This window comes from Salmo trutta, unplaced genomic scaffold, assembly GCF_901001165.1.
Source record: "Salmo trutta unplaced genomic scaffold, fSalTru1.1, whole genome shotgun sequence".
Classification (NCBI taxonomy): Eukaryota; Metazoa; Chordata; class Actinopteri; order Salmoniformes; family Salmonidae; genus Salmo; species Salmo trutta.
In genome coordinates this window covers 3935824-4050938 of record NW_021822911.1, presented here as the reverse complement: position 1 = coordinate 4050938, position 115115 = coordinate 3935824, and the positions used below count along the sequence as shown (strand labels likewise).

General features: G+C 41.4%; 2 pseudogenes; both read left to right on the top strand.

The window, feature by feature from the left end:
- The first annotated feature begins 4008 nt into the window (after positions 1-4008).
- LOC115186600 (zinc finger protein 180-like) lies at positions 4009-4684 on the top strand (annotated as a pseudogene).
- A 43927-nt stretch (positions 4685-48611) lies between these two features.
- On the top strand, positions 48612-110398 carry LOC115186583 (zinc finger protein 721-like; annotated as a pseudogene).
- The last annotated feature ends 4717 nt before the right edge of the window (positions 110399-115115 follow it).

The following is a 115115-nucleotide window of genomic DNA, read 5'->3' as shown; positions in this document are numbered from 1 at the left end:
ACTGGAGGCTGTCATCGCTGCCCAAGGTGTTTCAACAAAGTACGTAGTAAACGGTCTGAATACTTATGCAGATTTTTCAGTTTATTATTTTAATAAATGAGCAAAGAAATATATATAATGTATTTCCTTTGTCATTATGGGGTATTGCTTTGTCATTATGGGGTATTGTGAGGTCATTATGGGGTATTGTGTGTCAATTCAGTATTTAAAAAAAATATTTTAGAATAAGGCTGTAACGTAACAAAATGTGGAAAAAGTGACGGGGTCTGAGTACTTTCCGAATGCACTGTATTGTTACACCATGGAGGAGCAGTATAGACCTAGTCTGTTCATACATGATGTATTGTTACACCATGTAGGAGCAGTATAGACCTAGTCTGTTCATTATATACATCTATATGATGTATTGTTACACCTCCAGGTTGTGGGGGGGCCAGTACAAAAAAAAATGCATGAATTGAAATGTATGTATTCACTACTGTAAGTCGCTCTTATCCAGAGCGACTTACAGTAGTGAATACATACATTTCAATTCATGCATTTTCTTTTGTACTGGCCCCCCTGTGGGAATCGAACCCACAACCCTGGCGTTGCAAACACCATGCTCTACCAACTGAGCCACAGGGAACACAATGGAGTTCAAGTCCAAAGTCTGAGATGGCCATAGAACATTTTTGATTTTATGCCCAATTAACCATTTCTTTGGATGTTGATGTGTCTTGCTGGAAGATCCACTTATGGCCAAGTTTCAGCCTCCTAGCAGAGAGGTAACCAGGTTGTGGGCTAACATATCCTGGTAATGGGTAAAGTTTATTTATTTCATACAGTAATTTTTGCTCATCTTTATCAAGGGTATCAATAACTAGGTGCTTATTTGGATATGTAGTTATTTGACTGAATCAGAAATACAGATGTGGAGTAGATGTAGAGTTTGTTTTAAATTCTCATAAAAAATCTGAACTAATCAAACAACACTTGTTGCTCTTTGTACGTGTTGATATAATATTCATATTTAATGGAGAGAAAAAACGTTTCCCTAAACGGCTTTATAATATTATAATTCAATGAAGAATAAAAATAGTTTTCCCTCCTCAACTGCGTTTCCTCCCTCCAGACTGCAGATGGCGATATGTGTCTTTCAGGCGATGTTTCTAGTGTGACGTATAATCTAGTGGACGGAACGCTTCTTCAACAACTGCAGCCACCTCGGTAGCTCGCTAGCCGACAAAGTCGGAACATTCAAGCTCTTTAGACAATTTCGTGGTTTATTTGCCACTATGATTTAAACATACTTATGTGGAAACAACTAGCTACCCCATTAAATTTAATATTTACGTTGTAAGTCAACTAGCTGGCTGGTTAAGTTAGCACTAGTCTAGTCGCTCATGCTAACTAGCTATTATCTCCGACCATGAGTTCACTAAGCTACTCTCCTCCTGTTAAAGAAGAGGAGGTCTGTTGGTCGGAGAAAGAAGCTCTGGTGAAAGAGGAGGACAAAGAGGGAGTGTGGCTGAACGTTGTCGTGAAAGAGGAAGAGGAGGATGTCACACTACAAAGACAAGTAGAGGGTGAAGCTGTTACAGTGAAAGACGAAGAGAAAGACGTTACAGAGAAAGAAGAGGAAGATGCAGTTTTTGGAGTGGAGGATGAAGTGAAAGAAGATGAAGACGTTTTTGGAATGAAGGATGAAGAGGGGGAGCTTACTGTCACATTAGAGGAGGACGAAGAAGAGAAGACTGGAGATCTGATTAACACCAGTAAATACAGTGAGTACTATCTTATAAAACAGGGACATTGATCTGATTAACACCAGTAAATACAGTGAGTACTATCTAATAAAACAGGGACATTGATCTGATTAACAACAGTAAATACAGTGAGTACTATCTAATAAAACAGGGACATTGATCTGATTAACACCAGTAAATACAGTGAGTACTATCTAATAAAACAGGGACATTGATCTGATTAACACCAGTAAATACAGTGAGTACTATCTTATAAAACAGGGACACAAACTCTGCAGTTGTTGAACTAATGTGTGATTTTTAAAAGGACATTCTACACTTGAATATGTTTTTGTACTGTCGGAATTGTTCATGACGTCCTACAGTGATTTTTAAAAAACTTTTCCTGTTGAAAAGTGATAAATACAGTGAAGTATAAACACACTAAAAGGAAACAAATAAATGTTTTGAGCAAAATAGTGTTTTTTTAACAACTGCAAACTAGAAGGAGTGAGTGATGTCATAGTAAGGCCTTCAAGGAGTTGGCTTGATGGGAAGTCGTGATGTCATCCAATAGGAGACTGATCTTCATGTGAATATTCATTATTCTTTTTAAAATCCTTCCTGTTCTGTCAAGTTGGTTGTTGATCATTGCTAGAAAGCCATTTTCAAGTCTTGCATTGACTTTCAAGACGATTTAAGTCCAAACTGTAACTAGGCCACTCAGGAACATTCAATGTCATCTTGGTAAGTTCCTCCAGTGTAGATTTGGCCTTGTGGTTCAGGTTATTGTCCTGTTAGGACAGTTTTTTTGCATTCAGATCTCTGAAATGCTCTCTACCTACGTAACATTTAGTGTCTCCTTATGTTATGCTGGGAAAACAGTTTTCATGGGCACAGAAATCCTAAATCATTTCAGAGTTTGCTAAATCCAATGGTTCTAACCGAGAGTCACCTTAACTTTATTGACACCCAAATGGATACTGTCATTAACGCGGATCTTCAATAATTACACATAATACTTAATACTGTAGCTGTTTAGTTACAGTCACATGTTCAACTATCATCAGCTGATCCAGGAAATCATTTTCTGAATGACAGTAACATGACAAACATCACGACATGCAACAACAACCAAAGTGCTTCTTCATTCATTACTCTGGTAAAGACAGTTATGCTGTGCTCCATGTTGGATCCAACATCCCTAACAAATTGATGTTTATAATGTGTTATTGTCTGCTTGATTTACTGTAGAGTCTCGTTAGTCTGTTTGGAAACGGAGATACTTAGCTCATAATGTGTAGAGAACTGTTCCTTGATGGATAGGCTATTGTACAACACACAGAGCTATTTTCCTTCATTCAGGACATTTAGAATGACAACACATTACAGAGTAGCCTAGTGGGATTATTCACAAAATTATCTGGTGATCAGGTTATGAAATGTCATGACAAAGACATTTTAGTTTCCATGTTTCACCTGAAATATTAAATGATTTATAGTCCTAGGTCTATGTTGTTGTTAGGTGAAGTTATGGGTCCTACAGTAGGTCTATATTGTTGTTAGGTGAAGTTATGGGTTCTACAGTAGGTCTATGTTGTTGTTAGGTGAAGTTTTGGGTCCTACAGTAGGTCTATGTTATTGTTAGGTGAAGTTATGGGTCCTACAGTAGGTCTATGTTGTTGTTAGGTGAAGTTATGGGTCCTACAGTAGGTCTATGTTGTTGTTAGGTGAAGTTATGGGTCCTACAGTAGGTCTATGTTGTTAGGAGAAGTTATGTTAAACACTTAGTGGACAAACACTCATTGTCAGGCTGATGGCAAAGCGCAATATTAGCAAACACAGAAAGGGGCCTACATTGAAGACCAAAAGTCATCTGGCACACTGCTTAGGATTTCAACAACTTTAACTTATTTCTAGCCTACAATCATCGATACTACTAATGTGAAAACAAGACAAAATATGATTATTGTTGCTCACTGTATTAAGACAATTGTCAAATTTAACAGACGTCAGTTGTTGTACGACTTCGCTCTTTTACTGTGGATTTCTGCTGTTGTGGGCCTTTAACCATCTGTAAGACTTTGTTGTTCACACAGGAGAGAGACATGACCATCTTGGATCCTCTGGGGAGCTTCAACAACGTCATGAGAAGAGTCTCTCCAGTTCAGAACACCTCAAGAAACAGCAGCAGAGACCCACAGGGAAGAAATCTCACCACTGCTCTCACTGTGGGAAAAGTTGCAAATCTTCATCAGAACTTAAAATACACCTGAGAATTCACACAGGAGAGAAACCTTTTGTCTGTGATCAATGTGGGAAGAGTTTTTACTCGGCAACAAACTCTGAAATCACACCAGAGAATACACACTGGAGAGAAACCTTATGGCTGTAATCAATGTGGGAAAAGTTTTACTACATCTAGCTATCTAACTATTCACCACAGAACACACACAGGAGAGAAACCTTATAGCTGTGATCAATGTGGGAAGAGTTTTACTCAGCCAGACAGCCTGATATTACACCAGAGAACACACACAGGAGAGAAACCATATAGCTGTACTCAATGTGGGAAGAGTTTTTCTACATCTAGCGTTCTCACTATACACCAGAGAACACATACAGGAGAGAAACCATATAGCTGTACTCAATGTGGGAAGAGTTTTTCTACATCTAGCGTTCTCACTATACACCAGAGAACACATACAGGAGCGAAACCATATAGCTGTCATCAATGTGGGAAGAGTTTTTGTCAGCTAAACAGCCTGCTAGTACACCAGCGGACACACACAGGAGAGAAATCTTATGGCTGTGATCAATGTGGAAAGAGATTTGGTACATCTGGCTGTCTGAAGACACACCAGAGAACACACACAGGAGATAAACCTTATAGCTGTGATCAATGTGGGAAGAGTTTTTCTACATCTAGCTATCTCACTATACACCGGAGAACACACACAGGATAGAAACCTCATGGCTGTGATCAATGGGGGAAGAAATACTCTGATAAAAGATCTCTGATTAAACTTCAGAAAATACATGAAGGAGTTGTTTCATGATATCAATGAAATAATGTCACAATGTAGAATGTTTAAACATTGTAGAAGGAGTATTTTAATGATGTCACAATGTAGAATGTTTTAACATTGTAGTAGGAGTATTTTAATGATGTCACAATGTAGTACCCTAAACGTTTGTCCCCTGTTCTATTGATTTCAACATGATATGGATATTAGCCTCAGGGGGAAAATCCAGGCGCTGAATTGAAAGAGTTACTATTTATGTGATTTAACAAAAAGTGACTAACAAAAAAAGAGTTGTGTTACACTTACCACGTTGGTGACCCACTGGAATCACAATGCAACACTTCAAAATGTAGCTAGCTGCTTTCTACAAATTGTCCTCTAACCAGGGATGTACACATTATTCCCAGATTCCGGGTGGTTTTTGAGCTGTTAGTTTTAACAGGACGTGCAACCTCATCTCCCTCCTCTTGCACAATTGATTACAACATGATATCGATGAGTGATGACAAATAAGTGTTGTGTTCCTTTGTTTAGTGACCCCTAAATTTAAATGCATCACTCCAAGATGTAGCTGACTGTCTTCTGCAGGTTGTCCTCTAATCAGTGAGGTAACAGATATCTCCCATTTCCATGTGTTTGTTTTAGATGTGTTAGTTTCAACAGCACGTACAACCTGATTTCCCCCCTAATCGATATCAGTGATTTATTGCTACTTGTCAAAACAACAGCGTTTCTGGTGCTTGTGCAGTTTATAAGGTGCTTGTTTAAAAAAATACAAGTAATATGATTATTGTGGCAGATGTTTGTGTATATTGCACATTTTATGTTTAGGTTTTCAATACATCACAAACTGTTTCTGCATATTGGTGATTGATTTGGACACTTTAAAACTGTTTTGACATTGGGGCTATTCCATCTAGCAAAATGTCATTGAAAAGAATACTATGCCCGACGGCCAATAATCAATTTGTCTATAATCAATTTTATTAACAATCCTACATCACTCCAGTATTTCTTTACAACATTCAAATGCTAATTGTCTTTATTCCACTACTGAAGAAGCATGACTCAAATCACCTCATATTTCAAACATTCAGCCTGACAAAAGATACATGTTTTATTATTTCATGCCTCACCATTAAGTTAATTATTGCCAATACATATTAACAAAGGGGTGTACATTTGCTTTTGATATTTCATATTTATTATTCATGTAACATTTAGTAATCTTTATTTATGCAACAAACTGACAATTTTTGGTACAATTATATTGACATTGTTGCCCTGCTTTTAGAATATCAGGGTACATTCTCAGATGTGCCAACCCAAATGTACTAGAGCATGACATTGGGGACTGGGCCCCGATCCAACAACATGCCTATCTAGTGAACCCTGAAAAGAGAGAGAAGCTCCACTCCACAACTTGGTTGCTGATTGTCTCAAGGGTGAGAAGTCAAAACTTTTGTGTTTAGCCAGTGAGTTGCCATGGATCACAATTTATTTTTGACTGCCCGTTTTTCTGTATTGGAGATGAGTTTTGTCTCGTTCAAGTGGGGCAGAGAGTAAAAGGTTACTAAAACTAAATCGAATTCCCTGCAAAGGAAAAAATCTGTCTTTCTGCCCCTGAACAACCCACTGTTCCTAGGCCATCATTGTAAATAAGAAGTTGTTCTTAACTGACTTGACTAGTTAAATAAAGGTAAAATAAAAATAAAAAGTGGACTAGAGTTCTATCGTATATTATTATTTAGAAATACGTGTTTTTTCTTGTTTTTAATTGTTTTATATTGGTGAAGCATTGTAGTCTGTTGGTGGTGAGCAAACTTGTCAAACAAAAATATAGGATATATTTATATATATAACAATATATATATATATATATATATATATATATATATATATCGTTGTTTTGAGGTTGGATGTTAGCATATAGGAAAGGGGGAGTCAGTTGTTCAATTGAAATGTGTCTTCGGTGAACAGATTGGTCTAGCTCATTAGCCCGTCTAGCTCGTTAGCCCGTCTAGCTCGTTAGCCCGTCTCGCTCGTTAGCCCGTCTCGCTCGTTAGCCCGTCTAGCCCGTTAGCCCGTTAGCCCGTCTAGCCCGTTAGCCCGTCTAGCTCGTTAGCACGTCTAGCCCGTTAGCACGTCTAGCCCGTTAGCCCGTCTAGCCCGTTAGCCCGTCTAGCCCGTTAGCCCGTCTTGTTCGTTAGCACGTCTCGCTCGTTAGCCCGTCTAGCTCGTTAGCACGTCTACCTCCGTTAGCACGTCTAGCTCGTTAGCCCGTCTAGCTCGTTAGCACGTAGGACGCACTGATTGGTGTCACCTCGTTAGTCAGTATGTGTTACACCTGTGCTGGCTTGTCCATCTCGTTAGTGGGAAGGTGTTTCACCTGAGCTGGTCCAGGTTCTATTTAAGAGTGTCTGGCCCAGTGCTCCAGTTGTCTTGATACATGTGGAGAGTCGACACCTTTAGTTGCTCCACCTTTTTGGTTTGCTTCCTGTCTTTAAGTTTGGTGTTTTTTTTTATTTTGTTTGCCTTTTCTTGGGCAGATTTAGTGGGTCTCATGGTGGGTGTCTTTTAGGTCCCAGTTGTTGTTACTAGTCAACTTCCAGTGGACACCCCCATAGTGTCTTTCAGAGCCCCTCCTAAAAAACAAGTTATATTTTGGGTTGGATATTGCATCATATTGTTGATATTTTAATCAATGGCATTTCCTTACAATGCTCATTAGTCTTTCAGTTGTTATTGTTTTTTATCCTCATATTTGTGTACTAAATATTTCTGTTTATTTTCATAGTTTTTTCCTGTGAAGCCATTGTGTTGCATCCATGTCTGACATGTGCTGTATAAATAAAGCTTGATTTGATTTGAACATATTGTAAAACAAATTAACCCAATGACAGATCAATCAACAAACTCTTGGTCCACCTTAGTATGAAAAACTGTATCAATTCCACTTTTCCAGCCTGCTGAAGGCGTGGTGGAGTGGTAAACACCACCCCCGGCTCTACCAGGGGCTTGAGGTGGTCTCCCACAGCTCTGGTTATGTCATGTTCTGTGGCCTTGCTGTTCCATTTCTTGTCTGCCCCTGCAACACAGAAAGAAAGAAATACATTTAGTCATATTAAATAAAACACTCAATGTAATAGATATGTAGCATCTATGGCCTCAAATACACTTGTCATCTAAATGTGACTTCTGTCATCTGATCACTCCAAGCTGCATTAGGTTCAGATCTACCAGGATGGGCCTTTGACATAGTCTGGACGCAGTCAGGCCACTGATTATGCATAAGCAATGTAAAGAGATGGGGTGAATGAGAGGGGAAAAGTACATTTTACACAAATTACCTTCATAACAAATCAAATGTTGTTGGTCACATACAGGTGTTCAGATGTTATTGCAGGTGTAGCGAAATGCTTGTCCTTCTAGTTCCCACAGTGCAGCAATATCTAACAATATCTAACAATTTCACAACAAATACCTAATACACACAAATCTAAGTAAAGGAATGGAATTAGGAATATATAAATATATGGAATAACAATGTCAGAGCAGCATAGACTGAGATACAGTTTATACATATGAGATGAGAAATGATATGTAAACATTATTAAAGTGACTAGTGTTCCATTTATTAAAGTGGCCAATGATGTCAAGTCTATATGTAGGCTGCAGTCTCTCTGTGCTGTTTAACAGTCTGATGGCCTTGAGATAGAAGCTGTTTTTCAGTCTTTCGGTCCCAGCTTTGATGCACCTGTACTGATCTCGCCTTCTGAATGATAGCGGGTGAACAGGCAGTGGCTCGGGTAATAACAAAGAACATGTATGTATGCCTGGGGGGAAATTCACTTTCATACAGCCAAAAGTGGTGAGAAATTACAGCAATACCAGTGGACAATTTTCACTAAATAAACATAAATGGAACATGTTCCCTTTTGCTGACGTGATGAACCACTAAGGGGACATAAATATTTACCATCTAAACCATGTGTGACCTCTCACCTCTCTGGCTGTAGAAGTGTTCTTCCTAACCAGTCCCTCAACAGCTCTCTGACTGAGCTCCACCCTCACTGGGTCTTCAGAGGAGAGGAAGGCTGAGGAGGGATGGAAGGATGAATGGATCAGTCACTCAATAAAGTGTAGAGCTGCTGTCTATACTGTCTGACAAACTCACTATTTTAGTAGTTCATTAAAGTAAATAAGGCTTTATGACTGCTGAATACCAACTATCAATCACTTAGATCATGTATTTTCAGGTAGAGATACATCCTTGGGATGTCCCTAGCCTGTTGAAGTTGACATTTAAAATGGTTAAGGTTAGGGGTTAAGGTTAGGGTTTAGGGTAGTGTCATGACGTTGGCCTGTGGGTAAGGTTTATGACCCCCCCCCATAAATACCTTTCTCCCTTCCCCTCTCTTACTGACACTACTGAAGGACTGCTGTCCTTTTAAATATAGAGAGTCTGGGAACATCAAACAAATGGGGAAAGGAACCATATTTTGGTAATAAAACCAGTTGGAAATATGCTTGATAACGTAATGAGTATGTATGTCAGGTTCGTTGTTATCTGGGACATTATGATTGATGACAGGACGACATAAACTGTACCTGAGAAAGTATACACCCTCTAGTTATCAGAGTCACATGGAATTGTTATGCAATTGAAATGTTTGATATTGAAATTGTTTGTTAGGAGATTAAATGTAATTTTAGCTTCCAAATGAGAGAATTGGGTTTTCTTAAGGAAAGTGCCCTGCTCGATCAGTGGCCCAACCCTGTGAAGAGACAGGGGTTATAAACGATGAAACACCTCCTTCCCCCCTCTCCACTACATAAGCCTTTGATGAAAAGATAACCAGTAGTTCCAGTATGGGAGGTCTGCAGCCTCTACGTTAGAAGGACACACATGTAAAGGACAGAACTAAGCCAACCTCGGCGTGAGCTATGGTATGAACTAGTATGAACTTTGAGCTTATTCACTACAGAAGTGATACTTCCTAGCCGTTGAGTTAGCAGCTGCCGCTGCTAACGTGGACTAGGAAAGGACGGACGACGGATCCAGTCTAACAACCAGACGAAGATACCACCACGTATCCAATTTACCACCATTGACATTCTTCCACTACAGGAAGATCTGTTGGCCAACCCGGCCAGCATCTACGACCAATCTACCGAAGCGCAGCTCAGAGTAAATATTTATTGCATTTTCCTTTTCCAAATGGGCGGTAATTTAGAATGCATAAGATAATGTATTTACGATAGCATAGCTGCTGTTTCTGTGTTCCTAAATCTTCCCGCTCTTTCATTCAAGCCCAACCCCCTTTCCTTTGTGTAACCAGGTTCCGTCCACCGGGACGTTTTCTGTATGACATCATTGGTGTTCTGTGTATTTGTAATTCTGTGTGATTAGTTAGGTATTTAGTAAATAAATAATTAAACCCAATTTTGTATTGCTGATTCCACTGTTAGCCCAGAGTATACTCTGCTTCCTAAGAATTTAACATTGTTCAATGATCCGAAAAGGGTCTGAACAGACATATTTGGCTGTGTGGACTCTAAAACTAAGACGCACGTTTGGGTAATTTGATACATATGGAGCCCCCGTGCGAGGAATCTAAAATAGGATGAAGCTTTCATTTTGATTCAGCCTATATAAAATTGAAAAGCAGATTACATAATATACCAAGTTGATTATATACATTATGGGAATTGTAGACCGGAATTATTGGTGCGTGTGTGCTCTGGAGAATCGCCTCAGTGTTGTGCTCTGAGGTAGTCAGTGGGTAGCATACCCTATACAGTTCTGTATGAGGGCTGATAAAGCTATCTGATAAATAGCGCGTTTGGCCAAACGCTGGGCTATTTCTGCCTCGCTCGTTTCAGACGCGTGTTGGCTAGGTCATTATTAATTTCTCGAGCGAGGACAAAGAGCCAGCCGATTGAAATTTAGGACAGATTAGCTTGACCAGTGATAAGTATCTCTGTCTCTCGCGTTTCGATGCGAGTAGACCACGGTGCATTTTGTTGTTTACCGCGAGTTCCGGTTAAAACATCGTCAAATATCGCCGAAAAGGGTTTGAACATAATACGTTATGAGTAAAACCTTTCCCTTGCCAAGGGAATCCTATGTTGAGCATTTTTCAGGCATAAAGTAGCATTAGCTTGCTCGAGATGCTAAGCTAACAAAAGGGAAAACAGCCATTTTGTTTGTGCTACATTGTAATTCATCCGACTTGCGGAACGAAAGTCCTGCCCTGGGTACTTCCGTTTGATTTCAGTGTGTGCCAGTGTGAAGAGTCACCAGTACTTTACTTCAAATAATTAGTCAGGTGACACTCAAGTCGTTACTCATGATATCCAGACGGATATCGATGTCTTATTCAATTGAACTAATAAGTGAAATTGCCAGATTTACATTCTCAAGTGGATCTTAAAAAAATAAAAAATATCCAAATTGATGAGTTTTCTAAATGAGACAATGTAATCTTTTTTCCACATTAACCTAGATGAATAAACCCCTCAGGTTAATTAAAGTTTAAATCCCAAATACCCTATACACGTTTGATTTATCATTAAAATTGATCAATCAGTAAAATTTGGTTTTTACAAAACCCATTCAGTAATCCAGTACTGACAGAAGTCCCGCCCCAGCGGGAATCCCATGTGGCTTCGGCCCAAGGAAGAAGTGTACCATAGTGGGGAGTGTGCCCAACATTTGATCTACTGTTTACACTTATGATATCCAATCAATGGAGATTGTATGGATTATCATCTCATTCAATTTAATAAGTTAAATTGTTGAACATACCTTAATGTTCTTCCAATCAAATGAGACACTTTTAAAACTTCTCATATTAACCTGGATGAGGCAACCTCTAAGGTTAATTCAAGTTTAATACCCAGATAGCCTACCCAGGTAGGATTAATCATTGGCATTGATTAATTCATTCAATTTGCTTTTGCAAATTCATTCACATCCAACTTCCACATTACTGGTACAGTACTGATGGTTCGTCAACATCTATAAATAGATTAAACTTGTCTTTGCAGCTTCCAATGAATTCCAAACCCAAACATTGGGGGAAAAAAATAGGAACATTTTTCCTCTAAATTTTTCTAATAATGTGCAAGCTACCAAAGGAGGTGGTCACCACTCCTCCGCTAATTAGTGAACCTCCACCCATAAAAGGATTGATCTCTGACCTCAGCAGCGATACCAACCCTAATTATGCCATTAGTGAAAAATCAGCCGAAATTGCGAACGCTGTCCAAAATCAACTATCAAACACAGGCTTTGTGACGGTTCTCTCCACTTTAGCACTTATGTATCGCCATCAAAGGTTGGCATCGATCCAATACCACAGTGCACAGCTGAAGCACGTGCAAGACATGGCTAACATGAGGGCAAAGGTGGAGAGAACTGAGCAACTATTGACAAAAGCAGGAAATGAAAACATTCTGCTAGTCGAGGAACTGTGTTTGAAATCGGAACAATTAAAAGTAATTGCAAATACTTATGACGATGAACGAGCACAAGCTCTTCAACAAAATCATATGCTACAGGAACAACTCGATTTAGCCAAAACTAAATATGATGATGTCCACGCCAAACTAGATAAATCTGAAGAGTTATCTACAAACAGGAGCGCTCAACTTGACAACATGCATGCTGTTTTGTTGAATGTTACTCAAAATAACACGGTGCTCCTCAAAGCGCTGCAGACCAAAGACGATCAGTTAATGAACACAGTGACAAAGTTGGATGATAAATCAGCAGAACTTATTGAAGTTGCTGACCAAATGAATGATGAGAGAACTCAGGTGATGAGGATGGAAATATTGATTTCTAAGCAAGCAGAGGAAATCTCATCACTGAATCTCTCGCTCCGTACTCGAGACCTCTATCTGCAAACCATGACAGATAAGTTTGAGACCGAAAGGAGCAGGTGTGACACTCACGTGTCCAAAATCGGTACTCTAAGCGCTCAAGTGGACTCTGCAATGCAGCAGAAGACCACCCTTAGGTACCATCTGGAGGAAATCCAGAATGGTCAAGCTCTACAGCATGACTACCCATCCAAGCAACCGGAGTCCGGTACTCAAAGGAGTGAAGACGATAGGTTTCAGACATTGCATCCATCATGTGTCCCTCAGTCTTCTCCTCTTGGCCATTCGGCACTGAGTAATATGGAGCCTCTTGGCCAACAAAGCCAAAGCTTGGCTTCTCCTCTTGGCCTTTCGGCCCCAATTTCCCCACGGGATGAAGCCAATCCTCTCCGCCCGCTTGGCGCGGAATACCTTGACAAACTCGTCAAGAATTTCCACACCTTTGACTCCGTTCCAGGTCAGCCAAAAGATACTGAGACGTTCCTAGCTGACATAGAGGACGCGTTGGGTGGCTACCCGAACGCTACGGGTTCTGACAGGGTTTACCTGCTGAAGCGAACGTCGAATAGACACGTGACGAGGTTCATTCGCCTACAACAGCAACACGTGCTAAATGACTACGCTAAACTTGCCACAGCTTTGAAATTAGAATTCAGTGGTTCTGCAACTCGCAAACACGATAGCTCACTGGCTAACACGGTCAAACAAGCTCGGAACGAACACCCACAAGCTTTCTATCATAGGCTTCGTTCAGCTTACTTTGGCCTACTCACGGAAACAGGAATGGAAGAGCTGTTACCATTCAAACAAATGTTTCTGTCGAACATGTATCCCACCTTCATTACCTACTTGGGCCCTGCAGCCCACGTTGGCTTGCCTATCTTACAACTCAGAGAGCTTGCAAGCACAGCTTTTGAGGCATCAAAAGCTCGCAACGCTAAGAGCCCTGACCACTCGGTTTTGAAGTTTGACCAGGAGCACTCACTCCAGTTAGAGGGTGCACTATCAGGTATTGGAGCGTCGAGAGCTGACGCACAACAACAGTTTCTACCACGAAACCATGATTCCAATAACCGCCGCGGTCGAAATAACTGTAAAGTACGTCGCCTTCAAAACGACTACCGCTACAATCGACCTGTTCGCTACGTTCCTGCACCCAACCCACACAAAGTGTCAGAACACGAGGGTAACAAAGGGTTGAAGGACGATCAAAACGTAGACCAATGTTCTCCAGAAGTTCCACTACGTGAAGAACTAAAGTTAGAACAATTTGAGAAAAGGGTAAAAGATAAGTCACAAGGACTAGACGGGGAATTACCGGACACCAGGTCCGCAGAAATTAACACCCATAGCATGGACATTAAAGTTCAAATTTCTCCCGTTCTCATTCAAGACCCTATCCAGGGCCGGCTTGATAAAGAAACAAGCCCCCGGGCTCTGTCTATAGACTCTGATACAAAAGTTGCGAAGATAAAGGTCAAACGCTTCGTTAAAGCCAAGCCCACTCAAAATCGGAAAAGTCAATCTGCTTCCATTTTGAACAGACATGGCACACCACGTCATTGCGAACGACCACACCACTTTGTGGGGAATATGTCCACTAAGCACGAATCTAAACGGCCATACCTGGAAACAGTCCTGGAGGACTGCTTAGCTTGTCATGCGCTAATTGATTCGGGTGCGACAATATCACTCAACTCTCAAACATTGTTTGATGATCTCAAAAGGGCTTTGAAGCCAACTAAACGTTGGTTAAAAGTGGAACGATGCGACACTACACTTTGAGGGGTCACTCAGACTACCTCGCATCTCACATTGAGAGTCATGCTGAAACTACACTTCCAGGACATATCGCTTGTTCACCCTGTGTATGTTACCAGCCTCGAAACTGTAACCCTGCTACTTGGAGCAGACTTGATGGATCGGTTACTCCCATTGATGGATTGGAAAACCAACCAGGTATGGTCACAGGCCACAGTGCCTTCTCCACTGACCACCCTGTCTTCCCCTAACGCTAGCTGCAACGCAGTCCTTCACGAGGGGTATCTGTCGAAAGCACCCCTTGGGAAAAAGACGTTTAGAAACCTCTTGGTACAGAATCCGATCCACGGAGATAGTACGATATCTCGACACATTCCATCAGCCGACCATTCTTTTCATGATTTCAAGCCAGCTGTCTCTGTGAATAAGCAACTTCCCTCCTCCTTGCAGTCGTGCAATATGATAGTTGAGATGAACTTCTCTTGCCCTTCGGACACTTCCGCAAGCACTGCGGCCGTCTCAGCAAGAAAAACATTGATGCGCAGAGTATACTCTGTTTCCGATGATACACCTTCCGCTTTGTTGGGGACTGTCACCCGTTACAATGACACTAATGGCGTCAGTCCAGCAACTGACCCGATGACTCCCACTGGTGAAACACTTTGCAATATCACAGACCGATATCCTCGTCTCAGTTCGCAGGTAATGAAGAGGTTGCCACACGCGGACGCGGTGGTGACTGACATGCCTCAACAGCCACTGAGCGTTTTGAAGCACAAACACCAGGAGATTTGGTTGAAAAGCTACAGCCATTCTCATAACAACGCAGCCGCTGAAAACTCGTACATAGGGTCCGATCTTCTTGTTTGCGCATCGGACACCAACACCACCCGCTGGTGGGGGGGTCCCGAGGCACAAAGGGGAGGAATAGTAGCCCAGACCCATGATGAGCCTCATCGAGGCCGGTGGGGGGGTCAAGACTACGGACAACACCGTACGAGGCCGCCAGAGCATAAATCAAATCTAGTTGTAAACTCTCCTATGAGAACAGTGAGGAGCAGACAGGCCCCTAGACGGGGATTATCTTAGTACACATCTAAGATAGTACTGAGGTGTACCACACTGGTCGTAAAGGAAGTCCAGTGGACTTGTCCACCTCCAAAACAAATGGCATCAATAATCATTCTTTGCCATGTGTAGGCCAGTACCAATACTAGCAACAGTCAGTCCAGCTACAATCAGTAAGAAGGTTAGAGATTTAACCAATCAAATTACCATTGACAACAGCGACGTAGGAGTCACTCAGAGTGCAAAACGTGGGGGGGAATCTCCAGTGCACTCTTCCAATGGTTAACACACATGTCACTAATAAATAGGACCCTCCATTCAGGAGGAAAATTATTAGAAGTCATGAACCATGATCACACCACGTACGACTGGTCCAATACTTAAAGAGTACTTCCGCCGTGAGGTTAGCTCCTCCGTGGATAACATAGCTATGAAATAGACTTCATACCTATCGCCACTACAAAAGTGGAAGAAACAGTGACTTGTAGAAAAACTACTACAGACTCCCTTGACACCAATTCTGACTGACCTCCAGGCATTGACCTGAAAATTACCTGACTACGTCAGACTCATTCTGAACAAGTTGTAATCTGCCCGGATACTTGGTTTTCTTCCCTTGACATGCGCGCTTGTGTAAGCATAAGCGCACATGCACAACGGAACATCCAATTAGGATTTATGCTAGGACCACTTAAGGGCCCAAGCAATATACCAGCCTTAGTAAAGTTGAACATTTACTTCTAGGCCTTTGACTCTACAGCACTCACCAGTTTTCTTCCCAGAAGTCCATAGGTCATCCCTGTAGACTGCCCAAAACTAGTGCATTACAGCTGTAGACTTATCATATAGTTATCAACTTAGGATAGCGCCTAAGCAACACACCAAGTAGGAAAAACCCTAGATATGACATTAGAGACAATGCCATGATAATCATTTCGCCAGAACATCGGACGTATATAGAATACAGTCCAATTAGATGATTTTTGTGTGAGAACTATATTTTGTATATTTTTTTTGTTTATGCTTTCATTCCTTTTCGGTTCAGTTCCTTTGACACTTAGGAAGTGATAGAGCCATAAACAAAGTCCCCATACAACCATCACTTAGTGCCACAACGCCGCTCATTGGGGAATGAATGTAATTATATATATTTCATGAGTGTGTGTGCATTGTTAACATCTGCCTAAGTTACTGCCCAGATCTTCCAGTCTGGACGACGGGTCCGGAACGGCAACCCCAAATCCGGACACCCACAGCCTATCCTTGTGGCGGCACGCCCGCTGTCAGAGAGACTACCAAGGTAAACCACCAGAGGGGGGGACCGCAACGGCGATCAACAACCAGGACATCCCCTGGCCCTTCCTGGGGTACTTTGCAGCTTCCAGGGAACCTACCAAGGTACACCACTAGAGGAGACCGCAACGGCGACCACCAACCGGACATCAACTGCCCATCCTTGTGGTGGACGGCTCTGCTTTCAGAGAGCCTACCAAGTTCAACCACCAGAGAGGACTGCAACGATGATCTACCAATGGGACATCACGTGGTCATGATTTTATGTTGATTTGTAACTTGCAGGATAAACAAGATCCAAACCACCAGGGGGGGGTATGTCATGACGTTGGCCTCTTTGGGTACAGGAAGGACAGTTGACCCCCTCCCCTTTGTACCATCACCCAACCTACCTTCCCCCCAACCCAGGGTTGTAAAAACTCTGAGGAGAATCTCCTACCCCATGTTTCATAGAGAGACAAAGGAAATTCTTCCAACTCATAGAATTGGAGAACCGAGCGACATGTGTGTTCTAGAGAAGATATGGATTATTGGTGAGGAATCCAGCTACGAACTGGTCCGCTTGGTACAATTTTGTGATACTCAGAAGAGACAATATAGCCATATTACCATAAAACTGTTTATATAATAGCCTCAGCGATGAGACTTGAATCCACATGGTTGTATAAAATGTATTAATAAGGATAAAGCTATTTGTAATACATTGAGATGCTATGTACTGATGTTAATGTGATAGAATTGTATTTCTGTACCAAGCTTAACTCAGTCATCGGCACACCCCCCAGGGACACAGACAGGACCAGGCGTCATTTGACAAGCCTGTTCTAGGGTAACACTATAAAACCCACCCTGATTTACATTTCTTGAGACCAGGCTTCCACTCCATTGCGAGTTGGCCCATAGGTTTGACCATCCAAGTACTCTACTGAAAGTGAACTATACCACGTGGTTAACTTTTAGACTATCGAGACCGACAGAATAAGAACAAGTCTTTGATATTAATTATTAGTCTGCAGCTAAGTAAATTATATCATCGAACGCGAAGACCAACGAAACATCCATTCTATGACGACATTAATGAATGTCGCTCTGAAAGATCCATTCTAACCGAGAGAGAGAGAGAGAACGCGGACAAAACTCCCCAACAGAACAGAACTCTCCAACAAGAATCCCGACGACACACTGAGCGTAAATATATATTGATTGCAATTGTTCCCGAATGAGTGAGCGTTCAATTGTCAATTGTAATATTAATGAACTCTGTAGGTGTGCATCCTCAGCTGACTTTTATGATCCATTGTTCAACAGGCCGACCTGCCTGTTAGCCATTAGGGCACATTACTATACCAATCCTTTGTGACGATAATTACTGTTTGTATGTTTTCTGTTAATTACTTAGTGTAGTAAATAAATGATTTTAAGACAATTGATGTATGGATGATTTTAGTAAAGACTGGGTTCGCGCAGATACAACAATTTACGACGTTTGGAATGAGACTGGACGAGAGGTAAAAGACACCATTTAAACCAGAAGATAATCGGCCTATATTATAATATAGGAAAGTTATGTTAGGAAAATTATAACTTTGTAATCTGAATATTCTCCTTGGTGCCCCGACCTCCTAGTTAATTACAATTAAACGATTAATCAGTTTAATCGCGTGATAATAATTACAGGGAGCTAATTGATAAACATGTCTTCCGTTTAATGGTACCCCAAAGACACGACACTATGGATTATTTTGAACCAAACCAACATTTGTTATTGAAGTAGAAGTCCTGGGAGTGCATTCTGACGAAGACAGCAAAGGTAATAACATTTTTCTTATAGTAAATGTGACTTTTCTGAGTGCTAAACTTGCTGGGTGTCTAAATAGCTAGCCCTGTGATGCCGGGCTATCTACTGAGAATATTGCAAAATGTGCTTTCACCGAAAAGCTATTTTAAAATCGGACATATCGATTGCATAGAGGAGTTCTGTATCTATAATTCTTAAAATAATTGTTATGCTTTTTGTGAACGTTTATCGTGAGTAATTTAGTAAATTCACCGGCAGTGTTCGGTGGGAATGCTAGTCATATGCTAGTCACATGCTAATGTAAAAAGCTGGTTTTTGATATAAATATGAACTTGATTGAACAAAACATGCATGTATTGTATAACATAATGTCCTAGGGTTGTCATCTGATGAAGATCATCAAAGGTTAGTGCTGCATTTAGCTGTGGTTTGGGTTTATGTGACATTATATGCTAGCTTGAAAAATGGGTGTCTGATTATTTCTGTCTGGGTACTCTGCTGACATAATCTAATGTTTTGCTTTCGTTGTAAAGCCTTTTTGAAATCGGACAGTGTGGTTAGATAAAGGAGAGTCTTGTCTTTAAAATGGTGTAAAATAGTCATATGTTTGAAAAATTGAAGTTTTTGCATTTCTAAGGTTTTTGAATAACGCGCCATGGGATTACACTGGCTGTTACGTAGGTGGGACGATTTGGTGCCACCTATCCTAGAGAGGTTAATCTGATTATTACTACTGCCCAGAAACTATAATATGCATATAATTATTAGCTTTGGATAGAAAACACTCCAAAGTTTCTAAAACTGTTTGAATGGTGTCTGTGAGTATAACAGAACTCATTTGGCAGGCCAAAACTTGAGAAGATTCCATGCAGGAAGTGCCCTGTCTGACAATTTCTTGGCCTTCTTGATTATCTCTATCCATTACAGGGGATCTCTGATGTTACGTGACACTTCTTACGGTCCCATGGGCTCTCAGAAGGCGGCAAAAAAACGCAACAGCCAGTGTAATCCCGTGGCGCGATTTTCAAATACCTTAGAAATGCTATTACTTCAATTTCTCAAACATATGACTATTTTACAGCATTTTAAAGACAAGACTCTCGTTAACCTCTCTGGGCTAGGCGGGACGAAATCGTCCCACCTACGCAACAGCCAGTGTAATCCCGTGGCGCGATATTCAAATACCTTAGAAATGCTATTACTTCAATTTGGAGTCCGATTTCAAAAAGGCTCTACATTCTAGATCTCCTTTAACCTGTTGGGGGTAGGGGGCAGTATTTACACGGCCGGATAAAAAAACGTATCCGATTTAATTTTATTTTCTCTCTCTTTGAACGTAAACACGCTTTCCCGGTCGGAATATTATCGCTTTTTTATGAGAAAAATGGCATAAAAATTGATTTTAAACAGCGGTTGACATGCTTCGAAGTACGGTAATGGAATATTTAGAATTTTTTGTCACGAAATGCGTCGTGCTCGTCACCCTTCTTTACACTTCGGATAGTGTCTAACAGGATAAGGAGGGGACGACTGGGAGGCAGGTTGGCATTTATTGTCATGAATTACATTTTACATTTTAGTCATTTAGCAGACGTTCTTATCCAGAGCAACTTACAGTAGTGAATGCATACATTTCATACATTTTTTTTCTTGTTTTGTACTGGCCCCCCATTGGAATCGAACCCACAACCCTGGTGTTGCACACACCATGCTCTACCAACTGAGCCACAGGGAAGACTTGCCCTGGAGGAAGGTTGGCATTTCTTGTCATGAATCTTGCCCTGGAAGCAGGTTGGCATTTATTGTCATGAATCTTGCCCTGGAGGCAGTTCAGCAAAGTATTACCTAGCTGGCACAGGCACAAAGTAATACAATCAGATTTTAATCCTAATCTCAACTCTAACCACACTGCTAATCCTTCCCTTAAATTAAGACCATAAAACAACATTCTTTTCCACAGCCAATTCTGACTTTGCAGCTGACATATCTAGAGGTAATCGCACAGTTCTGCCTCCAGGTCAAGATTCATGACAAACGTCAACATGAGACAGGGAGAAGCAATGTAAAAATCAATAACGAAATTGTTTTCACAATTAACATGCTTTTTCTTGTTTCAAGTATGTTTTATTATGAAAAGTACAATATAACCATGTATACTTGTACAACTATGGAGCGTATGTCCACATATAATTGTACAATTTGTTTTTCCAACATAAAAGACAAGAAATGATCACATTGGTATTTTAACGGTGTTATTGTAAGAGTTTAAATGTTTAAACAGAGGATATATCTAAAACAGGATAAAACAAGTGCAGTATGTTGTGAGAATGTTACTTTAACGTCGACTCATAACGTCACACTATAACTTCATGGGAGTCTTGTGGAAAGACTGCATGTTGTTTTGGGTGGATTGAGTGACATCTTCAACATTTTGCAGAATATTCCGGTAATATTTTCACCTCTTGTCGGCTGCAGACATTCATAAGGAGTTCCAGTAGTTTATTTGCCATTTGCAGGTATTAAAAGTAATACATACATTGTAATTCCTTGTTGGATCTCTCTCACATACAGGACAGTACATACCAGAGGAGGCTGCTGAGGGGAGGACGGCTCATAATAATGTCTGGAACAGAGTGAATGAAATGGAACACATGGAAACCACGTGTTTGATACCATTCCACTTATTCCACTCCAGCCATTACAAGCCTGTCCTCCCTAAATAAGGTCCCACCAACCTCCTGTGGTACAAACACAAACAGTAAAATATATAAAAATGTAAAATTGGTAAAAGATCAGAAAAGGAACGAAAAAGTTCAGTCATGTTGTAATAGTCTGATGAAAACAGTTTAGGTTTATGATTTAACAGGCAGATAGAACTGGGATAGAAGCTGTTCTAGAACCTGTGGTCCAGAAACTGATTTAACAGGCAGATAGAACTGGGATAGAAGCTGTTCTAGAACCTGTGGTCCAGAAACTGATTTAACAGGCAGATAGAACTGGGATAGAAGCTGTTCTAGAACCTGTGGTCCAGAAACTGATTTAACAGGCAGATAGAACTGGGATAGAAGCTGTTCTAGAACCTGTGGTCCAGAAACTGATTTAACAGGCAGATAGAACTGGGATAGAAGCTGTTCTAGAACCTGTGATCCAGAAACTGATTTAACAGGCAGATAGAACTGGGATAGAAGCTGTTCTAGAACCTGTGGTCCAGAAACTGATTTAACAGGCAGATAGACCTGGGATAGAAGCTGTTCTAGAACCTGTGGTCCAGAAACTGATTTAACAGGCAGATAGAACTGGGATCGAAGCTGTTCTAGAACCTGTGGTCCAGAAACTGATTTAACAGGCAGATAGAACTGGGATAGAAGCTGTTCTAGAACCTGTGGTCCAGAAACTGATTTAACAGGCAGATAGAACTGGGATAGAAGCTGTTCTAGAACCTGTGGTCCAGAAACTGATTTAACAGGCAGATAGAACTGGGATAGAAGCTGTTCTAGAACCTGTGGTCCAGAAACTGATTTAACAGGCAGATAGAACTGGGATAGAAGCTGTTCTAGAACCTGTGGTCCAGAAACTGATTTAACACGTGTGAGTGTCCAGTGTGTGTTTGTCAATTGTGTGTTTCAGTGTTATGTGTGTCAGTGTGTGTGTGTGTGTCTAGAGTGTGTTTGTGTGTGTGTGTATCCAGTGTGTTTGTGTGTGTGTATCCAGTGTGTGTGTGTGTGTGTGTGTGTGTGTGTGTGTGTGTGTGTGTGTGTGTGTGTGTGTGTGTGTATCCAGTGTGTTTGTGTGTGTGTATCCAGTGTGTTTGTGTGTGTGTATCCAGTGTGTTTGTGTGTGTGTATCAAGCGTGTGTGTGTCAGTGTGTGTGTCAGTGTGTGCCCAGTGAGTGTGTGTGTCCAGTGAGTGTGTGTGTCCAGTGAGTGTGTGTGTCCAGTGTGTGTGTTTATCTAGTGGGTCCAGTGTGTGTGTGTGTGTGTGTGTGTGTGTGTGTGTCCAGTGTGTTTGTGTGTGTCCAGTGTGTGTGTGTGTCCAGTGGGTGTGTGTGTCCAGTGTGTGTGTCCAGTGTATGTGTGTGTGTGTGCCCAGTGTGTTTCCAGTGTGTTTGTATGTCCGTTTGAGTGAGTGTGTGTATGTCATTCCAGTGTTTGTGTGTGTGTGTGTCCAGTGTGTCCAGTGTGTTTGCCCAGTGTTTGTGTGTATGGGTGTTTGTCCAGTTTGAGTGGGTGGCCAGCGTGTGTGTGTGTGTGCCTAGTGTGTGTGTCTGTGTCCAGTGTGTGTGTGTGTGTTTCAGTGTGTGTGTGTGTGTGTGTGTGTGTGTGTGTGTGTGTGTGTGTGTGTGTGTGTGTGTGTGTGTGTGTGTGTGTGTGTGTGTGTGTGTGTGTGTGTATGTGTGTGTGTCCAGTGAGTGTGTGTGTGTGTTTCAGTGTGTGTGTTTCAGTGTGTGTGTGTGTGTGTGTGTTTCAGTGTGTGTGTGTGTGTGTGTGTTCAGAGTGTGTGTGTGTGTGTTTCAGTGTGTGAGTATGTGCCCAGTGTGTGTGTGTGTGTGTTCAGTGTGTGTGTGTGTGTGTTCAGTGTGTGTGTGTGTTCAGTGTGTGTGTGTCCAGTGTGTGTGTGTGTGTCCAGTTTGTGTGTGTGTCCAGTGTCTGTGATCAGTGTGTGTGTGTTGAGTGTGTGTGTGTTCACTGCTCCCAATGTGGAAAGAGTTTTACCCAGTTAGGAACCCTGAACATACATAAGAGAATACACTCTGGAGCGAAGCCTCACCAATGCACCAAGTGTGGAGAGGGTTTTTGCCATTTAAGGTTCCTGAAAATACACGAAAGAATACATACAGGAGAGAAGCCTTTCCACTGCTCCCACTGTGGAAAGAGTTTTACCCAGTTAGGAACCCTGAACATACATAAGAGAATACACTCTGGAGCGAAGCCTCACCAATGCACCAAGTGTGGAGAGGGTTTTGCCCATTTAAGGTTCCTGAAAATACACAAAAGAATACATACAGGAGAGAAGCCTTTCCACTGCTCCCACTGTGTAAAGCGTTATATCAAGTTAGGGAACCTAAAAGAGCATGAGAGGAAACACACAGGAGAAAAGCTTTTCCAATGTTCCCAGTGTGGAAAGAGTTTTACCTATTCACGGAACCTAAAAGGGCATGAGAGAATACACACAGGAGAGGAGAGGACTTACTACTACTGCTCTGTGTGGAAAGCGTTTTAGTTGGTTAAAGGACCTAAAACGGCATGAGAGAACACACTGGAGAGACCCCTTACCAATGCTCTCAGTGTGGAAAGGCTTTCTCTCGTTTAGCGTCCCTGAAGATACACAAAGAATACATACAGGAGAGAAGCCTTTCCACTGCTCCCAATGTGGAAGGAGTTTTACCCAGTTAGGAAACCTGAGCATACATAAGAGAATACACTCTGGAGCGAAGCCTTACCATTGCGCCGAGTGTGGAACCGGTTTTTCTCATTTAGGTTCCTTGAAATTACATGAAAGAATACATACGGGAGAGAAGCCTTACCACTGCTCCCACTGTGGAAAGCGTTTTACCAGGTTAGGGCACCTAAAAGAACATGAGAGGACGCACACAGGAGAAAAACCTTTCCAATGTTCCCAGTGTGGAAAGAGTTTTACCCATTCACAGACCCTCAAAGGGCATGAGAGAATACACACAAGACAGGAGAGGACTTACTATTACTGCTCCCAGTGTGGAAAGAGTTTCAGTTGTTTAAAGTACCTGAAAAGGCACGAGAGAACACACACTGGAGAGACCCCTTACCACTGCTCCCAGTGTGGAAAGAGTTTTACCCAGTTTGGGAGCCTGAACAAACATAAGAGAATACACTCTGGAGAGAAGCCCTAGCGGTATACAATAAAGACTGTATACCGGGGTATTTGGAAATAGCCACCACGGGATGGTTTTTCAATACATTATAATATTTGTAGCCATTTCAGTAAATACCTGTAGTCAACTTGTGCAATACATTAGGAGATAAAGAAGATGGCGATCTTCATTTCACCTGTCACATTATTTTACATTATGAAGCTAACCGTAGTTCCCCAGAACAGTTGAACCAGTCATGTGCTTGTTTGTAAATAACAACAGAAAGCGAGAGCAGCTGAGATCAGATGTGTATTGACGGGGGTCACGTTATATAATGAAAGTCATCAGTGTTTTTTTGGTTCAATAGCCTGATCACTTTAAATGTCACTAAAGCTTTACCTTCACAGAAAATACATTAGTGCAACACATTTGTCCAGAAAATAGCTTAATTTTCATCAGATGACAAACAGAAATTCAACGCTATTTGGCTGGCAGCCACACAAGTAAATGAGTTTACAATGAAAATCAAGGTATTTTTTTTTTAAACGATGCATGGCCATCATCATATTTCTAAACTTTTTATAATAGAAAGAATGTAGCCAGCTACCGTTCCTAATGTTTTGTTTTAAAGTGAATCTGTCATTTTAGCTGATAAAAGTAGTCTACAGGAGAACAGCACCAAGTAGCTCCACAAAGTCTGAAGCAGAAATCACAATAACAAGCATCTTAGCTCTACAGGTACAAAACGCAGACAGATTTTTCTGACGAGTTTTACATATTTATCCTGCATGAAAAACTCATAATTCTGCATGAACGCCAAGTTTAACTTGCTAGTTATCTCAGTAGGTGGCTGAATTGGTAAGGAGATGGGGCATCATATAGTGTTAACTTTCTGCCCTGTTTGAAAAGGTCAAAGCACTTTGAATTAGTTATCTGTACAGCTGCCACTGCTATCTTGATCTTGTTGTGTTTTTTTTTTAAATGTCTGTACTCGGCCTGTCTGCTCATCCCTCCTCATCTCCAAGCAGAGCAGGCAGGCCTGTTGCCCTTGCGACTCCAGAATCCAAACAGACACAGCTTGTACACATGCTGCTCCAGAGCCAGTACTGTTGTATATGTGTGTGTGTGTATACACAGTGCATTCAGAAAGTATTCAAATTCCCTTTTCCACATGTTGTTACGTTACAGCCTTATTCTAAAATGGATTAAGTAGTTTTTTTTAACTCCTCAATCTACACACAATACCCCATAATGACATCACAATACCCCATAATGACATCACAATGCCCCATAATGACATCACAATGCCCCATAATGACAAGGCAATAACAGGTTTTTAGATACTTTTGCAAATGTATTAAAAACTAAAAACAGAAACCTTATTTACATAAGTATTCAGACCCTTTACTATGAGACTTGAAATTGAGCTCAGTTGAATCCTGTTTCCATTGATCGTCCTTGAGATGTTTCTACAACTTGATTTGGAGTCCACTTGTTTTAAATTCAATTGATTGGACATGATTTGGAAAGGCACACACCTGTCTATATAAGGTCCCACAGTTGACAGTGCATGTCCGAGCAAAAACCAAGCCATGAAGTCGAAGGAATTATCCGTAGGTTTCCAAGACAGGATCTGGGGAAGGGTACCAAAACATTTCTGCAGCATTGATGGTCCCCAAGAACACGGTGGCCTCCATCATTCTTAAATGGAAGAAGTTTGGATCCACCAAGACTCTTCCTAGAGCTGGTTGTCTGGCCAAACTGAGCAATCGGGGGAGAAGGGCCTTGGTCAGGGAGGTGACCAAGAAGTCACCTCCCTGAGTTCCTCTGTGTAGATAGGAGAACCTTCCAGAAGGGCAAACCAATCAGGCCTTTATGGTAGAGTTGCCAGATGGAAGCCACTCCTTAGTAAAAGGCACATGACAGCCCGCTTGGAGTTTGCCAAAAGGCACCTAAAGGACTCTGACCATGAGAAAAACAAGATTCCCTGGTCTGATGGAACCAAGGTTAAACTCTTTGGCCTGAATGCCAAGCGTAACGTCTAGAGGAAACCAGGCACCATCCCTACGGTGAAGCATGGTGGTGGCAGCATCATGCTGTGGGGATGTTTTTCAGAGGCAGGGACTTGGAGACTTGTCAAGATCGAGGGAAAGATGAACGGAGCAAAGTACAGAGAGATCATTGATGAAAACCTGCTCCAGAGTGCTCAGGATCTCAGACTGGGGCGAAGGTTCCCCTTCAACAGGACAATGATCCTAAACGCAGAGCCAAGACAACGCAGGAGTGGCTTCGGGACAAGTCTCAATGTCCTTGAGTGGCCTAGCCACAGCCTGGACTGAAACCTGATCGAACATCTCTGGAGAGACCTTAAAATAGCTGTGCAGCAAAGCTCCCCATTCAACCTGACAGAGCTTGAGAGGATCTGCAGAGAAGAATGGGAGAAACTCCCCAAATACAGGTGTGCCAAGCTTGTTGTGTCATACCCAAGAAGACTGGAGGGTGTAATTTCTGCCAAATGTGCTTAAACAAAGTAATGAGTAAAGGGTCTGAATACTTATGTAAATGTCGTATTTCCATTTTTTTTTTTTATATATACATTTGCAAAAATTTCTAAAAGCCAGTTTTTGCTTTTTCATTATGGGGTATTGTGTGTAGATTGAAGAGGAAAAAAACTATTTTAATCAATTTTAGAATAACGTAACAAAATGTGTAAAAAGTCAAGGGGTCTGAATACTTTCCGAAGGCATTGTATGGTATGAGCATTTCTTGAGTCTAAACTTGAAACCTCTTGAATTTAGTCGTTTTGTTTCATTTAGATAATTAGTATTCATCAAGCTAAATTAATATGAAAATGTGATTACGTTGTTGACATGAAACATTCACTACATCATGACTGTTCCCATATTAAAACATTCACTACATCCTGACTGTTCCCATCAGTATTATTAAAACATTCACTACATCATGACTGTTCCCATCAGTATTATTAAAACATTCACTACATCATGACTGTTCCCATATTAAAACATTCACTACATCCTGACTGTTCCCATATTAAAACATTCACTACATCATGACTGTTCCCATATTAAAACATTCACTACATCCTGACTGTTCCCATCAGTATTATTAAACATTCACTACATCATGACTGTTCCCATATTAAAACATTCACTACATCATGACTGTTCCCATATTAAAACATTCACTACATCATGACTGTTCCCATATTAAAACATTCACTACATCATGACTGTTCCCATATTAAAACATTCACTACATCATGACTGTTCCCATCAGAATTATTAAAACATTCACTACATCATGACTGTTCCCATATTAAAACATTCACTACATCCTGACTGTTCCCATCAGTATTATTAAAACATTCACTACATCATGACTGTTCCCATCAGTATTATTAAAACATTCACTACATCATGACTGTTCCCATCAGTATTATTAAAACTTTCACTACATCATGACTGTTCCCATCAGTATTATTAAAACATTCACTGCATCCTGACTGTTCCCATCAGTATTATTAAAACATTCACTACATCATGGCTGTTCCCATCAGTATTATTAAAACATTCACTGCATCCTGACTGTTCCCATCAGTATTATTAAAACTTTCACTACATCATGACTGTTCCTTTATTAAAACATTCACTACATCATGACTGTTCCCATCAGTATTATTAAAACATTCACTACATCATGACTGTTCCCATATTAAAATATTCACTACATAATGACTGTTCCCATATTAAAATATTCACTACATCATGACTGTTCCCATCAGTATTATTAAAACATTCACTATATCATGGCTGTTCCCACATTAAAACATTCACTGCATCATGACTGTTCCCATATTAAAACATTCACTACATCATGACTGTTCCCATATTAAAACATTCACTACATCATGACTGTTCCCATCAGTATTATTAAAACATTCACTACATCATGACTGTTCCCATATTAAAACATTCACTACATCCTGACTGTTCCCATATTAAAACATTCACTACATCATGACTGTTCCCATCAGTATTATTAAAACATTCACTACATCATGACTGTTCCCATCAGTATTATTAAAACATTCACTACATCATGACTGTTCCCATCAGTATTATTAAAACATTCACTACATCATGACTGTTCCCATCAGTATTATTAAAACATTCACTACATCATGACTGTTCCCATATTAAAACATTCACTACATCATGACTGTTCCCATATTAAAACATTCACTACATCATGACTGTTCCCATATTAAAACATTCACTACATCATGACTGTTCCCATATTAAAACATTCACTACATCATGACTGTTCCCATCAGTATTATTAAAACGCTCACTACATCATGACTGTTCCCATCAGTATTATTAAAACATTCACTACATCATGACTGTTCCCATCAGTATTATTAAAACATTCACTACATCATGACTGTTCCCATCAGTATTATTAAAACATTCACTACATCCCGACTGTTCCCATATTAAAACATTCACTACATCCTGACTGTTCCCATCAGTATTATTAAAACATTCACTACATCCTGACTGTTCCCATATTAAAACATTCACTACATCATGACTGTTCCCATATTAAAACATTCACTACATCATGACTGTTCCCATCAGTATTATTAAAACATTCACTACATCATGACTGTTCCCATATTAAAACATTCACTACATCATGACTGTTCCCATATTAAAACATTCACTACATCATGACTGTTCCCATCAGTATTATTAAAACATTCACTACATCATGGCTGTTCCCATCAGTATTATTAAAACATTCACTACATCATGGCTGTTCCCATCAGTATTATTAAAACATTCACTACATCATGACTGTTCCCATATTAAAACATTCACTACATCATGACTGTTCCCATATTAAAACATTCACTACATAATGACTGTTCCCATATTAAAACAGTCACTACATCATGACTGTTCCCATCAGTATTATTAAAACATTGACTACATCATGACTGTTCCCATATTAAAATATTCACTACATAATGACTGTTCCCATATTAAAACATTCACTACATCATGACTGTTCCCATCAGTATTATTAAAACATTCACTTCATCATGACTGTTCCCATATTAAAACACTCACTACATCATGACTGTTCCCATAAGTATTATTAAAACATTCACTACATCATGACTGTTCCCATCAGTATTACTAAAACATTCACTACATCATGACTGTTCCCATCAGTATTATTAAAACATTCACTACATCATGACTGTTCCCATATTAAAACATCACTACATCATGACTGTTCCCATATTAAAACATTCACTACATCATTACTGATCCCATCAGTATTATTAAAACATTCACTACATCATGACTGTTCCCATATTAAAACATTCACTACATCATGACTGTTCCCATATTAAAACATTCACTACATAATGACTGTTCCCATATTAAAACATTCACTTCATCATGACTGTTCCCACATTAAAACATTCACTACATCATGACTGTTCCCATATTAAAACATTCACTACATCATGACTGTTCCCATATTAAAACATTCACTACATCATGACTGTTCCCATCAGTATTATTAAAACATTCACTACATCATGACTGTTCCCATATTAAAACATTCACTACATCATGACTGTTCCCATATTAAAACATTCACTACATCATGACTGTTCCCATATTAAAACATTCACTACATCATGACTGTTCCCATATTAAAACATTCACTACATCATGACTGTTCCCATCAGTATTATTAAAACATTCACTACATCATGACTGTTCCCATCAGTATTATTAAAACATTCACTACATCATGACTGTTCCCATATTAAAACATTCACTACATCATGACTGTTCCCATATTAAAACATTCACTACATCATGACTGTTCCCATATTAAAACACTCACTACATCATGACTGTTCCCATATTAAAACATTCACTACATCCTGACTGTTCCCATATTAAAACATTCACTACATCATGACTGTTCCCATATTAAAACATTCACTACATCATGACTGTTCCCATATTAAAACATTCACTACATCATGACTGTTCCCATATTAAAATATTCACTACATAATGACTGTTCCCATATTAAAACATTCACTTCATCATGACTGTTCCCATCAGTATTATTAAAACATTCACTACATCATGACTGTTCCCATATTAAAACATTCACTACATCATGACTGTTCCCATCAGTATTATTAAAACATTCACTACATCATGACTGTTCCCATCAGTATTATTGAAAGTATTATTACATCTACATGATACATGATACATCTACATGATACATTACACCATGTTGGATCAGTATAGACCTAGTCTGTTCATTATATACATCTACATGATGTATTGTTACACCATGTAGGAGCAGTATAGACCTAGTCTGTTCATTATATACATCTACATGATGTATTGTTACACCATGTAGGAGCAGTATAGACCTAGTCTGTTCATTATATACATCTACATGATGTATTGTTACACCATGTAGGAGCAGTATAGACCTAGTCTGTTCATTATATACATCTACATGATGTATTGTTACACCATGTAGTAGCAGTATAGACCTAGTCTGTTCATTATATACATCTACATGATGTACTGTTACACCATGTAGGAGCAGTATAGACCTAGTCTGTTCATTATATACATCTACATGATGTATTGTTACACCATGTAGGAGCAGTATAGACCTAGTCTGTTCATTATATACATCTACATGATGTATTGTTATACCATGTAGCAGCAGTATAGACCTAGTCTGTTCATTATATACATCTACATGATGTATTGTTACACCATGTAGGAGCAGTATAGACCTAGTCTGTTCATTATATACATCTACATGATGTATTGTTACACCATGTAGGAGCAGTATAGACCTAGTCTGTTCATTATATACATCTACATGATGTATTGTTACACCATGTAGGAGCAGTATAGACCTAGTCTGTTCATTATATACATCTACATGATGTATTGTTACACCATGTAGGAGCAGTATAGACCTAGTCTGTTCATTATATACATCTACATGATGTATTGTTACACCATGTAGGAGCAGTATAGACCTAGTCTGTTCATTATATACATCTACATGATGTAATGTTACACCATGTAGGAGCAGTATAGACCTAGTCTGTTCATTATATACATCTACATGATGTATTGTTACACCATGTAGGAGCAGTATAGACCTAGTCTGTTCATTATATACATCTACATGATGTATTGTTACACCATGTAGGAGCAGTATAGACCTAGTCTGTTCATTATATACATCTACATGATGTATTGTTACACCATGTAGGAGCAGTATAGACCTAGTCTGTTCATTATATACATCTACATTATATATTGTTACACCATGTTGGATCAGTATAGACCTAGTCTGTTCATTATATACATCTACATGATGTATTGTTACACCATGTAGGAGCAGTATAGACCTAGTCTGTTCATTATATACATCTACATGATGTATTGTTACACCATGTAGGAGCAGTATAGACCTAGTCTGTTCATTATATACATCTACATGATGTATTGTTACACCATGTTGGATCAGTATAGACCTAGTCTGTTCATTATATACATCTACATGATGTATTGTTACACCATGTAGGAGCAGTATAGACCTAGTCTGTTCATTATATACATCTACATGATGTATTGTTACACCATGTTGGATCAGTATAGACCTAGTCTGTTCATTATATACATCTACATGATGTATTGTTACACCATGTAGCAGCAGTATAGACCTAGTCTGTTCATTATATACATCTACATGATGTATTGTTACACCATGTAGGAGCAGTATAGACCTAGTCTGTTCATTATATACATCTACATGATGTATTGTTACACCATGTAGGAGCAGTATAGACCTAGTCTGTTCATTATATACATCTACATGATGTATTGTTACACCATGTAGGAGCAGTATCGACCTAGTCTGTTCATTATATACATCTACATGATGTATTGTTACACCATGTTGGATCAGTATAGACCTAGTCTGTTCATTATATACATCTACATGATGTATTGTTACACCATGTAGCAGCAGTATAGACCTAGTCTTTTCATTATATACATCTACATGATGTATTGTGTCACCAAAATAAAGGGAAATTATATCATTTTATACTAATACAATTGCTCAGAGAAAGAGATTTAGTTTATCATGTAATTCTCAAAAGGTAGGGGTCTGAATTATTGCCACCCATGTTTTTAATTCTCCAGCACTCTCCCCTTGAGAGGATAACGACACTGAAATGTTTTATGAGATTAGAGAACACATACAGAATCTCTCCAGGTCCTTGATTGATTTAGTCTGCGCTTATGTATTGCCCTGTTCAATTCAAACCACAGGTTTTCAATGGAGTTCAAGTCCGAAGTCTGAGAAAGCCATTGAAAATGTTGCTTTTGTGCCCAATTAACCATTTCTTCATGGATGTTGATGTGTCTTGCTGGAAGATCCACTTATGGCCAAGTTTCAGCCTCCTAGCAGAGAGGTAACCAGGTTTTGGGCTAAAATATTACATTTACATTTACATTTAAGTTATTTAGCAGACGCTCTTATCCAGAGCGACTTACAAATTGGTGCATTCACCTATAATATCCAGTAGAACAAACACTTTACAATAGTGCATCTAAACCTTTTAAAGGGGGGGGGGGTTAGAAGGATTACTTTATCCTATCCCAGCTATTCCTTAAAGAGGTGGGGTTTCAGGTGTCTCCGGAAGGTGGTGATTGACTCCGCTGTCCTGGCATCGTGAGGGAGATTGTTCCACCATTGGGGTGCCAGAGCGGCGAACAGTTTTGACTGGGCTGAGCGGGAACTGTGCTTCCTCAGAGGTAGGGAGGCGAGCAGGCCAGAGGTGGATGAACGCAGTGCCCTTGTTTAGGTGTAGGGCCTGATCAGAGCCTGAAGGTACGGAGGTGCCGTTCCCCTCACAGCTCCGTAGGCAAGCACCATGGTCTTGTAGCGGATGCGAGCTTCAATTGGAAGCCAGTGGAGAGAGCGGAGGAGCGGGGTGACGTGAGAGAACTTGGGAAGGTTGAACACCAGACGGGCTGCGGCGTTCTGGATGAGTTGTAGGGGTTTGATGGCACAGGCAGGGAGCCCAGCCAACAGCGAGTTGCAGTAATCCAGACGGGAGATGACAAGTGCCTGGATTAGGACCTGCGCCGCTTCCTGTGTGAGGCAGGGTCGTACTCTGCAAATGTTGTAGAGCATGAACCTACAGGACCGGGTCACCGCCTTGATGTTAGTGGAGAACGACAGGGTGTTGTCCAGGATCACGCCAAGGTTCTTAGCACTCTGGGAGGAGGACACAAGGGAGTTGTCAACCGTGATGGCGAGATCATGGAACGGGCAGTCCTTCCCCGGGAGGAAGAGCAGCTCCGTCTTGCCGAGGTTCAGCTTGAGGTGGTGATCCGTCATCCACACTGATATGTCTGCCAGACATGCAGAGATGCGATTCGCCACCTGGTTGTCAGAAGGGGGAAAGGAGAAGATTAATTGTGTGTCGTCTGCATAGCAATGATAGGAGAGACCGTGTGAGGATATGACAGAGCCAAGTGACTTGGTGTATAGCGAGAATAGGAGAGGGCCTAGAACAGAGCCCTGGGGGACACCAGTGGTGAGAGCACGTGGTACGGAGACAGCTTCTCGCCACGCCACCTGGTAGGAGCGACCTGTCAGGTAGGACGCAATCCAAGCGTGGGCCGCGCCGGAGATGCCCAGCTCGGAGAGGGTGGAGAGGAGGATCTGATGGTTCACAGTATCAAAGGCAGCAGATAGGTCTAGACGGATGAGAGCAGAGGAGAGAGAGTTAGCTTTAGCAGTGCGGAGAGCCTCCGTGACACAGAGAAGAGCAGTCTCAGTTGAATGCCCAGTCTTGAAACCTGACTGATTAGGATCAAGAAGGTCGTTCTGAGAGAGATAGCAGGAGAGCTGGCCAAGGACGGCACGTTCAAGAGTTTTGGAGAGAAAAGAAAGAAGGGATACTGGTCTGTAGTTGTTGACATCGGAGGGATCGAGTGTAGGTTTTTTCAGAAGGGGTGCAACTCTCGCTCTCTTGAAGACGGAAGGGACGTAGCCAGCGGTCAAGGATGAGTTGATGAGCGAGGTGAGGTAGGGGAGAAGGTCTCCGGAAATGGTCTGGAGAAGAGAGGAGGGGATAGGGTCAAGTGGGCAGGTTGTTGGGCGGCCGGCCGTCACAAGACGCGAGATTTCATCTGAAGAGAGAGGGGAGAAAGAGGTCAAAGCACAGGGTAGGGCAGTGTGAGCAGGACCAGCGGTGTCGCTTGACTTAGCAAACGAGGATCGGATGTCGTCAACCTTCTTTTCAAAATGGTTGACGAAGTCATCCGCAGTGAGGGAGGAGGGGGGGGGAGGGGGAGGAGGATTCAGGAGGGAGGAGAAGGTAGCAAAAAGCTTCCTAGGGTTAGAGGCGGATGCTTGGAATTTAGAGTGGTAGAAAGTGGCTTTAGCAGCAGAGACAGAAGAGGAAAATGTAGAGAGGAGGGAGTGAAAGGATGCGAGGTCCGCAGGGAGGCGAGTTTTCCTCCATTTCCGCTCGGCTGCCCGGAGCCCTGTTCTGTGAGCTCGCAGGAGGGGAGGACCGAGCCGGCCTGGAGGATAGGGGACAGAGAAAATCAAAGGATGCAGAGAGGGAGGAGAGGAGGGTTGAGGAGGCAAAATCAGGAGATAGGTTGGAGAAGGTTTGAGCAGAGGGAAGAGATGATAGGATGGAAGAGGAGAGAGTAGCAGGAGAGAGAGAGCGAAGGTTGGGACGGCGCAATACTATCCGAGTAGGGGCAGAGTGAGAAGTTTTTGATGAGAGCGAGAGGGAAAAGGATACAAGGTAGTGGTCGGAGACTTGGAGAGGAGTTGCAATGAGATTAGTGGAAGAACAGCATCTAGTAAAGATGAGGTCAAGCGTATTGCCTGCCTTGTGAGTAGGGGGGGAAGGTGAGAGGGTGAGGTCAAAAGAGGAGAGGAGTGGAAAGAAGGAGGCAGAGAGGAATGAGTCGAAGGTAGACGTGGGGAGGTTAAAGTCACCCAGAAATATCCTGGTAAAGTTTATTTATTTATTTCATACAGTAATTTTTGCTCATCTTTATCAAGGGTATCAATAACTAGGTGCTTATTTTGATATATAATCATTTGCTTCTTAATCAGAAATACAGAAGTGAAGTAGAGGTTAAGTTTGTTTTAAATTTTCATAAAAAATCTGAACTAATCAAACAACACTTGTTACTCTTTGTACGTGTTGATATAATATTAATATTTAATGGAGAGGAAAAAAACGTTTCCCTAAACTGCTTTATAATATTATAATTCAATGAAGAACAAAAATAGTTTTCCCTCCTCAACTGCGTTTCCTCCCTCCAGACAGCAGATGGCGATATGTGTCTTTCAGGCGATGTTTCTAGTGTGACGTATAATCTAGTGGACGGAACGCTTCTTCAACAACTGCAGCCACCTCGGTAGCTCGCTAGCCGACAAAGTCTGAACATTCAAGTTCTTTAGACAATTTCGTGGTTTAATTGCCACTGTGATTTAAACATAGTACTACATTTAATTTAATATTTACGTTGTAAGTCAGCTAGCTGGCTGGTTAAGTTAGCACTAGTCTAGTCGCTAATGCTAACTAGCTATTATCCCCGACCATGAGTTCACTAAGCTACTCTCCTTCTGTTAAAGAGGAGGCCTGCTGGACGGAGAAAGAAGCTCTGGTGAAAGAGGAGGAGGAAGAGGAGGCTGTTACAATACAAAAACAAGTAGAGGGTGAGGCTGTTACAGTGAAAGAAGAAGAGAAAGACGCCTTCAGAGAGGAGGAGGATGTTACTGTGAAAGAAGATGAAGAGATGGAAGATGCAGTTTTTGGGGTCGAGGATGAAGAGGGGGAGATTACTGTCACATTAGAGGAGGACGAAGAAGAGAAGACTGGAGATCTGATTAACACCAGTAAATACAGTGAGTACTATCATATAAAACAGGGACATTGATCTGATTAACACCAGTAAATACAGTGAGTACTATCTTATAAAACAGGGACATTGATCTGATTAACACCAGTAAATACAGTGAGTACTTTCTATAAAACAGGGACATTGATATTTTCTTTTAATTTTTTTTCACCTTTTTTAACCAGGTAGGCAAGTTGAGAACAAGTTCTCATTTACAATTGCGACCTGGCCAAGATAAAGCAAAGCAGTTCGACAACATACAACAACACAGAGTTACACATGGTGTAAAACAAACATACAGTCAATAATACATTAGAAAAATAAGTCTATATACAATGTGAGCAAAGGAGGTGAGATAAGGGAGGTAAAGACCAAAAAGGCAGTGGTGGCAAAGTAAATACAATATAGCAAGTAAAACACTGGAATGGTAGATTTGAAGTGGAAGAAAGTGCAAAGTAGAAATAATGGGGTGCAAAGGAGCAAAATAAATAAATACAGTAGGGGAAGAGGTAGTTGTTTGGGCTAAATTATAGATGGGCTATGTACAGGTGCAGTAATCTGTGAGCTGCTCTGACAGCTGCTGCTTAAAGCTAGTGAGGGAGATAAGTGTTTCCAGTTTCAGAGATTTTTGTAGTTCGTTCCAGTCATTGGCAGCAGAGAACTGGAAGGAGAGGCGGCCGAAGGGGGATTTGGCTTTGGGGGTGACCAGAGATATACCTGCTGGAGCGCGTGCTACAGATGGGTGCTGCTATGGTGACCAGCGAGCTGAGATAAGGGGGAACTTTACCTAGCAGGGTCTTGTAGATGACCTGGAGCCAGTGGGTTTGGCGACGAGTATGAAGCGAGGGCCAGCCAACGAGAGCGTACAGGTCGCAGTGGTGGGTAGTATATGGGGCTTTGGTGACAAAACGGATGGCACTGTGATAGACTGCATCCAATTTATTGAGTAGGGTATTGGAGGCTATTTTGTAAATGACATCGCCGAAGTCAAGGATCGGTAGGATGGTCAGTTTTATGAGGCTATGTTTGGCAGCATGAGTGAAAAATGCTTTGTTGCGAAATAGGAAGCCAATTCTAGATTTAACTTTGGATTGGAGATGTTTGACAGTCTAACCAGACACCTAGGTATTTGTAGTTGTCCACATATTCTAAGTCAGAACCGTCCAGAGTAGTGATGCTGGACGGGCGGGCAGGTGCAGGCAGCGATCGGTGAAGAGCATGCATTTAGTTTTACTTGTATTTAAGAGCAGTTGGAGGCCACGGAAGGAGAGTTGTATGGCATTGAAGCTCGTCTGGAGGGTTGTTAACCTCTCTGGGCTAGGTGGGACGTTTGCATCCCACCCTAGTCAACAGCCAGTGGAATCGCGTGGCGCGAAATACAAATACCTCAAAAATGCTATAACTTCAATTTCTCAAACATATGACTATTTTACACCATTTTAAAGACAAGACTCTCGTTAATCTAACCACGTTGTCCGATTTCAAAAAGGCTTTACAGCGAAAGCAAAACATTAGATTATGTCAGGAGAGTACCCTGCCAAAAATAATCACACAGCCATTTTCAAAGTAAGCATATATGTCACAAAAACCAAAACCACAGCTAAATGCAGCACTAACCTTTGATGATCTTCATCAGATGACACTCCTAGGACATTATGTTATACAATACATGCATGTTTTGTTCAATCAAGTTCATATTTATATCAAAAAACAGCTTTTTACATTAGCATGTGATGTTCAGAACTAGCATACCCACCGCAAACTTCCGGTGAATTTACTAAATTACACACGATAAACGTTTACAAAAAAACATAGCAATTATCTTAAGAATTATAGATACAGAACTCCTTTATGCAATCGCGGTGTCAGATTTTAAAATAGCTTTTCGGCGAAAGCACATTTTGCAATATTCTGAGTAGATAGCTTGGCCATCACAGGCTAGCTAATTTGACACCCACCAAGTTTGGTGCTCACTAAACTCAGAATTACTATAAGAAAAATTGGATTACCTTTGCTGTTCTTCGTCAGAATGCACTCCCAGGACTTCTACTTCAACAACAAATGTTGTTTTGGTTCGAAATAATCCAGAGTTATATTGAAGTAGCTCCATTTTGTTCGTGCGTTGAGGTCACTATCCGAAGGGTGACACGCTGGCGCATTTCGTGACACAAATTTTCAAAATATTCCATTACCGTACTTCGAAGCATGTCAAACGCTGTTTAACCTCTCTAGGACCGGCGGGATGAATTCGTCCCACCTACGTAACAGCCAGTTGAATCCTGTGGCGCGATTTTCAAAACCTTTGAAATGCTATTACTTCAATTTCTCAAACATATGACTATTTTACAGCTATTTAAAGACAAGACTCTCGTTAATCTAACCACACTGTCCGATTTCAAAAAGGCTTTACAACGAAAACAAAACATTAGATTATGTCAGCAGAGTACCCAGCCAGAAATAATCAGACACCCATTTTTCAAGCTAGCATATAATGTCACAAAAACCCAGAAGACAGCTAAATGCAGCACTAACCTTTGATGATCTTCATCAGATGACACACCTAGGACATTATGTTATACAATACATGCATGTTTTGTTCAATCAAGTTCATATTTATATCAAAAACCAGCTTTTTACATTAGCATGTGACGTTCAGAACTAGCATACTTCCGGGGAATTTACTAACAATTTACTAAATTACTCACGATAAACGTTCACAAAAAGCATAACAATTATTTTAAGAATTATAGATACATTACTCCTCTATGCACTCGATATGTCCGATTTTAAAATAGCTTTTCGGATGAAGCACATTTTATTCTGAGTAGATAGCCCGGCATCACAGGGCTAGCTATTTAGACACCCACCAAGTTTAGCCTTCACCAAAATCACATTTCTATTAGAAAAGTTTGATTACCTTTCCTGTTCTTCGTCAGAATGCACTCCCAGGACTTCTACTTCAATAACAAATGTAGGTTTGGTCCAAAATAATCCATAGTTATGTTCCAACAGCGACGTTTTGTTCGTGCGTTCTAGACACTATCCCAATGGTAAATAACGGTCACGCGCACGGCGCATTTCGTGACAAAAGATTTCTAAATATTTCATTACCGTACTTCAAAGCATGTCAACCGCTGTTTAAAATCAATTTTTATGCCATTATTCTCGTAAAAAAGCGATAATATTCCGACCGGGAATCTGCAATTAGCTAAACAGCCGAAGGAAAATACTGCACGGGGTCGAATCGGGCACGCGCCTAATTCCATTGTCCTCTGATAGACCACTTGGCAAAGGCGATTATGTGTTTCAGCCTGAGGCTGCCTCGTCATCGTTCAGGTTTTTCCCGGGCTCTGAGAGCCTATTGGAGCCGTAGGAAGTGTCACGTTACAGCTAAGATCCTGACTCTTCAATAAACAGAAGCAAGAACAACAACACCTTGTCAGACAGGCCACTTCCTGCATGAAATCTTCTCAGGTTTTTGCCTGCCATAGGAGTTCTGTTATACTCACAGACACCATTCAAACAGTTTTAGAAACGTTAGGGTGTTTTCTATCCAAAGCCAATAATTATATGCATATTCTAGTTACTGGGCAGGAGTCGTAACCAGATTAAATCGGGTACGTTTTTTATCCGGATGTGAAAATACTGCCCCCTAGCCCAAAGAAGTTAAAATCAATTTTATGCAATTTTTCTCGTAAAATAGCAATAATATTCCAACCGGGCGACGTTGTATTCATTCACAGACTGAAAGAACAAAATGGAGTAGTCTCGTGGATGCACATCTCCAGTGTCACTGTCCCCAGGCAGGCCAGTAACAAACAGAGCTGCTGTACTTAGCCCAGAGACTGCAGAGCTCTCATTCCACTTTCTGGCGCCTTCTGAGAGCCAATGGAAGCCTTAGAAAATGTCACGTTACAGCACAGATGCCGTATTTTCGACAGAGAGGCTACAGAAGGACAATAAATTGTCAGACGGGGCACTTCCTGTATGGAATCTTCTCAGGTTTTGGCCTGCCATATGAGTTCTGTTATACTCACAGACATGATTCAAACAGTTTTAGAAACTTTAGAGTGTTTCAACTCATTTGGCAGGCAAAACCCTGAGACAGATTCTGACAGGAAGTGGATACCTGATGTGTTGAATTACCTTTAAGCCTATGCCATTGAAACACACAGGGGCTTATTAATGTTTTGGCACTTCCTATTGCTTCCACTAGATGTCACCAGTCTTTACAAAGTGTTTTGAGTCTTCTACTGTGAGATCTGACCGAACAAGAGCCATGGAACAGTGATGGCCGATTAGACTCTGGCGCGCGAGTTCATGTTGGGTACTCTCGTTCCAATACGTTTTAAAAGAGAACGCAATCGTCCGCCTTGAATTTTATTCATGTTCTGGTTAAAAAAAGGCACTAATGATTTATGCTATACAACGTTTGACATGTTTGAACGAACGTAAATATATTTTTTCCCCTCGTTCATGAAGTGAAGTCCGGCGGGCTTAGATCATGTGCTAACAACATGGAGCTTTTTGGACATAAATTATGAGCTTTTTTGAACAAAACTACATTCGTTATGGACCTGGGATTCCTGGAAGTGACATCTGATGAAGAGAATCAAAGGTAATGGATTATTTACATAGTATTTTCGATTTTAGATCTCTCCAACATGGCGGTTAGTCTGTATCGCAAAGCGTATTTTTCTGGGCGCAGTGCTCAGATTATTGCAAAGTGTGATTTCCCAGTAAGGTTATTTTTAAATCTGGCAAGTCGATTGCGTTCAAGAGATGTAAATCTATAATTCTTTGAATGACAATATAATATTTTACCAATGTTTTCTAATATTAATTATTTAATTTGTTGTGCTGACTTGACTGCCGGTTATTGGAGGGAAACGATTTCCTGAACATCAACGCCATAGTAAAACGCTGTTTTTGGATATAAATATGAACTTGATAGAACTAAAAATGCATGTATTGTCTAACATAATGTCCTAGGAGTGTCATCTGATGGAGATTGTCAAAGGTTAGTGCATAATTTTAGCTGATTTTATGGTTTTGGTGACGCCTGTCTTTGAATTGACAAAACATTACACACAGCTATTGTCAATGTACTCTCCTAACAACCTAACTTTATGCTTTCGCCGTAAAACCTTTTTGAACTCGGACAACGTGGTTAGATTAAGGAGATGTTTATCTTTCAAAGGGTGTAAGATAGTTGTATGTTTGAAAAATTTGAATTTTGACATTTATTTGGTTTCAAATTTGCCGCTCTTGAAATGCACCTGCTGTTGATAGGGTGCACCACGGGGGGCACGCTAGCGTCCCACATAGCCCCAAGAGGTTAAGACAATGGCTGTGGAATGTGCTGGGTGGATGGGAGGAGATCACAGGATTGCTTTAGGGGAAGCGGATGTACATCTGTGGATTAGGCGAAGGAGGGGTTGAGGTCAGGAGGTCAGGTCAGATCCCCTGAAGGGAGTAATAAGGGTTTAGTATCCTGTTACCCTCTTCCTGTCAAACCAGAAGATGTAAGGATTAGAGAGGAGTGTCCAAAGTGGGGTATATATACTTGTGATGGTGAGAACATGTTTTTGTCTGAATTACAATTGTAACGACCCTTTGGGAAGAATTAAACTTGGTTAAGCATCTCTAGTGTCCGTGAGTTTATTTACTCTGAAAAATTAGAACCTAACACTATAATTACTGTTCCGTGAAGGAGGGAAACGAGGTGCAACACCTGTTTGGCCCCACCCCTTCCTGGGTCGGTGAAGAGTGGTATTAAATTTAAGGAATAAACCCGAGCCTCACGCTCATCACCTGTGGAAGGCGGGGCTTCCAGCGAGGCCTGAATGAAAATGCACTCGACCTACGTATCATTGAGTGGCTCCTTATGTTACGCTGGCATAGCAGTATGACGTGATTGTTGTTGTAAAAAAAAAAAAAAAGTCACCTTTTTTTGTATATATTGCAAAATATTTCAAAATTTTTTCCCATGTTTAAATTAAATATTCCTTCCGACAGTCCGCCTCACCCAATGTGATACGGATCTGCTATTTTTTAGACCTTATAGCTAGAAACTCCATCAGAACCTAGCTATCAGAAGCTAACCAGCTAATTAGCTACTAGCTATTTAGTCATTTTTAGCCACTGCTTTACCTTTTTAGCTCAGACACCAGCCGCTTTTTGCCTGGATAATACCTGCCAGTCTGCACAGCGCGATATCAACCCTGAGCATTTCGGAATGTTTTTCTCCACTACATCACCGTATTCCTGCCGTAAGCTCTGGACCATTACACTGGATAATCGCAGCTAGCTAGCTGCTACCGAGTGGCCCAGCCTCGAAGCAAGCCTTGAGCCAGGCCCATCTCCCGGCCTGCTCAGTAGACCCTATGATCACTCAGCTACACAGCTGATGCCTCCCAGACTCTTCACTAAGACGACTAGAAGCCACTACATCACCGGATTCCTGCCGTAAGCTCTGGACCTTTGCACCGGAGTGGCTATAGTGGCTAACGCCCTTGTCCTGAAGCTAGCACCAGTTAGCCTTGAGCCAGGTGCATCTCCCAGCTAGCAAACAAAATTACTCCAGCTACAATACCTCTTTTGCCAATTGGCCTGGACCTTTTGTAAACATCGAGCCCCGCCGATCCATCACGAATGGTCTGCCGACGTAATTCCGTCTGATGTGCCCTCAACTGGCCTTTGCAGGATGTCGGTGACGCCCTTGTCCCGAAGCTAGCACTAGTTAGCCTCGAGCCAGGCGCATCTCCCGGCTAGCGTAGTAACAACTACCTAACTGCTTCCCTGTTTCATATATTCCTGTTCACTGGACCCTATGATCACTTGGCTACATAGCTGGTGCCTGCTGAATTGTTCATTAATCACGGGTCTCCATTTTGTTTATTTTGTTTATCTGTCGGCCACAGCCTCGAACTCAGGCCCCGTATGTAGTTAACTGACCCTCTCTGCCCATTCATCGCCATTTTACCTGTTATTGTCTTAACTGATTAACTGTTGTTGTCTTACCCGTTGTTGTCTTAGCTAGCTATCCCAATCAACACCTGTGATTGCTTTATGCCTCGCTTTTATGTCTCTCTCTAATGTCAATATGCCTTGTATACTGTTGTTTAGGGTAGTTATCTTTGTTTTATTTTACTGCAGAGCCCCTAGTCCTACTCAACATGGCTCAGAGAGCTCTTTTGTCCCCCCTCCCACACATGCAGTGACCTCACCATGCATAACTGGTGCCTCCAGAGATGCAACCTCTCTTATCGTCACTCAATGCCTAGGTTTACCTCCACTTTACCCGCACCCTACCATAACCCTGTCTGTACATTATGCCTTGAATCTATCCTACCACGCCCAGAAATCTGCTCCTTTTATTCTCTGTTCCCAATGCACTATTCAACCAATTCTGATAGCCTTTAGCCGTACCCTCATCCTACTCCTCTGTTCCTCGGGTGATGTAGAGGTTAACCCAGGCCCTGTGTGATGTCCTGGCCGTGTCTGAATCCTGGCTTAGGAAGGCAACCAAAAATTCCGAAATGTCCATCCCCAACCACAACATTTTCAGTCAAGATAGAACTGTCAAAAAGAGAGGAGTTGCAATCTACTGCAGAGATGGCCTGCAAAGTTCTGTCATACTTCCCAGGTCTAAGCCCAAACAGTTTGAGCTTCTAATTTTAAAAATGAATCTCTCCAGAAATAAGTCTCTCACTGTTGCCACCTGTTATAGACCCCCCTCAGTTCCCAGCTGTGCCCCCTATCTATCTTCAGAGTTGGTTATATTAGGTGACCTAACCTGGGATATGCTTAACACCCCGGCCGTCCTACAATCCAAGCTAGATGCCCTCAATCTCACACAAATTATCAAGGAACCCATCAGGTACAACCCTAAATCTGTAAACATGGGCACCCTAATAGATATTATCCTGACCAACTTGCCCTCCAAATACACCTCTGCTGTTTTCAATCAGGATCTCAGCGATCGTTGCCTGCATCCGTTATGGGTCCGCGGTCAAACGGCCACCCCTCATCAGTGTCAAACGCTCCCAAAACACTTCTGTAAGCAGGCCTTTCTAATCGACCTGGCCCGGGTATCCTGGAAGGATTTTGACCTCATCCAGTCAGTAGAGGATGCCTTGTTGTTCTTTAAAAGTAATTTCCTCAACACCTTAAATAAGCATGCCCCTTTCAACAAATGTAGAACTAAGAACAGATATAGCCCTTGGTTCACTCCAGACCTGACTGCCCTCGACCAGCACAAAAACATCCTGTGGCGTACTGCACTAGCATCGAATAGTCCCCGCGATATGCAACTTTTCAGAGAAGTCAGGAACCAATACAGACAGTCAGTTAGGAAAGCAAAGGCTAGCTTTTTCAAACAGAAATGTGCATCCTGTAGCTCTAACTCCAAAAAGTTCTGGGACACTGTAAAGTCCATGGAGAATAAGAGCACCTCATCCCAGCTGCCCACTGCACTAAGGCTAGGAAACACTGTCACCACCAATAGAATTTCAAGAAGCATTTCTCTACGGCTGGCCACGCTTTCCTCCTGGCTACCCCAACCCGGGCCAACAGCTCCCCACCCACCGCAGCTACTTCCCCAAGCCTCCCCAGCTTCTCCTTCACCCAAATCCAGATAGCTGATGTTCTGAAAGCGCTGCAAAACCTGGACCCACACAAATCAGCTGGGCTAGACAATCTGGACCCTCTCTTTCCAAAATTATTTGCTGCCATTGTGGCAGCCCTTATTACTAGTCTGTTCAACCTCTCTTTCTGAGATTCCTGAAGATTGGAAAGCTGCTGCGGTCATCTCCCTCTTCAAAGGGGGTGACACTAGACCCAAACTGTTAGACTTATATCCATCCTGTCCTCGCTTTCTAAAGTCTTCGAAATCCAAGTTAACAAACAGATCACTGACCATTTAAAATCCCACCGTACCTTCTCCCCTGTGCAATCCGGTTTCCGAGCTGGTCACGGGCTGGTCACGGGTGCACCTCAGCCACGCTCAAGGTACTAAACGATATCATAACCGCCATCGATAAAAGATAGTCTGTGCAGCCGTCTTCATCGACCTTGCCTGTTGTCCGGACCTCTGGCGGTCTCTATAGGGGTACCACAGGGTTCAATTCTCGGGCCGACTCTTTTCTCTGTTTATATCAACGATGTCGCTACGGGTGATTCCTTGATCCACCTTTACGCAGATGACACCATTCTATATACATCTGGCCCTTCTTTGGACACTGTGTTAATAAACCTCCAAACGAGCTTCAATGCCATGCAACAAATAAATTACTATAAAAATTAAACTTTCATGAAATCCCACATGCAATACACCAAATTAAAGCTACACTTGTTGTGAATCCAACCAACGTGTCATATTTTAAAAAGGCTTTATGGTGAAAGCAAACGATGCTATTATCTGAGGATAGCACCCCAGCAAACAATCAGACAATCATATTTCAACCCTCCAGGCGCGACACAAAACGCAGAAATAAAGATATAATTAATGCCTTACCTTTGACGAGCTTCTTCTGTTGGCACTCCAAAATGTCCCATAAACATCATATATGGTCCTTTTGTTCGATTAATTCTGTCGTTATATCTCCAAAATGTCCATTTATTTGGCGCATTTGATCCAGAAAAACACTGGTTCCAAGTCACGCAACATGACTACAAAATATGACTACAAAATATCTAATAAGTTACCTGTAATCTTTGTCCAAACATTTCAAACTTCTTTCCTAATACAACTTTAGGTATTTAACGTAAATAATCGTTAAAATTTAAGACGATATTATCTGTGTTCAATACCTGAGGAAAACAAAGTGGAGCGTGCTTTTCAGGTCACGCGCCTCTATCAAAGAGTACACTTCTCTCTACCCTCATTCTGAACAGTGCTACTTCTTCATTTCTCAAAGGAAAAACCTCAACCAATTTCTAAAGAGTGTTGACATCCAGTGAAAGCGATAGGAACTGGAAGAAAGCCCCTTAGAAATCTGGATTTCCAATGAAATCCATTGAAAAGAGAGAGACCTCAACAACAAAAAAATCTGAATGGTTTGTCCTCGGGGTTTCGCCTGCCAAATAAGTTCTGTTATACTCAGACATGATTCAAACGGTTTTAGAAACTTCAGAGTGTTTTCTATCCAAATCTACTAATAATATGCATATCTTAGCTTCTGGGCCTGAGTAGCAGGCAGGTTACTTTGGACACGCTTTCATCCGGACGTGAAAATACTGCCACCTATCCCAGAGAGGTTAAACGCTAGTAAAACTAAATGCATGCTCTTCAACCGTTCGCTGCCCGCACCTGCCCGCCCGACTAGAATTATTACTCTGGACGGTTCTGACTTAGAATATGTGGACAACTACAAAATACCTAGGTATCTGGTTAGACTGTAAACTCTCCTTCCAGACTCATATTAAGCATCTTCAATCCAAAATTAAATCTAGAATCGGCTTCCTATTTCGCAACAAAGCCTCCTTCACTCACGCTGCCAAACATACCCTCGTAAAACTGACTATCCTACCGATCCTTGACTTCGGCGATATCATTTACAAAATAGCCTCCAACACTCTACTCAGCAAACTGGATGCAATCTATCACAGTGCCATCCGTCTTGTCACCAAAGCCCATATACCACCCACCACTGCGACCTGTATGCTCTGGTCGGCTGGCCCTCGCTACATATTCGTTGCCAAACCCACTGGCTCCAGGTCATCTATAAGTCTTTGCTAGGTAAAGCTCCTCCTTCACTCAGCTCACTGGTCACCATAGCAACACCCACACATAGCACGCGCTCCAGAAGGTATATCTCACTGGTCATCCCCAAAGCCAACACCTCTTTGGCCGCCTTTCCTTCCAGTTCTCTGCTGCCAATCACTGGAACGAATTGCAATAATAGCTGAAGTTGGAGACTTATATCTCCCTCACTAACTTCAAGCATCAGCTATCTGAGCAGCTTACCGATCTCTGCAGCTGTACACAGCCCATCCGTAAATAGCCCATCCAACTACCTACCTCATCCCAATGTTTTTATTAACTTAACTTAACTCTTTTGCACACCAGTATTTCTACTTGCACATCATCATCTGCACATCTATCACTCCAGTGTTAATTTGCTAAATTGTAATTACTTCGCTACTATGGCCTATTTATTGCCTTACCTCCGTACTCCATTTGCACACACTGTATATAGATTTTTCTATTGTGTTATTGACTGTACTTTTGTTTATCCCAAAAATCTCAAATGTGTAACTCTGTTGTTTTTTTGTCGCACTGCTTTGCTTTATCTTGGCCAGGTCACAGTTGTAAATGAGAACTTGTTCTCAACTGGCCTACCTGGTTAAATAAAGGTTATTTAAAAAATAAAAAAATATTATAATTTTTTTTTAAAATTAAAAATAAATTAAAAAATCGTAACTTTATCGACAACACCCAAATGGATACTGTTATTAACGCGTTTCTTAATACTGTAGCAAACATATTAAGTAGTGTGCAATGCACTCATAAGCAACCTGGAAATGGAGGTTACTCCCTTGAGTTTTCCCCCATTCACATTCAGAATACATTGTGAAAACTAAAATCTTTGCTCACCATTTTTGCTCCAGGCAGATATACTACATCCATAACTATCGGTTTCCTCATTAGTGGGGAGGAGTTTCTGCAATCAAATTGCCCTCGTGCTGCAATTTTAGCAAACACAGAAAGGGGCCTATATTGGAGACCAAAAGTCGTCTGGCACACTGCTTAGGATTTCAACAACATGAATAACTTATTTCTAGCCTACAATCATCGATGTTATTACTAATGTGAAAACAAGACAAAATATGACTATTCTTGCTCATTTTAAGACAATTGTCAAAAAAAATTAACATTCATTACAGACGTCAATTGTTGTATAACATCATGGCTACGCTGTTGGCATCACCTTTTACAGTGGATTACCGCTGTTGTGGGCCTGTAATCATTTGTCTGACTTTGTTGTTCACACAGGAGAGATACGGGACTATCGTGGATCCTCTGGGGAGCCTCAACAACCTCGTGATGCTGAAGAGGCAGAGAAGAGTCTCTCCAGATCAGAACACCTCAAGAAACACCTGCAGAGATCCACAGGGAAGAGAACTCACTGCTGCTCTGACTGTGGGAAGAGATTCACCTCATCAGGCATTAAAATTCATCAGAGAACACACACAGGAGAGAAACCTTATAGCTGTGATCAATGTGGGAAGAGTTTTACAGACTCTAGCGGTCTGACTAAACACCAGAGAATACACACAGGAGAGAAGCCTTATAGCTGTGATCAATGTGGGAAGAGTTTTCGTGGATCTGGCCACCTGGTATCACACCAGAGAACACACACAGGAGAGAAATCTTATCGCTGTGGTCAATGTGGGAAGAGTTTTGGTCAATCTGGAGAGCTGACAGTGCACCGGAGAACACACACAGGAGAAAAACCTTATAGCTGTGGTCAATGTGGGATGAGTTTTCGTCAATCTGGAGAGCTGACAGTGCACCGGAGAACACACACAGGAGAAAAACCTTATAGCTGTGGTCAGTGTGGGATGAGTTTTCGTCAATCTGGAGACCTGACAGTGCACCAGAGAATACACACAGGAGAGAAACCTTATAGCTGTGATCAATGTGGGAAGAGTTTTGATCGGTCTGGAGCGCTGACAGTGCACCAGAGAACACACACAGGAGAGAAACCTTACAGCTGTAATCAATGTGGGAAGAGTTTTCCTACATCTGGCTCTCTGACTCTACACCAGAGAACACACACAGGAGAGAAACCTTATAGCTGTGATCAATGTGGGAAGAGTTTTGGTCAATCTGGCCATCTGGTATCACACCAGATAACACACACTGGAGAGAAATCTTATAGCTGTGGTCAATGTGGGAAGAGTTTTGCTGCATCTAGAACTCTGACTCAACACCAGAGAATACACACAGGAGAGAAACCTTATAGCTGTGATCAATGTGGGAAGAGTTTTGGTCAATCTGGCCATCTGGTATCACACCAGAGAACACACACAGGAGAGAAACCTTATAGCTGTGATCAGTGTGACAAGAGATACTTTGATAAAAGATCTCTGATCAAACATCAGGAAATACATGAAGGAGTTGTTTCATGATATCAATGAAATGTCACAATGTAGAATGTTTTTAACATTGTTGTTGGAGTATTTGAAAGTATTTCACAATGTAGAACCCTAAAAGTTTGCCTCATTCAATTGATTTCAGCATGATATGGATATTAGCCTCAGGGGGAAAAATCCAGGCTCTGAAATGGAAGAGTTACTATTTATGAGATTTAACAAAAAGTGACTAACAAAAAAAGAGTTGTGTTACACTTACCATGTTGGTGACCCTCTTGAATCAAAATGCATCACCTCAAAATGTTGCTAGCTGTTTTCTACAAATTGTCCTCTAACCAGGGATGTACACATTATTCCCAGATTCCGTGTGTTTTTTGAGCTGTTTTAACAGGACGTGCAACCTCATCTCCCTTCTGTCACACAAATTATTTTAGCATGATATCGATGAGTGATGACAAATAAGTGTTCCTTTGTTTAGCCACCCCTACATTTAAATGTATCACTCCAAAATGTAGCTGACTGTCTTCTGCAGGTTGTCCTCTAACCAGTGAGGTAAAAGATATCTCCCATTTCCATGTGTTTTTTTAGTTGTGTTAGTTTCAACATCACGTACAGCCTGATTTTCCCCCTAATCGATATCAGTGATTTATTGCTACTTGTCAAAACCACAGCATTTTTGGTGCTTGTGCATTTTAAAAGGTGCTTGTTTTAAAAATTACAAGTAATATGATTATTGTGGCAGATGTTTGTGTACATAGCACATTTTATGTGTGTGTGTTTTGACATTGGGGCACCTAGCAAAATGTCAATGAAGCTGTTGAAAATAAGACGATGCAACCAAATATTTCATTTTTACTGTTCATGTAACATTTAGTAATCATTATTTATGCAACCAACTGACAACTTTTTTTTTACAATTATATTAACATTGTTTCCCTGCTTTTAGAATATCAGGGTTAATTCTCAGATGTGCCAACCCAGATGTACTAGAGCATGACATTGGGGACTGGGCCCTGATCCAACAACATGCCTATCTAGTGAACCCTGAAAAGAGAGAGAAGCTCTGCAGTGAGGTGAATAATTAATTAAATAATTTTTTTCAAAGTTTACAGCCAGTACACACCATACTTATATTGTAGAAGGTGAAGCATTGTAGTTGATTATAATGTGAAATGGAAGTTGTTTTCTGTTGGTGGTTAGCAAACTTGTCCAACAAAAATATAGGATATATTTGTTGTCTTAAAGGGGAAGGTGTTACAGGCTTTGGTTTTTCCATTTATGTTTTGAGGTTGGACTTTAGCACGTCTAGCTCGTTAGCACGTCTAGCTCGTTAGCACGTCTAGCTCGTTAGCACGTCTAGCTCGTCTAGCTCGTTAGCACGTCTAGCTCGTTAGCACGTAGGACTCACTGATTGGTGTCACCTCGTTAGTCAGTATGTGTTACACCTGTGCTGGCTTGTCCATCTCGTTAGTGGGAAGGTGTTTCACCTGAGCTGGTCCAGGTTCTATTTAAGAGTGTCTGGCCCAGTGCTCCAGTTGTCTTGATACATGTGGAGAGTCAACACCTTTAGTTGCTCCACCTTTTTGGTTTGCTTCCTGTCTTTAAGTTTGGTGTGGGTTTTTCTTTTGTTTTCCTCTTCTTGGGCAGATTTAGTGGGTCTCATGGTGGGTGACTTTTAGGTCCCAGTTGTTGTTACTAGTCAACTTTCAGTGGACACCCCCATAGTGTCTTTCAGAGACCCTCCTAAAACCCCACCTGTTTAGTTGTGGTTGTTGTTAGTTCCCTCTTCTGTTTGAGCAACATTTTAGATTTTTCTTGATGGGGAATGTAACAACAAACAATGTAGTAAAACAAGCTGATATTTTGGGTTGGATATTGCATCCAATTCTTAGTATTTTAATCGATGGCATTTCCATAGGATGATCATTAGTCTTTCAGTTGTTAACCTTCTGTTTTTTATCCACTTATGTTTGTTGTGGGAAATAATTGTTTATTTTAGTTTTTTCCTATGAAGCCATTGTGTTGGATCCATGTCTGAAATGTGCTGTATAAATAAATCTTGTTTTGAACATATTGCGAAACAAATTAACCCAATGACTGACCAATCAACAGACTCAAAATCAATGAACATACACTGAATTTATTCTTTATCATGTATATCTTCCTCTGTGTCAAAATAGTGCATTGTATGTACGTTTAGTATCACTTTTCAACCAACCCAGTTCATTTTTTGAAAATGAAAAATTTTGAAATCAACAATTTGTCTCAGGATTCAACTACTGGAAACTGAAACAAACAAATGGATCAACCAGATCAATCCCGCTTTCCCAGCCTGCTGAAGGCGTGGTGGAGTGGTAAACACCACCCCCGGCTCTACCAGGGGCTTGAGGTGGTCTCCCACAGCTCTACTTATGTCATGTTCTGTGGCCTTGCTGTTCCATTTCTTGACTGCCCCTGTGTAGTAGAGTGATGTTGTTCCCCTAGATTATGCACCAAGTTGCACGCAAGGACAGTTCAAGTAGGCCAGGTCAAGAGGGGATGTTAATAAGTTAATAACAATAATAATAATTCAAGGTGTTTTCTTTATTTAATTACAGCAGCCTAGTTAATGTTATTTTTCGGTGTACAAACATTTTTTGATATCTATATTGTAAATACACCTAATTGTAAAAGTGTGTATATTTTGGTTTGGTCCATCGCGGGTTATCCGTACTTACGGACCCTGTTATCGTTCTCTTTTGCCGGACCTTCAGCTAGCAAGGTATGTTGTCCTTGGCGCCGTAATTTGGCAATATAAAACTGTGGTAAAGTTACATAAAGTGCTGTTACGCAATTATAGGGTTTGTTACAATGTGAACAATTATAAAGATTTATGTTAACTTTCACCGAGCTCGCTAATTAGGGTACCTATTGTAACTCGGGAGAATTTGGGACCGTGTTTGAGTGAGTTGCTATGTGCTCACGCAGGTGCCCGAGAGCTGTGACTGCACCGAGGGCTAACCTATTGTGTGTTGTCTCTTCGTGTGCAGGTATGTCTTTTATTTTGTTCCGAATATGTTGTATATCATTTTAATTGTATTGTATAGTGTGCTGTTGGACACTGAATGTATGTATGCAGTTCCCGCTCTTTTGCCGGACCTTCAGCTAGCAAGGTGCCCGAGAGCTGTGACTGCACCGAGGGCTAACCTATTGTGTGTTGTCTCTTCGTGTGCAGGACCAATAAACATGATTCAACCATCATAATGCCAGATGTGGCAGTATCCTGATTAAAAGTACACAACGCAGAACGAACCACGCTACAAACTGGTGCCGTGACCTGCCGACTGGTCAGCTCGAGCCGACCCCCGGGAGCTGTGCATGTGGCTGAGGCGCACGACCTGCGCATGTGCATTTGTTGATGGTTTGCTGTAAGCTAATATATACTGTAAACAGTGAATGTGAGTGTAGCATATTCATTAGATACAGGTATTCGTGATTATTTGTATGTTTTTGATGAATTTGTTTATTGCAATTTTTTTTTTTGGTATTTGAATGCAGTAAATTACATTGTATTTTAGTGCTCTTTTGAGCCATGGAAAACTCTCAAGTCCATAAATTTAGTTATGCTGGGGATTTTAGTGTGGGTAGAGGGAGGGGTGTCCTTGCATTTACGCCAAGTGTACAGTCAGCTCCTGGGAGTAGAGCGTTTGCTAGTCCTGAGTTTTCAAGCACTGGGAGGGGTAGGCTGTTTGTTCCACCTGACCAGGGTATCCCACCTCTGTCTTTTGATGTACCATCATCCACAATCCTCAGTGATAATGGGACGCCTCCGAGTCAGCTTAGTGACATTATTAAGCAGATTGGTTCAGAGATAGGTGAATCCATCAGAGCGAGTTTACTGCAGTCTGGGGTTTCAAGTCTTTCTCCTGCCTGTCCCCCTCACCAACCCCAGCAGGTTCCCCTGCCTGAGCAGTGTGGGTCAACCTTTATTGATGCGTCCAAGCTGAATCTGGTTGTGAAGTCCGATGTTCGTCCTCCACCTTTCTTTAGGGGTGATGGCTCAGATAAGTACTCTGTCCTGGAGTGGGAGGAGTTAATGGGAGTCTACTTAGAGAAGAGGGGTTACACTGGGTCTGAGAATGTTGGGGAGGTGATGTCTAGGCTCATAGGGAGGGCACGGGATGTGACCAAAGTCTGGGTGCGTAACAACCCTGTTGTCACAGATGTTAAGGCGGTGTTCAGTGTTCTCAAGCAACACTTTGGGGATACTGTCTGCTCAGGTATGCCATTAGCTGATTTCTATTCAATCAAACCATATGCTAATGAGGGTCCAATAGATTTCTGGATTAGGCTTAACAAAGCTGCAGAGGCAGCCAAACAGTACCTTGTGAGTGAGGGCAGGACCCTACCCAATGAGTGCTCAGAGTTGGCAGTCATGTTTGTACGCAACTGTCCTGATAGAGAGTTGGCCCAAGTGTTCAAGAGCAAACCCATTCGTGACTGGACAGCCAGTGAGGTACAGGATCAGTTGGATGAACTGTTAAGGGAACGTAAAGCATGTAGAACACAACTTTCACAGCAGGTGGCTGCCGTCTTTGACTCCCCCCAGGAGGGAGTGGGTCCTGTGAACAGACCTAAGGTGTCATCCTTTTCTCAATGTGGCCGTGAACCAGACCAGGCACCATCTATATCTGAGGGTGAGACGTTAGAGAAGGTTTTGACTTTGTTAGAGAAGGCTCTGGTCAGCAATACTCAGTCTGTGAACAGAGGGCCCCGTAAACAGTTCCACAAACGTCAGCGTGAGTGCGCCGTCTGTGGAAGCACTAATCACTGGACCAAAGCTCACTGTCAGATGCACCAGCTGTGCTTCAAGTGCTTCTCTCCGGGCCACATGAGCTTTGACTGTAGTGAGGCTGGGCAGCGACAGAGCCCTGGATGTGGACAGACTGGCAGGTCTCAGGAAAACTAGAATGCCTCCATTCTGAGGAGGGCAATGTGGGGCAGTCTTATTTTTCCTCCACTGATGATGATATCCAATCTGTTTATTCTTACTTTTGTGAGTCAGTACCCAAGAACAACACAGTCATTTTTCAGAACACAATGAGAATTACGCAGAATGACAGTTTGTTTTACACCTCCGTGCTAGTACAGGATAAAGTTGAGCTGAAGGGGATGTTAGATAGTGGGTCCATGGCTACTACTCTGACCGCAGATATTGTACCTCGGTTGAGGGAGGCAGGAGTGGTAGAGGGGAACTTTCTAGCTCCTTCAGATATTATCCTGGTGGGTTGTGGTGGGAAGCAAACTAGCCCAGTGGGCATGTGTGATTTAAAAATTCAGCTTTATGGTTTCAGCTATGTAGTCCCAGTGCTTATTGTAGATGGGCAGGTTGATGAACTCATTGTGGGCACTAATGTGTTGAAGTCTTTGATTAGACAGTTCAAATCAAATGACAGCTACTGGTGGGTGGTGGGTACACCAGGTTCCTCTAGCCAGTGCGATGACAGCCAATTCCTGCGTCTCCTGTCAAATCTGGAGAGGAGACTCTATCCCAGATAAAGTAGGCACCATTAAGTTGAAGAGAGCAATAACACTCCAACCCATGAGTGAGCATCTGGTGTGGGGCCGCATACCCCCAAAGACAAAACTCTCTGTGGGCGGTACTGTTGTTGTCGAGCCCAGCACGTCTCGTTGTGTGAATCGACACATACTAGTGGGGAGAGTAGTTACGCCTCTGTGGGGGGATGGATGGCTACCTGTGAAGATAGTGAATCCAACAACATCACCAGTTACCCTGAGACGAAATGCTAAAGTGGCGGATGTGTATCCTTGCATTGCATTAGAGGATTTTGATGATGTCAAGCAGCAAGCAGCTTACCAGAACGTGGCTAAAGTTCAATGTGACAGCTCACACGGCAGTCTGACAGCTAAGAGTTCAGTTGGTGGCAGTGTAGTTCATGGCAACAGTACACTGAGCAATCTTGGACTTCAAGGCCTGTCTGTTGAGGAGTGTCCAGTCTCACAGTTCTGGAAGGATAAACTTGTCAATTTAATTGGGAAGTATGACACAGTGTTCTCTAGACATAGCCTAGATTGTGGTGAGGCAAAGGGGTTCTGTCATCGCATACGGCTGACTGATGACCGCCCATTTCGATTACCTTATCGTAGGCTTTCTCCAGCTCATTACCAAAAACTCAGGGAAACACTGGATGATATGGAGGAAAAGGAAATTGTCAGAAAATCCAGCAGTGAGTATGCCTCACCATTGGTGTTGGTATGGAAAAAGAATGGGGACTTGCGCCTATGTACTGACTTTAGGTGGTTAAATGCCCGCACTGTAAAGGACGCTCATCCCCTGCCTCATCAGGCTGATGTACTGGCCGCGCTGGGAGGTAATGCCTTCTTCAGCACAATGGACTTGACGTCAGGGTATTATAACGTGCCACTGCATGAAGAGGACAGGAAATACACGGCCTTTTCCTCTCCTTTAGGTCTGCACGAGTACAATCGGTTGCCTCAGGGCCTATGCAACAGCCCGGCTACGTTTATGAGAATGATGCTGACCATCTTTGGTGACCAAAACTTTCTAAGTCTCCTTTGTTATTTGGATGATCTGATGGTTTTTGCTAAGACTGAGGAAGAGAGTCTGCAGAGACTTGAGATGGTTTTTCAGCGGTTGCAGGAGCACAGTCTTAAACTGTCTCCGTCTAAGTGCAAGTTTTTGAGGAGGTCTGTTAAGTTTTTGGGTCACATCATTTCTCAGGAGGGTGTAGCCACTGACCCTGCTAAAGTTCAAACTATTTTGAACGTGACTGAGAGCGAGATGATGGAAGCTGATGGTGTCACTCCGTCTCCTAGCAAAATCCGTTATTTTCTTGGTATGGTAGTATACTATCAGCACTACATTGAGAATTGTTCCATGGTTGCTAGGCCATTGTTTCAGCTAACTACAGGTCAGAAGAAGCCTAGGGGAGGCAAGGGTAGGAGGAGGCCTGGTCCCTCTCGCAGGCTCACTGCTGCGGACTGGACTGCCGAATGTCAACTCGCTTTTGAAGCTTTGAAATTGGCACTAGTTTACCAGGCACTGCTGGCTCACCCAGATTTTTCTCAGCCATTTTTACTTTCTGTGGATGCATCTACTAGTGGTTTGGGAGCTGTACTATCCCAAGTGCAAGATGGGACGGCAATAGCCAGGCCAATAGCTTTTGCTAGTAAATCTCTTAATCATGCACAATCCAAGTATCCTGCTCACCGGCTGGAATTTCTAGCCATGAAATGGGCCATTCATGATAAATTCAGCCATTGGCTGCGAGGGCATAAGTTTACTGTGTGGACCGACAACAATCCACTCAAATATATTCTTACAAAGCCGAGACTTGATGCATGCGAGCAGAGATGGGTTGCAAAGCTGGCACCCTTTGACTTTGATATCCAGTACATACCAGGTCCCAAGAATGTCGTTGCTGATGCTTTGAGCAGAGAGCCATTTGTCCGCTCCACAGTTCTGCACCGACTGACAAGAATTCCATATGATGTCCTGCTGGAGGAAGCCAGAGGTCTTCGAGTGGATGATGTTCAAGACATGTTCCGCCTCTCCTGTGAACAGCCCGAGGCTGGCTGTGGAACGTCTATGGCTCCTGGGAGTGAGTTAAGTAGAGCTGGAGACGATGTCAGTGGGTTGGTTTCCAGTGAAGAGGTGTCTGCTGTCCTCCATGCTCACCGCCGATGGGATGATGGTGCCACGGTGAGGGCCATTTCACATGCGCAGCACCTTGAGAAGTTGATGTCCATGGGTCAGAGCCCTTTACCTGTCTTTACACACAAGGAGCTGTATGATAACCTGTCACTGGATCCTGTCATCAGCAGAGTCATGTTCTTTGTAGATAGAGGCCGGCGCCCATCTAGGAGAGAGCGAGTCCTTGAAGCTAATGAAACAGTTTATACTCTAAGACAGTGGGGAAAACTCACCACACGGTTAGGGATTCTGTATCGTGTCTCAAAACACCCAGTGAGTAAGAAGAAAATATTCCAGTATGTTGTACCTGTGTCTCTGAGAGGCCTTGTGTTGAAGGGAGTTCATGATGATGCTGGTCATCAGGGTCAGCAGCGCACATTGTGGCTTACGAGACAGCGGTTTTACTGGAACTCTATGGAAAAGGATGTCAAGGAATACGTGGCCCACTGTAAGAGATGCGTGTTGAGTAAAGCACCTGAGCCTGAAGCAAGAGCTCCACTTGTCTCCATTGTGACAACGGCACCTTTGGAACTTGTGTGTATTGATTTCTGGACTGCAGAAGATTCAAACAACAAGTCTATTGATGTGTTAGTAGTGACTGATCACTTTACTAAGCTGGCATGTGCGTATCCGTGTCCAAACCAGTCTGCTAAGACTGTGGCTCGTGTTCTCTGGAATAATTTCTTCTGCGTTTATGGGTTCGCTGATTGTATCCATTCTGACAGGGGTGCTAACTTTGAAAGTTCACTTATTGCTGAATTACTTCAGTTATCTGGTGTTGGAAAGTCCCACACCACACCTTATCATCCCATGGGGAACGGTCAAGCAGAACGTCTAAATCGCACGCTGGGTGGGATGATTAGAGCTCTGCCAGCTAGGTCCAAGGCTAAATGGCCTCAGATGTTGAACACATTGATTTTCTCCTATAACTGCACTGTTCACGAGACTACTGGGTTTCCGCCCTTCTTCTTGATGTTTGGACGCACCCCTAGGTTGCCAGTAGATGTTATGTTTGAAAGTGTGCTGTTGGATGGGGACACGGTCGATGTGGATAAGTATGTCCAGTCTTTGGGTGAGGATCTGAGAGAAGCCATGACATTGGCTCAGCAGCATGCAAGTAAGCAACAAAGAGACAAGCCGAGGTCTACAACAGACGGGCGAAGGGTCATTCGGTAGAGAAGGGAGACAGAGTTCTACTTGCTAACAAGGGAGAGAGGGGCAAGAAGAAACTGGCTGATCGCTGGGACAGTGCGGTGTACATAGTTGTTGCGAAGAACAGCTCACTGAACACATATCGTATACAGCACCCTACCACTGGACGCATCAAGACGGTGCATAGGAACCTGATTATGCCAGTCAAATTTCTGCCTTTGCCTTCATGGGAGGAACCTGAGAGTCACGGATATCTATCGAGTGGTGACGTGTTCTCTGAGATGTCTGCAGCGTCCAGCAAAATGGATGGGAGTGACGCAAGGACTGTCCACTGGGTAGCAAGCCTTCCTGAGTCTTCTGGGAGGATATTCCAAGAAGATGGTGTAGTCCCAGTTGATGGAAGTGAAGTGGAACGGCCATATGACGTCCCCTTGAGTGAGGTGTGCTCAGTAGAAGTGGACCAGAGAGAGATCCCCAAAGCCTACAAGAGTTCTGATGGCGAAACTCCATTCAGTGGGGATGGGGCTGTGACAGATGTTAACTTGGTTGAAGATGCTTTGTCAGTGTGGTCTGTGGCAATCTACCAGGATTCTGATCAGTCGTCTGACACTACTAGTGTTGAGTCTGTAACTGAAAGTGTGCTGGCTCCGGATAGGCCGAGTTGTAGTATTCCCCAACCTGAGGTTAGACCTCTGAGCACGGTTAGTGCTGTCCGTGACATTCCTGCTAGGTTTTTGGGTGAGGGTGTTCGGACTAGACTAGGTAGATTTATTAAGCCAGTGAATAGGTTAATCCAAACTATGTCTACACAGGAAATGAAACCGTTCTTGGTTTCTCAGTGACGGTAGGATATTGCCTACCTTTTCATTTTTTTGTGTGTATATGGTAATCTAACTGGGTCTTAGAGTGATTTGTGGGTTGGTCTAATATTTTTAACAATTCATGTAACTTTGTGTGTAGTTCATCAGCATAAAATGTATTTGGCATTTTTTGTATACGGTTGAATAAGGGATTAGCTACCTCTTATTTTTCCTAATCCTTCGCGGGATAGCTTTCCAGCTGATCGACCATTTGTTGGTCTAGATTTAAGGGACTACACTGGGTTACTCCGTCGCTCTGTGGGTGTGAATTTTTTTTTTCTTTCTTTGCTTTGTTACCTTCGAGGTAATGTGTTTTGTTTTGTGCCTATAATCTAGTGTAAAACAGTGGGGGTGAATGTAGTAGAGTGATGTTGTTCCCCTAGATTATGCACCAAGTTGCACGCAAGGACAGTTCAAGTAGGCCAGGTCAAGAGGGGATGTTAATAACAATAATAATAATTCAACGTGTTTTCTTTATTTAATTACAGCAGCCTAGTTAATGTTATTTTTCGGTGTACAAACATTTTTTGATATCTATATTGTAAATACACCTAATTGTAAAAGTTTGTATATTTTGGTTTGGTCCATCGCGGGTTATCCGTACTTACGGACCCTTTTATCGTTCTCTTTTGCCGGACCTTCAGCTAGCAAGGTGCCCGAGAGCTGTGACTGCACCGAGGGCTAACATATTGTGTGTTGTCTCTTCGTGTGCAGGACCAATAAACATGATTCAACCATCATAATTCCAGTTGTGGCAGTGTCCTGATTAAAAGTACACAACGCAGAACGAACCACGCTACACAGACACAGTGTCATTCAAAGACTGGAATTTGATACTCCTGGTATTGGATATGACTGAAAAATAATCTCAAAGACATTCATACCTAAACTGCACCTTTATTTGCCAAGGTAGAGTACATGATCAGTGAATATATTAAATGTACAGGCTACAATGTGGGGATCTCATGCATGGTAATAACTACATGTATATACGACTTGCATCCTTGGCACAACATGATATTATATTCTACTCAATCCATAGGCTTCATTAATGTCATTCAGGCTGTTTTGAAGTTGATACAACTGGCTATGATAGCTGAGGTTCATAGGTTCTGAACTAATATGTATACCAAACGTTTGGGTCCATACACAGATCGGCTAGATAGCTAGCTACACATCCATAGGCATACAGGTATTTTAATCATCCACTGCACAATAAGCAAGAACATAGCTAGCTACGTTATTTCATCTATCTGCATGTGTAACAGATGTATATCGTACTCTCCTTGCGTTGTGTTTTCTCCTAATAAATCACATCAGCCAGTGGTCCCAGTTGAGCATCATTTATTCCTGTTGTTAAATGGGAAACAGCACGGTAGTTGTGCAGGGCTTAATGATACTGATGGCTGTCGATGGCAAAATCTGTAGCATGAAGACAACTGTGTTAGCAGTGGGCTTATGTGACCATTACATCGGTGTATGCTAGCTAACACACTTATCTACAGCAATCATATGCCAACGCACATCCCAGAAAGCCCCTCAATCCCTAACAGGTACCACATACCCACACATGTATAAATCAGTAACGTACAGCAAACTTGTACACATTATAAAATATAAAACAGTATTCAGAACGTGACCTACCCCTTGCATCACATTTTCATACTGGGAAGACCTGACGTTCCCGATTTCCCCCTATCTGCAAGCGGGGCCAATCACAACACATCTTATTGTCATCAGTTGAACCAACCAATAAGAATGCTTGAACATTAAGTACACATTTCTTTAGAGGCAAGTGGAAACATAACCAACCCTGTTACACATGGCAAATATAAGCAAGGCAAGCTTACACAATTGTACATTCAATTTGCAGTAAATTCTTCAGCTCTCTAGATTCTATACATCCACTGTTTCACAAAACGACAGCCTGGTTTGCTGGTTGTTTCAGGAGTCCCTAAAACAACCAGAATGACAATTTCATACTCATGTCACAACACCCATAAAGCTAGTCAGCTAGCTGGCTAATGTTAGCTAGTCAGCTAGCTGGCTAATGTTAGCTAGTCAGCTAGCTGGCTAAATCACGATTTACATAAATGAACTTTATGATAAAAAATGCATAATCGTTTGTCTATACATTAACTAACATTCCTGTCAACTGTACATGTTTTTGCATGATTCGTTATGACATTATAATCCCTTACATTTGCTTCCATCCTAGTATTTCTGTCCGCCATCTTTGATCCAGTTCAGTTCTGTGTAGGGGTACCCCTCTCTCCTAGTATTTCTGTCCGCCATCTTTGATCCAGTTCAGTTCTGTGTAGGGGTACCCCTCTCTCCTAGTATTTCTGTCCGCCATCTTTGATCCAGTTCAGTTCTGTGTAGGGGTACCCCTCTCTCCTAGTATTTCTGTCCTCCATCTTAGATCCAGTTCAGTTCTGTGTAGGGGTACCCCTCTCTCCTAGTATTTCTGTCCACCATCTTAGATCCAGTTCAGTTCTGTGTAGGGGTACCCCTCTCTCCTAGTATTTCTGTCCACCATCTTTGATCCAGATCAGTTCTGTGTAGGGGTACCCCTCTCTCCTAGTATTTCTGTCCGCCATCTTTGATCCAGTTCAGTTCTGTGTAGGGGTACCCCTCTCTCCTAGTATTTCTGTCCGCCATCTTTGCTGAAGAAAGTCTAACAGTCACTAGTGCAGCAGCATCCCCCGGTCCTAGTGCGGTGATAGGAAGTTTAAGATGCGATGGAACGGTTGACTAAAAAAATAAATCACAGAAAATATATATTGACTGATATTGATTTATTTAGGGGGGGGGCTAATGAATATTTTAGCACCAGCGATGTCCCTTATTCCGACCCTTTAACTTTTTGTCTGAAAATAAAATAAACATTTTACTCAACTGCGTTACCCACTCCAGTCAGCAGATGGCGGTCTGGGATTTTACGGCAATGCTGTTGTTGTGACGTATAATCTAGTGGACGGAACTCTTCTTTCAACAGCAGTAACAGTTCGTCAGCCTCCTCGGTAGCTTGCTAGACAAAATAGCCGAACCAATAAAGCTCATTAGACGCGTTAGTGTATATTAGCCACTGTGTTTTAAACCCACTTCTGTCGTCTAGTTAGTTATCCGATTTAATTTCATATTTACGGTGTTGTTGTTATTATTCAGCTAGTGGGCTGGTTAAGTTAGCATTAGCCTAGCTAGCTAACATCTCCGAACATGAGTTCACTAAGCTACTCTCCTCCTGCTAAAGAAGAGGTCTGCTGGACGGAGAAAGAGGGTCTCGTCAAAGACGAGGAGGAGGATGTTACAATACAAAAACAAGTAGAGGAGGTTACAGTGAAAGAAGAAGAGAAAGACGTTTCAGTTAAACAAGAGGAAGACGCGTTCAGAGTGAAGGAGGAGGAAGATGTTACAGTAAAAGAAGAGGAGGATGCTGTTTTTGGAGTGAAAGAGGAGGAGGGGGAGATGACTGTCACATCGAAAAAGGAAGAAGAGGAGGTAACTGGATATCTGGGTCCGGTTTTCCAAACGCATCTTAAGGCGTCCAGTGGTTCTAACGGTGAACTCAGCCATAAGATGGTTTTGAGAAACCGTTCCCTGATTAACACTAGTAAGTACTGTCTTAGATACAGAGGCACAAACTCTGCAGTTGAACTGATGTGTGGTGTTAAAGGGGAAATCTGCAATTGCTACATTCATATTGTGACTTTTAAATTATTTATTTATAACCATTGATTGTTGAAGAATATAACACATGCCTCATGAGCTTAGTTCAACTGTTGTACCCCATCAGAACCCCAAATAAGCTTTTTTTTACTCCAATGTTTAGAAACAATGTAAATCAACACTGTATAGCCTCAACATGGTTATAACTATAATGTTGATATCATGGATGGTCGGTCCTTGCATCCAAAGGTCTGTCTATGAATTAGAGACCAGTTACATTTCTCCAGACCCATCCATCATCTTATTACCAAAACAGTGTTTTAACTGCAGATTGGTTGATTTATTGTTTTTTTTAAACAGCAACAAAATGGCTGCCCAGAGACTTGGCGTAACTGTTATAAGGTGTTGGCTTGACAGTTGCTGGACCCAGGTTTGAGTCCAGCTCAGGTTTGAGTCCAACCCCTTGAATTCACTACACTATGAATACAAGGACTGGCCATCCATGATGTCATAATGATAGTTTAACCAGGTTTCTAGGATATATAGTATATTCTAGAATTCATCCATGATGTCATAATGATAGTTTAACCAGGTTTCTAGGCTAGATAGTGTATTCTAGAATTCATCCATGATGTCATAATGATTAGTTTAACCAGGTTTCTAGGCTATATAGTATATTCTAGAATTCATCCATGATGTCATAATGATAGTTTAACCAGATTTCTAGGATATATAGTATATTCTATAACTGCCAGTGTAGATTTCCTGTGGAGGCACATTGTTAGAGCTGTTGATAAGTCATTGTATAATATTCAGCCAATTTTTTTTCTTCATGCCATTACATTAAAGGCAAGACATACCTAGATTCAATTACATTCATGAATTGGTTTGAAACCTTCGTTTTAAACCCTTCTCAAAGTTGGTGCCTTGACGGATTTGTAAAAAACGATTTGTCATAAAACACTTTTTTATTTATTTAAATGTAACCTTTATTTAACTAGGCAAGTCAGTTTTAAGAACAAATTCTTATTTACAATGACTGCCTACCCCGGACAACGCTGGGCCAATTGTGCGCCGCCCTATGGGACTCCCAATCACGGCCGGTTGTGATACAGCCTGGATTTGAACCAGGGCGCCTCAAGCATGCAGTGTCTTAGACCGCTGCGCCACTCGGGAGCCCCAAAATCATGTTCTAGTGCTGTCCCCAACTAAAATACATCTTGGTCAACCAAGAGTCATCTGTTCTTTCTACCAATCGCCCCATGTGTTTTAATAAAATCAACTATATGTACTGAACTTTTTTGATTAAATAATTAAGACACACAAGTTACTTGAGGGAGCCAGTCATCAATATAACCTGACCAGAAGAAGAAAAAACTCTAACCGACTGCCGTTTTGCTCCTGACGTTTTCAGTAATTCCAGCGGTCATCAAACTTTTTCCAGTTGCAGTGCCAATGTATCTTAACCATTTCTAACGATCTGTGTGCCAGTTATGATTTTCATATGCACATTTTTGTGGAAGAGTTTCATTTAATTTATAATATAGTATCTCAAAATCATTGTCTGACTAACCTATATTCTATCTAAATGAAAGTTAGACAAATCTACAAGTAACTATTATTGCCAACTAAGTAAAAATAGCCGACATAAAGCCAACAAATAAAAACATTGCAGCCTGCAGGTAGAAAATATCCTGATTAAAAATAAATATCCTAGAAATCACCTATAAATCAGATCAGAGTTTCCCGCTCAAGTGAGTTCGGGACAGACACAGCTGTCGGCTATTTGTGCAAAGGATAAGAAGTAATCAGGTATTTTGACATTTCCACTGGATCAGAGCATTACATTTTTCCCTTTCATGCCGAGTGGAAATATTTTACGAAAATACTTTGAGGAACTATTGTCGTACGCAATTGATTTTGATTAGACTTTGTTTACTTGCTGTTTGAGGTGAAGAAAAAAATAAATTGAGAAGCTCCACAGCTCATTAGTGGTGGTGCATTAAGACAATCAGAAATACTATCAGACATCCCCAAATGGGCACATTTATAGGCCTACATTTGCACACAGGCCAGGTAGACTAGTCCTACTTCTATATGTGTAACTCTTCTATATGTGTAACCAGGTAGACTAGGCCTACTTCTATATGTGTAATCAGGTAGACTAGTCCTACTTCTATATGTGTAACCAGGTAGACTAGTCCTACTTCTATATGGGTAACCAGGTAGACTAGTCCTACTTCTATATGGGTAACCAGGTAGACTAGTCCTACTTCTATATGGGTAACCAGGTAGACTAGTCCTACTTCTATATGGGTAATAAGGTGTGTGTCCTTACTCAACATTGACAGGAGTGTTTCAAACAAAAGGCAATTAATAAATTGACAAATCTGACGCATCTTGCAGGGTCAGATCTGGGTGGTCTGCCAGGGGCCGTTTCATTTAATATCCGTTTGGGTCGGCATGGGGAATGATTGTATTTCCCCATAGTATGTTGTACCGAAGTTGACCGACTGAAAGGGAGTGTAACTGTATGACTATTGTTGGATTCGGGCTCAACTTTCAACATTGAGATATTAAAGACATGATAGATCAGACGCAGAGTATGTAAAGGTGTGAGATCTTTAGAAAGACAGAGTGGCTGTGGAATGTGCTGGGTGGACGGGAGGAGATCACAGGATTGCTATGTGGATGGACATCTGTTACTCTTGTCATATGTTTTACTGAGTCATCTTCTAATCCAAGATGGTGTAGCAGTATGACGTGTTTGTTGTAAATGTTATGTTTTTTTGTATATATTGCAATATATTTCAATCTCTTTTTCCATTTTTAAATTAAATATACCTTCCGGCAACCTGCCTCCCCCAATGTGATGCGGATCTGCTATTTTTTAGACCTTATAGCTAGAACCTCCATCAGAAGCTAACCATCAGAAGCTAACCAGCTAATGAGCTACTAGCTATTTAGTCATTGTTAGCCACTGCTAGAGGTCTTTACCTTTTTAGCTCAGATACCAGCCACTTTTAGCCTGGATAATACCTGCCAGTCTGCACAGCGCGATATCAACACTGAGCATATTGGACTGTTTTTCTCCACTACATCACCGTATTCCTGCTGTTAGCTCTGGACCATTACACCAGATAATCGCAGCTAGCTAGCTGCCACCGAGTGGCCCAGCCCCATCTCCCGGCCTGCTCAGTGGACCCTATGATCACTCGGCTACACAGCTGATGCCTCCCAGACTCTTCACTAAGACGACTAATAGCCACTACATCACCGGATTCCTGCCGTAAGCTCTGGATCTTTGCACCGGATTGGCTATAGTGGCTAATTCCCTTGTCCCGAAGCTAGCACCAGTTAGCCTCGAGCCAGGCGCATCTCCCGGCTAGCAAACAAAATTACTCCAGCTACAATACCTCTTTTGCCAATTGGCCTGGACCCTTTGTCGACACGGAGCCCCGCCGATCCATCACGACTGGTCTGCCGACGTAATTCCGTCCAATGTGCCCTCACCCGGCCTTTGCCAGACGTCGGTGATGCCCTTGTCCCGAAGCTAGCACCAGTTAGCCTCGAGCCAAGTGCATCTCCCGGCTAGCGTAGTAATGACTACCTAACGGCTTCCCTGTTTCATATATTCCTGTTCACTGGACCCTATGATCACTTGGCTATATAGCTGATGCCTGCTGGACTGTTATTTTATTTTGTTGATCCGTCAGCCCCAGCCTCGAACTCAGGCCCCGTGTGTAGTTAACTGACCCTCTCTGCCCATTCATCGCCATTTTACCTGTTGTTTTTGTCTTAGCTGATTAACTGTGGTCTTACCCGTTGTTGTCTTAGCTAGCTCTCCCAATCAACACTTGCGATTGCTTTTTGCCTCGCTTTATGTCTCTCTAATGTCAATATGCCTTGTATACTGTTGTTTAGGGTAGTTATCATTGTTTTATTTTACTGCGGAGCCCCTCGTCCCACTCAACATGCCTCAGAGAGCTCTTTTGTCCCACCTCCCACATGCAGTGACCTCTGTGGTGGTTCATTTCTTTACTATCAAATGAGGAGAGACAAACTTCACACAAGTCAGAGTTATACTTAAACTATATCTTTAATAATAAGAGCTTTGCAATAGCAATGACTTATCAACGATTCACCATTTTCTAATGATCCGTTGAGAGTGGCAAAACAAAAGTACAAAGATCTTTTATAGCCAAGATACACCCCTTTCAACCTACATGACGAACAACAGATACATTGAATGGTCACAAGGTTAAGATTTGTATGAAAGATATCTATAATACATAGCAGACAGCATCTGCTGTGTCAACAGTTTTCATTGTATAGACCAGTGTCTGTTCCTCCTACTCCAAACTGGAACCGTCTCTTCCTGGTACGGTATAGAATAGAACCATTAACCCATGTTCTCTGGAATGCTCTTTAGGTTTTATCACCCAAAGACATCGTAAATCTCCTCTGTCAGTGTTATCTCATAGAGGCCCATCCTCAGTAGAACACACACACAATAGTTTACAGAATACTCTATTCTGTCGAATAAAACAACAATTATAATGCAATACAAGCATTATAAAATAATCTTGCAATTTCCCTGACACTTCACCTAGCATAACTGGTGCCTCCAGAGATGCAACCTCTCTTATCGTCACTCAATGCCTAGGTTTACCTCCACTGTACCGCACCCTGCCATACCCCTGTCTGTACATTATGCCTTGAATCTATCCTACCACGCCCAGAAATCTGCTCCTTTTATTCTCTGTTCACAACGCACTAGATGACCAATTCTGATAGCCTTTAGCCGTACCCTCATCCTACTCCTCTGTTCCTCGGGTGATGTAGAGGTTAACCCAGGCCCTGTGTGTCCCCAGGCGCTCTCATTTGTTGACTTCTGTAACCGTAAAAGCCTTGGTTTTATGCATGTTAACATCAGAAGCCTCCTCCCTAAGTTTGTTTTACTCACTGCTTTAGCACACTCCGCAAACCTTGATGTCTTTGCCGTGTCTGAATGAATCTCTCCAGAAATGTCTCTCACTGTTGCCGCCTGTTATAGACCCCCCTCAGCTCCCAGCTGTGCCCTGGACACCATATGTGAATTGATTGCCCCCCATCTATCTTCAGAGTTTATTCTGTTAGGTGACCTAAACTGGGATATCCTTAACACCCCAGCCGTCCAACAATCCAAGCTAGATGCCCTCAATCTCACACAAATTATCAAGGAACCCACCAGGTACAACCCTAAATCCGTAAACATGGGCACCCTCGCTGATATTATCCTGACCAACTTGCCCTCCAAATACACCTCTGCTGTTTTCAATCATGATCTCAGCGATCACTGCCTCATTGCCTGCATCCGTTATGGGTCCGTGGTCAAACGATCACCCCTCATCAATGTCAAACGCTCCCCAAAACACTTCTGCAAGCAGGCATTTCTAATCGACCTGGCCCGAGTCTCCTGGAAGGATATTGACCTCATCCCGTCAGTAGAGGATGCCTGGTTATTCTTTAATTATAATTTCCTCACCACCTTAAATAAGCATGCCCCTTTCAAAAAATGTAGAACTAAGAACAGATATAGTCCTTGGTTCACTCCAGACCTGACTGCCCTCAACCAGCACAAAAACATCCTGTGGCATACTGCACTAACAGCTCCCCACCCCCCGCAGCTACTTCCCCAAGCCTCCCCAGCTTCTCCTTCACCCAAATCCAGATAGCTGATGTTCTGAAAGAGTTGCAAAACCTGGACCCGTACAAATCAGCTGAGCTTGACAATCTGGACCCTCTCTTTCTAAAATTATCCACCGCCATTGTGGAAACCCCTATTACTAGTCTGTTCAACTTCTCTTTCGTATCGTCCGAGATTCCTAAAGATTGGAACGCTTCCGCGGTCATCCCTCTCTTCAAAGGGGGTGACACTCTAGACCCAAACTGTTACAGACCTATATCCCTGCCTTTCTAAAGTCTTCGAAAGTCAAGTTAACAAACAGATCACTGACCATTTTGAATCCCACCGTACCTCCTCCGCTGTGCAATCCAGTTTCCGAGCTGGTCACGGGTGCAGCTCAGCCACGTTCAAGGCACTAAACGTACAGTGAGTGAAAAAAGTATTTGATCCCCAGCTGATTTTGTACGTTTGCCCACTGACAAAGAAGTGATCAGTCTATAATTGTAATGGTATGTTTGTTTTGAATAACAACCAAAAAATCCAGAAAGAAAGCATGTCAAAAATGTAGTACAAGGATTTGCATTTTAATGAGGGAAATAAGTATTTGACCCCTCTGCAAAACATGACTTAGTACTTGGTGGCAAAACCCTTGTTGGCAATCACAGAGGTCAGACGTTTCTTGTAGTTGGCCACCAGGTTTGCACACATCTCAGGAGGGATTTTGTCCCACTCCTCTTTGCAGATCTTCTCCAAGTCATTAAGGTTTCGAGGCTGACGTTTGGCAACTCGAACCTTCAGCTCCCTCCACAGATTTTCTATGGGATTAAGGTCTGGAGACTGGCTAGGCCACTCCAGGAACTTAATGTGCTTCTTCTTGAGCCACTCCTTTGTTGCCTTGGCCGTGTGTTTTGGGTCATTGTCATGCTGGAATACCCATCCACAACCCATTTTCAATGCCCTGGCTGAGGGAAGGAGGTTCTCACCCAAGATTTGACGGTACATGGCCCCGTCCATCGTCCCTTTGATGCGGTGAAGTTGTCCTGTCCCCTTAGCAGAAAAACACCCCCAAAGCATAATGTTTCCACCTCCATGTTTGAATGTGGAGATGGTGTTCTTGGAGTCATAGGCAGCATTCCTCCTCCTCCAAACACGGCGAGTTGAGTTGATGCCAAAGAGCTCCATTTTGGTCTCATCTGACCACAACATTTTCACCCAGTTGTCCTCTGAATCATTCAGATGTTCATTGGCAAACTTCAGATGGGCATGTATATGTGCTTTCTTGAGCAGGGGGACCTTGCGGGCACTGCAGGATTTCAGTCCTTCACGGCATAGTGTGTTACCAATTGTTTTCTTGGTGACTATGGTCCCAGCTGCCTTGAGATCATTGACAAGATCCTCCCGTGTAGTTCTGGGCTGATTCCTCACCGTTCTCATGATCATTGCAACTCCACGAGGTGAGATCTTGCATGGAGCCCCAGGCCGAGTGAAATTGACAGTTATTTTGTGTTACTTCCATTTGCGAATAATCGCACCAACTGTTGTCACCATCTCACCAAGCTGCTTGGCGATAGTCTTGTAGCCCATTCCAGCCTTGTCTACAATCTTGTCCCTGACATCATTGGAGAGCTCTTTGGTCTTGGCCATGGTGGAGAGTTTGGAATCTGATTGATTGATTGATTGCTTCTGTGGACAGGTGTCTTTTATACAGGTAACAAGCGGAGATTAGGAGCACTCCCTTTAACCTCTATGGGCTAGGTGGGACGCAAGCCCACCCCTTAAAACATATTGGAACGAGAGTACCCAAACATGCACTCGCGCGCCAGAGTAGTATTGGCCATCCGCTTATGACCAACGTTCCAAGTCTCTTGTTCGGTCAGTTTTCACAGTAGAAGACTCAAACCACTTTGCAAAGACTGGTGACATCTAGTGGATGGCGTAGGAAGTGCTCAATGATTAATAAGTCCCTGTGTGTTTCAATGGCATAGGCTTAAAAGTCATTCAACACATCAGGTATCCACTTCCTGTCAGAATTTGTCTCAGGGTTTTGACTGCCATATGAGTTCTGTTATACTTACAGACACCATTCAAACAGTTTTAGAAAATTCAGAGTGTTTTCTATCCAAATCTGTTAATACAGTGCATATCCTAACTTCTGAGTTGGTGTAGGAGGCAGTTAGAAATGGGCACATTTTTTTCAAAATTCTCAATACTGCCCCCTAGCCCCAACAGGTTTTAAGATTGTGCTCCTAATCTCAGCTCGTTACCTGTATAAAAGACATCTGGGAGCCAGAAATCTTTCTGATTGAGAGGGGGTCAAATACTTATTTCCCTTATTAAAATGCAAATCAATTTATAACATTTTTGACGTGTTTTTCAGGATTTTTTTGTTTTTATTCTATCTCACTGTTCAAATAAACCTACCATTAAAATTATAGACTGATCCTTTCTTTGTCAGTGGGCAAACGTACAAAATCAGAAGGGGATCAAATACTTTTTTCCCTCACTGTATCATAAACGCCATCGATAAAAGACAGTACTGTGCAGCCGTCTTCATCAACCTGGCCAAGGCTTTCAACTCTGGCAATCACCCTATTCTTATGGGCAGACTCAAATAGCCTTGGTTTCTCAAATGACTGACTCGCCTGGTTCACCAACTACTTCTCAGACAGAGTTCAGTGTGTCAAATCGGAGGGCCTGTTGTCCGGACCTCTGGCAGTCTCTATGGAGCTACCACAGGGTTCAATTCTCGGAACGACTCTTTTCTCTGTTCAACGATGTTGCTCTTGCTGCGGGTGATTCCTTGATCCACCTCTACGCAGACGACACCATTCTGTATACATCTGGCCCTTCTTTGGACACTGTGTTAACAAACCTCCAAACGAGCTTCAATGCCATACAACACTCAATCTGTGGCCTCCAACTGCTCTTAAATGCTAGTAAAACTAAATGTATGCTCTTCAACCTGTCGCTGCCCGCACCCGCCCGTCCAGCATCACTACTCTGGACGGTTTTAACTTAGAATATGTGGACACCTATAAATACCTAGGTGTCTGGCTAGACTGTAAACTCTCCTTCCAGACTAATATTAAGCATTTCCAATCCAAAATTAAATCTAGAACCGGCTTCCTATTTCGCAACAAAGCCTCCTTCACTCACGCTGCCAAACATACCCTCGTAAAACTGACTATCCTACCGATCCTTGACTTTGGCGATGTAATTTTCAAAATAGCCTCCAACACTCTACTCAGCAAACTGGATGCGGGCTATCACAGTGCCATCCGTTTTGTCACCAAAGCCCCATATACTACCCACCACTGCGACCTGTATGCTCTCGTCGGCTGGCCCTCGCTACATATTCGTCGCCAAACCCACTGGCTCCAGGTCATCTGTAAGTCTATGCTAGGCCGCCGTCACTCAGCTCACTGGTCACCATAGCAACACCCACCCATAGCACGCATATCTCACTGGTCATCCCCAAAGCCAACACCTACTTTGGCCGCCTTTCCTTCCAGTTCTCTGCTGCCAATGACTGGAACGAATTGCAAAAATCGCTGAAGTTGGAGACATATCTCCCTCACTAACTTTAAGCATCAGCTATCTGAGCAGCTTACCGATCGCTGCAGCTGTACACAGCCCATCTGTAAATAGTCCATCCAACTGCCTACCTCATCCCAATGTTTTTATTTACTTTTTCTGCTCTTTTGCACACCAGTATTTCTACTTGCACATCTATCACTCCAGGTTTCATTTGTTAAATTGTAATTACTTCGCTACTATGGCCTATTTATTGCCTTACCTCCTTGCTACATTTGCACACACTGTATATAGATTTTTCTATTGTGTTATTGACTACGTTTGTTTACTCCATGTGTAACTCTGTTGTTTTTTTGTCGCACTGCTTTGCTTTATCTTGGCCAGGTCACAGTTATAAATGAGAACTTGTTCTCAACTGGCCTACCTGGTTAAATAAATAAATAAAATCTTAACTTTATTGATAACACCCAAATGGATACGGTCATTAACGCGGTTCTTCAATAATTACACACAATTCTTAATGCTTTAGCAAACATTATATTAAACAGGACATTCAAATATCCTTACAATTATAATCCAAAGTAGTGTGCAATGCACTCATAAGCAACCTGGAAATGGAGGTTACTCCCCTGAGGTTTCCCCCATTCACATTCAGAATACAATGTGAAAAACTAAAATCTTTGCTCACCATTTTTGCTCCAGGCAGATATAGTACTTCCATAACTATCGGTTTCCTCATTAGCAGGGAGGAGTTTCTGCAATCAAATTGCCCTCGTGCCGCAATTGTAGCAAACACAGAAAGGGGCCTATATTGGAGACCAAAAGTCGTCTGGCACACTGCTTAGGATTTCAACAACATGACTATCTTATTTCTAGCCTACAATCATCTATGTTACTACTAATGTGAAAAGACAAAATGACTATTCTTGCTCATTTTAAGACAATTGTTCAATAATTTTAACATTCATTACAGACGTCACTTTTACAGTGGATTTCCGCTGTCGTGGGCTTTTAATCATATGTCTGACTTTGTTGTTCACACAGGAGAGAGAACTAACTACCATGGGTCCTCTGGGGAGCCTCAACAACCTCATGATGCTGACAGGACAGAGAAGAGTCTCTCCAGATCAGAACTCCTCAAGAAACACCAGCAGAGACCCACAGGGAAGAGAACTCACTGCTGCTCTGACTGTGGGAAGAGATTCACCTCCTCAGCAGGCATTAAAATTCATCAGAGAATCCACACAGCACAGGAGAGAGACCTTATAGCTGTACTCAATGTGGGAAGAGTTTTACTCATTCAACCAACCTGATAACACACCAGAGAACACACACAGGAGAGAAACCTTATAGCTGTGTTCAATGTGGGAAGAGTTTTTCTCGATCTTGCTCTCTGACTCTACACAAGAGAATACACACAGGAGAGAAACCTTATAGCTGTGATCAATGCGGGAAGAGTTTTATTGCATCTAGCAATCTTACTATACACCAGAGGACACACACAGGAGAGAAACCTTATAGCTGTAATCAATGTGGGAAGAGTTTTATTACCTCTAGCAATCTTACTCTACACCAGAGAACACACACAGGAGAGAAATCTTATAGCTGTGATCAGTGTGACAAGAGATACTCTGATAAAAGATCTCTGATCAAACATCAGAAAATACATGAAGGAGTTGTTTCATGATATCTATGAAATAATGTCACAATGTTTTAACATTGTAGTAGGTGTATTTTAAGGTATTTCACAATGTAGAATGTTTTAACTAAGCGTTTGACCCTGTTCTATTGATTTCAACATGATATGGATATTAGCCTCAGGGGAAAAATCCAGGCTCTGAATTGAAAGAGTACTATTTATGAGATTTAACTAAAAGTGACTAACAAAAAAAGAGCTGTGTTACACTTACCACGTTGGTGACCCACTTGAATCACAATGTAGCTAGCTGTTTTCTACAAATTGTCCTCTAACCAGGGATGTACACATTATTCCCAGATTCCATGTGATTTTTGAGCTGTTTAGTTTTAAGAGGACGTGCAACCTCATCTCCCTCCTCTCGCACAATTGATTTCAACATGATATCGATGAGTTATGACAAATGTGTTGCATTCCTTTGTTTACCGACCCCTACATTTAAATGCATCATTCCAAAATGTAGCTGACTGTCTTCTGCAGGTTGTCCTCTAACCAGCGAGGTAAAATATATCTCCCATTTCCATGTGTTTTGTTTAGTTGTGTTAGTTTCAACCTGATTTCCCCCCCCCCCCCCTAATTGATATCAATGATTTATTGGTGCTTGTGCAATTTATAAGGTGCTTGTTTAAATAAATTCAAGTAATATGATTATTGTGGGAGATGTTTGTGTATATTGTGTATATAGGGAAGGTGTTTCACCTGAGCTGGTCCAGGTTCTATTTAAGAGTGTCTGGCCCAGTGCTCCAGTTGTCTTGATACATGTGGAGAGTCAACACCTTTAGTTGCTCCACCTTTTTGGTTTGCTTCCTGTCTTTAAGTTTGGTATGGGTTTTTCTTTTGTTTGCCTCTTCTTGGGCAGATTTAGTGTGTCTCATGGTGGGTGTCTTTTAGGTCCCAGTTGTTGTTACTAGTCAACTTCCAGTGGACACCCCCATAGTGTCTTTCAGAGCCCCTCCTAAAAAGCAAGCCTTTATTTTGGGTTGGTTGTTGCATCCAATTAATATTTTAATCAATGGCATTTCCTTAGTCTTTCAGTTGTTAATCTTCTGTTTGTTGTGTTTTTTTTGATGTTTCATGATGTTTCTATATGATAACAATACAGTAATATATTTAATATGATGTACAATATTCCATGATGTTTCTCTATGATAACAATACAGTAATATATTTAATATGATGTACAATATTCCATGATGTTTCTACATGATAACAATACAGTAATATATTTAATATGATGTACAATATTCCATGATGTTTCTATATGATAACAATACAGTAATATATTTAATATGATGTACAATATTCCATGATGTTTCTATATGATAATAGAGTAATATATTTAATATGACATATACCATTTTTTAACAGTTTCACTAATTCATTTTAATTAACTTAATCATTATGATTCAACGTCTCACCTCATACTGTATTGGAGCAGCAGCAGCTGACTGCCCAGTTCAACATCAGTTCACCGTCCCACCTCATACTGTATTGGAGCAGCAGCAGCTGACTGCCCGGTTCAACATCAGTTCACCGTCTCACCTCATACTGTATTGGAGCAGCAGCAGCTGACTGCCCGGTTCAACATCAGTTCACCGTCTCACCTCATACTGTATTCGTTAACTAACTATTTAACTTTGATGGGGAGAACATCCACACCCTAGAGGACGTCACCATGGGACTTGGGGCTCTGCTACGGCTGGATTTTTATTTTCTCTTAAATTTCCCCAAAATGTCAGAAAAACACTTATGTTGTTAAGTGACTGAGTTCTGGGGATCAGAGGAGTTGGGGTGAAGTTACCAGGGCCGGTCATAAAGATGGAGAACTTCCTAACATAACTAAGTGGATATGATATACACACTAAAGCTGAAACATCTGTATTTAGCATCAAGTCTACAATGTTGTTAGTTTACCTATGAATCATTTTTTATGTTTTTATTGTACATCCTTATTTTGTAACTGTCATGAAAAGCAGTATACAAAGTAAATGTATTATTTATTATGATCTGACATGTCTGCAGAAATGTTGCAATTTTGTAATGTGTTTTGTTTGGTAAATTGTTTTGTAAATATTAATTCACATTTGTGGTGCAACTAAATAAACAATTAATTATTTAAATCAATACTGTCAATATTGTTAGATGGGCTAACGAGCTAGACGTGCTAACGAGCTAGACGTGCTAACGAGCTAGACGTGCTAAAGTCCAAACTCAAAACATAAATGGAAAAAACAAAGACAGTAACACCATAAGAGAATTTTTGTTGGACAACTTTGCTCACCACCAACAGAAAGCTTCGATTTGACATTATAATCAACTACAATGCTTCACCTCCTACAATATAAACATGGTGTCTACTGACTGTCAACAATTAAAAACAGGAAAAAACATATTTCTAAATATATATTTTTCTACAACCTTATTTTTTTTAAACTCACTAGCTTCTAGAACTCTCATCACCCCAATCAGGAACCAAGTCGTCCAAAAAAGGAAAACACAATCAGAAACCAAGTTGTCCTTACCACGGACATGTCTGATTTCAAGAGGAAACTCCTGCAATATCCGTAGTAACTTTCCACCTCACTGCGGAGCTTCTCTCTCTTTTCAGGGTTCACTAGATAGGCATGTTGTTGGATCGGGGCCCAGTCCCCAATGTCATGTTCTAGTACATTTGGGTTGGCACATCTGAGAATGAACCCTGATATTCTAATAGCAGGGCAACAATGTCAATATAATTGTACCAAAAATTGTCAGTTGGTTGCATAAATAAATATTTGGTTGCATAGTCCTTTTTTCAAAGTATTTTAATTACATTTTTCTAGGTGGGATAGCCCCAATGTCAAAACACAGTTTTAACATGTACAAATCAATAACAAAAATGCAGAAACAGTTTGTGATAAATTGAAAACCTAAACATAACATGTGCTATATACACAAACATCTGCCACATTAATCATATTACTTTTTAAGCACAAGCACCAAAAACGCTGTTGTTTTGACAAGTAGCAATAAATCACTGATATCAATAAGGGGGGAAATCAGGTTGTACGTGATGTTGAAACTAACACAACTAAAAAACACATGGAAATGGGAGATATATTTATTATATATTACACAACTCTTTAAATGTAGGGGTCCCTAAACAAAGGAACGCAACACTTATTTGTCATCACTCATCGCTAAAATCATTTGTGTGACAGGAGGGAGATGAACTCTTCCCACATTGAGTACAGCTATAAGGTTTCTCACCTGTGTGTGTTCTCTGGTGTGATATCAGGCTGCTTAGCCGAGTAAAACTCTTCCCACATTGATCACAGCTAAAAGGTTTCTCTCCTGTGTGTGTTCTCTGGTGTATCTTCAGATGGCTATATTGAACAAAACTCTTCCCACATTGATCACAGCTAAAAGGTTTCTCTCCTGTGTGTATTCTCTGGTGTATCTTCAGATAGCTAGATTGTACAAAACTCTTCCCACATTGAGTACAGCTATAAGGTTTCTCTCCTGTGTGGATTCTCTGATGAATTTTAATGCCTGATGAGGTGAATCTCTTCCCACAGTCAGAGCAGCAGTGAGTTATCTTCCCTGTGGGTCTCTGCAGGTGTTTCTTGAGGTGTTCTGATCTGGAGAGACTCTTCTCTGTCCTGTCAGCATCATGAGGTTGTTGAGGCTCCCCAGAGGACCCATGGTAGTTAGTTCTCTCTCCTGTGTGAACAACAAAGTCAGACAGATGATTAAAAGCCCACAACAGCAGTAATCCACTGTAAAAGGTGATGCCAACAGCGTAGCCATGATGTTGTACAACAATTGATGTCTAATGAATGTTAAAATTATTTGACAATTGTCTTAAAATGACCAACAATAGTCATATTTTGTCTTGTTTTCACATTATTAGTAACATCGATGATTGCAGGCTAGAAATAAGTTAAAGTTGTTGAAATCCTAAGCAGTGTGGCAGACGACTTTTGGTCTCCAATATTGGCCCCTTTCTGTGTTTGCTAAAATTGCGGCACGAGGGCGATTTGGTTGTAGAAACTCCTCCCTGCTAATGAGGAAACCACTAGTTATGGATGTAGTGTATCTGGTAATGAGGAAACCACTAGTTTTGGATGTAGTATATCTGCTAATGAGGAAACCACTAGTTATGGATGTAGTATATCTGCTAATGAGGAAACCACTAGTTATGGATGTAGTATATCTGGTAATGAGGAAACCACTAGTTATGGATGTAGTATATCTGGTAATGAGGAAACCACTAGTTATGGATGTAGTATATCTGGTAATGAGGAAACCACTAGTTATGGATGTAGTATATCTGCTAATGAGGAAACAACTAGTTATGGATGTAGTATATCTGGTAATGAGGAAACCACTAGTTATGGATGTAGTATATCTGGTAATGAGGAAACCACTAGTTATGGATGTAGTATATCTGGTAATGAGGAAACCACTAGTTATGGATGTAGTATATCTGCTAATGAGGAAACCACTAGTTATGGATGTAGTATATCTGCATGGAGCAAAAATGGTGAGCAAAGATTTTAGCTTTTCACAATGTATTCTGAATATTACAGCGCAAGATCAGGAGTGCTACTCAAGGAAACTCACATTAAGCTCTGTGTCTATTCACTAATTCACCACCGTGGGGAAAACTCAGGGGAGTTCTCATAGGCTGACAGCAAAAATAGCCTCCATTTCCAGGTTGCCTATGAGTTCATTTCACACTACTTTGGATTATAATTGTAAGGCTCGCTTGAATCACCTGCTTAATATGTTTGTGTTATTGTCGCAAATCAACTGCTTTATACTTAAAAAACACCTCAACCAATAAAATGCTCTTTGGCTAGCTTTAACATCAGCCTGACAATGAGGGTTTGTACACCAAGTGTATGCCAAATTGGCCCATAACTTCACCTAACAACAACACAGACCTACTGTAGGACCCATAACTTCACCTGACAACAACATAGACCTACTGTAGGACCCATAACTTCACCTGACAACAACATAGACCTACTGTAGGACCCATAACTTCACCTAACAACAACATAGACCTACTGTAGGACCCATAACTTCACCTAACAACAACACAGACCTACTGTAGGACCCATAACTTCACCTAACAACAACATAGACCTACTGTAGGACCCATAACTTCCCCTAATAACAACATAGACCTACTGTAGGACCCATAACTTCACCTAACAACAACACAGACCTACTGTAGGACCCATAACTTCACCTAACAACATATACCTACTGTAGGACCCATAACTTCACCTAACAACATAGACCTACTGTAGGACCCATAACTTCACCTAACAACAACACAGACCTACTGTAGGACCCATAACTTCACCTAACAATAACATAGACCTATTGTAGGACCCATAACTTTATCTAACAACAACACAGACCTACTGTAGGACCCATAACTTCACCTAACAATAACACAGACCTACTGTAGGACCCATAACTTCACCTAACAATAACACAGACCTACTGTAGGACCCATAACTTCACCTAACAACAACATAGACCTACTGTAGGACCCATAACTTCACCTAACAATAACACAGACCTACTGTAGGACCCATAACTTCATCTAACAACAACACAGACGTAGGACTATAAATCATTTAATATTTCAGGTGAAACATGGAAACTAAAATGTCTTTGTCATGACATTTCATAACCTGATCACCAGATAATTTTGTGAATAATCCCACTAGGCTACTCTGTGATGTGTTGTCATTCTAAATGTCCTGAATAAAGGAAAATAGCTCTGTGTGTTGTACAATAGCCTATCCATCAAGGAACAGTTCTTTACACATTGAGATAAGTCTCTCTGTTTCCAAACAGACTAACGAGACCCTACTGTAAATCAAGCAGACAATAACACATTATAAACATCAATTTGTTAGGGATGTTGGATCCAACATGGAGCACGGCATAACTGTCTTTACCAGAGTAATGAATGAAGAAGCACTTTGATTGTTGTTGCATATCGTGATGTTTGTCATTCAGAAAATGATTTCCTGGATCAGCTGATGATAGTTGAACATGTGACTGTAACTAAACATCTACAGTATTAAGTATTATGTGTAATTATTGAAGAACCGCATTAATGACCATTTGGGTGACTCTTGGTTAGAACCACTGGATTTAGCAAACTGAAATGATTTAGGATTTATTTTTTTTCCTTCAGGGAACAGTAATTATAATCAAAGTTACACTCCCTTTCAGTCGGTCAACTTCGGTACAACATACTATGGGGAAATACAATCATTCCCCATGCTGACCCAAACAGATACTAAATGAAACGGCCCCTGGCAGACCACCCAGACCTGACCCCGCAAGATTGTTGTCAATTTATTAATTGTCTTTTGTTTGAAACACTCCTGTCAATGTTGAGTAAAGACACACACCTAATTAAGCATATAGAAGTAGGACTAGTCTACCTGGTTACACATATAGAAGTAGGACTAGTCTACCTGGTTACACATATAGAAGTAGGACTAGTCTACCTGGCCTGTGTGCAAATGTAGGCCTATAAATGTGCCCATTTGGGGATGTTTGATAGTATTTCTGATTGTCTTAACGCACCACCACTAATGAATTGTGGAGCTTCTCAAAGGAATTTTGTCTTCATTTTCAAACAACACGTAAACAAAGTCTAATCAAAATCATTTGCCGATGACAATAGTTCCTCAAAGTATTTTAGTAAAATATTTCCAGCTCTCGTCCTTTCGATAACCACTCAGCATAAAAAGGGAAACATGTAATTCTCTGATCCTGTGGAAATGTCATAAAATACCTGATTACTTCTTATCCTTTGCAGAAATAGCCTACAGCTGTGTCTGTCCAGAACTCACTGGAGCAGGAAACTGAGGGTGTAGAATATTTTATACAATGTTGCAAGCTTGCTATCCGAGTTTCACTGACCCAGTTGATAGTTGATATAATGTTTCAGGTTTGTTGTACACAGGCCATGTGCAGCCAAAGTGATTTCTAGGATATTTATTTTTATCACAATATTTTCTGCCTGCAGAATGCAGGTCAGGTCATGTTGACGACTGGCTCCCTCTAGGTCAGGTCATGTTGACGACTGGCTCCCTCTAGGTCAGGTCATGTTGACGACTGGCTCCCTCTAGGTCAGGTCATGTTGACGACTGGCTCCCTCTAGGTCAGGTCATGTTGACGACTGGCTCCCTCTAGGTCAGGTCATGTTGACGACTGGCTCCCTCTAGGTCAGGTCATGTTGACGACTGGCTCCCTCTAGGTCAGGTCATGTTGACGACTGGCTCCCTCTAGGTCAGGTCATGTTGACGACTGACTCCCTCTAGGTCAGGTTACGTTGACGACTGGCTCCCTCTAGGTCAGGTCATGTTGACGACTGGCTCCCTCTGGTCAGGTCATGTTGACGACTAGCTCCCTCTAGGTCAGGTCATGTTGACGACTGGCTCCCTCTAGGTCAGGTTACGTTGACGACTGGCTCCCTCGTCATTTGTGTGTCTTATTTATTTAATCAAACAGCGTGCTTAAAGCATCAGACAAGTTCAGTACATATAGTTGATTTTATAGAAACACATGGGGCGAATGGTAGAAAGAACAGATGACTCTTGGTTGACCAAGATGTATTTTAGTTGGGGACAGCACTAGAACATGATGTTGGGGCTCCCGAGTGGCGCAGCGGTCTGCATCTCAGTGCTTGAGGCGTCACTACAGACACCCTGGTTCAAATTCAGGCTGTATCAAAACCGGCCGTGATTGAGAGTCCCATAGGGCGGCGCACAACTGGCCCAGCGTCGTCAGTCATTGTAAATAAGAATTTGTTCTTAACTGACTTGCCTAGTTCAATAAAGGTTACGTTTAAATAAAAATAAAAAAGTGTTTCATGACAAACCATTTTTTACAAATCCGTCAAGGCACCAACTTTGAGAAGGGTTTAAAACAAAGGTTTCAAACCAATTCATGAATGTAATTAAATCTAGGTATGTCTTGCCTTTAATGTAATGGCATGAAAAAAAATTGGCTGAATATTATACAATGACTTATCAACAGCTCTAACAATTTGCCTCCACAGGAAATCTACACTGGCAGTTATAGAATATACTATATAGCCTAGAAACCTGGTTAAACTATCATTATGACATCATGGATGAATTCTAGAATATACTATATAGCCTAGAAACCTGGTTAAACTATCATTATGACATCATGGATGAATTCTAGAATATACTAGAAACCTGGTTAAACTATCATTATGACATCATGGATGAATTCTAGAATATACTATATAGCCTAGAAACCTGGTTAAACTATCATTATGACATCATGGATGAATTCTAGAATATACTATATATCCTAGAAACCTGGTTAAACTATCATTATGACATCATGGATGAATTCTAGAATATACTATATATCCTAGAAACCTGGTTAAACCATCATTATGACTTCATGGATGAATTCTAGAATATACTATATAGCCTAGAAACCTGGTTAAACTATCATTATGACATCATGGATGGCCAGTCCTTGTATTCATAGTGCAGTGAATTCAGGGGGAGTGTAACGATTGTCGTCGGGAGACGAGGAAGCGGACCAAAACGCAGCTGGGAGCGAATACATGTTTATTTAACACACTAGAATTAAACATGTACACAAAATCAAGGAAAAACTGCCAATACGTTACGTGCTCAAATAACAGAGGCAACAACCCACAAACATCGTGGGGGAAAAGGAACTTAAATGTGATTCCCAATCAGACTTCACAAGCGACAGCTGTCTGATTGGGAAATCACCCCCGAGCCCAACATAGAAATAAAACACAAAGAAAGGCTATAACCAAAACATAGAAAATAAAGCATAGAAATGCCACACCCTGACCAAAATAGCAGAGTTCACCTGGTCAGGGCGTGACAGTACCCCCCCTCCAACGGTGCGTACTCCCGGCGCACCAACCTAAAGTCTATTAGGGGGGGGGACCCGGGTGGGCGCCTCACCCTCGGTGGAGGCTCTGGCCCCGGGCGTGTTTCTCCCCCTGCCTCCACCCTAGCCCTACCCCTCTGGCCCGGACTGGACCACTGTGGAGCGGCATGCTCAGGCTCCGGAGCGGAGCCGTCGACCGGAACAGGATTGGGCACCGGTGGACCAGACACGGGCCGTGCCGGACTGTGGACACGCACCGTGGGCTTGGTGCGGGGAACAGGGACGGGCCGGACAGGACTGTGGACACGCACCGTGGGCTTGGTGCGGGGAACAGGGATGGGCCGGACAGGACTGGGGACACGCACCACTAACCTGGTGCGGGGAGCAGGGACGGGCCGGACAGGACTGGGGACACGCACCACTAACCTGGTGCGGGGAGCAGGGACGGGCCGGACTGGGGACACGCACCACTAACCTGGTGCGGGGAGCAGGGACGGGCCGGACAGGACTGGGGACACGCACCACTAACCTGGTGCGGGGAGCAGGGACGGGCCGGACAGGACTGGGGACACGCACCACTGACTTGGTGCGGGGAGCAGGGACGGGCCGGACAGGACTGGGGACACGCACCACTAACCTGGTGCGGGGAGCAGGGACGGGCCGGACAGGACTGGGGACACGCACCACTGACTTGGTGCGGGGAGCAGGGACGGGCCGGACAGGACTGGGGACACGCACCACTGACCTGGTGCGGGGAGTAGGGACGGGCCAGACAGGACTGTGAACACGTACTGGTGACCTGAAGCGTGGAGCCGGTTTAGCCACTCGTCCTGGCTGGATGCCCATCCTAGCACGGCATGTGCTGGGCATGTCCACCGGACGCACCGGGCTGTGCGGACGCACTGGCGACACAGCGCGCAACTCCGCTTCCCATGGCTTGGTGCGGGGAGCAGGGACGGGCCGGACAGGACTGGGTACACGCACCGTGGGCTTGGTGCGGGGAACAGGAACGGGCCAGACAGGACTGTGAACACGCACTGGTGACCTGAAGCGTGGAGCCGGTTTAGCCACTCGTCCTAGCTGGATGCCCATCCTAGCACGGCATGTGCTGGGCATGTCCACCGGACGCACCGGGCTGTGCGGGCGCACTGGCGACACAGCGCGCAACTCAGCATACCATGGCTCCTCCTCCAGATCTTCCCTCTGCAGGTCCTCAATCAAACGCCTCATCTCCTTCTCTTCCTCCGCCGTCATCCCCCACGAGAGCAGTGGTCTGGGCTCTTCCTCTGCCCTTCCGGACCACCCCATTAGCCCCCCCCCAAAATTTTCTTGGGGCTGTTTTCCGGGCCTCCTCGACCGCCGCCTGCGACTCCGTCTACCGGCTGGCTTTTCCTCCTCGACCTGGGAGTCCGTCCGCCAGGGTCCTTTCCCCGACATGATCTCCTCCCAGGTCCAGAACTCGTTTCCCTCGCGAGCCCATCTCTCGCGCTCCTTTTCCTCCCGCTGCTTGGTCCTGGTTCGGTGGGTTGTTCTGTAACGATTGTCGTCGGGAGACGAGGAAGCGGACCAAAACGCAGCTGGGAGCGAATACATGTTTATTTAACACACTAGAATTAAACATGTACACAAAATCAAGGAAAAACTGCCAATACGTTACGTGCTCAAATAACAGAGGCAACAACCCACAAACATCGTGGGGGAAAAGGAACTTAAATGTGATTCCCAATCAGACTTCACAAGCGACAGCTGTCTGATTGGGAAATCACCCCGAGCCCAACATAGAAATAAAACACAAAGAAAGGCTATAACCAAAACATAGAAAATAAAGCATAGAAATGCCACACCCTGACCAAAATAGCAGAGTTCACCTGGTCAGGGCGTGACAGGGAGGCCCTGAGCTGAACTCAAACCTGGGTCCAATGACTGTCAAGCCAACACCTTATAACTGTTACGCCAAGATGTCTGAACTTCTTGAAGAGGTCGCTAGGTGTTGAGTTACGGTTGCTACAATAGCTTTCTCTATGAATTTCAGAGTGGTTACACTCCTCCTTCCCCCATCCCTCAGCTGTTTACCAAACCAAGCCTCTGGGCAGCCATTTTGTTGCTGTTTAAAAAACCCACACAACCCAGCAATCTGCAGTTCAAACAATAACAAAGCTGTCATTCCACCACTGTTTTGGTTTTAAGATGATTATGGGGTTGGAGAAATGTAACTACAGACAGACCTATGGATGCAAGGACTGACCATCCATGATATCAACATTATAGTTTTAACCATGTTGAGGCTATACAGTGTTGATTTACATTGTTTCTAAACATTGGAGTAAAAAAAGCTTATTTGGGGTTCTGATGGGGTACAACAGTTGAACTAAGCTCATGAGGCATGTGTTATATTCTTCAAGAATCAATGGCTATAAATAACTAATATAAAAGTCACAATATGGATGTAGCAATTGCATATTTCCCCTTTAACACCAAACATCAGTTCAACAACTGCAGAGTTTGTGCCTCTGTATCTAAGACAGTACTTACTAGTGTTAATCAGGGAACGGTTTCTCAAACCCATCTTATTGCTAAGTTCACCGTTAGAACCACTGGACGCCTTAAGATGCGTTTGGGAAACCGGGCCCAGATGTCCAGTTTCCTCCTCTTTCGATGTGACAGTGATCTCCTCATCTTTCACTCCATAAACTGCATCCTCCTCCTCTTTCACTCTGAACTCGTCTTTTTCTTCTTTCACAGTAACGGCCTCACCCTCTACTTCTTGTTTTACTGTGATGTTCTCTTCTTTAGCAGGAGGAGAGTAGCTCAGTAACCGCATGGTTGTGAATGTTAGCTAGCTAGGCTAATGCTAACTTAACCAACCTGCTAGCTGAATAATAACAACAACACCGTAAATATTAAATTAAATCTGATAACTAACTAGACGACAGAAGTGGGTTTAAAACACAGTGGCTAATATACACTAACGCGTCTAAAGAGCTTTATTGGTTCGGCTATTTTGTCTAGCAAACTACCGAGGAGGCTGAATAACTATTGTTGCTGTTGAAAGAAGCGTTCCGTCCACTACATTATACGTCACACCAACAGCATTACCTTAAATTCCCAGACCGCCATCTGCTGACTGGAGTGGGTAACGCAGTTGAGTAAAATGTATATTTTATTGTCAGACAAAAAGTTAAAGGGTAGGAATAAGGGACGTCGCTGGTACTAAAATATTCATTAGCCCCCCCTAAATAAATCAATATCAGTCAATATATTTTTTCTGTGATTTCTTTTTTTCGTCAACGTCGCATCTTAAACTTCATATCAGGCAGGCACTAGGATCAGGGGAGGCTGCTGCTGCACTAGTGACTGTTAGACTTTCTTCAGCAAAGATGGCGGACAGAAATACTAGGAGAGAGGGGTACCTCTACACAGAACTGAACTGGATCAAAGATGGCGGACAGAAATACTAGGAAAGAGGGGTACCCCTACACAGAACTGAACTGGATCAAAGATGGAGGACAGAAATACTAGGAGAGAGGGGTACCCCTACACAGAACTGAACTGGATCAAAGATGGCGGACAGAAATACTAGGAAAGAGGGGTACCCCTACACAGAACTGAACTGGATCAAAGATGGCGGACAGAAATACTAGGAAAGAGGGGTACCCCTACACAGAACTGAACTGGATCAAAGATGGCGGACAGAAATACTAGGAGAGAGGGGTACCCCTACACAGAACTGATCTGGATCAAAGATGGCGGACAGAAATACTAGGAGAGAGGGGTACCCCTACACAGAACTGAACTGGATCAAAGATGGCAGACAGAAATACTAGGAGAGAGGGGTACCCCTACACAGAACTGAACTGGATCAAAAATGGAGGACAGAAATACTAGGATGGAAGCAAATGTAAGGGATTATAGCGTCATAACGAATCATGCAGAAACATGTACAGTTGACAGGAATGTTAGTTAATGTAGAGACAAACGATTATGCTTTTTTTTATCGTAAAGTTCATTTACGAAAATCGCGATTTAGCAAGCTAGCTGACATGCTAACATTAGCCAACTAGCTGACTAGTTAACATTAGCCAGCTAGCTGACTAGCTAACATTAACCAGCTAGCTGACTAGCTAACATTAGCCAGCTAGCTGACTAGCTAACATTAGCCAGCTAACTGACTAGCTAACGTTAACCAACTAGCTGACTAGCTAACATTAGCCAGCTAGCTAACTAGCTAACATTAGCCAGCTAGCTGACTAGCTAACTTTAGCCAGCTAGCTGACTAGCTAACATTAGCCAGCTAGCTGACTAGCTAACATTAGCCAGCTAGCTGACTAGCTAACATTAGCCAGCTAGCTGGGCTAGCTTTATGGGTGTTATGACATGAGTATGAAATTGTCATTCTGGTTGTTTTAGGGACTCCTGAAACAACCAGCAAACCAGGCTGTCGTTTTGTGAAACAGTGAATGTATAGAATCTAGTTAGCTGAAGAATTTAGTGCAAATTGAATGTACAATTGTGTAAGCTTGCCTTGCTGATATTTGCCATGCAGATAGATGAAATAACGTAGCTAGCTATGTTCTTGCATATTGTGCAGTGGATGATTATAATACCTGTATGTCTATGGATGTGTAGCTAGCTATCTAGCCGATCTGTGTATGGACCCAAACGTTTGGTATACATATTAGTTCAGAACCTACGAACCTCAGCTATCATAGCCAGTTGTATCAACTTCAAAACAGCCTGAATGACATTAATGAAGCCTATGGATTGAGTAGAATATAATATCATGTTGTGCCAAGGATGCAAGTCGTATATACATGTAGTTATTACCATGCATGAGATCCCCACATTGTAGCCTGTACATTTAATATATTCACTGATCATGTACTCTACCTTGGCAAATAAAGGTGCAGTTTAGGTATGAATGTCTTTGAGATTATTTTTCAGTCATATCCAATACCATGAGTATCAAATTCCAGTCTTTGAATGACGCTGTGTCTGCATGTATGTATTACAATTATACACTTCAACAGTGTTTACCAATCTTGGTCCTGGGACATCAATGGTTACACATTGTAACTAATAGACTAGAAACAGGATTTAACTAGTTAATTCATATATACAGAAATATAATGTTAAATAACAGAACACTACACTTCCTATGCATCATGTAAATACTCTAACACTGGTTCATCTCAACATCTAATGTCCTTCATCTGCATTGATCTGATAAACACAGGATAGGTGGAGTATTTCATCACATTACACTTCATTTCAACCAGTAGAGAATGTGAAACGCTTTATTGAAAAGCTCATTATCCAAGTGTTATAAATACAAGTTCAATCTGTCCTTCAATGCACATCTGTTGTGCATTATAAAAACAGAGGAAGAAAGAGGAGGTGGTGAGAGAGGTGTAAAAGACAGAAAGGGAAAGAGGTAAGCACATAGGAGCAGGAAAGGCAGCACATGATTAATGAATCACAGTGCTACCTAAATATTCTCTCAGTTCACCACAATTACATAATAGTGTCTCTCGTCGGCACAAAGGTTATTTAAAAGCAGGTGAGGTGGTGATGATGGGACTGGGGGTTGGCATCCTCTCACATCAAAACATACCTGCAGACGAGAGACAGATGGAGAGAGAGAGCATGTTTAAGCCTTGTGTTTTTATTTTTTATTCTAACATTGTTAGTCATCAATCAGGAGGTGAAATGCAAAGCTGACCTTGGATCATTAACTCTGGGACTACTGCATCTCTATCTATATTTCAATGGAAAGCATCTCTTTAATAATACTTCCTGTATAATATAAACTGACCTGGGATCATTAACTCTGGCACTACTGCATCTATATCTGTATTTCAATGTAAAGCATCTCTTTAATAATACTTCCTGTATAATATAAACTGACCTGGGATCATTAATTCTGGGACTACTGCATCTCTATCTGTATTTCAATGTAAAGCATCTCTTTAATAATACTTCCTGTATAATATAAACTGACCTGGGATCATTAACTCTGGGACTATTGCATCTATATCTGTATTTCAATGTAAAGCATCTCTTTAATAATACTTCCTGTTGACCTGACCAAGTGACCTCTCACCTCTGATCATGCTGTGCCCTCTATGTAGCCAGTTCAGATGCAGGAGGGGTTCACCGACACAGCTGATATAACCTAGAAGATTTAGGGAGAAGGGGAGAGAGGGATGAAGTGAAGGAGAGAGACTGTTATTGAGAAAATAAGGTAGTTAAAGCGACAGTGTTCAACAGGAATCTGTGTGTGGCCTCACCTGGTGTCCACACCACACTAAGTGGCTGCAGAGTACTTTATGCTGAAAAACATGAACGGACCCACAAGGACAAACAAGATAGTGTAGTTATAGAAATAATGAAGTGTCTTACTATTCTCCATGGTTGGCCCTCCTGCCTATTCGATCGAAGGTGGAAGGAGCCACAGTTATATACCTGAACCTGATTACTACACAACACAATCCATCAATCAGATAGATACATGAGTGTGTAGGTGTGGGTTATAGGGTGTCTAATTGTTCTACATTTTTTCAATATGGGTGATTTAAAATAGCCCGTTTTGTTTTTTGCACAGACATCACACCCTTACCTAAACAGCACCCTCACCTGAGAAGTATAAATCAAAGGGAGAGAAACTGTGAATTGAATAACTGCAGTTGACATAGCTCAGTAAATGGAAGAATACTCTTATTGCAATGTGAATGGCTCTTAAAAGAGCCTTTGGTTGTGCATAGTGACGTCTATGGTGTTGCCAGGGAACAACACCCTCTTTGAAGAAGTAGGAGGTGAAGATCTCATGCACACGGATTGCCTCTCTTGCTGCGTTGTTGGACCCCATCCTTGAAACATCCTGCAGAGCAGCAGACTCCTCCTCTGGCACACGGCGGTGAGCTGCAGATTCCCTCCTGGTCCTCGTGTCCATCCTCATGAAGTTACACAGGACACAGGTAGCCTTCACACACCTGAATTCCTCCAGGAGGCAGTCCTAGATGACCCTGGTCACCCAACCTTGCAGTGCCCTACACGGTAACTGTAGGCAATCGTTTTGAGGGAATCTCCAGTTACAAGGTATCTGTAGGAATATGGAAGACAATGTAATTATTAGACTGTTATATCACCAGGTCATTGTGGATTACTAAAGTATAATATCCCTGATAACAAATCATGATAACATTGGATTGATAGATGCATGGGCACACATATGTACATGTGTAGCATGTGACAATAACAGGATCATATCAAGGATGGCATCACAAATGAATACATAAATACCACTTGAAGCTTGATGATGAGTTGATCATTTGAATCAGCTGTGCAGTGTGAAGGCAAAAACAACAATGTGCCCCTCTGAGTCCCCAGGACTGAGAACCACTGCTCTTCATTGGGACCTCTTCATATGTAGACTGGCTTTCATAGAGCTCTTTATCTGAGAACAGAAAACCTCACAAGAAACAGACTTCATTATAGTCAAATTACACCACACTGAATATTATGTTACTATTATCTCCGTCCTCACTTCTTGGTGACAGGAACTACACAAAAGTACCTGCCCTATCCAGAATAGCCTCCTCTCTCACTGACAGTTGGGGCTGCTATCCTTTCACCCTCCTCCATGGCTGTTAGCTAGCTACCTTCAAATGCATTTGGAGTTTGTTTTTTACAGTGATAAATACATCAAGATAGCTAGCTAATATGAAGTTAGCTAGCTAAGTGAATTAAATATCACCAGCTACCTATCTATCTATACAGTATTTGAAGTTGGCTAGATAGCTAGCTCATTTAGCAGCTCATTTGAGTTAGCCTGCACTGTAGCTAGTTAGCTAATAATACATCGTTTTTTTTTTACATTTTCAAAATCGATTTACTTACTTACTTGAATAGGTTCTCCCAGCCATGTGGACAACTGGAAACAGGGCAGTAAAGTTTGTCACCAGAGCGTTTTAGAGGATATTACTATTGAACTATGTACCCATTTAATAACCAGACCTTCATACAAACTTGCTCTGCTGAATTCTTGATGGAGTCACAATGGGCGGCCTAAGAGGCATCTAGTCCATCTGCTGACTGGACGCAGTTCAGTAAAATGTACATTTTATCTTCAGACAACAAGTTAAAGGGGTCAAATACTTATTTCACTCATTAAAATGCAAATCAATTTATAACATTTTTGACATGCGTTTTTCAGGATTTTTTGTTGTTGTTATTCTGTCTCTCACTGTTCAAATAAACCTACCATTAAAATGATAGACTGATCATTTCTTTGTCAGTGAAAGTGTAAGTGGGCAAACGTACAAAATCAGCAGGGGATCGAATACTTTTTACCCCCACTGTATCTCAGTCTATGCTGCTCTGACATTGTTTATCCATATATTTATATATTCCTAATTCCATTCCTTTACTTAGATTTGTGTGTATTAGGTATTTGTTGTGAAATTGTTAGATATTACTTGTTAGATATTACTGCACTGTGGGAACTAGAAGGACAAGCATTTCACCACACCTGCAATAACATCTGCTGAACACCTGTATGTGACCAACAACATTTGATTTGATTTATGAAGGTAATTTGTGTCAAATGTACTTTTCCCCTCATTCACCCCATCTCTTTACATTGCTGATGCATAATCAGTGGCCTGACTGTGTCAAAGGCCCATCCTGGTAGATCTGAACCGAATGCAGCTTGGAGTGATCAGATGACAGAAGTCACATTTAGGTGCCAGGTGTAACTGAGGCCATAGATGCTCCATATCCATTACTTTGAGTGTTTTATATAATATGACTGCATGTGTTTCTGTGTTGCAGGGGCAGTCAAGAAATGGAACAGCAAGGCCACAGAACATGACATAATCAGAGCTGTGGGAGACCACCTCAAGCCCCTGGTAGAGCCGGGGGTGGTGTTTACCACTCCACCACGCCTTCAGCAGGCTGGAAAAGTGGGATTGATCTGGTTGATCCATTTGTTTGTTTCGGTTATCAGTAGTTGAATCCTTTGACATGGGATTGATACTGATTTTCATACTAACAGGGACCAAGAGTCTGTTGATTGGTCGGTCACTGGGTTCATTAGTTTTGCAATAGGATCAAATCAAGCTTTATTTATACAGCACATTTCAGACATGGATGCAACACAATGGCTTCACAGGAAAAAAACAATGAAAATAAACAGAAATATTTAGTACACAAACATAAGAGGATAAAAAAACAGAAGACTAACAACTGAAATACTATTGAGCATTGTAAGGAAATGCCATTGATTAAAATAACAATATGATGCAATATCCAACCCAAAATATAACTTGTTTTTTAGGAGGGGCTCTGAAAGACACTATGGGGGTGTCCACTGGAAGTTGACTAGTAACAACAACTGGGACCTAAAAGACACCCACCATGAGACCCACTAAATCTGCCCAAGAAGAGGCAAACAGAAGAAAAACCCACACCAAACTTAAAGACAGGAAGCAAACCAAAAAGGTGGAGCAACTAAAGGTGTTGACTCTCCACATGTATCAAGACAACTGGAGCACTGGGCCAGACACTCTTAAATAGAACCTGGACCAGCTCAGGTGAAACACCTTCCCACTAACGAGATGGACAAGCCAGCACAGGTGTAACACATACTGACTAACGAGGTGACACCAATCAGTGCGTCCTACGTGCTAACGAGCTAGACGTGCTAACGAGCTAGACGTGTTAACGGGCTAGACGTGCTAACGAGCTAGACGTGCTAACGAGCTAGACGGGCTAACGAGCTAGACGGGCTAACGAGCTAGACGGGCTAACGAGCTAGACGTGCTAACGAGCTAACGGGCTACACGTGCTAACGGGCTACACGTGCTAACGGGCTACACGTGCTAACGGGCTACACGTGCTACACGTGCTAACGGGCTACACGCGCTAACGAGCTAGACGACGTGCTGACGTCCAACCTCAAAACATAAAATGGAAAAACCAAAGCCTGTAACACCTTAAGACAACAAATATATCCTATATTTTTGTTGGAAACGTTTGCTCACCACTAACAGAAAACAACTTCCATTTCACATTATAATCAACAAGAATGATTCACCTTCACCAATATAAACATGGTGTCTACTGGATGTCAACAATTAAAAACACGTATTTTTAAATAATATACAATAGTATCTTTTCTCCTTTTTCTTTCTATTGAATCCTAAAACTCACTAGCTTCTAGAACTCTCATCTTCCTAAAACCCACTAGCTTCTAGAACTCTCGTCTTCCTAAAACTCACTAGATTCTAGAACTCTCGTCTTCCTAAAACTCACTAGATTCTAGAACTTTCCTCTTTCTAAATCCCACTAGCTTCTAGAACTCTCCTCTTTCTAAATCCCACTAGCTTCTAGAACTCTCCTCCCCTTGGAACGAGCCCAAACAAAACTCATCTCCAATACGGAAAAACGTGCAGTCAAAATAAATAAAGATCCATAGCAACGCACTAGCTAAACACAAATCTAATATCCATTTGGGGGGAAATCAGGTTGAATCTGCTCCTGAAACTAACACAACAAAACAAAAAACATGGAAATGGAGACATCTTTTACCTCACTGGTTAGAGGACAACCTGCAGAAGAAAGTCAGCTACATTTTGGAGTGATGCATTTCAATTTAGGGGTCGGTAAACAAAGGAACACAATACTTATTTGTCATAACTCATCGATATCATGTTGAAATCAATTGTACCGAGAGGAGGGAGATGAGGTTGAATGTCCTGTTAAAACTAACAGCTCAAAAACCACACAGAATCTGGGAATAATGTGTACATCACTGGTTAGAGGACAATTTGTAGAAAACAGCCAGATACATTTTGATTCAAGTGCGTCACCAACATGGTAAGTGTAACACAACTCTTTTTTTGTTAGTCACTTTTTGTTAAATCTCATAAATAGTAACTCTTCCAATTCAGAGCCTGGATTTTCCCCCTGAGGCTAATATCCATATCATGTTGAAATCAATAGAACAGGGGACAAACGTTTAGGGTTCTACATTGTGACATCATTAAAATACTCCTACTACAATGTTAAAAACATTCTACATTGTGACATTAATTCATTGATATCATGAAACAACTCCTTCATGTATGTATTTTCTTATCTTTTATCAGATTATCTCTGGTCACAGCTATGAGGTTTCTCTCCTGTGTGTGTTCTCTGGTGTTTAGTCAGATGGCCAGATCAACCAAAACTCTTCCCACATTGATCACAGCTATAAGGTTTCTCTCCTGTGTGTGTTCTCTTGTGTGATGTCAGATGGCCAGATTGACCAAATCTCTTCCCACATTGATCACAGCTATAAGGTTTCTCTCCTGTGTGTCTTCTCTGGTGTAATGTCAGACCCCCAGACTCAGTAAAACTCTTCCCACACTGATCACAGCTATACGGCTTCTCTCCTGTGTGTGTTCTCTGGTGTGATGTCAGATGGCCAGATTTACCAAAACTCTTCCCACATTGATCACAGCTATAGGATTTCTCTCCTGTGTGTATTCTCTGGTGCACTGTCAGATTGCGAGATTGACCAAAACTCTTCCCACATTGATCACAGCTATAAGGTTTCTCTCCTGTGTGTCTTCTCTGGTGTAATGTCAGACCCCCAGACTCAGTAAAACTCTTCCCACACTGATCACAGCTATACGGCTTCTCTCCTGTGTGTGTTCTCTGGTGTGATGTCAGATGGCCAGATTGAACAAAACTCTTCCCACATTGATCACAGCTATAGGGTTTCTCTCCTGTGTGGATTCTCTGATGAATTTTAATGCCTGATGAGGTGAATCTCTTCCCACAGTCAGAGCAGCAGTGAGTTCTCTTCCCTGTGGGTCTCTGCTGGTGTTTCTTGAGGAGTTCTGATCTGGAGAGGCTCTTCTCTGCCTCGTCAGCATCATGAGGTTGTTGAGGCTCCCCAGAGGATCCACGATAGTCCCGTCTCTCTCCTGTGTGAACAACAAAGTCAGACAGATGGTTAAAGGCACACAACAGCAGAAATCCATTGTTTATTTGAGGTAAAAAGGGATGACCAAATCAAATCAAATTTATTTGTCAGATCATACCCATGAAGTTGTACAACAATTGACGTCTGTTAAATTATTTGACCAATACGACAGTCAACTTAGCAACAATCCATATTTTGTCTTGTTTTCACATTAGTAGTAACTAAAAGTCACATTAGTAGTGACTTTTGGTCTCCAATATAGGCCCCTTTCTGTGTTTGCTAAAACTGCGGCACGAGGGCAATGCGCACACAATTTGATTGCAGAAACACCTGCCTGCTAATGAGGAAACCGCTAGTTATGGATGTAGTATATCTGGTAATGAGGAAACCACTAGTTATGGATGTAGTATATCTGGTAATGAGGAAACCACTAGTTATGGATGTAGTATATCTGGTAATGAGGAAACCGCTAGTTATGGATGTAGTATATCTAGCTGGAGCAAAAATGGTGAGCAAAGATTTTAGTTTTTCACAATGTATTCTGAATATTAGAGCGCAAGATCAGGAGTGCTACTCAAGGAAACTCACATTAAGCTCTGTGTCTATTCACTAATTCACCACCGTGGGGGAAAACTCAGGGGAGTTCTCATAGACTGACAGCAAATATAGCCTCCATTTACAGGTTGCCTTCACATTACTTTTGGATTATAATTGTAAGGCTCGTTTGAATCTCCTGCTTAATATGTTTGTGTTATTGTCGCAAATCAACCGCTTTATACTTAAAAAACACTTCAACCAGTAAAATGCTCCTTGGCTTTTCCATCAGCCTGACAATGAGGGTTTGTACACTAAGTGTTTAACAAATTGGCCCATAACTTCACCTAACAATAACATAGTAGAGGTCCATAACATCACCAACAATAACATAGTAGAGATCGACCCATAACATCACCAACAATAACATAGTAGAGGTCCATAACATCACCAACAATAACATAGTAGAGGTCCACCCATAACATCACCACCAATAACATAGTAGAGGTCCATAACATCACCAACAATAACATAGTAGAGGTCCACCCATAACATCACCACCAATAACATAGTAGAGGTCCATAACATCACCAACAATAACATAGTAGAGGTCCATAACATCACCAACAATAACATAGTAGAGGTCCACCCATAACATCACCACCAATAACATAGTAGAGGTCCATAACATCACCACCAATAACAAAGTAGAGGTTCATAACATCACCACCAATAACATAGTAGAGGTCCACCCATAACATCACCAACAATAACATAGTAGAGGTCCATAACATCACCACCAATAACATAGTAGAGATTCATAACATCACCACCAATAACATAGTAGAGGTTCATAACATCACCACCAATAACATAGTAGAGGTTCATAACATCACCACCAATAACATAGTAGAGGTTCATAACATCACCAACAATAACATAGTAGAGGTCCATAACATCACCAACAATAACATAGTAGAGGTCGACCCATAACATCACCAACAATAACATAGTAGAGGTCCACCCATAACATCACCAACAATAACATAGTAGAGGTCCACCCATAACATCACCAACAACAACATAGTAGAGATTCATAACATCACCACCAATAACATAGTAGAGGTCGACCGATTATGATTTTTCAATGCCGATACCGATTATTGGAAGACCAAAAAAAGCCAATACCGATTAATTGGACGATTTTATATATATATTTGTAATAATGACAACTACAACAATACTGAATGAACACTTTTATTTTAACTTAATATAATACATAAATAAAATCTATTTAGTCTCAAATAAATAATGAAACACGTTCCATTTGGTTTAAATAAATAATGAAACATGTTCCATTTGGTTTAAATAAATAATGAAACATGTTCCATTTGGTTTAAATAAATAATGAAACATGTTCCATTTGGTTTAAATAAATAATGGAACATGTTCCATTTGGTTTATATAAATAATGAAACACGTTCCATTTGGTTTAAATAAATAATGAAACACGTTCCATTTGGTTTAAATAAATAATGAAACATGTTCCATTTGGCTTAAATAAATAATGAAACATGTTCCATTTGGTTTAAATAAATAATGAAACACGTTCCATTTGGTTTAAATAAATAATGAAACACGTTCCATTTGGTTTAAATAAATAATGGAACATGTTCCATTTGGTTTATATAAATAATGAAACATGTTCCATTTGGTTTAAATAAATAATGAAACATGTTCCATTTGGTTTAAATAAATAATGAAACACGTTCCATTTGGTTTAAATAAATAATGAAACACGTTCCATTTGGTTTAAATAAATAATGAAACACGTTCCATTTGGTTTAAATAAATAATGAAACACGTTCCATTTGGTTTAAATAAATAATGAAACACGTTCCATTTGGTTTAAATAAATAATGAAACACGTTCCATTTGGTTTAAATAAATAATGAAACACGTTCCATTTGGTTTAAATAAATAATGAAACACGTTCCATTTGGTTTAAATAAATAATGAAACACGTTCCATTTGGTTTAAATAAATAATGAAACACGTTCCATTTGGTTTAAATAAATAATGAAACACGTTCCATTTGGTTTAAATAAATAATGAAACATGTTCCATTTGGTTTAAATAAATAATGAAACATGTTCCATTTGGTTTAAATAAATAATGAAACATGTTCCATTTGGTTTAAATAAATAATGAAACATGTTCCATTTGGTTTAAATAAATAATGAAACATGTTCCATTTGGTTTAAATACATAATGAAACATGTTCCATTTGGTTTAAATAAATAATGAAACATGTTCCATTTGGTTTAAATAAATAATGAAACATGTTCCATTTGGTTTAAATAAATAATGAAACATGTTCCATTTGGTTTAAATAAATAATGAAACACGTTCCATTTGGTTTAAATAAATAATGAAACATGTTCCATTTGGTTTAAATAAATAATGAAACACGTTCCATTTGGTTTAAATAAATAATGAAACACGTTCCATTTGGTTTAAATAAATAATGGAACATGTTCCATTTGGTTTAAATAAATAATGAAACATGTTCCATTTGGTTTAAATAAATAATGAAACATGTTCCATTTGGTTTAAATAAATAATGAAACACGTTCCATTTGGTTTAAATAAATAATGGAACATGTTCCATTTGGTTTAAATAAATAATGAAACATGTTCCATTTGGTTTAAATAAATAATGAAACATGTTCCATTTGGTTTAAATAAATAATGAAACATGTTCCATTTGGTTTAAATAATGCAAAAACACTGTGTTGGAGAAGAAAGTAAAAGTGCAATATGAGCCATGTAAAAAAGCTCTTAACATATAACTATTTCTCTCTATATCATTTGAAATTCATATACACTTTTATTTATTTATGTAATTTATATATTTTCTTACCTTTAGTGGGTTAACTGCCTGTTCAGGGGCAGAACGACAGATTTGTACCTTGTCATCTCGGGGATTTGAACCTTTCAGTTACTAGTCCAACGCTCTAACCACTAGGCTACCCTGCCGCCCAGAATGTTCTTATAGGCACTATAGTATTGCCAGCCTAATCTTGGGAGTTGACAGGCTTGAAGTCATAAACAGAGCTGTGCTTCAAGCATTGCGAAGAGCTACTGGCAAACGCAGGAAAGTGCTGTTTGAATGAATGTTTGAATGAATGCTTACAAGCCTGCTGCTGCCTACCACCGCTCAGTCAGACTGCTCTATCAAATATCAAATCATAGACTTAATTATAATATAATAAACACAGAAATACGAGCCTTAGGTCATATTCAATTTAATATCGCTCTTCACCGAGCCCAGGAAGGGATGGAGCCAAACAGGTGTTGTACCTCGTTTCCCTCCTTCAGGGAACAGTAATTATAGTCATAAAGTTACACTCCCTTTCAGTCGGTCAACTTCGGTACAACATACTATGGGACAATACAATCATTCCCCAACTGACCTAAACGGATACTAAATGAAACGGCCCCTGGCAGACCACCCAGACCTGACCCCGCAAGATTGTTGTCAATTTATTAATTGTCTTTTGTTTGAAACACTCCTGTCGATGTTGAGTAAAGACCCACACCTGGTTACACATATAGAAGTAGGACTAGTCTACCTGGTTACACATATAGAAGTAGGACTAGTCTACCTGGTTACACATAAAGAAGTAGGACTAGTCTACCTGTCCTGTGTGCAAATGTAGGCCTATAAATGTGCCCATTTGGGGATGTCTGATAGTATTTCTGATTGTCTTAATGCACCACCACTAATGAGTTGTGGAGCTTCTCAAAGTAATTTTTTCTTCACATCAAACAGCAAGTAAACAAAGTCTAATCAAAATCAATTGCAAATGACAATAGTTCCTCAAAGTATTTAAAAATAATATTTCCAGCTCTCACCCTTTCGATAACCACTCGGCATAAAAGTGAAAAATGTAATGCTCTGATCTAGTGGAAATGTCATAAAATACCTGATTACTTCTTATCCTTTGCACAAATATCCTACAGCTGTGTCTGTCCAGAACTCACTGGCCGGGAAACTCTGAGGGCCCAGAATATTTTATACAATGTTGCAAGCTTGCTATCACAAGTTTCAGAGGACCCAGTTGATATGTTTCAAGTTCGTTGTACCTGCAGGCTGCAAGGTTTTTATTTGTTGGCTTTATGTAGGCTATTTTACATAGTTGGCAATGGCAATAAAAGTTCCTTTTAGATTTTTATAATTTTCTTTTAGATTTAGATAGAATGTAGATTAATCACAGACAATGATTTTAAAATCTTCCACGAAAATGTGCATATGAAAATCAGAACTGGCACCAGATTGGTAGAAATGGTAAGATACATTGCCACTCCAAATGGAAAAGGTTGCTGACTGCTGGTGTAGCCCATTACCGGAAACTTCAGGAGCATAACGGCAGAATTTTTCTCCTTCTGGTTAGGTTATCTTGATCTCCCTCGAGTCATTTGTGTGTCTTAATTATTTTGTCAAACAACGTGCTTAAAGCATCAGACCAGTTCAGTACATATAGTTGATTTTATTAAAACACATGGGTTGTGTCTATATATGGAAAAATACACATAACATTTCAACCAATCGATTGGTAGAAAGAACAGACGACTCTTGGTTGACCAAGATTTATTTTAGGTGGGGAGTAGAGGGACAGCACTAGAACAGCACTAGAACAGCACTAGAACAGCACTAGAACAGCACTAGGACAGCACTAGGACATGATGTTGGGGCTCCAGAGTGGACAGCACTAGAACATGATTTTGGGGCCCCTGAGTGGTGCAGCGGTCTAAAACACTGTATCTCAGTGCTTGAGGCGTCACTACAGACACCCTGGTTCAAGTCCAGGCTGTGTCACAACCGGCCGTGATTGGGAGTTACAGTGAGGGGAAAAAAGTATTTGATCCCCTGCTGATTTTGTACATTTGCCCACTGACAAATAAATTATCAGTCTATAATTTTAATGGTAGGTTTATTTGAACAGTGAGAGACAGAATAACAACAAAAAAATCCAGAAAAACACATGTCAAAAATGTTATAAATTGACTTGCATTCACTGTTTGGGGCATCGCGGCTGGTTACCTATTTTGATGTGATATGAAAGTATTATTTGAAATAATTTTGATGTGATATTTAAGTATTATTTGAAATAATTTTGATGTGATATTTAAGTACAGCGATTTATGTTTCTAGAAATGTATCGCAATTGAGAATCGATTCGCATTTAGATGGAATATTTTACTATTTTAGCTGCCAGAGCCAGTCTACCTCTGAAAACAACATACAGTCCTTGGACCTTGAGGAGTAACGGGGGCAGCAATCAGCAGTAGAAACAATAACAAAGCGTACTCCCTGCCCGTTTCGGTAAAAAGTTGAGGGATGGGGCTGGAGAAATGTAACCATCCATGATATCAACATTATAGTTTTAACCATGTTTTGAGGATATACAGTGTTTATATTTACTGACAAACATTGGAGTAAAAAAAGCTTATATTTTGGGTTCTGATGGGGTACGACAGTTGAACTAAGCTCATGAGGCATTTATAAGTTAATTATTCAAGAAACAATGGGTACATATCATTAATGTATAAGTCCCAAAATGGATGTAACAACTGCTGATTGCCCCTTTAAGAGAACATCTTGGGCTAATCTAATAGGAGATATTGAGGACTACAGTATTTCAGGCATTGTCATTGGATGCATTTGATCAATTGTTAACGTTTTGTTGATGGTCCACTCTTGATGTTCTACACGTTACAGTGTAGCTTCAGCCATTCCTACAGAACAACATTAAAGTGTAGAACCCCTTTACTGCATATTGGTTCAACGACTGCAGAGACGGTACTTACTGGTGTTAAACAGATCTCCAACCTCCTCTTCTTCCTCCAATGTGACAGTCATCTCCCCCTCCTCCTCTTTCACTCCAAAAACAGCTTCCTCTGAATGCATCTTCCTCCTCTTCTTGTACAGTAACATCCTCCTCCTCTTTCACTCTGAACGCGTCTTCCTCTTCTTTCACTGTAACGTCTTTCTCTTCTTCTTTCACTGTAACAGCTTCACCCTCTACTTGTTGTTGTATTGTAACATCCTTCTCTTCCTCCTCCTCTTTCACTAGAGCTTCTTTCTCCGTCCAGCAGACCTCTTCTTTAACAGGAGGAGAGTAGCTTAGTGAACTCATGGTCGGGGATGTTAGCTAGCTAGCATTAGCGACTAGCCTAGTTCTAAGCTAACTTAGCAAACCAGCTAGCTGACAAACAACGTAAATACATAATTAAATGGGCCAACAAGTACATACGACAGAAGTGTGTTTAATACACAGCGACTAATATACACCAAACCAGTGTTAAGAGCGTGAATGTTGTAGCTATGTTTGCTAGAAAGCTACCGAGGTGTCTGACTAGCTGTTGTTGTTGAAGGAGCGTCCCGTCCACTAGATTATACGTCACACTGGCAGCATCGCCTGAACCTAAAAGACGCACATCGCCATCTGCTGACTGGAGGGCAACGCAGTTGAGGAACCAAACGTTTATTTTTCATTTATTTCAGAAAAGATGAATATTATATTAAGTCGTTCGAAGAGAAGCATGTGTTGATTGACTCGTTTTTAATGAGTGAGAATTTAAAACAAACTTTACACCCACTACATATTTGCATTGAACCATACTTCTGACATGGATCATTTTGACCCCAGAGGCATATCTTTTATCATAGCCAAAATGTGGTTTATTCAATTGTTCCAATTTTTCATGACTTTGTCAATCAACTGGTTGTTAATACATCTAAATCATGGTTTAGTGTTTCTGTATCAATATGGACTTTTAACAAATTCAAATCCTTTGGAGTCATTTTGACCCCAGACAAAAGCACCTTTGATAAATGGGACATTTATTTCAAAATCACATTTTATTGGTCACATACACATGTTTATCAGATGTTATTGCGGGTGTAGTGAAATGCTTCTCTTTCTAGCTCCAACAGTGCAGTAATATCTAACAAGTAAAATCGAACAATTTCACAACATATACCCAATACACACACATCTAAGTATTTGAGTCTAGGTTTCTCTGTAGACATGATCCATCCCACCAGAGGGTGGAGGGGCACCTGTATCAGTGGTTTTGACCAGATAGACACCTGCAGATACACAGTATAGTGCCTCCCATGTACTCTCCTAAGATTGGACTTTTCTATACCACGTATCACATGACTGTGTACAAAACTGCCAATGGTAGAAAACTCTGCAGTGGTAGAAAATTCTGCCAGCGGTATAGAGTGCATTCGTTAAGTATTCAGACCCCTTCACTTTTTCCACATTTTGTTACGTTACAGCCTTATTCTAAAATGATTAACACTACCGTTCAAATATTCTAAAATTTAATAATTCTTCCCCTCATCAATCTACACTCAATACCCCATAATGACATCACAATACCCCATAATGACATCACAATACCCCATAATGACAAACCAAAAACCTTTTTTTTTTTTACATTTTTGCAAATTTATTTACTGAAGTATTCGTACCTCAGCCGGCATTGTGAATGGTTAGGAAATAATATGTCATCATTTACTCGTACCTCAGCCAGGATTGTGAAATGTTAGGAAATAATATGTCATGTTTTACTCGTACCTCAGCCAGCATTGTGAATGGTTAGGAAATAATATGTAATGTTTTACTCGTACCTCAGCCAGCATTGTGAATGGTCTCTGATGCAGTGACATACTAGACCATGGCAGTAAATCTAATACTTAGGTGTTTTTAGTCAGGCATGAAAGGTCTGGGGTGGTTCTGTGGTTATAAGTTACTGACCTTGGAATACATTTCTGGACATGCTGGCAGGGTCTGAATCAAACCCAATGTCCACCTGGTACACTGGCAGGGCCTGAATCAAACCCAATGTCCACCTGGCACACTGACAGGGCCTGAATCAAACCCAATGTCCACCTGACACCCTGACAGGGTCTGAATCAAACCCAATGTCCACCTGGTACACTGGCAGGGTCTGAATCAAACCCAATGTCCACCTGGCACACTGGCAGGGTCTGAATCAAACCCAATGTCCACCTGGTACACTGACAGGGTCTGAATCAACCCAATGTTAAGGGGAGGGAAGATTGGTCAAGAGGGTGATGATTATTGTTGTTCTACTGCCTGATTGTTATGCAACAACACTGTTTACAAAAGCTTTGTTAAAGAACAAGTTGTTGTTTGTGTCCCACTGCTTTGCTTTATCTTGGCCAGGTCGCAGATGTAAATGAGAACTTGTTCTCAACTGGCCACCTGGTTAGATAAAGGTGCATTTATTTATTTTAAAAAAATTTTTTTTTACAACATTAACAATGTCTACACTGTATTTCTGATCAATTGTATTATTATTTTAATGGATGAAAAATGTGCTTTCTTTAAAAAAACAAGAACATTTCTAAGTGACCCCAAACTTTTGAACGGTATAGACCTAGTCTGTTCATTATATACATCTACATGATGTATTGTTACACCATGTAGGAGCAGTATAGACCTAGTCTGTTCATTATATACATCTACATGATGTATTGTTACACCATGTAGGAGCAGTATAGACCTAGTCTGTTCATTATATACATCTACATGATGTATTGTTACACCATGTAAGAGCAGTATAGACCTAGTCTGTTCATTATATACATCTACATGATGTATTGTTACACCATGTAGGAGCAGTATAGACCTAGTCTGTTCATTATATACATCTACATGATGTATTGTTAGTCCATGTAGGAGCAGTATAGACCTAGTCTGTTCATTATATACATCTACATGATGTATTGTTAGTCCATGTAGGAGCAGTATAGACCTAGTCTGTTCATTATATACATCTACATGATGTATTGTTACACCATGTAGGAGCAATATAGACCTACTGGCTACTTATTTAGATGATGTTTGACTGAATGAAACCGCCTTAAATGTGCTGTAGTGAACATGTTTTATTCTAACTAATCAATCACCACATTCCTGTCTTTGTATGTCTCAATAGTATTATTTAATTAAATCCATGTAAGATAATCTTTGTCTGAAAATAAAATGTGATCCTCAACTGCGTTTCCCTCCAGTCAGCAGACGGCGATGTGCGTCTTTCAGGCGATGCTGCAGCGTGACGTATAATCTAGTGGACGGTTCTTCATAAACAGCTCGTCAACCACCTCGGTAGCTTGCTAGCCAACATAGCCGAAAGATTCAAGCTATTTATACGCTTTCGGTCTATATTAGCTACTGTGTTTTAGACACACGTCTATCGTATCTACTTGTTAACCTATTTAATATTACGTTATTGTTTATTAGTCAGCTATAGTAGCTGGCTGGTTAAGTTAGCATTAGCCTAGTCGCTAATGATAGCTAGCTAGCTAACATCCCCGACCATGAGCTCCCTAAACTACTCCCCTCCTGTTAAAGAAGAGGAGGTCTGCTGGACGGAGAAAGAAGCTCTGGGGCTGAACATTGTCGTGAAAGAGGAGAAGGAAGAGGAGGATGTTACCGTTAAACAAGAAGTAGAGGGTGAGGCTGTTACAGTGAAAGAAGAAGAGAAAGACGTTTCAGTTAAACAAGAGGAAGAAGAGGATGATGCTGTGTTTGGAGTGAAGAAGGAAGGAGAGATTACTGTCACATTGAAAGATGAAGAGGAGGAGACAGGAGATCTGATTAACACCAGTAAGTACCGCCTTCAATTAGTTTTTAACTTTGGATATTCGGAGTTGGCTCGTCAATACCTCTTCAACGGAGGGTCCTGGGATGATGACTGATATGTCTAGAATCAGACGACGTAGAGAACAAGCTACCCCTTGTTTTCTCCGTTCCGTTTCCAAAAAGTGACTTAACATATATATTTGAGGAGGGTCTATCTGCTGACCGCAGACTGGGGGGCACGGCATGTAGTGATTTTAATGTAGTGATGTTTTACTACACACCGTGACCCCCAATAGAGCCATGTGAGAGTTGGGTTGGCTACACCAAAGATTATGGATATACTGACAAGATGTCTCTCCGTCCTGACAAGGGGAGTCGTTGTCCACAAAGCTGCACTGTGGGTTGTCTATCTCCCACCTATCCTGTCTTTGGATTGGTGGATACATCTTATTATTGTAATCTATTGTTTATATTCTATGAGGGTTGTTGACGTCAACCGCCTGTATTCAATGGAGAGAGATGCTAAGCTACTGGCATGAATATGCATAGCGATCTGGAGACAACTCCTATAGTGTTTTATCAAAGTTGTCGGTATGTCACGTGTCCACATAACGACTTAATCATTACGAAACTTCTGTTGGATCAAGTAACGCTCCCACCTAATTGACCAAATTCTACACTTTCCACATTGGGTTGATAATTGTTTCCACTTGGATACAACCTACTGTAACCTACTGGCATGACCTAGAGAGTTACAACCTACAGTAGCCTACTGGCATGACCTAGATGGTTACAACCTACTGTAACCTACTGGCATGACCTAGAGAGTTACAACCTACAGTAGCCTACTGGCATGACCTAGATAGTTACAACCTACTGTAACCTACTGGCATGACCTAGAGAGTTACAACCTACAGTAGCCTACTGGCATGACCTAGATAGTTACAACCTACTGTAACCTACTGGCATGACCTAGAGAGTTACAACCTACTGTAGCCTACTGGCATGACCTAGAGAGATACAACCTACTGGCATGACCTAGAGAGTTACAACCTACTGTAGCCTACTGGCATGACCTAGATAGTTACAACCTACTGTAACCTACTGGCATGACCTAGAGAGATACAACCTACTGTAGCCTACTGGCATGACCTAGAGAGTTACAACCTACTGGCATGACCTAGAGAGATTACAACCACTGTAACCTACTGGCATGACCTAGAGAGATAAAACCTACTGTAACCTACTGGCATGACCTAGAGAGTTACAACCTACTGTAGCCTACTGGCATGTCCTACAGAGATACAACCACTGGTATGCATGCATTTCTATGCATGCAACAACAACCAAAGTGCTTCTTCATTCATTACTCTGGTAAAGACCGTGATGCCGTGCTCCACGTTGGATCCAAAATCCCTAACAAATTGATGTTTATAATGTGTTATTGTCTACTTGATTTCCAGTAGGGTCTCGTTAGTCTGTCTGGACACAGAGATACTTATCTCATAATGTGTAGAGAACTGTTCCTTGATGGATAGGCTATTGTACAACACACAGAGCTATTTTCTTATATTTGTTGTTAGAAGAAGTTATGGGTCCTACAGTAGGTCTCTGTTATTGTTAGGTGAAGTTATGGGCCAATTTGGCAAACAGTGTGCAAACCCTCATTTTCAGGCTGATGGAAAAGCCATAGAGCATTTTACTGGTTGAAGTGTTTTTTAAGTACAAAGTGGTTGATTTGCGATGATGACACAAACATTATATTAAGCAAGACATTCAAACGAGCCTTACAATTATAATCCAAAGTAGTGTGAAATGTACTCATAAGCAACCTGGTAATGGAGCAAACCATTTTTGCTCCAGGCAGATATACTACATCCATAACTAGTGGTTTCCTCATTACCAGATATACTACATCCATAACTAGTGGTTTCCTCATTACCAGATATACTACATCCATAACTAGTGGTTTCCTCATTACCAGATATACTACATCCATAACTAGCGGTTTCCTCATTACCAGATATACTACATCCATAACTAGCGGTTTCCTCATTACCAGATATACTACATCCATAACTAGCGGTTTCCTCATTACCAGATATACTACATCCATAACTAGTGGTTTCTTCATTACCAGATATTCTACATCCATAACTAGTGGTTTCCTCATTACCAGATATACTACATCCATAACTAGCGGTTTCCTCATTACCAGATATATTACATCCATAACTAGCGGTTTCCTCATTACCAGATATACTACATCCATAACTAGTGGTTTCCTCATTACCAGATATACTACATCCATAACTAGTGGTTTCCTCATTACCAGATATACTACATCCATAACTAGTGGTTTCCTCATTACCAGATATACTACATCCATAACTAGTGGTTTCCTCATTAGCAGATATACTACATCCATAACTAGTGGTTTCCTCATTACCAGATATACTACATCCATAACTAGTGGTTTCCTCATTACCAGATATACTACATCCATAACTAGTGGTTTCCTCATTAGCAGATATACTACATCCATAACTAGTGGTTTCCTCATTACCAGATATACTACATCCATAACTAGCGGTTTCCTCATTACCAGATATACTACATCCATAACTAGTGGTTTCCTCATTAGCAGGGAGGATTTTCTGCAACCAGAACACAGAAAAGGGCCTATATTGGAGACCAATAGTTGTCTGGCACACTGCTTAGGATTTCAACAACTTTAATAACTTATTTCTAGTTACTACTAATGCAAAAACAAGACAAAATATGATTGTTGCTAAGTTGACTGTCTTAAAACTTCTTTGGGATAGGGGGCAGTATTTTCACGGCCGGATGAAAAAACTATTCCGATTTAAATTGGTTACTACTCTTGCCCAGAAACGAGAATATGCATATTATTAGTATATTTGGATAGAAAACACTCTGAAGTTTCTAAAACTGTTTGAATGGTGTCTGTGAGTATAACAGAACTTATATGGCAGGCAAAAACCTGAGAGGTATCCAAGCAGGAAGTGGCCTGTCTGAGAATTTGTAGTTCTTCTTTTGGTTCTCTATCGAAACTACAGTATCTATGCGGTTATGTAGCACTTTCTAAGGCTTCCATTGGCTCTCTAAAGCCTTCAGAAGCGGATTGAGGCATCTCCTGTCTCTGGGCAGAGTATAGTAGCTCAGTTTGTCAGTGGTCTGCCCTGTGACGAAGAGATTGGATATGCGCATTCACGAGACTACGCTGTTTTTTCTTTTCCTCTTTGAATGAATACACTATTGTTCGGTTGGAATATTATCGCTATTTTACGAGAAAAAACCCATAAAAATAGATTTTTAACAGCGTTTGACATGCTTCTAAGTACGGTAATGGAACATTTTGAATTTTCTCTTCTCGATATGCGCTCGCGCGTTACCCTTTGGATAGTGACCTGAACGCACAAAAAAAACAGAGGTATTTGGACATAACTATGGATTATTTGGAACAAAAACAACATTTCTTGTGGAAGTAGTAGTCCTGGGTGTGCATTCTGACGAAGCTCAGCAAAGGTAATACAATTTTTCGAATACTAATTCTGAGTTTAGTGTGCTCCGAACTTGGCTGGTGTCAAATTAGCTAGCCGTGATAGCTGGGCTATGTACTCAAAATATTGCAAAATGTGCTTTCGCCGAAAAGCTATTTTAAAATCTGACATAGCGATTGCATAAAGGAGTTCTGTATCTATAATTCTTAAAATAATTATGTATTTTGTCAACGTTTATGATGAGTAATTTAGTAAATTGATGTGCACATTCACAGTCATTAGCGGGAGGAGTTTCTACAACAACTTGCATCGCAATTTTAGCAAACACAGAAACGGTCCTATATTGGAGACCAGAAGTCATCTGGCACATTGCTTAGGGTTTCAACAACATGAATAACTTATTTCTAGTCTACAATCTTAGATGTTACTACTAATGTGAAAACAAGACTAAATCTGACTATTGTTGCTATCTTGACTGTCTCCATTTTCAAATTTAACAGACTTCAATTGTTGTACAACTTCATGGGTATGCTCTGGGCATCACCCTTTACCTCAAATAAACAGTGGATTTCCACTGTTGTGGGACTTTAACCATCTGTCTGACTTTGTCATTCACACAGGAGAGAGACACGACTATCGTGGATCCTTTGGGGAGCCTGAACAACCTCATGATGCTGACAAGGCAGAGAAGAGTCTCTCCACATTAGAACACCTCAAGAAACACCAGCAGAGACCCACAGGGAAGAGAACTCACAGCTGCTCTGACTGTGGGAAGAGATTCACCTCATCAACAGCCATTAAAATGCATCAGAGAATCCACACACTAGAGAAACCTTATAGCTGTACTCAATGTGGGAAGAGTTTTGATACATCTAGCCGTCTTAATGTACACCAAAAAACACACACAGGAGACAAACCTTATACCTGTGATCGATGTGGGAAGAGTTTTACTCGGCTAAGCAGCCTAATAGCACACCAGAGAATACACACAGGAGAGAAACCGTATAGCTGTGATGAATGTGGGAAGAGTTTTACTCAGCTAAGCAGCCTGATATCACACCAGATAATACACACAGGAGAGAAACCATATAGCTGTGATGAATGTGGGAAGAGATTTACTAAGTCGAGCAATCTGACTCTTCACCAGAGAACACACACAGGAGAGAAACCTTATAGCTGTACTCAATGTGGGAAGAGTTTTACTCATTCAACCAGCCTGATATTACACCAGAGAACACACACAGGAGAGAAACCTTATAGCTGCTATCAATGTGGGAAGAGTTTTACTCAGCTAGGCAGCCTGATATCACACCAAAGAATACACACAGGAGAGAAACCATATAGCTGTGATGAATGTGGGAAGAGTTTTACTACTACGAGCCATCTGACTCTTCACCAGAGAACACACACAGGAGAGAAACCTTATAGCTGTACTCAATGTGGGAAGAGTTTTGTTCAATCTTGTGAACTGAAGATACACCAGAGAACACACACAGGAGAGAAACCTTATAGCTGTACTGAATGTGGGAAGAGTTTTGTTCAATCTTGCGAACTGAAGATACACCAGAGAATACACACAGGAGAGAAACCTTATAGCTGTATTCAATGTGGGAAGAGTTTTGTTCAATCTGGAGAACTGAAGATACACCAGAGAACACACACAGGAGAGAAACCTTATAGCTGTGATGAATGTGGGAAGAGTTATAAAGATTCTAGCAATCTGACTCGACACCAGAGAACACACACAGGAAAGAAACCATATATCTGTGATGAATGTGGGAAGAGTTTTACTACATCTAGCATTCTGACTCTTCACAGGAGAACACACACAGGAGAGAAACCTTATAGCTGTACTCAATGTGGGAAGAATTTTACTCATTCAACCAGCCTGATATCACACCAGAGAACACACACAGGAGAGAAATCTTATATCTGTGATCAACAGTGATCAATGTGGGAAGTGTTTTACTCAGCTAAGCAACCTGGTATCACACCAGAAGAGTTTTACTTTGTCAGCAATCTGACTGTTCACCAGAGAAAACACACTGGAGAGAAACCTCAAGGCTGTGACCAGAGATAATCTGATTAAAGATCTCTGATCAAACATCAGAAAATACATACATGAAGGAGTTGTTTCATGATATCTATGAATTAATGTCACAATGTAGAATGTTTTAACATTGTAGTAGGAGTATTTTAATGATGTCACAATGTAGAACCCTAAACGTTTGTCCCCTGTTCTATTGATTTCAGCATGGTATGGATATTAGACTCAGGGGGAAAATCCAGGCTCTGAATTGAAAGAGTACTATTTATGTGATTTAACAAAAAGTGACTAACAAAAAAAGAGTTGTGTTACACTTACTGCGTTGGTGATCCACTGGAATCAAAATGCAACACTTCAAAATGTAGTAATCTGTTTTCTACAAAGGTTCCTCTAACCAGTGATGTTCACATTATTCCCAGATTCCATGTGGTTTTTGAGCTGTTACTTTAACAGGACGTGCAACCTCATCTCCCTTCTGTCACACAATTGATTTCAACATGATATCGATGAGTTATGACAAATAAGTGTTGTGTTCCTTTGTTTAGCGACCCCTACATTTAAATGCATCACTCCAAAATGTAGCTGACTGTCTTCTGCAGGTTGTCCTCTAACCAGTGAGGTGAAAGATATCTCCCATTTCCATGTGTTTTTTTAGTTGTGTTAGTTTCAACAGCACGCACAACCTGATTTTCCCCCTAATTGATATCACTGATTTATTGCTACTTATCAAAACAACAGCGTTTTTGGTGTTTGTGCAATTTATAAGGTGCTTGTTTTAAAAAATACAAGTAATATGATTATTGTGGCAGATGTTTGTGTACATAGCACATTTTATTTTTACGTTTTCAATATATCACAAACTGTTTCTGCATATTGGTTATTGATTTAGACACGTTAAAACTGTGTTTTGACATTGGGGCTATCCCACCTAGCAAAATGTCATTAAAAAGACGTTGAAATGTACATTTCATGTAACATTTAGTAATCATAATTATTTATGTAACCGACTGACAATTTTTGGTACAATTATATTGACTTTGTTGCCCTGCTTTTAGAATATCAGGGTTCATTCTCAGATGTGATAACCCAAATGTACTAGAGCATGACATTGGGGACTAGGCCCCGATCCAACAACATGCCTATCTAGTGAACCCTGAAAAGAGAGAGAAGCTCTGCAGTGAGGTGGAAAGTTACTACAAATATTGCAGGAGTTTCCTCTTGAAATCAGACATGTCCGTGGTAAGGACAACTTGGTTGCTGATTGTCTCAAGGGTGGGCAGTCAAAAAGATTTGTGTTCTGCATTTAACCAGTGCTTAAACCATGGATCACAATTTATATTGACTGCACGTTTTTCCGTATTGGAGATGAGTTTTGTTTGGGCTCGTTCCAAGGGGACGAGAGTTCTAGAATCTAGTGTATATAAAGAAAGAATATAGATAATAAACAATATAGAATATAGATTTGATAGAAAGAAAAATGAGAAAAAAATAATACAATTTAATATTATTATTTAGAAATATGTGTTTTTTCTTGTTTTTAATTGTTGACATCCAATAGACACCATGTTTATATTGTAGAAGGTGAAGCATTGTAGTTGATTATAATGTGATATGGACGTTTTCTGTTGGTGGTGAGAAAACTTGTCCAACAAAAATCTTGGATATATTTGTTGTCTTAACTGGGTTGGATATTGCATCCAATTAATATTTGAATCAATGGCATTTTCCTTAATGTTCATTAGTCTTTCAGTTGTTAGTCTTCTGTTTTTTATCCTCTTATGTTTGTTGTGTACTAAATATTTATATTTTTTTTCATAGTTTTTTCCTGTGAAGCCATGTCCATGTCTGACATGTGCTGTATAAATAAAGCTTGATTTTATTTGAACATATTTTAAAACAAATGAACCCAATGACCGACCAATCAATAGACTCTTGGTATATCTTAGTATGAAAAACAGTATCAATCCCATGTCATAGGATTCAACTACTGAAAACGGAAACAAACACATGGATCAAACAGATCAATCCCACTTTTCCAGCCTGCTGAAGGTGTGGTGGAGTGGTAAACACCACCCCGGCTCTAACAGGGGCTTGAGGTGGTCTCCCACAGCTCTGATTATGTCATGTTCTGTTCTGTGGCCTTGCTGTTCCATTTCTGACTGTCCCTGCAACACAGAAAGAAACACATTTAGTCATATTATATAAAACACTCAAAGTAATGGATATGGAGCATCTATGGCCTCAGTTACACCTGGCACCTAAATGTGACTTCTGATCACTTCATGCTGCATTAGGTTTAGATCTGCCAGGATGGGCATTGTGTTCGGAATTTGAGTCAGGCCACCGAATATCCATAAGCAATGTAAAGAGATGGGGTGAATGAGTGGGGAAAAGTACATTTGACACAAATTACCTTCATTATATCAAAGAACAAATGTGTGTGTCTGAGGGGAAATTAACTTTCATACAGCCAAAAGGGGTGAGAAATTACACCAATATCTGTGGACAATTTGTACTAATGTAAATAAACATAGATGATGGAACATATTCCCTTTTGCTAATGTGATGAACCGCTAAGGGGACATAAATATTTACCATCTAAACCATGTGTGACCTCTCACCTCTCTGGCTTTAGAAGTGTTCTTCCTAACCAGTCCCTCAACAGCTCTCGGACTGAGCTCCACCCTCACTGGGTCTTCAGAGGAGAGGAAGGCTGAGGAGGGATGGAAGGATGAATGGATCAGTCACTCAATAAAGTGTAGAGCTGCTGTCTATGCTGTCTGACAAAATCACTATTTTAGTAGTTCATTAAAGTAAATAAGGCTTTATGACTGCTGAATACCAACTATCAATCATTTAAATCATGTATTTTCAGGTAGAGATACATCCTTGGGACGTCCATAGCCCATTGAAGTTGACATTTAAAATGGTTAAGGTTAGGGTTTAGGGTAGGGATGTCCCAAGGATTCCAGATTGCATTGACCATCGTGTATTATTCTGTCTCTTTTACATAGCAGGTGTAAAATAAACACAGACAGGACAAGTAGGCACGCACTGCATTATGGTCATTGAAGTTTCAAAATAGCATAATTATGCCAATCTGTACGTGGGGTTGTTAGAGAAGAATGTGATTGTCAGTCCCAACAATCCATTCTTGCACCTCATCAGGCTCTGAAAAAGTCTTCATTGATGACGTGTTCCATCTATTCCAGGGGACAGCAGAGGAACTTCATCAATTCCACTCCTTCATCAATACAAGCAGTGAACATCTGAAATTCACCCTCACCATTAATGTGCATGAAACGAGTTATTTGGACATTTTGATTAAGAGGGACGGGGTGGTTTTCGCACAGACCTATACAGGAAGCCGATGGACAGGAATACCCTGTTACGCGGAGACAGCTTCTACCCGACACCCCTAAAAAAGATCCTTCCCATCAGCCAATACAGTCGCAGACACAGGATTTAGAGTACTGACAAACAAGCCGACTGTCTGGATGAGTGTTTCAGACAGCGGGGTTACCCAGAGGAATGGCTGGATGAGTGTTTCAGACAGCGGGGTTACCCAGAGGAATGGCTGGATGAGTGTTTCAGACAGCGGGGTTACCCAGAGGAATGGCTGGATGAGTGTTTCAGACAGCGGGGTTACCCAGAGGAATGGCTGGATGAGTGTTTCAGACAGCGGGGTTACCCAGAGGAATGGCTGGATGAGTGTTTCAGACAGCGGGGTTACCCAGAGGAATGTCTGGATGAGTGTTTCAGACAGCGGGGTTACCCAGAGGAATGGCTGGATGAGTGTTTCAGACAGCGGGGTTACCCAGAGGAATGGCTGGATGAGTGTTTCAGACAGCGGGGTTACCCAGAGGAATGGCTGGATGAGTGTTTCAGACAGCGGGGTTACCCAGAGGAACCGCTGGATGAGTGTTTCAGACAGCGGGGTTACCCAGAGGAATGGCTGGATGAGTGTTTCAGACAGCGGGGTTACACAGAGGAATGGCTGGATGAGTGTTTCAGACAGCGGGGTTACCCAGAGGAACGGCTGGATGAGTGTTTCAGACAGCGGGGTTACCCAGAGGAATGGCTGGATGAGTGTTTCAGACAGCGGGGTTACCCAGAGGAATGGCTGGATGAGTGTTTCAGACAGCGGGGTTACCCAGAGGAATGGCTGGATGAGTGTTTCAGACAGCGGGGTTACCCAGAGGAATGGCTGGATGAGTGTTTCAGACAGCGGGGTTACCCAGAGGAATGGCTGGATAAGTGTTTCAGACAGCAGGGTTACCCAGAGGAATGGCTGCATGAGCGTTTCAGACAGCGGGGTTACCCAGAGGAATGGCTGGATGAGTGTTTCAGACAGCGGGGTTACCCAGAGGAATGGCTGGATGAGTGTTTCAGACAGCGGGGTTACCCAGAGGAACGGCTGGATGAGTGTTTCAGACAGCGGGGTTACCCAGAGGAATGGCTGGATGAGTGTTTCAGACAGCGGGGTTACCCAGAGGAATGGCTGGATGAGTGTTTCAGACAGCGGGGTTACCCAGAGGAACGGCTGGATGAGTGTTTCAGACAGCGGGGTTACCCAGAGGAATGGCTG